The sequence below is a fragment of the Macaca thibetana genome, chromosome 2 (genome assembly GCF_024542745.1).
Source record: "Macaca thibetana thibetana isolate TM-01 chromosome 2, ASM2454274v1, whole genome shotgun sequence".
In the NCBI taxonomy this organism is placed as follows: Eukaryota; Metazoa; Chordata; class Mammalia; order Primates; family Cercopithecidae; genus Macaca; species Macaca thibetana.
In genome coordinates this window covers 133887105-134009000 of record NC_065579.1, presented here as the reverse complement: position 1 = coordinate 134009000, position 121896 = coordinate 133887105, and the positions used below count along the sequence as shown (strand labels likewise).

Here is a 121896-nt window from a genome sequence, read left to right as displayed (position 1 = left end):
CCAGGTGATGCCAATACTGCACTCAGGAAGGACACTTTGAGAACCATTGTTTTGCATATCCCACAGTCTGGATTTCCTTATCCCTTGGTAAAGTATCCTTACACATGTTCATCTTCCTCTCTATTTCTTGTTAGGAGGAACTTATTTAATTGTCTGCAGTACAAGATAATGGTTAAAACTCAGGGTTTAAAGTTAGATTCCCTGCATTTAAATCTTGCTTTTGATATTTATGTCATGATGTTGGGCAAGTCACTTCACTGTTCTGTGAACACAATATTACAGGGTCTTTGTGCGGATGAAATGAGATTTTAAAAAGTGAAGTGCTTAGCATAGTACTCTGGCACTTAGCAAATGCCCAACAAATTTGATTGTCATTTTTCAACCAAGAAATCATAAAGGGGTGCACGGTCTGTGGAAGGCCTTGAGTTTTGTGTTTTGCTGCGTTTTGATGTCCGCACAGGCAAGCAGGAGCGCCAAAAAAGAACCTATTTAAAAGTGAAGAACAACTCTCCTGGCCACTTCGTGTCATCTCAAAATTCTGCCCCTTTAAGGAGGGCTCAGCCACGTGACCCAACGGGTCACATGGCTCGCGGGACAACATGGCTGCGCCCGCACTAGGGCTGGTTTGTGGACGCTACCCTGAGTCGGGTCGCGTCCTCTTGCTGCTGCTGCTCTCGCTGCTGTGTGGAGCAGCAGGGAGCGAGGAGGCCGGGACCAGTGCGGTCGCGGGGTCCCTTGCGGGTTCTTGCGGCTGCGGCACGCCCCAGCGGCCTGGCGTCCATGGCAGTTCGGGAGCCGCTCACCGATACTCGCGGGAGGCTAACGCTCCGGGCTCCGTACCCGGAGAGTGGCCGCTCGCGCACTCAAAGGTGCTCCATCGATTCTTCCAAGGCGGGTGGGGGCTGCTGGGTTACTGGACCGGGTTGGAGTAGGCAAAGCAAGGGACTAGTAGGAAAGGAAGTAAAGGTTATAACCACACCCCAAATCGAGCACCTGCTGATCCCGTATGAGGAGTTCTTCCTCTGTGCCTCACCGGAAGACTCCGTTTAATTGACCATTAGGGAGTTTGGTTTGAGGATTATTGTTACTTCTTTACCCCCTATTTCTTCCTCCCTCCAACCTATTCTCTTGATGAGGGTCTCAGAATTTTAAGTCAATCAAATTATGGTTTAAATCACCATTTCCTCTCTTATAAACGGAATAAATTAGGATCCTGGGTCTCAGTATCTTCAACAGGGTTGTATACTTATCTGTAGTCTCCTCGAGTACACTCTGCTTGAGGACAAGGGCTTGTATTGTTTAGCCTGCTATTCTTAGCACTTTAGCACATAGGAAGGACTAAGCAAACTGTAGTTGTTTTATTACTATTATTTATCTGTGTCTTGCTTAGCGCCTCTATGTGTTAGGTGCCAGGATATATAAATAACTTACTGACCGGGCGCGGTGGCTCACATGCCTGTAATCCCAGCACTTTGGGAGGCCGAGGCGGGCGGATCACGAGGTCAGGGGTTCGGGACCAGCCTGGCCAACATGATGAAACCCCGTCTCTACTAAAAATACAAAAATTAGCTGGACGTGGTGGCGGGCGCCTGTCATCCCAGCTACTCGGGAGGCTGAGGCAGGATAATTGCTTGAACCTGGGAGGCAGAGGTTGCAGTGAGCCGAAATCGTGCCACTGCACTCCAGCCTGGGCGACAGAGCAAGACTCCGTCTCGGGAAAAAAAAAAGAAAAAACAAAAAACTATTACTTCATTCTGTCTGCCCGGTATTTTGCATGTTGGTGTGTTGTCGAAACAATTTATGGAACTAGAAGTCAGGTGTTCTGACTCTTAAACTAGTGCTCTTTCTTGTTTACTTAGCGGACCCTATCCTTTTCCCATTCCATTTTTCTTTTCTTTGGGTTAATCCTGACTAATATTTAGGGCTTAGGTGAGAGGTAACATCCACAGCAGGTTTTACCTGACCGCCTCTCTTTCTCTCTCCTTCAGTATTTCCATATCCTGCCTCAGTAGTATGTGTTTACTCTGACATAACAATTATTAAAGATGTTTTTCTGCTGATGTCTCTCCCCAATTGGACTGTGAGGGTGATAGGGTCAGGACCATGATTTAGTCTCTCAGGTGTAGAGTGTAGGAGGTTGATACATGGGCTTCTCATTGTTTTTCCATCCTGTATAATTTTTGGTCTTTAATTTTTTTTCTGTTACCCCTTAGAGCATGCCCTGCAGCATTGTGTATCTTCTGTGTGTTGAAGACTCCTGATTACTGTTTTAGTGTGTATTGGCCATACTTGATTTTAATTCCTCTCTAACTTGCCGATAATTGATAATCAATCTCTCCCTCTTTCTTTTTTTTTTTTCCAGAAGGAGTCTCGCTGTGTTGCCAGGCTGGAGTGCAGTGGCACCATCTCCGCTCACTGCAGTCTCCACCTCCTGGGTTCAAACGATTCTCCTTCCTGCCTCAGCCTCCCAAGTAGCTGGGATTACAGGCACAAGCAACCATGCCCAGCTAATTTTTGTATTTTTAATAGAGATGGGATTTCACCATGTTGGCTGGATAGTCTCAATCTCCTGACCTCGTGATCCGCCCGCCTCAGCCTCCCAAAGTGCTGGGATTACAGACATGTGCCACCGCCCCCGGCCAATCTCTCCCTCTTTCTAAGGAGAAATCCTTACATCTGTTTATCTATTTTTTAATAGGGAGCCATCTCATTTGCATATATGCATTGGTCTGTCTCATAATTTTGTCTAGATTCCTCTGGCAAGCCCTGAACATTTCTCATTTTTAAACATTCTGTTTTCCTATGGGTTCCAGAATGGATGTGGATGCTAGAATCTTTTGAATTATGTTTACAAGATGTACATTTTTCATCCCTATAGAGTGGTTTTGTGTCTTGATTGATGCTATATGGGTCATCTTTGGCCAGTTCTTATAGTCTGCTTTCTACACTGTTTAGGGGCATCTCAATTTATTAACAAATTAGTGGTTGATGAGAATATACCTTCAAGCCTTCAAGGGCACAACCTAATGACTGAACCTGAAGTAGTCTTGTTGCAAATGTCTTAGTTTATGTGCAGATGACTTTGGTCTAATTCTGACACTTTGCCATTTATTCTAAATTCAGGAACTCCAATATTTCAGGAGAAGTAAATGATCATAGTGGTGGTTCTGCTTTTTTTTTTTTTTTTCTCTTTGTTTTCTGTTTATTTGGTTTAATTCAACAAATGTTTATTTGGTACATTACTGTATAACACTTGTTATATAAGATTCATCCTATGTGCTGGGCATACAAAAAAAGACCCATACACTACCCACATGGCATTTACACTCTGGTAGGTGTTTCTCTCTCTCTCTCTCACACACACACACACACACACACACACGTACATAAGCATCTTTTTTCTGTAGTGAGAATACTATAGGAGAAATATGTCCAGAGTACCTGGAGAGGAAGAAAGAATTCATTCTTCATGGACAAGTCAAGTAGTGCCTCAAAGAAAAGGTCACATTTGAGCTAGGCCTTGGAGGAAATATTTTTAGGAGCTGGGAATGGAATTTCAGATTCAAGGACATTCCAAGAAGGAGAATAGTATCAACACATGGCACACTGTGGAAATGCATGGTGTGTGCTGGGAAACATAAGTGATTTAAGATCTGGGAGTGACCTGTTCGCACTTTTTAATGTAACACTTTTTCGGTAAGTCTTTTTTTGTTTTTCTATATTCATACAATGAATGTGTGGCAAGGTGAGGGACACAGAGAAATAACACTGGGCTTTGCCCTCAAGAAATTTTCAGTTTCACTGGAAAGTTATGGCAATTAGAATTGTCTGGGAAACAATATAGACATTTAAAAATTTGATGTGTATTCCCTCTGGTTATAAAAATACAATTCTCATTGAGAAAATTATCTTAACAGTTTTCTGCACGGCTTATGATTGTGTAACAAGGAAGCAAAATGTTTTAGTCTGCTTTTATCTTTTAGAAGAGTTATTTGAAAGGCATTTAGGATCATCGGATGTTAAGATTGTAGGTAGCATGTCTGTACTTGTGGATAAAGTCAGTCTTGATTTCCTGTCTGAGGAGGTTTCTGTCTGGTAATGCTTCCCTGGGCATCCAGGCACAATCGAATGTCGTCTCTTCCATGAAACCTTTCCACCTCCTACAAAGAAGTAGTTTTTCTATCCTCTCAGTTCCCATAGCTTATTTTGTTGTTGTTTGATGACAGCTTGTATATTTTCTTTAATATAGTGCTAGTGTTTTTTTTGTTTGTTTTTGTTTATGTTTTGTTTTGTTTTTGAGACGGAGTCTTGCTCTGTCGCCCAAGCTGGAGTGCAGTGGCGCAATCTCGGCTCACCACAACCTCTGCCTCCTGGGTTCAAGTGATTCTCCTGCCTCAGCCTCCCAAGTAGCTGGGACTACAGGCATCCACCACCACGCCTGGCAAATTTTTGTATTTTTAGTTGAGATGGGGTTTTACCATGTTGGCCAGGATAGTCTCGATCGCTTGCCCGGCCCTAATGTAGTGCTAGTTTTGTAGTTGTCTGATATTCTACATTGGAAGCATTTTTAGATGTTTTAATCTCTATATCTTCCACGTGCCTTGTACATTTTAGGCATTCTGTAATAATTTCTTGAATGACCTGTTTCCTTTTATGGTGGATACAATATTGAGAAACTGCCTTGGGAATAAAGAAGGTCACATCCTCTTTCAAGAAACATTTGTAAAGTATTCTTTTGCTCTATTCATCCTCCTGAGAATCCTGTGAGAGAGATTGTCTCCCACTTTACAGTGAGGCAACTGCGGCTTAATGGAATCATATAGCTCAGAACTGCAAGAAACTTTGAATGTCATTTCATCTATGATTAGTGTCTGTTTGTAGAGGCAGGAGGGTGACAGAATGGTAAAGATAGATAAGCCCTGTATAGATAGATAAGGCAGGGGTTTGTGGACAGATCCAGAGAGCATGCTTCTCTTATTCACCCAGCTTTCTCATGAGCCTTTAGCTTATTTTATTTTATTTTATTTTATTTTATTTTATTTTATTTTATTTTATTTTATTAGAAGGGACTCAGAACAAGAGCCTTTAGCTTTTAATGTTAGGGCTGAGGAGAGGAAAGAAGGAAAAGGAGAAGTTACACAAAAAAGTTATGTATGATCTTATTTCATCTTTGTGTACAAGACAAAAATCACTAGCAAGTGAAAAAAAGACAAGACTGGCTTAAGCAGGAAAAAACTGGAGGGGACATTTATAGCTCTCCTGGTTGGAAGTTCAAGAGTAAATATGGTCCCAGACACACCCGGATACAGGGCCTCAGGCAGCATCTCCAAGGCCTTTCTCTTTGGCTATCTCTTGGCTCTTCTGCTCCATTGTCAGGTAATGTCCTTTCTCCTACTGATAAGATAATGAGAAGAGAAAAAGTTCTTTCCTGGTAGCTCCAGCAAAAGTTCAAAGATGAACTTTGATTGGGTCTTGGGCCTATCCCTAATTACATCTCTGTGATCAAAAGAATGCTATGGTTGGCCAGGCTTAGTGGGTCGTGGGAAGTAGGATAGAGTTATCCAGTACCCCTGGGCCACTTAGAAAGCTTAAGAAATGGTTTTGGAAAGGAACTTCAATATTTTACAAGTAGAGGGAGTGGGTGCTGGATGGACCAAAATAGCAGTGCCCACTGCACGTGGCCTAAATGTGTAGCCCACATATGGTGCTGTTATTCCAATGAATAATAGAGTCATTCTTGACTTCACTTACACTTCTGGCTTGAGTGGCAGTGGCAGAAGCTGTGGTGTGGCGGGAGGGGTTTATCTCACCTTCAGATTGGAGGAGATGTGGATTCTTTGAATTTGGACCTTCAATGAAGAGTTGACTAAAATGGTCCTTTTTATGTGGCTTAGGATCCTACAGAGTGAGACACTTGATGCTCTGGTTTTGTCCTCTTAGGACTGCGCTATCTTGTGTCCCAGCATTTATAGTGAGAATAATGGACAAACTTAGTTCAGTCCTTGACCTGCATCTGTTAAACAGGTTTCACTGTGATGTTGACATGTTATGCATGTCTAGGACTATTTAAAATTAAATAGCATTTTTTATAATTATGCATAATTCAAATGATAAATTGCTGATTACAGTCATGACCTCATTCAATTAGTAAAGATTTTTTGTGTCTACTGTGGACCATGCACCATGCTAGGCACTGGGGATATAGAAATGAAAGATTCATTTCTGGTCCCCAAAGAGCCTAGGTTCTAGGGAAGATGAAAACACAGAATTAAGATACTTTGGGTGAGATGCGGTGGCTCATGCCTGTAAGCCCGGCACTTTGGGAGGCTGAGGCAGGAGTATCACTTGAACTCAGAAGTTGAAGACCAGCCTGGGCACATAACAAGACCTCGTGTCTACTAAAAAAAATTAGCTGGGTGTGTTGGTGTGTTACGCCCAGACCCTCTGTTCTCTAAAGAAGACCACCAGAGTCCAGAGTCAAAGCCAAGCGGCAAGGATCTTTACGACAAGTTCGAACTTGGTCCTTCCATTACACAGCATACAAGAGGGCCCCGAACAATGCGAGTGTTTGCTTTTTATAGCCCTAAAGTTACAGGGGAACAAAGGAATTCTTTTGGTTCCCGCGCTTTCAGTAAAACTTTGAACGGCTGCCTCCTTATCGGAGACTTTTCCAGGTGGTGTTTGTACTGGGCTCAGGAAGTTTGAGAGATATATGGCGATATGTGGTGGGATGGGAGGATGGGATGTGTTTGTACTGGGCTCAGGAAGTTTGAGAGATATATGGCGATATGTGGTGGGATGGGAGGATGGGATGTGTTTGTATTGGGCTTGTTTGTTTTGAGCCCGGGGCTGAGGAATGTGCCCGGCTCCTCTCATTCCCCCCTTCTTTTCAGGTATCTCTAGAGCCAATCTTGGGTCTTACAAGTCTGATTCTGTTTCAGCGTCTACAGGTTGGTATTGGGCTCTGAGGACCATGAGTTGTACAGTGTCAAATCTTTCTCTAACGAACCGCAAAATTCTGTTAACAACACAAGGTCCTACGGTAAGCAGAAATAGAAGACTCAGCAGGGGTCTAAGGAAGGGGGCGAACAGAGAAAACATAGATGAGTTCCACCATTGGTCTGCAGCTGAAGCAAACTGCCGTGTTCTTACTTCTGTGCTTAACTTGCGTAACTGTTGGACCCGGTCCTCCACAAGTCCTGATTCATTTATGTAGAAACAACAGTCTTCTTTTAGGAACATACACGTACCTTCTTTTTCAGCAGTGAGTAGGTCTAAGGCCCTCCGGTTCTGCAAGGTTACCTGTGCTAGGGACGTGAGCTGCCGCTGGAGGGAGGCAAGGGACTCAGCTGACTCCTCTATAGCAACGGCAAATTGTTGGTACAGCTTGTTACTTTCTATGAGGGTGTGACCTAAGGCTCCCCCCGCCAGTCCGGCTGCCATGAAGGATGCGGTGAGGGAGATTCCTGCAATGAGGGGGAGAAATATGGCTCGTGCAGGTCTCGGTCTAGGGACTGGGTGAATAACAGCACTAGTCCAGTTACCGGTATACCTTAGGAACTCTCCGGCAGTAAGTAGAGTCAACCGGGGAACTAATGTGACAGGAAGACACAGTAGGTTGGTAACAGAGGGGCTTGGTAGGTTTTTAGATAATGTTCTATTACACCAGAAGAATATGCCTGACGGAGCCCTTAAGGTGATATTAGGGGGCGTTGCAGTGATGCTGCAGAGGCTGGAATTAGTTCCTGAGAAACAGTAGGGAAACTTTTCTTGACTGGGGTTTAGGTATAGTGGCACGTTAGGGATGGGGCATATGAGAGGTTTCGGTGGTTGTTAGCTTGGGCAGAGGTAGAGGATCCTCACAGCAGGGGGACAGCGGTTAGCGGTGGACGCCCTAGAGTGGCACACAGAAAGCAGCCAGACAGGCTGTGAAGTCCTGTAAGGTTAGCAAGTTCTAATCCTTCTTGCAATAATTTTAACCAGGAAAAAGGACGTAAATCTTGTGTCAGGCGGTTTTCTTGTCGCTGGATATTTCCATGGACCAGGGGCCGTACCTTGCACTAGACCCCGCCACAGATAGAGGTGACTGCTAGGCCATGTGGAGGCGGAGGAGTAGTATACAGCCCTGTGTTGAGGCGTGGTCCAGCGGGAGTTCTAGGGGTCTCTAACTATCCATGTATATGAAAGGTCTCCATCTCGTCTACGATGGAAGGGCCATCTGGGATCTATCTGTTCTTTTCCACCCCACCATTGGTATTTATGGACGATACAATAGTTATAAGGGCAGCCGGCACTTTGGTGCCGCCAATAGTGCTTACAATTGTATTGAGTCTGATCATACTCGAAGCATATCATTGGTGCCACTGGTTTGGCTATTGGGAAATCGGTAAAATTTAGTAAAATTGGGCTATTGCACCCTGAGGAGGGGCAATCTGCACTGGCCACTAATTTCCTGGGCTTATGAGGTTGCCCAGGGTGGGTTTGGTTTTCATAAAGCCAGAATCTCCAGACAAAGGGATTAGGAGCTGGCTTTATGTTTTCCCTAGCGGCCACTAGGGCGACCAACGTTAGAGTCAGACTACCTAACTGCATGTTTGCAGTGAGCTATGCTGTCGGCTCAGGGTGAGTTTTAAGGGGTTGTTCTTAGCTCTGTCCACAGTCCACGTGTCCGGTGCTTCAGCCACCGCCGTGATTGGTCCCAGGAGGTCGGAGGTTGGGTCCACTGGCTTGACGTGGGTGTAGTGGATCCACGACGCGATGCCTTCTACCTTTAGGGCGGTGGGTGTGGTTAGGAGTACCTGGAGTGGTCCTTTCTACCTGGGTTCTAGGGTCTCTTGTCGGTGTCGCTTGACCAGGACCCAGTCTCCCGGCTGGTACGGATGGGGTGTCGGCGGGGGACCGGTCTCATATAGTTCCTTCAGCTTGGGCCAGATTTCTTGATGAATTTTCTGCAAGGCTTGTAGGGAAAATAAGAGTTCAGAGACATTTTCTGTTTCAGACTTGAGCAGATCATCTTTTAGGCTGGGAACTAGGGGTGGGGGTCTACCATACATGATTTCATAAGGGGTAAGGCCCAGTCTGTAAGGTGTATTACGGGCCCGGAACAGAGCGTAGGGGAGAAGGACTACCTAATTAGCGCCAGTCTCCATAGTCAATTTAGTTAAGGTCTCTTTTAAGGTCCGATTCATCCTTTCTACCTGTCCTGAACTCTGGGGCCTGTAAGCGCAATGGAGTTTCCAATTTGCCCTAAGGATGGAAGCCAAATCCTGACTTACCTTAGCGACGAAAGCGGGCCCATTATCTGACCTTATCTGGACGGGGAAGCCATACCTGGGAAGGATATCTTCCAGAATTTTCTTTGCTACGACCTGAGTAGTTTCTCTTTTGGTTGGGAATGCTTCAGTCCACCCTGAAAAAGTATCTACAAAGACAAGTAAGTACCGGTACCTGTACTTTCCTGGCTTTATTTCAGTAAAATCTACTTCCCAGTAGATAACCGGGCCTGGTTCCCCTGAGCCTTGTTCCTGTTGCAGCTTGAGATTGGGGGTATGCGTTGTTAAGCTGGCAGACTTTGCAACTTGTCATGATACTGCTGGCCGTCTCAGCTATATGTCTGATTTTGAGCTTGGAGCGTCTGATCAGGTCTATCATCCGCCGGGCCCCCAGGTGGGTGGTTCGGTGGATGTGTTCTAACACCTGTTGTCCTAATTTTTCTGGTAGGATGGTTTGGTCATTAGTATCAGTCCACCACCTATTCTGGACTTGTTTCAGGGGAAGTTTGTCAATCCACTGGAGATCTTGTTCTGAATATTCAGGGAAATTTGGCAAGTCCTGGGAGCCCGGGTCAGGGAGCTGGAGTGTAAGGAGTTGGCTGGGAGCCTTTGCCACATTCCTTGCAGTTTGGTCTGCCAGAAAGTTGCCTTGAGCAGTTGGAGTAGTTGGTTTCTGATGCCCTGGGCAATGCACAATGGCTAACTTTTCTGGCCTCCATAGGGCTGTTAGCAGGGCTAGGATCTCTTGCTTGTTTTTTATTTCTTTTCCTTCAGCCGTCAGTAACCCTTGCTCCCTGTAAATGGCCCCATGTATATGCGCCGTTGCAAAAGCATATCAGCTGTCTGTATATACTGTCAGCTTCTTCCCCTCCCCTAAGGTAAGAGCTTGGGTGAGCGCTATCAGTTCAGCCTTCTGGGCCGATGTCCCCGGGGGCAGGGGTTCCGCCCAGATTACCTCAGTCTCTGAAGTCACTGCCGCTCCAGTGTACCTCTGGCCTTGATGCATGAAGCTGCTCCCATCAGTGAACCAGACGAGGTCGGCGTCAGGAAGTGGGCGGTCCTGCAGGTCTTCTCGAACTCTGTGCACCTGAGCTAGTATCTTGGTGCAGTCATGGAGTGGGGCGTCCAGGTCCGGGTTGGGCAGCAGCGAGGCAGGGTTTAAGGTCGTTGGGGGCAGGAAAGTTATCCTGAGAGGATTTAGTAGTAGTCCTTGGTAGTGGGTGAGCCGGGCGTTACTCATCCATCGATTAGGTGGCTGTTTGAGTACACCTTCGATGGCATGTGGAGTAACGACCCGCAATTCTTGTCCCATGACAAGTTTATCAGCATCTTGCACCATCAGAGCCGTGGCCGCAATCATTCGGAGACAAGGGGGCCACCCGGCAGCCACTGGGTCTAACTTCTTTGACAGGTAGGCAACTGGCCTCCGCCAGGGGCCTAAGTTCTGAGTTATTACCGCCTTGGCGACACCCGTATTCTCGTCCACATATAGGTGGAAGGGCTTGGTAACATCAGGTAGCCCCAGTGCAGGCGCAGAGAGTAAGGCGGTTTTAATCTGTTGGAAAGCCGACTCGGCTTCGTCTGTCCAATTAAATGGCTGCTGCCCCCGGGTTGCCTGATACAAGGGTTTAGCCAGTTCTGCGAACCTAGGTATCCATAGTCTGCAAAATCCCGCCGACCCCAGGAATTCCCTCACTTGTCGGGTGGATTGTGGCCTGGGGATATGCAGAACAGTTTGTTTCCGGGCGTCTGTTAACCAGCGCTGCCCTTCTTTGAGCAGGTACCTTAGATATGTTACCTCTGGCTTACAGATTTGAGCTTTCTTTGCCGAGGCTCGGTAGCCCAGATTCCCCAGAGCTTGTAAGAGAACTTTGGTCCCTTGGATGCAAGCTTCTTGGGTCTCAGCAGCAATTAGGAGGTCATCAACATACTGTAGTAAAGTTATTTCAGGGTGTTTGCGTCGGTACTCACCCAGGTCTTCATGGAGGGCCTCATCGAACAGGGTAGGAGAGTTTTTAAATCCCTGCGGCAGCCTGGTCCATGTCAATTGGCCAATTATGCCCTTATCAGGGTCATTCCACTCGAAGGTGAAGAGCTTTTGGCTCTGAGGGGCTAAAGGCAAACTGAAGAAAGCATCTTTCAAATCTAAAACAGTGTACCATTGATGTTTAGGGTTTAAGGTACTCAGGAGGGTATACGGGTTAGGCACAGTTGGACGTATGTCCACAACCCTCTTATTGATTTCTCTTAAGTCTTGTACAGGTCTGTATTCTCTACTATTAGGTTTTCGTACCGGCAACAATGGAGTATTCCAGGGCGAGTGACATGGGCGAAGGACCTCTTGGTCAAGGAGCCGGCGGATATGCGGGGCATTTCCTTTCTTGGCCTCTAGGGGCATCGGGTATTGGCGTACCCGCATGGGGTCTGTCCTAGGCTTAAGTTCAACAAACAAGGCAGGACGGTGTTTTGCTAGTCCTAAGCCCCCCGTTTCCGCCTAAGCTTCTGGATATTGCTGGAGCCAGGTTGCTATGTCCTGGTGAGGGGCCGCTCGCTCCTGGTGGAGCCGGTACTCATCTTCTAGGGTTATAGTCAGGACGGACACGGGTTGATTGTGGGAGTTGGTCACGACGGGCCCCTCAGGGAGGAAATGGATCTGTGCTCCCATTTTAGTTAGCAGGTCTCTCCTTAATAGGGGACAGGGGCTCTCAGGGATGACCAGGAAAGAATGGGTTACATTCTTGGCTCCGAGGTTTACTGTCCTTTGTGTTGTCCATGGGTATTTTTTAACTCCTGTGGCCCCTTGTACCCACGAGGACTTGGAGGACAATTTCCTATTAGTTTTAACTAAGACTGAGTGCTGTGCTCCCGTATCGACCAAGAACTGGACTGGGGACCCCTCCACTTGCAAAGTTACCCTAGGTTCGGGGAGGGGATCCGAACCCTGTCTTCCCTAGTCTTCATCTTGAGTGACTAGTACGGGTGTAGACTTAGGGGGTCCCTGTCCTCGTTGTTTCTTTTTGGGGCAGTCTCTTACCTAGTGGCCAGCCTCCTTGCAGTAGGCATATTGGTCTTTTCTCAGGTTATCATGCCTGGGGGGCCGCCTAGGTTGGGTGTACTCTGGCTGTAGATGCTCTTTCTGTACCACTGCTGCCAGGACCTTGGTCATTTTTTCAGTGGCCTTAAATTGCCTTTCCTCTGGAGTATCTCTGTTATTGTAAACCTGCTGGGCTATCTGAAGGAGGTCTTGAATCCACTTTCCTTCCAAGTCTTCTAATTTCTGGAGTTTTTTTTGAATATCTGGGGCTGCCTGATTTACGAAAGACATTACAACAGCTGCCTGACTTCCTGGAGCCTCTGGATCTATGGGGGTGTACTGTCTAAAAGCTTCCATTAATCTTTCTAAGTAGGTGGCTGGGCTCTCTGTCTTTCCCTGCAGAATAGAATATACTTTAGCCAAATTAGTGGGCTTGCGAGCAGCTGCCCGGAGACCTGCCATTAGAGTCTGGCGATAAAGGTGTAGCCGTCCCCTACCTTCTGCCGTGTTGTAGTTCCACGCTGGCCTGGTCAGAGGAAAGGTCGCGTTTATGAGGTCGGGGTTGGCAGTCGGTTGACCGTCGTCCCCTGGGACCAGCTTTCTAGCTTCTACCTGTATTCTCTCTCGCTCTTCCGTGGTAAACAAGATTCGGAGGAGCTGCTGGCAATCATCCTAAGTGGGCTGGTGGGTGAACATGACACTATCCAGTAAAGCCAGTAAATCTTTGGGGTTGTCTGAAAACCGAGCACTCTGAGTCTTCCAGTTATACAGATCACTGGTGGAGAATGGCCAGTACTGGAGCCTGGGGATTCCTGTGTCATCTGGGGGTCCTATTTCCCGAAGGGGTAAAGCCACCGTGGAGTCAGGTGGCTGGGGGGGGGGCTAGCCCGCAAAGTGCGCCTTCGCGTCCGCCCCACTGGCCCTTCAAAGTTACCTTCCCTGTCAGCGGGCCCGTGTGTGCCGGCCGCCTCCCCTCCGCCTGCTCCTTCCCGCGACTCAGCCCGGGGGGTCGGGGCCTGGGGCCCGGAGGGGTATGGAGTGGGTTCTGTGAACAGTGGGTCCCCGCTATCAGGTAGAACAGGATGGGGGGGGACAGTTGGTTGCTTGGATTTTAGTGGTCGAGCAACCAGTGTCTTACAGGGTTCAGAGGCTAATTGGAAAGGGGACAGCCAAGGAGGCGGGTTCTCAACAAGGTCCTGCCATATGAGGATATATGGGATTTGATCTAAGTGGCCCGCACGCCCAGGTAGGAAAATCTTGGACTTTACCCTAGTGATGACCGCAAGTCGGAAGGTCCCTTCGGGTGGCCACCTTACATCAAAGGCAGGCCATTCGGAGCGACACAGAGTAATTAGCTTTCCTTTCCTGATTTCCATACCAAGATCATGGCCCCTTGCTCTTACTTCTTTGAAATTATTCGTAAAGAGAGATAGAGGAGTGCTCTGGGTATTACCCATCCTGTAATAATTTGTAGTCCCTTCCTGTAAAGGAATGTGGGTTTGAATCCCTGCAAAGGAAATCTGATCTGACTTATTAATGATATTTAGTCGCGATCGTGCTCCGACAGCCCAGATCAGAGACAGTTACTGCCCAAACCGCAGACCGGCGCTCGGGGCAGTTCAGGTCAGAGACAGCTACTGCCCAAACCCCAAACCGGCGCTCGGGGCAGTTCAGATCAGAGACAGCTACTGCCCAAACCCCAAACCGGCGCTCGGGGCAGTTCAGATCAGAGACAGCTACTGCCCAAACCCCAAACCGGCGCTCGGGGCAGTTCAGATCAGAGACAGCTACTGCCCAAACCCCAAACCGGCGCTCGGGGCAGTTCAGATCAGAGACAGCTACTGCCCAAACCCCAAACCGGCGCTCGGGGCAGTTCAGATCAGAGACAGCTACTGCCCAAACCCCAAACCGGCGCTCGGGGCAGTTCAGATCAGAGACAGCTACTGCCCAAACCCCAAACCGGCGCTCGGGGCAGTTGAGATCAGAGACAGCTACTGCCCAAACCCCAAACCGGCAGTCGGGGCAGTGCAGATCAGAGACAGTTACTGTCCAAACTGCAATCGCGCTCGGGGCAGTTCAGATCAGAGACAGCTACTGCCCAAACCCCAAACCGGCGGTCGGGGCAGTTCAGATCAGAGACAGCTACTGCCCAAACCCCAAACCGGCGGTCGGGGCAGTTTAGATCAGAGACAGCTACTGCCCAAACCCCAAACCGGCGGTCGGGGCAGTGCAGATCAGAGACAGTTACTGCCCAAACCCCAAACCGGCGGTCGGGGCAGTTCAGATCGTAAGCTAGATCAGACGAGCGCCAGGGGACGTCTCCTACCGGTCTCCGCTGGCCGTCCTATAGCGCGTCTGCCAGGACTGTGCCAGCTCCAGTTTCAGACCTCGCGAGTCACAGATTCAGATTCAGAACAGACACAGACAGACAAACGGAGACGAGCCGGCTCACCTATCAGTAGATCGATCCTAGTAGATCCGTTGACCAGGGGTCTGGTGGGCTTGGGGGAATCCCGGACGAGCCCCCAGATGTTATGCCCAGACCCTCTGTTCCCCAAAGAAGACCACCAGAGTCCAGAGTCAAAGCCAAGCGGCAAGGATCTTTACGACAAGTTCGAACTTGGTCCCTCCATTACACAGCATACAAGAGGGCCCCGAACAATACGAGTGTTTGCTTTTTATAGCCCGAAAGTTACAGGGGAACAAAGGAATTCTTTTGGTTCCCACGCTTTCAGTAAAACTTTGAACGGCTGCCTCCTTATCGGAGACTTTTCCAGGTGGTGTTTGTACTGGGCTCAGGAAGTTTGAGAGATATATGGCGATATGTGGTGGGATGGGAGGATGGGATGTGTTTGTACTGGGCTCAGGAAGTTTGAGAGATATATGGCGATATGTGGTGGGATGGGAGGATGGGATGTGTTTGTACTGGGTTCAGGAAGTTTGAGAGATATATGGCGATATGTGGTGGGATGGGAGGATGGGATGTGTTTGTATTGGGCTTGTTTGTTTTGAGCCCGGGGCTGAGGAATGTGCCCGGCTCCTCTCAGGTGTTCACCTGTAGTCCCAGCTGCATAGAGGCTGAGGTGGGAGACTTGCTTGAGCCCAGGAGATCGAGGGTACTGTGAGCTATGATCATGCCTCTGCACTCCAGCATGGGGTGACAGAGTGGGACTCCATCTCTTAAAAAAAAAATGTATATATATGTGTGTGTGTGTGTGTATATATATATACGTGTGTGTGTGTGTGTGTGTGTGTGTGTGTGTATATATATATATTTTTTTTTTTCCTGCAGGCAGGAAAGGCCTCCTGGAGGAGGTGATCCTTGAACCATGACAATATTTACAAAGAGACAAAGTAGTTTATGAAAATGCAGGTGAAACACAGGGCAAGAGATAGTGTGAGAGATGAGCTCTGATGTTTATATATGTTATTCTGAAAGGTGATAGGAATTCCTGACAATTTTAAGTAGGAAAGTAGTATGGTCAGATTGACACTTTTTTTTTTTTTTTTAAACAGGAAGTACACTTACGTGGTTTAAAAATTTAAAAACATATAAAAAAGTATATAGTGAACAATTTCTCATTTACCCAATAACCTTCCCCTCAGACAACCACTGCATGCATTTCTTGTATATTTCCTCAGAGCTATGTTCTGCAAATATAAGTAAATACAAAAATATGTGAACCTATGTACCTCAACCTGCTTTCATGCTAATGACAGCATACCTTACTTACCATTTGTGCACCTTGCTTTGTTCATGTAGCTCATCATAGTGAGATCTTTCCATATCAATACATCAAAAGCTTCCTTTGATATCCCCCTCTTCTTTTTTCTTTCCTTTGGGCTGCTTAATTTTCCATTTTATCGAAGGCCCACAATTTACTTAAAATGAGCCTACTATTGATGGACATTTAGGTTGTTTCCAACCCTTTTCTGTTGGAAAATTGTGTTGGGTACAGTAGACTAACATTTTTAGAAGGATTAGTAGGGGCTTAAATATTTGTTGAATGAATTATTGAATGGAAAATAGATGACTTGGAAGCAAGTGGGGATGTGAAAGGGAACTGAAGACAGGAACACCAATTACAAGGCTTCTGCAGTTATCTGGGGATAGAAAAGAGGGAGAGATTAGAGAGATACATACTTAGGAGATCGAGTGAGACTAGGTGGCCTGTGTAATGTTGGGAGTAGGGGATGCGAGTAGTCAAGGTTGATTTCTTGGGATAGCAGTAATACATTGGACAAACAAAAACACATTTATTACTAATTTATCATAGATGAAAACAGCACCGTTTTTATTGGGAAATGCATGCATAGAATCAAAGCAACCACTAACAAGGAAAGTCAGTAGAAATAGAAAGTAGAATCAATGATTGTGGATTCCTAATTTGTTTTTTCTGATGTTATTTTTCTAATGCTTCTGCCCTTATTGCTAAGCAACTCTTTTTTTTCCAGCTAGTCGTCTCTCCTTGACTTCTTTTTTTCCTTTTCTAATTTGAGCCCTTGGTTTTTAAAATTTTATTTTTAATCGACAAATAATTATATAATAATTTGTGGGGTACATTGTGATGTTTTGATATATGTTTACATTGTGGAATGAGTCAAGCTAATTAACAAATCCATCAGCTCACATACTTATATTTTTTGTGTGTGGTGAAAACATTTAAAATCTATTTTTTAATAATTGTGAAATATATAATGCATTATTTATTATAGTCACCACTCTGTGCAATACATCACTAAAGCTTATTTGTTCTATCTAACTGAAATTTTGTACTGTTTGATCAACATCTTTCTTTTTCCCATCTTCCCCACTCCCCTAGCCTCTGATAACCACCACTCTACTTCAATTAGTTCAACTTTTTTCGATTCCACATTTGAATGAGATCATCAAGGTATTTGTCATTTTGTGCTTGGCGCATTTCACATAGCATACCGGCCGCTAGGTTCATCCATGCTGTCATAAATGACAGAGTTTTCTTCTTTTTTTTTTTTTGAGATGGAGTCTCACTCTGTTACCCAGGCTGGAGTGCAGTGGCGCAGTCTCTGCTCACTGAAAGCTCTGCCTCCCGGGTGCATGCCATTCTCCTGCCTCAGCCTCCTGAGGAGTTGGGATTACAGGCGCCTGCCACCATGCCTGGCTAATTTTTTGTATTTTTAGTGGAAATGGGGTTTCACTGTGTTAACCAGGATGGTCTCGATCTCCTGACCTCGTGATCCAACTGCCTTGGCCTCCCAAAGTGCTGGGATTACAGGCGTGAGCCACCGCGCCTGGCCGTTTTCTTCTTTTTAAGGCTAAAATGTATAAATAAAATATATGTATATGCATATATATATATCATTTTCTTTATCCATTTATCTGATAAGGGACACCTAGGTTGCTTCTGTATCTTAGCTATTGTGAATAATGTTGCCATGAATATGGGATTGTAGATATTTTTTGAGCATACTGGTTTTATTTCCTTTGGCCATATACCCAGAAGTGGGATACCTGAATCATATGGTAATTCTGTTTGCAAATTTCTGAGGAACCTCCATATTGTTTTCCATAATCACTGTATTTACATTCGCACCAACTGCCCAAGGGTTCCTTTTTTTCTACACCTTCTCCAACACTTGTCATCTTTCATTTTTTTGATGATAGACATTCTAACAAGTGTGAGGAGATAGCCCATTGTAGTTTTAATTTGTGTTTTCCTGGTGATTAGTTGTGATGAGCATTTTTTCTTATATTTGTTAGCCATTTGTATGTCTTTTGAGCAATGTCTCTTCGGGTCCTTTGCTCATTTTTAAATTGAGTTCTTTGTTTTCTTGCTATTTAGTTGAATTCCTTATGTATTTTGAATATTAACTCCATATAAGATGCATGGGTTGCAAAGATTTTCACTCATTCTGGGATATCTTTTCACTCTGTTGTTTCCTTTGCCTTTTGGTTTGATGCAATCCGATTTGTTTATTTTTGCTTTTGTTGCCTATGCTTTCGGGGTCAAGTCTGAGAAGTCTTTGCCAGGCCTGTCTCATGGAGCTTCCTTTCCCAATGTTTTCTTGTAGTAGTTTTACAGTTTCAGACCGTACATTTAAGTCTTTAATATAGTTTGAGTTGATTTTTGTATATGCTATGAGATAAGGGTCTAATTTCATTCTTCTACATGTGGATATTCAGTTTTCCTAATACCATTTATTGAAAGATTGTCCTTTCTCCATTGTGTGTTCTTGGTGCCTTTGTTGAAAATCAATTGATGGTAAATGCATGAGTTTATTTCTGAGCTCTCTATCCTGTTCCATTGGTTTTTGTGTTAGCTTTTATGCCAGTACCATGCCATTTGATTAGGTTTGTATTTATTTTGAAGTCAGCTAGTGTGGTACTCCACCTTTGTTCTTCTTGTTCAAAATTGCTTTGGGTCTTTGGGGTCTTTAGTGGGTCTGTACAAATTTTAGGATTTTTTTCCTATTTCCTTGAAAAATGACATTGGAATTTTGATAGGAATTACATTGAATCTGTGGATTGCTTTGGGTACTATGGACATTTTACTATTAATTCATTTAATCCATGAACATAGGATGCCTTTCCATTTATTTGTCTTTTTATACTATTTTTTTCATCAATGTTTTATAATTTACAGTATATAGGTGTTTCACTTCTTTGGTTAAATTTACTACTAAGTGTCTTTTTTTTTTTGATGCTACTGTGAATGGGATTAATTTCTTTTTCTTTTTTCTTTTTTTTTTTTTTTTTTTGAGACGGAGTTTCACTCTTGTTGCCCAGGCTGGAGTGCAGTGGCACAATCTTGGCTCACTGTAACCTTCGCCTCCCGAGTTCAAGCAGTTCTCCTGCCTCAGCCTCCCAAGTAGCTGGGATTACAGGCATGCACCACCATGCCCAGCTAATTTTGTGTTTTTAGTAGGGACGGGGTTTCTCCACTTTGGTCAGGCTGGTCTTGAACTCCTGACCTCAAGTCATCAGCCTGCCTCGGCCTCCCAAAGTGCTGGGATTACAAGCGTGAGCCACCGCGCCCCGCCTGGGATTAATTTCTTAATATCTTTTTCAGATAGTTCATCATTAGTTTAAAGAAATGCTGGCTGAGCACGGTGGCTCATGCCTGTAATCCCAGCACTTTGGGAGGCCAAGGCGGGTGGATCACCTGAGGTCAGGAGTTCGAAACCAGCCTGGCCAACTTGGTGAAACCCCGTCTCTACAAAAAATACAAAAATTAGCTGGGCGTGGTGGCAGGCACCTGTAATCCCAGCTACTCGGGAGGCTGAGGCAGGAGAATCACTTGAATCCGGGAGGTGGAGGTTGCAATGAGCTGAGGTCACGCCATTGCACTCAAGCCTGGCCAACAGAGAGAGACACCGTCTCAAAAAAAAGAAAAGAAAAAAAAAAAGAAATGCTGCAGATTTTTACATATTGATTTTTGTGCCCTGCAACTTTGCTGAATTCATATATCAGTTCTGACAGTTTTTTGGTGGAGCCATTAGGTTTCTGTATGTAAGATCATGCTGGCCGGGCGCGGTGGCCTGTAATCCCAGCACTTTGGGAGGCCGAGGAGGGCGGATCATGAGGTCAGGAGATTGAGACCATCCTGGCTAACACAGTGAAACCCCGTCTCTACTAAAAATACAAATAATAATAAAAAAGAAAGATTAGCCGGGCGTGGTGGCAGGTGCCTGTAGTCCTAGCTACTCGGGAGGCTGAGGCAGGAGAATGGCATGAGCCTAGGAGGCGGAGCTTGCGGTGAGCTGAGATCGCGCCACTGCACTCCAGTCTGGTAGACAGAGTGAGACTCCGTCTCAAAAAAAAATCAATCATGGCATCTACAATCAGGGACAATATAACGTCTTTGTTTCCAGCTTGGATGCTGTTTCTTTCTTTCTCTTGCCTGATTGCTCTGTCTAGGACTTCCAGTATTATATGGAATAGAAGTGGCAAGAGTATGCATCCTTGGCTTGTTCTGAATCTAAGAGGAAAAGCTTTCAATTTTTCCCCATTGAGTATAGTGTTAGCTGTGGGCTTTTCATATATGGCTTATATTAAGGTACATTCCTTCAATGCCTAACTTGTCAAGAGTTTTTATCTTGAAAAGATGTTGAATTTCGCCAATGTCTTTCTGCATATATTGATGTGAACGTTTGGTTTTGCCCTTCATTCTGCTAACGTGGCATATCACATGCGTAGGTTAGCCTATGTTGAACTACCCTTTGATCCTAGGGATAAACCCCACTTAATTTTGGCATATGATCCCTTTAATGTGCTGTTGAATTCACTTTGCTAGTATTTTGTTAGAATGTTTGCATCTATGTTCATTAGGGATATTGGCCTGTGTATATATATATATATATTTTCTTCTAGTAGTATTCTTGTCTGGCTTTGGTATCAGTGTAATGCTGGTATCATAAAATGAGTTTGGAAGTGTTTCCTCCTCTTCAATTTTTTGGAAGAATTTGAGAAGGATTGGTATTAGTTCTTCTTTAAATTAGAATTCTGCCATGAAGCCATCTGGTTCTGGGCTTTTCTTGATGGAAAATTACTGTTGTTATTATTATTATTATTATTACTTGAGATGGAGTCTCACTTTGTCACCAGGCTGGAGTACAGTGGTGCAATCTTGACTCACTGCAACCTCTGCCTCCTGGGTTCCAGTGATTCTCCTGCCTCAGCCTCCCAAGTAGCTGGGATTCCAGGCGCGTGTCACCACACCTGGCTAATTTTTTGTATTTTTAGTAGAGATAGGGTTTCGCCATGTTGGCCAGGCTGGCCTCAAACTCTTGCCCTCAGGTGATCCACCTGCTTCAGCCTCCCAAAGTCCTGGGATTACAGGCGTGAGCCACTGTGCCTGGCCAATTTTTAAAATTATTTATTCAGTTTCCTTATTTGTTATCAGTCTGTTCAGATTTTCTACTTCATCTTGATTTGGTCTTGATAGGCTTTATGTTTCTAGAAATTTATCCTTTTTTTTCAAGGTTATCAAATTTGTAGATATATAATTGTTTATAAGTAGTTTCTTATGATCCATTTTATTCTGTAATATTGAGCCCTTGTTTATAGATGAGGGACTTGACAGTTCCTAAGCTGCTGTGGAGTCTATTAATTGACTCACTCAAATGATTTGAAAATAAGACATTATGTCTGTTAAGAGTGTATTTCTGACAGATGGTATGGTTGAAGCCCTGTGGTTTTTGAAAAAAGTTGAGATAGAATTCATATAGCATACAATACACTCTTTTAACATGTACAATTTAGTGGTTTTTAGTATAGTTATGAGGTGTTACAACTATCACTGCCTAATTCCAGAATACTTCATCATCTCAAGAAGAAACCTATGCCCATTATCAATCATTCCCCATTCCTGCCTCCCTCTAGCAACCACTAATCTACTTTGTGTCTCTTTGGATTTGTCTATTCTGGACATTTCATACGAATAGATTCATACAATATGTGGCCCTTTGTGATTGGATTCTTTTACTTAGTATAGTATTTTCAAGGTTCACTCATACTGTAGCATGAACCAGTGCTTATTTCTTTTTATGTCTGAATATTATTCCATTTTATAGATATACCATATTTTGTTTACTTATTCATCAGTTGATAGACATTCGGATTGCTTTTGCTTTTTGGCTATTATGAATAATGCTGCTATGAATGTTTTTGTACAAGTTTTTGCATAGATATATGTTTTTATTTCTCTTGGGTATATACCTAGGAGAACTGCAGGGTCATATAACTCTTTGTTTAGCTTTTTGAGAAACTGCCAGACTGTTTTCCAAAGCAGCTGAACTATTTTACATTCCTACCAGCTATATATGAGGGTTCCAATTTCTTCACATCCTCATCAACACTTGTTATTGTGTCTTTTTTGTTATAGCCATGCTAGTGATCATGAAGTGGAACCTCATTATAGTTTTGATTTGCATTTCGCTAATGACTCATGATGTTGAGCATGGACCTGCATTTTTTAACTGAACATTTTCAGTGTGATCCTCAGACCCTGTGCTCAGTGTTGGGAACAGAGCTGTGAATAAGGCAGCCCCAGTTGCTGTCTTCTTGGAGTTTAGAGTTCATGTGGGAAGGTAGATAGGAACAAAGTAATTGCAATTAGGGTTTTTATAAGGAATTATACAACACATAGCCCCTTAGTAAACTTTAAAACTTTCTATTTTAGTGAGGTAAGCCTTTTTCATGATTGTTGGAGGCCAAAATTCATGCAGTGGTTATTTAAAGATAGAGATTGCATTTTTACATGTGCTTTTAAAAATAATTCAAAGAAACAAAAGCATATGCGAATAAAATATGTATAAAGAAAACAGTGGGGCTGGTCACGATGGCTCATAATCCCAGCAGTTTGGAAGGCTGAGGTGGGAGGATCACTTGAGCCCAGGAGTTGGAGACCAACCTTGGCAACACAGTGAGACCCCATGGCTTAAAAAAAAATTAGCTAGGTTGGGCGCGGTGGCTCACACCTGTAATTGTAGCACTTTGGGAGGCTGAGGCGGGTGGATCACCTGAGGTCAGGAGTTCAAGACCAGCCTGGTCAACTTGGTGAAACCCTGTCTCTACTAAAAATACAAAAATTAGCTGGGCATGATGGTGGGCGCCTGTAATCCCAGCTACTCAGGAGGCTGAGGCAGGAGAATTGCTTGGACCCAGGAGGTGGAGGTTGCAGTGAGCCATGATCATGCCACTGTACTCCAGCCTGGGTGACAGAGCAAGACTCCATCTCAAAAAAAAAAAAAAAAAAATTAGCTGGTCATGGTGGCACATGTCTGTACTCCAGCCATTTGAGAGACTGAGGTGGGGGGATCTCTTGAATCTGGGAAGTCAATAGTCAATGCTGTAGTTAGCCCTGATCATGCCACTGTACACCAGCTTGGTCAAAAGAGTGAGAACCTGTCTCAAAAGAAAAGGAAAGTTGAATATTCTCCCTACCTCTGCATTCCAGCCATTAGTGGCTTGGTGACTGTTATTCCAGACCTGTTTCCAGTACAGGTATAGATTTGTATCAGTAGAGGTTTGATTAAGGAGATTACCTTCCTAAAGAATTTTCACTTCTTTTTGAGAGACTTGTGATTCACCTTCTTTGGGGTATAGAGAGATTTTTCCTAATTTTACAGTTATTACTGTGGTGAAGATTTACTAACTATTGAGTGCTTACTGGGTGCTAGGAACCTTACCCCTACACAGGTACACCTTGGTTGTGATGCATGACTTCCTGTGTTTCACCTTTCATTGTAGATGGTCCCCATCCCTGCCGGAGTATTTACAATGGGCACAGATGATCCTCAGATAAAGCAGGATGGGGAAGCACCTGCGAGGAGAGTTACTATTGATGCCTTTTACATGGATGCCTATGAAGTCAGTAATGCTGAATTTGAGAAGTTTGTGAACTCAACTGGCTATTTGACAGAGGTAATGGGATTGGGGAAAGGAGGGAGAACTTGTTCTTTTCCAGAACTTTTAAGAATGCTTTAATAGCAGCTCAGAGTGACTGACCACTTTTACCACATTCTGTGGTAGAACTGTGTGAAGCATTTTATTGTATATATTTCATCTTAATTTCTCACAACAACCCTATGAGGCCGGTTATTTTTCAGGTGACATACTGAGGATTAGAAAAGTGATTTGCCCCACATCACACAGCTAGTTGGTGGTAGAGCTGGGATTCCAGCCTGGCCAGTGTGACCTCAGAACCTGTGCTGTAACTATTACACTATATTGTGTTAATGCTTAATGTGTCAGAGAATACCACTGACCACTAAGGCTTTTTGAGATAACAGATGGCATGCAAAGTAAGACCACTTTTCTTCTCAGTAAATCGCAGTTTGGTTTTTCCAGAAGCATTTCATATTTTTTAAGTGATAAATGCAGAAGTGCAGTTTTTCATTTTTGTGGCTTTATTCCAACACCTTGGCGACTCACACACACTGTGCTGTGGCAGCTCCAAACATTATGTGGTGGTCACTGAATCACAAAGCAAGGTTCTGAAAGTGGATGTTGTCCTAAATGGGAATAGGAAGAGGAAGGCTTTCTAGTCTATGAATGTTTATGTCACTTTCTGAAATACACTTATTTTATTTGCTTTCTAGTTTTCTCTCACAAAAAAACTTTACTCTTGTCTTCAGTTCGTGGAGTCCCTGTTCCTTTTTTTTTTCTTTAAGGCCCCAAATGTCTTTTTGTAAATTATTATTAAGTGAATAATTTGAGAGTGAATGTATAAAGTAAAACAACTTTCAAATTTGGTTTTGCATTGTCACATTTCTTTGGAATTTCCTCAAATATACAAAGTGGTTAGAAACCTTTTTTGTACACATTTCTAGTAAGCAGAAGTCCTTTTCCTTTTGGTTTCACAGGATATTCTCAGCTCAGGTTCCTCATTAGTTTACTTAAGTTAGAAAACTCCTAAAGAACAGGGTTGTCCATGAAGATTAGATAGAATAAGCAGAACTTAGGGCATCTAAAAACATGGATGGGGAAAAGTTATAAGTTGGTACAAAAGTAATTACGGTTTTTGTCATTGCTTTTAATGGCAAAGACCGTGATTACTTTTACACCAATCTAATATATCTGGTTATTTACTACCCTCGAGCCCAAATGTAATATTTCCTTCAATTATGATGCAAACAACAAACCACAGCAGTAGTAGCAGTACCTCTGACTTTGTTACCAGTAGAAATCACAGACATTTTTAATCATATTTTTGTTGTTGCAGAGATCTTGAAATATTGTCTGCATTCATCCCCACTTTGAAATATGATAATTATGAGACCTGCCACTAGATCTTATTTAATATATTAATGAAGAGCATATTTAATACTATAGCACTAATTTGCTTATTAATATTTTGATATAATGACTTTTCCTCATAATACTATTGATTTTATTTTATGCATTTAAATGTTTTATTCTGAGAAGGGGGTTCTTAAGCTTCACCATACTGCCAAGGAGCTCAAAAAGGACCAAGAACTGCCTTGGACCATATGCTCTATTTTTTTTAATGGCACTCTATAGACTTCTTTTCCCATCTCTGCAGCTTCACTTTATATCACACTCCTCTTGTGAACCGTGTTCTAGCCCTGCTGGTTTTGTTTCTATTCCTTGAAAACTCAACATTCTTTCCCACCTCAAGAGCTTCGTCCTTATTTTCTCTCTGCTTGGAATTCACAGTTCTCTTGCTTATCACCCTTATGCATGACTGGCTCCTTCTCATTCTTGAGTCGTCTCATCTTAAGTGTCACTTTATCAAGAACGTTTTTCATGACACTCTTTACCTTACAAGGTGAAGTAAAGTTATAATTATTTTCTTCCATTCTTTGTTTGCTTGATTTTTTCTGTGCTCCCACACTTAAGCACAATAAGGATAGGGACCATGGCTATCTGATATTGACCTTATATCCCCTAATTTAGCCCCAAACTAGGCACAAGGTAGGTGTTTGATACACATTTGTTGAATAAATAAATGGCTTAGGTAGTTAGTCATGGCAGTGTCACAAGGGAATGCAGGAAGAAGATTGGGGTGAAGAAGAGATGGTAGCCTCCCCTCCGGAAAAGGAGTTGGAGGTGCTTGTAAGATCTGCAATATAAGATCCGGTACTCAGTTAATTTCATCTAGTAAGAACAGGACAGAACTAGAGGTAGAGATTTGAGAGTCATTTGGAGTACTGGCTATAGTTAATTTGATGAGGTTGAAAGAAGTTGTCCATCAACAAGCATCGATCAGTGTATCTCAAAGTGTATCTCTTGAGCTACCTGTATTAGAATGACTAGCTGTGTGCTATTTACACATACAGACTCCTTGACCTCACCCTAGAGCCCCAGAATCAGAATCTCTGGGGTTGGGGAGCAGCAGTATATAGTTTGAACCAGCTGATTACATAATCTCAATTGCACAAAGCCTGAGAGCCACTGGTGTAGTAGAAGTGCAGAGAGCCAAGGGCAGAGCTCTGGGGAGCAACAGTGTTTCAGTGGCTGAAACAAGAGCCCACATATTTTAGGAGATGAATAAGAACACTCAGAAATGTAGGAGGAGAGTCATGGTTACCAAGGGACAAATGACCTAATTTTCAGAATAGGGTTACATACAACAAAAATAATCAGGTGGATGAAGACTTGAGACACTAATGATAAATAAAATCGTTAAAATACAGATTTCCATTTGGTGCTTGAATTGGCCAGTTGAGATTTGTAAGCACATTTGACCCCTTAGTGGAGCTAGAACGTGTCAGAATATGAGCAAACAGTGCCATTTTTTCATTTAGCTAGATTCAGGACAAAGGACAAAACTTGATTATGTAATCTCACATGTACAGAATACTATTTCCCAGAGTCATTTGTAATACTTGGGGAAATGTATTTCCTTCAGGAACAGTCATGTTCTCAAAAACTAATCTTGTTCAGTCTGCATTCTTATCAGCTAAGTGAGTCTTAAACGAAAATGGTCTCTGTAAGTGACATTAACTTGTTTTAAGAGGAAGCCAGAGACTTTTCGGTCATTTCTGAGTCCCCTGGGAAGTCATAAGAAAGACCCAAGTTCAACCGGACAAGAGGAATAACTTTAATAGTGTGGAGAGAAAATGGCACACATGAAACACATTACCACAACCTTTTCTGGATTTTTATTTCCTACCTTCCTTATAGGCTGAGAAGTTTGGCGACTCCTTTGTCTTTGAAGGCATGTTGAGTGAGCAAGTGAAGACCAATATTCAACAGGCAGTAAGTAATGTTTCAATAGGCTCCTGTATTTCTCAAAGGCTCATTGAAAAGGGTTTGGGTGAAAAATCCAAACCACACATGTCACCCCCCTCTCCCCCTGACACCTAACCATTCTCCTGCTGAGGCCTGACCCCAAATAATAGGCCCATGGACCAGGACGCCTTATCTTAAGGAAAATGGGACAAGACGGTATCTGAGGAAGTGCTGGGTCTGCCTTGAGCTTCTGTCTCATGTGCCAAGGAACACACTGCATTGCTAGGTAGAGCTCAGTAGGCTCCAGACACTTCTGAGTTTCATTTACTTATAGCCATTTCTAGAATGGAGAGCTCAGTGAGAACATTTTAAAATTCTGTTCTTAAAGTCTCCATCTCCTCAGGTGCTGGTGTGGAGATAGAGCTTCTTTAAACATTTTTGAATTCATGGGATCAGAGTAGCATTCAAGAAAGGAGCCTTTTGTTCTGGATATTCATAAAAAATGGAGGTGGTGAACTGGTTCTTACACGCAGGGGTATACCCTCTCATATGGAGGATCCAGGGGATGCAGATGAAGTGTGTTTTTCTCAGACATCATGGAAACAAGTAGTGGAGTAGACTTCCACAAGCACCTTTGTGATGAGTGGAACTTGGGATTCTTGTTCCAGACATTTTAGCAGGTTTGTGTATGTTTGAGTATTTGCTTGCTTACATGTCTCTTGAAAATATAAGAACAAGGGATGGAGTGAGGGTAAGCTGGGAAGTTGAGGGTTCACAAAACAAAGAGGGTAGAGAATGCAAAAGAGATAGGAGATGGTGAGAGAGGGAAGGAAATGAGGGTCTGCCCACTCAAGGGAAGCTGATGAAGCTAGAGGCATTGAAGACAGAGGAATCCAACCCTTATCTTCCTTTTTAATGCAAGTTGCCTTTTAGTTCCTGTCTGCACTTCATCTTTATGGGTGGGCCTCACTCTGTCCTCTCTTGTGAGCATCAGTGCAAGAAAAATTAAACTGTCCTGGCTTATGTTTTCTTTCTCTTAAAACTGACGTAGAAAAACTTGGGGGAAATGGTGAGGTAAAACAAGACTTGTTTTCAGATCATATGTAGGTGAATCGAGCCACTTTTTAATATGTGTTTTAGATAAATGTTTGAAAAATGTGATTGAGTTCCATTCGAATTCACAGCTTGCTTTGCTCCTTACAAGTTTATAAGTCTAATATGGAATCTGATACCTGCCCCCCCCACCTTTTTTTTTTAAAGGACTTTGAGGTCAGTTTAGGCTAGTGTTGATGAGCCAGCAACTTGGGACAGAGGGCCTCATTTTAAGATACTGAGTTCAGGTGAGGGAGGGCGTTTGTGCTTATATTTGTAATTTGGGTTTTCAGATACAGGGCCTCTTGTCACTTGAGAACCTCCAAACACATTAGGTGTGAAGACAGAGGTGGGTCATTGCTAGGCTCTGAAGGTGCCTGTTGAGTACATAGTGAAGTGTGTGTGCTTGTAACTAGGATGAGGACAAGCAGCTCTCACTGGGTTGTAGTGTCAGTCACTTGCTTAAATGCTTATAATGGAAAAGCAAACCTTTTAAGCTTATTTAGAAAGGGCTGAACGAGTAACATAAATCTGTTGATGATCAGGGAGAGCAAAGTTTTTGTTTTTTTCATCCTCCTCATAAGGCCTGACTTACCTTCATTCACTGCACCAGACCTCTTTTTTTTTTGTAACTCAGTGTCTCCAGAAGAGTAAGATGTGAGCTGGCCTACGAAGTAGATTTAAGCAGTAGGGAAGATGATTTTGAGTGGTAGATAGGCAAGCCTCCCATCTCCCTGAATCACATAGTGAGAAAGTGCTTTCCTTTTAGGTGTCTTTCAAGACTTGATTAAGTTAAAAAGAAAGACTCTTGAGTGCTAGCATATCCTTAACACTTGACTACACTTGTTATTCTCCATTTTAACATAGAAAAGGGCTTGGAAGTGTCCTCAGGCTACCGCAGCTAGTTAATAATATTATTTTCATGTAATTATTTTAACTGTTGCATTCTATTTATGACAGGTTATAAAAGTGAGATAAATTCTCCTTTTTTTAAAAAAATCTTTTTTTTTTTTTTTGTAAAATTAGACAAATACAGAAAATAACACAACACAAATGTGCAGCTTACTGAGTTATCCTAAGGTGAACACACAATTAGAATTTTTCTGCCTGGCCTAGCAGCCCCATCCAGGTGCCACATCCTAATCATCACCCCTCTCTGTCCTTAAAGTAGCCACTACTCTGCTTCTCAAAGTAGACACTTGTTTGCATTTCTTTATAATATTATTATCCAGGTGTACATCTCAAGTTTAATCTTGCCAATTTAAAGGAAATTTGTGTCTTTTAAGACTCTTCTAATCTACAGGTTTCCCTTTCATTGCGTTGCTTCCCCTTACCCCCTAGTTTTTCGTCCAGTGATTTATCTGTTGAAGAATCTAGGACATTTAGCCTTGAGACTTTCCTACAGTCTGGATTTTGCTGAATGCTCTGTCATGGTGCTGTTCACCTATTCTCTCTGACCTCTGTATTTCCTGCAAATTGGTAGCTGGATCCCCAAGTGTCATCAGACTCAGGTATGAACCCTACAGTAAAGACATCAGATAATTGGTGGGTTCTTTCCCCAAGAGGCACGTGATGTCTGGTGCTGTTTCTTTTTACGATGTTAGTGGCTGTTGATGCTCAATGTCTAATCCATTAATCCATTGGGGGCCATAAGATGGTGTATTACTCTCTTCTCGTGCTGCTAATAAAGACATACCCAAGATTAGGTAATTTATAAAGAAAAAGAGGTTTAATGGACTCATAGTTCCACACGACTGGGGAGGCCTCATAGTCATGGCTGAAAGTGAAGGAGGAGCAAAGGCACGTTTTACATGGTGGCAGGCAAGAGAGTGTGTGCAGGGTGACTACCCTTTATAAAACCATCAGATCTCATGAGACTTATTCACTATCATCAGAACAGCACAGGAAAACCTGCTCCCATGATTCAGTTACCTCCCACCGAGTCCCTCCCATGACAGTTGGCGATTATGGGAGCTATAATTCAAGATGAGATTTGGATGGGGACATAGCCAAACCTTAGATGGTGATAATCTAATCTTTTTCATTTATTAATGGAGATTCTTTCATAAAGAGATAGTTCCATTCATCTACTGTTTCTTAACTATTGTTGCAGGTTATACAGGAAAGATAGGATAAATGCTTGATTCTTTACTAGCTTTTAAGATATAGATTTGGTTCCCTACTGTTCTTCAAAGGTGACCAGTTAGAGTATTTTTTTGATTAAATATTTCATCTTCAGATAATCATATATTCTCATGCATTGTAAGGAATAATACAGAGAGATCTGGTGTACTTTTCACCCAGTTTCCTCCAATGGTACCATCTTATATAACTATAGTACGGTTTCACAGCTGGAAAATTGAGCATTCATATGACCCACTTGTTTTTGTCTGATTTCACCAGTTTTATATTATTCATTTGTGTGTCTGTGTATATATTTAGTTCTGTACAATTTTACCACAAATGTAGATTTGTGTAATCACTGGATTTAAAAAAGTCTTCATGAACTCATGGATTTAAATATATTTTATGGCCAGGCATGGTGGCTCATGCCCATAATCCCAGCTGAATTTTGGGAAGCCGAAGCAGATGTTCGCTTGAGGCCAGGAGTTCAAGACTAGCCTGGGCAAGAGAGAGAGAGACCCCATCTCTACAAAAAATACAAAAAATTAGCCAGGTATGGTAGCATGTGTCCATAGTCCTAGCTACTTAGGCTAGCTACTTAGGCGACTGAGGTGGGAGGATCACTTGAGCCCAGGAGTTCGAGGTTTCAGTAAGCTGTGATAGCACCGTGGTACTCCAGGCTGGCTGACAGAGTGAGACCCTGTCTCTGGGGGAAAAAAACAAAAACATATTTTATTTTATTTTATTTTACACTGAAATCATGATCCCTTTTGAAGGTTTGGGCATATCTTTTTTTCCAACAGCTTTATTGAGATGTAATTTACATACCATAAGTTTCAACATACTAAGTGTACAGTTTCATATTTTTTATATAGTACAGTTTCACAACTAGAAAGCTGACTGTTGATACAACTCACTTATTTTGGGTTTGTATCAAAAATTTATCTATATCATCACAATCAAATTTTAGAACATATCTATCAGCCCTAAAAGAAACCACATGCCCATTTGCGGTCATCACCGATTCCCATCCCCAGCTTTAAGCAGCTGTCCTGAGTCCTAGCAGTGACCCTGGTGGTCCTTCATGGCTTCATGGCTTCATAGCTTTGCTTTTTATAATGAAAAGATCTGCTCCCATCCCTACCCTCACCCTTAAAGCCATTTCTTTAAGAATCTCTAGTATCTTTTAGTAGGAAATAGTATTTCGAGGACCCTGTCTAGGCCCTGGGTGTGCTCATTGCTATTAGGTTTCTAGGCCACTGCAGTGGACAGACTGAGATAAAATGCCAAAATCAGTTTACACTGATACTTCATTTTGTGATTTTTAGTTTAACCTGTTCTGTATTACATCTATCCCCTTTCTTCCACAGCAGGAATCCTGGTTTTCAAGGACACAGGGGATGATAGACTACTCCATAATCACTCATTTATTTTATGCCAGATTATATACATAATGGTCTCAATAATACTAATGCTACCATCCCCAGTGTAATTACTGAGAATAGGTTTTTAAAAATCCAAAAAGTTTATATCTGCTTTTGCTGTTTCTCCCCTAGTTTTAAAATATTGTACTATTTCTGTATTATTGAAACATATGTCCATTATAGAGAATACTCTTTCCATTTTAGCTCTCAACTAATCTCAGTTCTATAAGTAACTACATGTTTAATGCTCTCTGTGATCATGTCTCTGTAGTCATTTGAATTGATCAAGCTCATTCTCAACTGGATTCTTCAGGAAGTGGCCATGGGAACAATATGCCCTGAGTTTTTGCATGTTGATAACAGTTTGTTAGTGCTCTTTATACTTTGAAGTCAACTTTTCTGGATATGAAATCTTTGGTTCACATTTATTTTTCTTGAGTAGCTCACATACTTTATTTTATTTTATTTTTTTGGAATGAAGCATTGCTATTGAAAAGCCTGATGATAATCTATTTTTTTCCCTTGAAAATTCGTTGTTTTTGCCTAAATACCCATTATTTTCTTTTTCTCATTCTCTAGTGTCCAGTGATTTCATTAGACTGTGTGTTGGTGTTGGACGTTGTGGGTCAGTATTCTCAGGTATGGGGTAGAAGCTTTCAATATCTAGTTTCATAATTTTTTTTTAAACTTCAGGAAATTTTTATATTATTACTTTTTATCATTTTTTGTGTCCTTACTTTTATTTTATTCTTTAGGAACTTCTCATATCTTTCTTTACATAATTCTTTTTACCCATTTCATTGTTTATCACTTTCTTTTTAATCATTTTTATCTCTCTCTCTCTCTTTTTTTTTTTTTTTTGAGACAGGGTCTTGCTCTGTCACACTGGCTGGAGTGCAGTGGCACGATCTTGGCTCACTGCAGCCTTGACTTCCCGGGCTGAAGTGATCCTCCCACCTCAGCCACCCAAGTAGTGGGGACAACAGGCACATGCCACCATACCTGGCTAAATGTTTTGATTTTTAGTAGAGACGAGGTCTCACTATGTTGCCCAGGCTGGTCTCAAACTCCTGGGCTTAAGCAATCCTCCCACCTCAGCCTCCCAAAGTGCTGGTATTACAGGCATCAGCCACCGTGCCTGGCCTCTTCTTTTTATTTTAATTTTTTCTTCCTTTTTGTCTTCTGTGTCTTTTAATTATCTGTTTATTTTTGAAATGACTTTTTATTTTATTTCTAGTTACCACTTGACTTCTCTACCTCATCTGAGTTTGTGGATTCTGATTTATTTTGTTCTCTCATGCATCATTTTCTTTATGCCATTTACCTCATTTTATTTTTATTTTTATTTTTTGAGACAGAGTCTGGCTCTGTCACCAAGGCTAGAGTGCAGTGTGCAGTCTTGGCTCACTGTACCCTCTATCTCCTGGGCTCAAGCAATTCTCCTGCCCCAGCCTCCTGAGTAGCTGGGATTACAGGGGCCCGCCACCACGCCCGGCTAATTTTTTGTTTTTTTTAATAGAGACGGAGTTTGGTCATGTTGCTCAGACTGGTCTCTAACTCCTGAGTTCAGGTAATCCATCTGCCTTGGCCTCCCAAAGTGCTAGGATTATAGGCATGAGCCACTACGCCACACCATGTTGTTATTTATTTATTTATTTATTTATGAGCATGTCTTCCTGACTGCATTTGTTATTCATAAGGATGTTGTTCTGCTTCTTCTTCTCTTACTTCTTATAGAACTTTGGATTGCATTTGAGCTTGAGTCATTTCTGTTGCTCATTTCTATTTGAACTCAGTTTTTCTGAACTTATAGAAAGAGATATGGTTCAGGGTAGCTTTGTAACTTCACTGAGCTCCCTCTTAGCTGTTCTCAGCATAGTGTTTAAACGATGGCCTCCTGTCTCCTGAGATTTCCTGGATTTCTTCCCCTCCTCCACTACTTCTCTTTCCTTTTTCTCTCTTGTCTATCTATTTCAGGAGTTTGGTTTTGTCTCTTGAGATTTCTCCTTGGTGTGAGGTTGTATTCTGGAAGGGAACCCTGGCAGGTCAGTTTCAAGAGTTCATGGTGCACAACTGCTTGGGTGCCTTCACAGTTTCTTACCATGGGCCCCTTAAACCTACTCCTTATTGGAGTGGACAAAATTCCTTCCAGTGTGAGCTACTATTGTCAGACTGTCCCTCTATGTTTTCTAGTAATGCCTGTTGGCTCTTTTGGAATTTTCCTTTTCACAGGTCTGATTGCCTGTTGCTTTGTTTTTCCTGCCCAGCCACTGCCCAGCCACAGACACCGTGCAGGTTATATGGCTGTTGGCGGTTTTTCTTCACCTTTTTGTGTTCTGGGTTTGGTGAGGATACTTTGTCACATGGATTTGCTGTGCACATTATTCCTGGGTTTTGGGTATTGCTCTCTAGTTGTTCTGTCTGGTTTTATACGTAGAGAGGAGAGATTCAAAAGCTTTGCTGATGTTGTTCCCATCTTAGCTAGTTTTCTTTTTATGTAAAGTTTTGAGGTGAAACATTGAGCTAACTTTCAGAGTTTGTGTGTCAAAATATCTTAAACTGGTGAATTTAATGGTTTAAAACAGAGTATGATTAATTCATGATTATTATTTGGACATTGAATTTGAGACAAGAATCTTAAAAGGTATAGATATTAAGTCCCAGAAAGGATTAAGGTTAGTTTTGCAATTGTGGCAGTGTTTGCTTTTTGGGGGATATTATACTATAGATCAGCAGTCCCCAGCCTTTTTGGCACAAGGGACTGGTTTTTGTGAAAGACAGTTTTTCCTTGGATGTGGGGCAGGGGAGGGAATGGTTTTGGGATGATTGACGCACATTACATTTATTGTGCACTTTATTATTATTAAATTGTAATATATAATGAAATAATTATACAACTCACCATAATATAGAACCAGTGGGAGCCCAGAGCTTGTTTTCTTACAACTATGTGGTCCCATCTGGGGGTGATGGGAGACAGTGAGAGATAATCAGGCATTAGATTCTTACAAGGAGCCAGCAACCTAGATCCCTTGCATGAGCTCTTCACAACAGGATTCGCACTTCTGTGAGGATCTAATGCCACTGCTGATCTGACAGGAGGCAGAGCTCAGGCGGTAATGCAAACAATGATGAGCAGGCTGTAAATACAGATGAAGCTTTGCTTGCTCGCCTGCCACTCACCTCCTGCTGTTTGGCCCGGTTCCCAATAGGCTACAGACCAGTACTGGTTTGTGGTCCAGGGATTGGGCACCCTTGCTATAGATAACCCTCCTTTCTTGAAAAAATGGATAATATTTAAGATATACTTCCAGTATTTAAGATGAAGACTGTTTTGATTTTATAATTGTGTTATTAATATGCCTCATAAAACTTTGACCCAAGGGATAGCCATAGGCTGGGTAGAAAACAGTTGCTGTTAGTGGGAGCTTGAGGAACAAAGATTATCTCTTCATTTGTAGCTTGGCACTTTCTAGATTAACAGTTTAAGGAAACAAATTCCTGACTAGGTATCCTTGACAAATGAGAGGTGTAGGCTATTTTAAGTTCTTTTCAACCGAAAGTCAGTTTCAGTGAAGGATGAGAATTACCAGGCATCTTTTTTCCCCCTGCAGTAAAAAGTAATTTCTAGGCAGTCATATCCTGCCCAAGTGGTGCTGGGTGCTTTGTTATGTGGATGACACTGGACTGGGACAGAAGGCAAAGAATAATGCAGTCTGACCTGCTGTTATTTAATCACAACTGCACAAAAACTCTAAACTAGAAAGAGAACTGTTAGTAAGGATGCCATCCAGTTATCTGAAGGTGCATGGGTTGTAATGAGAAATGCCTTGAGGTCCAGCAGAATTCTGTCACACCCCCCAAAATAATTTTTAGAAAAGCTTTACTAAGTTAACTTCAGTGTAAACCAAGCCAGAAAGTATTCAGGAAGGCAAGTTTCAGTACATAGGAAAAGTAAATTAAAATAACTGAAAACACATGTAAGTCAGATAAATTGCTCAGCGTTTTTTTTTTTTTTTTTTTTTTTTGAGATGGAGTCTGGCTCTTGTTGCCCAGGCTGGAGTGCAGTGGTGTGATGATCTCAGCTCATTGCAACCTCTGCCTCCTGGGTTCAAGTGATTCTCCTGCCTCAGCTTCCCAAGTAGCTGGGATTACAGGCTTCTGCCACCATGCCTGGCTAATTTTTTTGTATTTTTAGTAGAGATGGGGTTTCACCATGTTGGCTAGGCTGGTCTCGAATTTCTGACCTCAGGTAATCCACCAGCCTCGGCCTCCCAAAGGGCTGGGATTACAAGCATGAGCCACTGTGTCCAGCCTGCTCAGCATCATTTTGAATGTTTGAACTTTCAGTTTTCTAGTAGTTTAAGCAACACCTTCTTGAAAACTTCAATTCTGCTTTAAGAGTTTTTTTTCTTGGCTGGGTGCCGTGGCTTCTGCCAGCACTTTGGGAGGTTGAGGTGGGAGGATTGCTTGAGGCCAGGAGTTTGAGACCAGTTTGAGACATACTGAGAGCTCATCTCTAATATTAAAAAAAATAATAAAAATTTAAAAGTAAAAAGAAATTTAAGAAAGAATTTTTTTTTTCTCTTATAAGACCACTAAGACTTTTCTTGCCGAAACTCACTTGTTTATTTGGAAAAGCCATATGGAAAAGATCATAGCCTTTGAATGAGAGAGATTTGGTTTTGAATCTGAGCTCTGCCATTTATCAAATGATTTTGGGAAAAGCCACTTAACTTTTTAATTTTAATTTTATTTATTTATTTATTTTTTTGAGGCAGGGTTTGGCTGTCATCCAGGCTGGAGTTCAGTGGCGTGATCTCCGCTTACGGCATCCTTGACCTCCTGGACTCAAGCCATCCTCCCACCTCTGCCTCTCGAGTAGCCGGGGCTATAGGAGTATGCCACCACACCCGGCTAATTTTTGTATTTTTTTGTAGAAATGGAGTTTTAACATGTTGCCTAGGCTGTTCCCAAACTCCTGAGTTCAAGCGATTCACCTGCCTCAGCCTCCTAAAGTGCTGGGATTACAGGCATGAACCACCACACCCAGCCTCACTTAACTTCTTTGCTCTTCTTTTTTTGACTTCTTAAGTTTAATACATAGTTTAAAATTGCTGAGTCTTCTTTGCTAATGTAAACATTTTAGTCTGCATATTTCTAAGTGACCACTTTAGTTCCACAAGTGTTATTGTAGTTTTGTAATTGTTTATTTCTAAATGTTTTGTAATGTCCATTAGCATTTCTTCTTTAACACATAGTTTATAAGATTTTTACTTTTTAGCATGCAGCTATTTTGCTATCATTTGGTGCTAAGATCTGACTCAGTGGGGCTGTAGTCAGAGAATGTGGCCCTCATGATATTGATCCCTGAAATGTGTTGGGACTGGCTTTAGCACCTACCAGGGGTCAACTTTCATAAATGAATCCTGTGTATTTGAAAATAATTTTTTATATTAATTGGATGCAATATTCTATACATATCCATTATAGGAAGTTGTTAATTCTGCTGTGCAAATTTTCTATATCCTTACTAATTTTTTCCTTCTGCTTGATCTTAGTAATTGCTGAGAGAGTTGTTAAAAATCTCCATTTAAGATGGTAGATTTGATAATTTCTCTTAGTCATTCTGTCAAGTTTTGCTTTATATATATTAAAGCTATGTTACTAAGTGTATGTAAGTTTGGAAGTATGTCTTCCTCAGACGGAAAATTACTAAGAGGAAACATCAAAGATAAGTAGAGGTTCTGGCTCAACTAGCCTAACAGGATTCTTGCTGAAGGCAGGTCAGTGTGATCAGACATCACCTGGGGGACTGGGGAGGATGAGGAGTTTGATCAGATATCAAGGGTGATCACGCATTTAAGGGTAGGCAAACTGACTTAGAAGGATTCTTGGTGCAGCTGGACAATGCAGAGATGAGATTGGAAGCCCAAAACTCAGGGCCTAGTTGAAAAGAGAGTTCAGAGGAGCCTCATTAGAGTTTTGCCAAGGAGAGAATCTTTGTCATTAATGAGGTGCATCTTTCATTGTAATCTATGTACTTCTATGAGATGTCTCTTTTTTTTTTTTTTTTGCTCTTATAGCTGTTGAAACTAAATATTGAAATATTTTTATTGAGAAAAAAGTTTTTATGCTATTTATAAAATGAAATAATTAAAATAGTAAGAAAAGCATGTCTTACCATTGAATTGAACATTTTATTATTATATAGAGATTCTCTTTTACTTTGATAATGATTTTTATCTTAAAGTCTATTTTGTCTGGTATCTGCTATATAGGTATATAAGCTTTCTTTTGGTTAGTATTTGTCTAATATATACTTTTTCTTTTTTTCACTTTTATTTTATTTATTTTATTTTATTTTTGTGTTTTGAGACAGTCTTGCCCTCTTGCCCAGGCTGGAGTGCAGTGGCACGATCTCAGCTCACTGCAATCTCTGCCTCCAGGGTTCAAGAAAGTCTTCTGCCTCAGTCTCCCAAGTAGCTAGAATTACAGATGTGCACCACCAAGCCCAGCTGATTTTTGTATTTTTAGTAGAAATGGGGTTTCACCATGATGGCCAGGCTGGTCTGGAACTCCTGACCTCAGGTGATCCCCCTACCACAGCCTCCCAAAGTGCTGAGATTACAGGTATGAGCCACTGTGCCCGGCCTTCTTTTCACTTTTAATTTGTATCTTTATGTTTTTAGGTATATCGTTGTAAATAATATATAGCCACATTTAAAAGTAATTTATTCTTTGTGTTTTAATTAAGACTTTAGTTCATTTATATTTATTGTGGCTACTGATATTTTTGGATTTAGTTCTACCATCTTATTTTTTGCCTTCTGTTTATTCTGTTTTTCTCTTCTTTTTCCTTAATTTCTGGCCTGTGTTTTATTTTTCTTCTCATTCCAACTTTGCTTGTCTTCTTAGAAGTCATACACTTTATGTCTCCTCATTTAGTGATCAATTTTAATACTTGAGTATAAAGTCTAAAGTTTATTATTCCATTAATTTTTCTGTTGTATAATCCCATAACCTTACTCTAGTCATCCTTATCCAACTTACATATTACTGGTGTCCACTCTTTCATTCTAATTTGTTTTCTTCCTCCACTAATTAGACATTGTTAATACTTTTTTATATAGTCAGTATTTCTTTACTCCTATAATTACTAATATCTGTACTCTCCATTCCTTTCTGCATCTCTGGGATTCTGTCTGAGATCAATTTCTCTTCTGCCTAAAGGATTTCCTTTGGCAGTTAACTTTCTTGTTATTGTTTGAAATATCTTTAAGTACCTCATTTTTGAAAGATATTTTCACTAAGTAAAAATTTTAGGTTGGCAGTTATTTTCTTTTGGCACACTAAAGGCATTATTTCACTGTCTTCTAGACCTCCTCACTCCATCTTCCAACATCTCTTAACCTCACTTTTGAATATTTTCGTTTATATCTATATCTATGTCTATATCTATATGTATTTAGCATTCTATTGTAATTCTGTTGTCTCTTTGGCTATATCTTTAGTATCATTTTTAGTGGTAGCTTTAAGGATTACAATATAATATATATACATAACAACTTACACTATAGAGTTAACATTTTAACACTTTAAGTAAATGTGTCCTATAACCACATAGATTCTATTACCCTATCCCCTGTGTTAGAGTTGTCATATATTACATGTACATACATTGGAAAAAACCTAGACTATGTTCTGCATTTTTTCTTGCAATACTCATACATATTTAATTTAATTTATTTATTTACTTTTTAAAAATAGAGATGGGGTGTTGTCATGTTGCCCAGGCTAGTCTGAAACTCCTGGCCTCAAGTGATCCTCCCACCTTAGCCTCCCAAACTGCTGGGAATTACAGATGTGCACCACTGCATCTCACCTCGTACTTATTTTAAAGATGAAAAATAGTCTGTTATATCTATCCAAACCATTTCTGTTGCTCTTCCTTCATTCCTAAAGTTCCATGTTTCCTTCTGGTATCATTTCTCTTCAGCCTAAAATAAAACCCTCTAGTACTTTTTTTAGAGTAAGTCTTATGGTAATGAGTTCTCTTAGTTTTTCTTCATCTGATGTTTTTATTTCACCTTCATTTCTGAAGGGAATTTTCTGAGCTGACAGGTCCTTTCTTTCATCACTTTACAAATGTTGTTTCACAATCTTTTCTGGTCTGCGTGATTGCTGATGATAGTCATTTCAAACACTTTTCTTATATGTATTGTGTCATTATTTTATGTCTTCCTTCAAGTTTAAAATTTTTTTGTCTTCAACAGTTTGATGATGATGCATTTGGACATTGTTTTCTTAGGGATTATCCTATTTGGGGTTTGTTGAGATTCTTGTGTGTGTTCATTTATGTTTTTAACCATATTTGGGATACTTTCAGATATTGTTTCACTTGTTTTTTAAAACCAATTTCTCCTCTCTTTTTGGGACTCCACTGTATAAATTTTAGACCTTTTGATAGTATTCCAGAGGTTCCTTAGGTTTGTTCATTATTTTAAAGTAGTCATTTCTCTGTATTCTTCAGATTGTGTACTTCCTGTTGATATGTCTTCAGATTCCCTATTTTCTCTGTCATTCTCTTGAGTTTCTTCTCCATTTTTTTGCAGAGGTTATCTAGTAAGGTTTTAATTTCAGGTGTTGTACTTTGCAATTCTAAAGTTTCATTTTTTAAAGATAGCTTTTTTTTTTTCTGCTGAGAGCTCTCATCTTTCCATTCGAGACCATTCACCTTTGCTTCATAGCCAATGATTGTAATAGCTCCTTTAAAGTCTTTGGCTGGGCATGGTGGCTCACACCTGTAGTCCCAGCACTTTGGGTGGCTGGATCACCTGAGGTCAGGAGTTGGAGATCAACTTGGCTAACGTGGCGAAACCCCATCTCTACTAAAAATACAAAAATTAACCATGTGTGGTGGCGCAGCCTGTAGTCCCAGCTACTCGGGAGGCTGAGGCATGAGACTCTCTTGAACCCAGGTGGCAGAGGTTGCAGTGAGCTGAAATCACGCCACTGCACTCCAGCCTGGGCAACAGAGTGAAAGTATCTCAAAAAAATTAAAAAAATAAAGTCTTTGTCTGATAATTCCAACTTCTGGGTCATCTTGGGGTTGGCATCTGTTCATTTTCTTTTTCCTCCAGTATTGGGTCTCTGGGGCTTGTTATAATTCTCTGGGGAATTTTTTAATTTTTTTTTTTCCAGCAAAATCAACCTTGTTAGGAACACACTGTAAGTTTTGTCTCACCTAAAGCTCGTGATCATTCTGCAACTCTGTTCATTCATGTTTTTCATGCCAGCACAACATTGTAGTTTTTTATTCACTAGTATTTTACTTGTTTTAATCATAGAAAGCCTTTTAGTAAGTGGCATTGTTCTAGTTTCTTCCAGTGGACTATCTCTTTGCTTGATATAATTGAATATTAAGTTAAATTTCCTTTACTGTTGCTTATTTGTAAGATTTGGTAATGCCTCATATAGTATTCTGCCAAGTTACAATGATGTTTTGAAAAGATTTGCTATTGTGGAATACCAAATTGCGAAATTTACTATGAAATAAATCCTCTTAGATTATCTCACAGGCCTTGGCTGGAGGAATATACTAATAACATACATTGTATGTGTGTGTATGGTACACTATACATAACATAAAATTTACCATTTTAACCATTTTTAAGCATAAAATTCAGTGGCACTAAGTATAATACCAGTGTTATACAACCATCAACATTATGCATTTCCAGAACGTTTTCATCATTATAAACAGAAGCTCTATGCTCATTAAACAGTAACTCTTCAGCCTCTGGTGACCTCCATTGTACTTTGAGCCTCTATGAATTCTCCTATTCTAAGTACCTCACGTAAGTGGAATCCTTGTCCTTTTGTGCCTCACTTACTTCACTCAGCATTACGTCTTCAGCATTCATCCATGTTGTAGTATGTATCAGAATGTCCTTCCTTTGAGCCCCTGCTTTCACTTGTTCTGGATCTATACAGTGATATATCTCTTGATCTATCATTTGTATTCATGCCTTCTTGAGGTCTGTTATCCATCAGTGGGGTGTGTTCTTTGACTTCCAGTGATGGAAGTGAGTCTAATTCCTTCTGTGACAATTTGCTTTCTGGCTTAAGATGTGGTCTGTGTGTTTAGCATACAACTCTAGATGTCCCACTGTCTTCCAGGTACTATGGTGTTCTGTTCCTGAGAATAAAGGGATGAAAGATACCCTCCGTGCCTTTTAGCTGCTCAAAGTCTGGGAGATGCAGTAACACACTGAGCCAAAAGTAGGTTGGATTTCTCCCCCAATTTATACATTTTAACATCAAGTGTATTAGAGAAATAAAGTGAAATATATATTTTTTAAAAATTATGCAATAATTATTCAAAAGGAACAAGAGTATGTGAAATCCACATTATCCTGGAGTGTCCAGGTCGTATGAAATAACAAATTGAGAATAGTATTAGGATGGGAACCAGCAAGGTGCTGTAGTCAAGAGTACCAATAAGGAGTTGGGGAAGTGTGTGGAAAGCAACATTTGTTTATCTAGGAAGGCCTGGGTGAGGAAGAGGCATTTGAGGGGAACTTTGCTGATGAGGAAGAAGTCATCTTGGGAACACTTGGGGCAGAGCATCTGACAGAGGGTCTGCTGTGTCCACATGCTTTAAGTGCGCACCTTTAGCTTTGCAGCATCAGATCTCAGCCACACTTACTCTGGGATGTCCATTTGGAACACTGTTCTGTCATCCACATCCCAGATTTAGACGATCTGCATGTGTTACTTGTTCCTATGGTTTCTTGTGCCTTCCTTTCATATCATTAGTCTCACTTATGATAATTATTTCTATACATGTTTCTTGAATGTTCTTCCCTTTACTACAGGAGTGTTCAATCTTTTGGCTTCTCTGGGCCACATTGGAAGAAGAAATATCTTGGGCCACACATAAAATACACTAACACTAATGATAGCTGATAAGCTAAAAAAATTGCAATAAATCTCGTAATGTTTTAAGAAAGATTACGAATAAGTGTTGGGCTGCATTAAAAGCCATCCTGGGCTGCTGTAGCCCATGGGCCATGGGTTGGACAGGCTTGCTTTAGTAGTTATGTTCTGTGAAGGTGGTGGGATTGCATCTGTATTAGTCACCACTTTATCCCCAGCACAGTAACTGTTACTTAGTAAGCACTTAATACATATTTGTCAAAACATGAAAGAATGCCATTTGAATATCATCTATTGGAGCCTTTAGTTTTTGAAAGCAGCAGGGCTCAGACCTGGTATGACCCATCTCATGTTGTAAAGTCAGCTTTTCCTTGGCGAGAGAACACTGGCCCAGTCACCAGGGTGAAGGTGGGTTCACAGTAACTGAGTTATTTGGGAAGGGCAGGCCAGGGCTGGCTGACTGGATGAGATAAGAAGGTAACACTGTCTTTTGTGCCTTTTTTTGAAAAGAGTAGTTGTTCACTTGACTTAGGAGCCAGTGTGTGGCATAAGCTCAGGAAGCAAAACATGATAACCCTGGAAGGTGAGAACCTAATATAATAGGATAACAGGGCACACAATATTTTTTTCTAACCTGCTGCAAGAGACCTGATCAGAATGAGTATGTGTGAGGCCTGCTGGGGTCCCAGAGGTGCAGGTTTGAAATACCTGTTTAATATGACCTTAAATTTCTTTTCATGTCTTGGTTCTTTTGAGGCCAAACTTAGATTAAGAAGTAACAATGATTTTGATATTCCCCGCCCCTCGAATATTGGACTCTGTATCATTGGCCTCTGTGGGAAAACAAAGGTAAACTGTTGAGTAGAGAGTCATGCCCAGGGGTATCTAGCTTTAAGAGAAACTTATGAAAAAATAAGAATTTAGAATGAATGAAACTTTCAAAATTATCTGGCAAAAAATCCTCTTATAGATGAGGCAACAATGGCCCACGAAGGGGCACAAAAGGATATCCCACTGAAAGACTGTATTCGAAATTGATGTTTATGCAGAAGAGGGTCACCCAGGGATAGGGTGGGTTTGGAAATCATGCAAACCTAAGGAACAGATGAATTTTTTCATTAAAAGTATTGTTTATCCAGTATGTACTATGGGCTAGGTTGTGTTTTAAGTGCTGTAGATACAACAGATAACTAGATATAAATCCTTATTCTCATGGAGGTTATAATTCTAGTAAGGAACAGACTCTAAACAGGTAAATTTATAACTGACTATGACGATGGACTGCGATTAAAATAAAACAGAATAATGGAAAAATGATTGGAGTATAATGCAGTTGAGCTCTTGGGTCTTTTATTTGTAGGATTAGTGATGGCCTGTCTGAGGTGATGACTTCTGAGCTGAAACCTAAACAATGAGCAAGGCTAGCATGACCAGGAAGGAGGGAGTTAGGAACAAGGGGGACTGTGATGTGGGGTCAGGGTTAGGTTGGAGAAGTAGGCAGGGTTGGATTACACAGAGCTTTGTAGGCCTCAAAGAAGTTTGGTTTTCATCTTAAACACATTAGAAGCACATTTGAAAACACATTTTCATCTTAAACACTTAGAAGCCATTGGATCTAATTAACATTTTAAAGAGACCCTCTGGTTCTGTTTGGGGTTTTGTGATAGTCCAGGTGAGAAATGATGGGTCTGAGGAACAAGGTGGTAGGAGGAGAGAAGCTAAGAAGTGATCCGATATTTGGAAGTACCTCTGAACGCATAGGGAGAAAAGAAAAGACAGGAATCCAGTATGACTCCTGGGTTTTGGGGAGATGGCGATGCCCTTAATTTGAGATTGGAGTGCCTGGGAAAGGTTGAATAAATTACTGAACCTAAAGACTAAGAGATAAATGAGTTATGATTATTCTACAAATGTCTGAAAGATGATGGAGAAAGAATTTGATCTATTCTGTGTGATCTCTGGGAACCTAGAAAGGGACAGCAGAGGCAAGGTCTCCAGGAGACAGATTTCAGTTTAGCTAAAGATTAGGAACTCTGTTAGAATGATCTGAACATGACAGGGACTGCCTACCAGGAAGTGATATCTGTCACCCAAATTGTTCAAGCTGAGACTGTGGGACCATCTATTCACAGAGTGACTTCATAATTTATTGTCCAAATCAAGACACTTTTGAGAGTGAAATGGGATGCTCTTAATTATGCTTGGATAATAGTGACTTAGGACTTTTCTCAATCACTTTTGCCAGCTGGAAATACCTGGCTGGCAATGCCCTTGCCCCGCCTTGGTCTGTGACTTCAGGGCTAGCTTGGCCTCACCACCATTTTTGTCATGTGGGGTGGCTGCTCTCTGCTGGTGAAAGGCAGAGGGCATGGTGTTACAGCCTTTTCTGCACCATGTTCAGGGGGTCCCAAGCTCTTGTCCCACATCCAAGAAGAATGAGGATATGCTGACAATCAAAGACTGAGGAGGCCGGAGAAAAATTTTGTTGAGCGATGCAACAACTCTCAGTGGAGAGAGGACATGGGGGTGGTCCCTACCCTCGCAGTTGGGTGGTTTCTCTCTCAGTGTGCCTGAGTCCAGGGCTTTTATGGGCTCGGAATAGGGGAATGCATGCTGATTCGTTTGTGTGTATGCAAAGAAAGGCTAAAGCAAAGAAACCACTCAAAGGTGGGCATGGCAGTGTAGAAAACCAGTTAGTAAAGGGTAGGTATATGTAAAATTAGTAAAGGGTAGGGATCAATCATAGGAAAGTGTGCCAAATGGGAAGGCAGGTTCTCAATCTGGTCTGTGGCTTTGACTTAAAGCTTGGCTTTCAGGCTTTAAACTGTCTTCCACTTTTAGGTGGGGTTTCACCTTGGACCTGCCTCTATCTGCCTAGGCATTTGTCTGCTTCCTGCCACTATCAACAGGTATAAATTTGGACTGCCCTTGTCAAATAGGGAACAGTATTCAACCTACCTTATTTCTGTTCATCCTAGAGACACTATAGAGGGAATGCTTTTAGGTACCTGTTAAAATCAAGTAACCTTTTGGCATCCTTCCAGATCTAAGGTTCTGAAGATCTTTGGTACATTTTATTTAAAAAAAAAAATATTGATGCCCAAATTTTCTGGATTAGTTCAAATCCACCTGTAATACAGGTGGCCTCCTGTGTGGAACACCCTTCCCACTCCTGCCCTGCCTTACTTGCTCCTCCTTCTCACCTCCTGCAGGAAGCACCTGCAGGGCATCACCCCGCTGACTTTGGGTGCCCCACCTTTGGCTACCATAGCTCATTGAGCTTCTCTTGGCCACAGTACTTAGAACAGGCTTGAAATCATCTGCTTGTTTGTCTCTTTTCCCTTCTCAATTATGTATTTTGGTTGTGTATCCCCGGGGGCTAGCACAGGAGTGGCATAGAGAAGATGCTCACCAAGTATTTGCAGAATGAGTAGATAGCATCATGAACCTATTCTATAGATTTGCAGTCATGTGCCAGTACCTACATAATACCTAACTACATGTTGAGTGCTTTTTATGGTATATCCTCATAACAAGCCTGTATGATAAATTTTCATAGATTACTAATTTTACTGATTGAGGAAACTGAGGCTCAGAGAGGAAAGTAATTTGTCCAACCAACATTACATGGCTAGTGATGTAATAGGAGAGCCAAAATTGGCACCCAGAATTAGCCACTTGGCTCAAGTGCCTACTATCTGTCCTGTTACTCAAGACTTACCATACACTTTATAAGATTCTTAGAAGTCCTGCAGTTAAAAATTAGTTTAACTTTGAGTAACCCAGTGCTTTCGTAACTAGTGTGACTCCTTTGATGGTGGAAATCTTTTATTCTCCGTACCTTCTACCATCTTATGGAAAACTGTCAGGAAAGAGCTGTTGGGAAATGCTTGAATAGTGGAAAAAGTTCTCAATTGTAAACATGCAGCCGTGGGTTACTTTCCTGGCTCTGCCACTATCTTCCACTTTTCAAGGGCCTATTTTCCCATTTATACAATGAGGGAATTTCAGTAGATATCTTCTCAGATTCTTCCCAACTTTAAAGTCTTTGCCACTTTTAAAATCCTTTAAAAGTATGCAAGTGTTTCCTGCATAGTTTGCCTCCACCAGGAGGAGAATCAGCAGTCACCATCTTGCCACTGGTGCGGTGTCCTGCTGCAGGGTGAAATGAGATGTGCCAGGCTGGCAGCCTGAGGAAATTAGCTCTGCAGAATGTTCAGAATTTGTTCTGTGCTCTTGTGGCCATAGGCTGAGATTGGCTTATATAGTACCAGCCCCTTGTTTGAAGGGTCAGCAACAGAGCCATGATGTTATATAGTCATCTGCAGGTGTGTGTCTCTTACTATTAATGTTAGTAGGAAGTAGATCATCTCAGGCTGTGAGCCTGTGCTGCCTTTGCAACTAGAGCCCCTGTCCCTTGAGGATGCTCTTTTTCCTGTCTTTTACAAATAATAGATGAGATTATTTATATTGTTGTTTACCTCCAAGACAACGTGTGTGGGAGAATTTCCTGTTCTTAGAATGCCTTTTCTATGTTCTGTCTTCTCTTTGACCCCTCTTCTCAGAAGCTTGAGAGCTTATAAGGCATGAAAAAATAACATAGGAGCAATCAGATGGCCTTCCAACTTTCTGTAATTTCCCTGTTTTAGACACTGGAAAAGATCTGTAAGTAAGCTACTAGCAATGTAAGGAACCTAATGGAGCCTTCTTTTAGAGTTGAAATAAATACCTTCATCTTGGGTGTACACTCAGACGTCTTTCCAGAAGGAAACTAACCATACCATCTAATAATATTGAGGATTTTTGTAAATGATTTTTAGCAAGGGCTATGAAGACACGCTGTTAGGTTGCAGTGATGCTACTTGTGGAAATTTAGCAGAAGCAAAAAATGTACATGAAGGTGTTTGAACATCTTCATTGTAGTGTTATCTATAACAGCAAAAAAAAGCACCAACAGACAAACTTGAACATAACCTGAATGGTTCAATGTTAGGAGACCGGAAATTATAGTGTATTGACAAGACAAAAATATTGGCAGCCACTAAAAGTGAACATTATGAAGTTCAGATAAAACATAGAAAAATATTTAATAAAATCAGTGAAAACATTTAATATAAAATTAGGAAAAACTGTAAAAATGTGTATGCTTACTGATGAAACTGGAAGGTGAATATAAAAATGAAATTTGTAGTAGAATGATGAATATAAGTAATTTTTAATGAACACTTATTTGATATTGCTTACTTTTGTTTTTTCAATATAAAATTAAGCCTCAGCTCCATTAAAAGAAGAAACTAAATGAAACTAAAATGAAAATACGAATAAAAAAATATGTTCACTGTAGGCGTTTCAGACATTAAAAATGGAACAGGACCTAGAGAGGTGGCTCTTGCCTGTAATCCCAGCACTTTGGGGGGCTGAGGTGGGAGGATTGCTTGAGGCCAGAAGTTCAAGTCCAGCCTAGGCAACATAGCAAGACTCCATCTCTACAAAAAATGAAAAAATTAGCCAAGTGTGGTGGCATTTGCCTATAGTCTTAGCTACTTGTGAGGCTGAGGTGGGAGGATTGCTTGAGCTCAGGAGTTCAAGATTACAGTGAGCTGTGATAGTGCCACTGCACTCCAACCTGGGTGACAGAGCAAGACCCTGTCTCCAGAAAAAAAAAAAAAAGGCACAAGAAGAACATTAGATATACCCATAATCTCACCACCCAGAAATAATCAGTATAAACATTTAAATATATGTTCTGCTAATATTTTCTTGGGATGTGTGGGTATGTGTGTGGGTGTCTCTATATATTGATATATTTTTAATTGAGCTTGTACAAACATTTTTGTAAATGGCATTTTTCACTTTCAGTAAAGGGTAGACATTCAAATTTTAGTTTTTCAGCATATAATTTTTAATGACTACGATGTATTCTTTCAAATGGTATAAAATAAATGATTCTGAATATTGTCACATTGCTTTCAAGGTAGGTTATACCAATTTACAGTTACTTATTTGACAAAAATGAGTAAAACTTATTTTTAAGTAATAAAAAGTGTTTTTCTTTTATTTTTGTTAATTTTTTTTACAAGCCCCAAATCAGTTCCCCCTGCCCCCTGATAGTCATGCGGGTCTTAACTGAAAATGAGTAAACTAGGTCAATTTTAAGGCTTCTTTAAGTCCATGGATTCCTTGGGCCATTTTTTGCACATTCTCAATAGTGCCTAGAAATTCTGCCTAGAATTTCCACTCCTCTCTTCAGGACATGAAATGTTTTGAGTATGCTGATTACTGATTGTGTGCCTTGGGAATGCAGTGTATTATAGCATGAGGAATTTCACTAAGAACTGAACCAAAAAGTATTGCAAAAGTTCAAGTCTGCCTGAAGTTTCATAAATATTTTTACCCTATTTGAAAAAGCACGCATTTTTCTCTCCCATGCAGTCTATTAAGTCGTCAAGGAACCTGATTTAGGATTTAACTTGAAGTAAGCTGTCAGACTTGACTACCTATTTTCATGATGAATTTGTTTTTAGCCTTTATTCAAGCCTCATTCTTAGCTTTCCACACTTGTATTGGGTACTGACGAAATATTTTTACTGTGTGCTCTTTACTCCATTTAATTCCTTCAGTTGCTAAATCCTCTTCTGGTTTTATTTACACTTCATGAATTTGAGCAGATCTGTAATTTCTCATTGTTCACTGATGCCAGCTGAAAAATTCTCCTGGGTTGTTTTTATAGGGGTAGCTGTCATGTTTATACTACATTTCAAGAGACGTCCATCTTTTAAATTTGCTTGTCTAAATGCATTTAATTTTTAAGAGAGCAGTTGTAAAGTTGTGAACTTGACATCTTTACACTTGAGTATGCATAATTATACAGAGCTTTCTTTTTTCTGTGCTGATTTTGTCCTGGGCTGTGTGTGTATAAGAAGCGTAATTTGCCACCTCTGGCAAGAATAAAGACACCTTTGCTGTCTTGTTTCCTTTTCTTTAAGCTGCTACTACAAGTCTGGTTATGTCCCCAGGGAGAGGTGGGAAATACGTCTTTGCTCTCTGAAGCCCATTTCTCAAGGGGACTTCAAAACTCACATGGGTCCTATTTACATTGTAATTGGTCACTGGCTGGCTCATACAGCTGTTTCAAGTTAAACCCTAGACAGTTGCTATGGAGATGGTTGACTAGAAATAGGTCATGTTAAAGTACTTTTTCCTCTGGATATAAGGGGGTGCTGTAACTCTGGAAATTGTCTCAGTTGAGCAGAGAATGCGTAGGTGGAAAACCACATCCAAAAAAATGTCTCTTTTTAGGTTGAGGTTTATCATAGATGCCAGTCCATTCATGTTGCTGCTTCTGCTCTGTAAACAACACACCTGAACACTATTCCTGTTAAAAGGAATTAGAGATGTCACAATCTGCAGTATAGCCTTGATAAAATGCCTAATATATGACTCTTAAAAGTTGTTTATTTTGTTAAGTTCCGAAACCTAGTAGAATAGCACTTATTTTCAAGACAGAGTCAGGATTTCAAGAACAAGTTATTTGAAATGTTTAGAAACAGTGACACTTGGAAAAGGAAAGCATTTAGTGAGTTTGGATGGGATTTGCCCTAAATTTGGCCAGAAAATATTTGACATTCCAAGGGAAACTTGGGCAGGATGAATAAGGCCCTACCTCTGATTTTGTCAGTCCTCAGTTGTGGGGTGACTTTGATTACTTGTCTTTCCTTCTTCATGTGTGAAATGGGAAAATGGTTTCTGACTGTGCATCTGACCATCACAATGGTGACTTATGATCTGTCTTACAGACAAGTGTGTAGTTTTGTTCTCTTACAGGGGCCCAAGCTTTCTGGAGTTTAGAGGTTGAGGAATGTGGATCCCTCCTGTATTGTGTTTACCCCTCACACCCTCCCTGATATGGTTTGACTGTGTCCCCAACCAAATCTCATCTTGAATGAATTGTAGCTCCCATAATCTTCACGGGTCGTGGGAGGGACCTGGTGGGAGGTGATTGAGTCATGGGGCTGGGTTTTTCCCACACTGTTCTTGTGAGAGTGAGTAAGTCTCACAAGAGCTGATGGTTTTATAAAAGGGGGTTCCCTTGCGCATGCTCTCTTGCCGTCTTGCCTGCTGCCATGTACGGCATGCCTTTGCTCCCCCTTCACCTTCCACCATGCCATGATTGTGAGGCCTCCACAGCCATGTGGAATGTGAGACAATTAAGCCTCTTTCCTTTGTAAATTACCCAGTTTCGGGTATGTCTTTATTAGCAGTGTGAAAATGGACTAATACACTCCCCTTGCCCTACCCTCATAGTGCTGCTTGCTTTAGAGAGTGGGTTAGTTCATGTGTGGATGGTTCTCACATCATGACTGTGATGGAAGATGGTACGTCTTCTTGAGAAGTCTTTGGAAGTGACACATGTTCCAACACTTCCTTCACCTCTTAGCACTTGGTCACTTTTCTCAGCTGATCAGTACTCTGAAAAGGGTGAACTGGTGGGTGGAGGGGGCTCAAGCTGAAGAGATATGGGGGTAGATTTTCACTAATTAGCATATATGTTCTTTGAAAGCTCTAAGAGAATATTGTAACTTGTAATAACATAAATGAATAGTAGTAATAATGACAGCTAACATTCTGTACCAGGTGCTTTTCTAAGCACTTTACATGTACTTTAAAATTTAATCCTTATAACAACCACAGAAAGTAGATAGTAGTATTTTATCCCCACTTTGCAGATGAGTAAACTGAGGCCTGAAGGGGTTAAATAAGCAGCTAGAGATCTTGTAGGTTGTAAAAAGTGGTACTGTTGTTCAAGCTTAGGCAGCTTGGCTTCAGGGTCAGATACTCTTACCACTATGCTACTAAGAACTGTATATTAATATTTAAGAAAAGTAATCTTTTTTTTCCTAATTATCATAATGCAGTAGATAATTTGCTCTCCCCAGAGGACATTTAGCAATGTCTGGAGACATTTTTATGTGCCACAGTTGGTGTGGGAGTGGGAGGATGCAACTGGCATCTATTGGGTAGAGGTCAGAGACACTGCTAAACATCCTGCAATACATAAGACAGTCTCCTATAACAAGGTATTTGGCCTTAAAATATCAGCAGTACTGAGGTTGAGAAAACCTGTGATAGTGATGCACACTCACTCTAAAAATGTCGAATAGTACTCTCCTGATCCTTTGCTCATGTTAAGTTTATGTATAGTCTTTCCAGACGTTTTTCTCCTGATGATACTAACAAAGATTGTTATGCATACATTTTACAGAAGCGGAATCAGATGTGTATTCCATAGGTTACCTTTGTGACAGTATATTATTTTCATATTTCCATATTAGAGTATATTTTGATAACTAGCCATATAGTATTCCTTTTTTCATGGACACCAAGGACAGTTGGGTTATTTTGTAATTCTCAGTTAGAAATAATATTATGTCTAGATTTACTATACATATATCTTTGCATACTTGCTTCAGGTCTTACTGTTTTGGACCAAAAAACTAGGTTGCAGCCCTTGGTCAAGGATAGTGTTATCGTGGTGGTGTTCTCTTTCTCGTGCTCTGGCTAGTGTGTTGACGTGTTTTTTCCATCTTACTGTGCACCTCATTGAGATTGGTGATCATCGTATAGCTCCATGATGTTAAGCTAGTAGTGTGTTTTGGGTGGGTTGCTAGGGTAGCATGAAAGATTTCAGAAAGAATAGATCCTGAGAAAAAAGAAAAACAGGTGTCTAGAATGAGAGAAAGTGTGAGTGAGTAGGTGTGTGTATAGCAGAGGGTGGGGTAGCGGGTAGAAGGAGATAAAAAACCTATAGTACTAACATGTGTAAGGTGATATCTGGACCCACCAGTTTGAATTTTAGAGACATTTATCAAGGAAAATGAGGTGATTAATTGCACACTTTCTGTCCCAGTTATTGCAACTGAGGAATTAATTGTTGTATTAAGCCATTCTTGCATTGCTATAAAGAAATACCTGAGGCTGGGTAGTTTATAAAGAAAGAGGTCTAATTGGCTCACGGTTTTGCAGGCTGTACCGGAAATGTAGCTCTGGTATCAGCTTTTGGGGAGGCCTCAGGAAGCTTTTGATCATGGCAGAAGAAGAAGTGGGAGCAGGCGCTTCCCATGGTGAAAGCAGGAGCAAGAGAGTGAGGTGGGGGAAGATGCCACACACTTTTGACCAGATCTCCTGTGAACACAGTGAAAGCTCACTCATCACCAAGGGGATGGCGCAAGCAATTCATAAATCATACTCGGAGGATTACTGGGACTTGTAGATCCCCTCCAAGAATCAGGTTCAGTGCTAGCCATATAGTGGGTGCTCAATAAATATTTGTAACCAGATTGAATTGAGAGGAAAAGGAGAGTAGAAGAGTATGGGCCGAGAGGCCACTAGAGAGAAGCCCTGGGGACTTCTATACATAAACTGACTTGAGGGAAAGCTCCCCTTTGAAAAAGGGGTAGGCTCCAATCCCATCCAGGTTGCTGTGAATGCCCTTAATTCATTCCTTTTTATGGCTGAGTAGTATTCCATTGTGTGTGTGTGTGTACGTGTGTGTGTGTATCACAGTTTCTTCATTCACTTGTTGATTGGTGAGCGTTTGGGTTGGTTCCACATTTTTGCAATTGGGAATTATGCTGCTAGAAACGTGTGTGCAAGTATCTTTTTCATGTAATGACTTCCTCTGGGTAGATACCCAGTTGTGGGATTGCTGTATCAAGTGGTAGTTCTACTTTTAGTTCCTTAGGGAATCTCCACGCTATTTCCATTATTCTAAGTGAAGTAACTCAGGAATGGAAAACCAAACAACATATGTTCTCATTTATAAGTGGGAGCTAAGCTATGAGGATGCAAAGGCATAAGAATGACACAGTGGACTTTGGGGACTCAGGGGAAGTGATAAAAGACCACAAATTGGGTTCAGTGTATACTGCTTGGAAGATGGGTGCACCAAAATCTCACAGATCACCACTAAAGCACTTACTCGTGTAATCAAATACCACCTGTTCCCCAGAAACCTATGGAAATAAAAAGTTTAAAAATAAATAAATAAATAAATAATTTTAAAAAAAAAAGAAGAAGAAAAAGGGGTAGGAAATGGCAGGGGCCTTCTCCTGTTTAAGGCTTGTGTGTGTTTGTCTCTGCTAAAGCTGTGCACATGTGTATTCTAGGACCCAGCTGTTCCACTCCATCATGTACTGGCGGCAAAAATGCATACATATATTTGCCAAAAGCCACAAACTCTTTTAAGAATATCCATAGAAGCAGTACTATTCATAATAGCCCCAAACTGGAAACTACCCAAATGCCCATTAGTAGTAGAATGGATAAACAAATCATAATTTTAAAAAAAAATCACTAGTGATGAAATATTCTCATACCCACAAAAGGGTATGAGAAGAAAAGTCATTCTAGTATCTACCACTCAGATTTCACAGAGGTTAACATATTGCTATATTTTATCATTCTTTTAAGCTTTTTTGTTTTTATTTTTTAATTTAAGAACTAGAACCTTCTGGTGGTGGCGTTAGTGTTGGGGACAGGGTAGAGTTGGGAGAATGATCTGAGGATCCTCCTGAAACACAAGTGTGGACTAACCTGAGCTTTCACTGCAGCTCCTCCCTTGACACTGAATGAGTTACCTGTCATGGGCACCTAAACCTGCACAGCCCAGTCAGTGAGAACAGCCCCAGATGAGCTTCTACAGCACCACAAATGAAATAGAAAGAAGCCATGCCTTTTCACTCTCCTGTTCTCTGTAAAATAAAACACCTTTCCGTAGTGTCATTTAAGGACCTAATGCCTTCTTTTGTTGAAATATTTTAAAAATTGGTTTTTCCCATCAAATTGTGATTGAGATATCATGAATGTTCTGATTGTGTTGGTGTGAAAAGAGAATGAACAAGAATGCGGCTTGGTGTTTTCAGTGATTGCTGTAATGGTTAGCAGGAACATGTTCTCCCTTAACTTCTACTCAGACAAACTCAAAAGGATGAAAACAATCAAAGAGTAACATTGTTGTGGGGATAACCGTGAGTCACTTTCTTTTGTATTTGTATTTGTATTTGTATTGGAAGAATCATTTGCAGGCCAGGTGCAGTGGCTCACACCTGTAATCCCGGCACTTTGGGAGGCCAAGTTGGGCAGGGATCACTTGAGCCCAGTAGTTCAAGACCAGCCTGAGCAACATGGCAAAACCCCGTCTCTACAAAAAATACAAAAAATTTAGCTGGGCATTGTGGCGCACATCTGTAGTCCCAGGTACTTGGGATGCTGAGGTGGGAGGATCACCTGAGCTGGGGAGGTCAAGGCTGCAGTGAGCCATGACCGTGCCAGTGTTCTCCAACCTAGGCGACAGGGTGAGACCGTCTCAAAAAAAAAAAAAAAAAAAAAAAAAAAATCATTTGCAACGTCTGTTCTTTAGCTAGTATTAGCAGCAATGATTAGTTTTGTGGCTCTCCTTGTGACTGAGTGTCATGGGGCCATAGTGAGACTGGTTCCCTTTACTGAGTGCTTGCTAAGTCATATTAACCTCAGTTGCTAAGGGCATAGTCATAAGTACTGTATGCGTATTATATTTCCTCCTTGTAATAACCCAAGATATAGGTTCTGTTACTATCTCTATCTCCACATGAGAAAACAGGCTTGGGGAAAGAGGTTAAATAAGTTGCCTTGGGTCACACTGTGAACAGCAGAGCCATGATTCAAATCTCATTTTGACTGGCTCCAAAGCCTGTGTTCCTAACTAAACCATTCACTAAATGAGGACCACTGACTGTTGTTATTTTAGTTAACAGAACCATAAAGTAGGAGTTAAGGTTCTAGTTGCAGTTTGCTGAGCATTTTCCAATCTTACCTCATTTGACCTCTGTATTCTGAGTTAGGTGAGGCAGGTAGGTGTGCTCCCATTTCACAGACAAGGACTAGGAGGGTCCAGACAAGTAGTGAACTTGCCCAGGCTCACCCAGCCAATGTTGGGTTGGAAGTTTAATCAGGGTATTTTGAAAACACACCCCATTTTTTCCTCTGTGCTTCAGCTTGATCTCTGACCACCATGGTTGACCTTCAGCCTCACATTTAATTGTAAGGTTAACTCTGTTTCCCCATCTTTTAAATAGGAGCAGCACTACCTGTCTCACTTGTTAGAGATTATAGAGGATTGACTAGCCATGCACTTTTAAAAAATTCTTACAAAGGCCGGGCACGGTGGCTTACTCCTATAATCCCAGCACTTTGGGAGGCTGAGGTGGGCGGATCATGAGGTCGGGAGATTGAGACCATCCTGGCTAACACGGTGAAACCCTGTCTCTACTAAAAATACAAAATATTAGCTGGGCGTGGTGGCACATGCCTGTAGTCCCAGCTGCTTGGGAGGCTGAGGCAAGAGAATCAGTTGAACCTGGGAGGCAGAGGTTGCAGTGAGCCAAGATTGTACCCCCTGCACTCCAGCCTGGGTGACAGAGCAAGACGCCGTCTCAAAAAAAAAAATTCTTACAGATAAACACCATTTAAATACGTATTTATTTGTTCACTGTGATGCTTTATGATATTAAGTAATACTTTTTTGTTAAAGATTTATTTACATATAAGTCTTTTTTTTTTTTTTTTTTTGGTATTCTGGCAAATGTATTTGTTTGGTAACCCAAATGGAAGTTGAAGACATTGAGATTTTTGCTGCATGCACTAAGTTGATGTTTTTCTAGAGTTGATGTTAGTAGCTAACATCAGCCTGTTCTGGGTTGCTTTGAGGTTGCAGCTGCTCCCTGGTGGTTACCTGTGAAAGGCGCTAACTGGAGACACCCAGAAGGGCCTGACTCTACTATTCGGCACAGGTGAGGCTGGTCCCTCCTTCCCCAGTTGACAAGTTCCATTGCAAAATAGATACCCTTTGCTCTGGCAAAAGAACTCAGTGGGCGTCTTCATCTGTAAAATGGTGAGAATGACAAACTGTAATTGGTAGGAAAATAAGATGGCGGGAAATAATGTATGTAAAGACCCAAACATTGCAACTTGCTCATAAGAAGGCTCTTAATTAGTGGCCTCTTTCCTTCCTCATTTGGCCTGTCAAAGAGTTGCCTCTTCCCAGTTTCCCTGCTCCTTTTGAGAGGCCTATTCCAAATCTCATGACATGTTTAATCTTTACATTCTGTTTCTATTCTCTCTTATTAGTGGGTCATTATGAGGAAGAAGACATCTGTCTTATGGATAATTAATTGTGTCCTGCCAGGTTGCCACTGTAGAAGCCTAGGCCTTGGGTATAGGATTCACATGATCTTTAGTCCCGGATTGGAATTCTTTGAAGCCACCATCTAACTGGAAAACCACAGAGAGCCAAGTCGGTCAGCAAGTCTCCAGGGTGGCAAGGAAATAATTATCTCAAGCAAAAATAGAGTAACACTTCAAACTCTGGAGTTGGAGCAATTTTTGGGTTAGGACTCAGCATCTCAGCAGCCCAAGAAACCTGCTCTTCTAACCTAATTTTTCAGATGCCATTTTTAAGTCACTATTTTTAACAACATTCCTGGTTATTGCCCTCATTGTCAGGGAGCTGGGAGTATAGGAAGTTCAGCTTTAGGGATATAGCCCCTTGACAAAAGTCAAACGTCTTTCAAAGCCTGAGTTGGAAACCTCTGTGCTGAAATTAGTCTTCAAGGTGGAAAGTTATAGGATTCCTGGGCTTCTCAGGTGAACTTGGCTTCTTAGCTCCCAGTTAATATCTGCTTTCCTGAATTTAGTAACAGAGGAAAAAGCTAAGGGAGGAAGGAAAACCCAAAGGGAAATGTATGTTATTCATGCAGTCAACACCAATGGGTCTTCTGAGAAGAGTACATCTCTTGTCTGTGCTGGGAAACAGTGACTGGCACGTGATGGGTACTCAGTAGATGTTTGTTGAAAGAATAAATGGAAGGCCTGGTGTAATTACTGTGGGGAATTGAAAGGTGTATAAGGAATGGACTAGGAATGTGTAGCCCACTTTAAAAAAAGTGAGCAGGGAATTCATCCAAAGCCATCTAGTGCTGGGTGAATAAGTCTATCCCCTTTTTCTGTGTGTGTGTGTGTGTGTGTGTGTGTGTGTGTGTGTGTTTAAACCAAGCTTCCACACCCTTTATACCCTCAGGAAAAAAAGACTGGCCACCTGTAGAGGAAAAGTAGAAAGACACAGAATTGAAAGCCAAGGGTCACAGGTTGGGTTCTGTGGAAACAGAGGCTGAGTTGGAGTTTAGGATGCAGAATGGTAGGGCTCCACACCTGTGGAAAGGAGGGGGCCAGAGCAGGACCAGGCAGAGGGAAAAATCAAAGCCACAATGCAGGTCCAACCAAGCTCCAGCCAATACAGGAGCCTCTAGGGTATATATGGCCCTTAGGTTGAGCCACTGTAGGCTGAAATGGCTGGGTCTGTATGCCCCTGCTGTGGTTGGTTAGTCACTGGTGGCTCTGAGATGGCTGTCAGCTCTGCTAAACCCCAAAGGAGCTAGAAGCTTCTGCTGATGGCCCTCCTAGCAGCTGGAGTATCTCTGCATCTGCCATAGCAATGAAATTCTGTGGGAGTCCAAGCCTACAAAGTGAAGAAATGTTTTCAGTCTAGTTCCCAGTGGAACTGTAACCCATTTTGGAGCCTGGGTTGTCAGAAACCTTTGGTGGAGTGTGACAGATGTAGCGTGGCTGGGGTTTGACTTCAGGACCAGGATGACCTCAGTGTCACAGATTGAAATGAGGGGGATTATGGGCGCTTTGCTGAAGCCAGTTCCTGCTTCCTGTTCTGTTGCTGCTTTTCATTCTACTTTTGCTGTTCCCCAGGCCGGATCATCCAGTTCTCCATGTCTCCTGGAATGATGCGGTTGCCTACTGCACTTGGGCAGGGAAGCGGCTGCCCACGGAAGCTGAGTGGGAATACAGCTGTCGGGGAGGCCTGCACAATAGGTACTTAGAGGGTCTCATCTTGCCTGACAATATGTTGATCATTTGAACAAACAAACAACAACAAAAAACTCCATGGAACTTACTTTGGTTAGAAAGTTAGTAACAACAATAATTCTTTTTCTTATTTTTCCACAAAATTACTTAGAAGACACTGGAGAATGGCTCACAAATCTTTTATCACCCCTAAACCAAGTGTCTGGCCAAGTGGGCTCCCTGCAGCCCCAAAGCAAGTCCTAGCAATTCAACCCCCTTGAGTTACATATCACTGCTTAGAGCTTGGCAGACTGCCTTGCTTTTAGCATTTTCTTATTTTGGGCATCTCCTGAAGCAGCAGTATTTCTCTGCTTCTAGAGCCATGAGACAGAAAACTCATGTTGGGTTCACATCTTCTAGGAAAGGCTCCTTAAAATAGCGCAGGCTTTATAAAAAAGTGTGGTGTGGTGGTGCCTGATCACGCTACCATATAAGTCCAAAGTGAGGTCTACTCTCCCAGCTTTCTATAAGTCCTTCTTTGAGTTTTGTGATTTATTTCAGGCCTCCTGAGTACCTGGGCAAGACTGAGGCTGTTGTGGATGTGACATGAGAAGTTATAAGGAAATTGAAAATAAATCTTGATTAAAAGCTTTATTTATTTATATATATATTTGAAAAGGCTCACTCAGAACAAGTGAGCAATGTTCTCTTTTTCATTGCATCCCTTCTCTTGACTTTAATCCAAAACCTGTGCCTGTTTGACAGGCTGATGCCTATGTCTCTTCTGACAGACTTTTCCCCTGGGGCAACAAACTGCAGCCCAAAGGCCAGCATTATGCCAACATTTGGCAGGGCGAGTTTCCGGTGACCAACACTGGCGAGGACGGCTTCCAAGGAACTGCGCCCGTGAGTAATGAGACCTCTGCAGGAGGGTGGCAGCTGCTGAGAACTGCGGCTCCCAGTAGACATGGGTGAAAGGCATTGCTCATTTTCTGACTCACATGGTGTTCCCTTCGTGTATGCATTCACTGTTGCACGTAGTAAATACTAATAATTAATCAGATGCTCTTTTTGTATAATGGATTTTCTTTTCTAATTCCATAATACTTATTGTAGAATATTTGGAAAAACAAGAAGACTATAAAGGAGAAAGCTAAACTGACCTGGAATTCTACCACCCAGAAATAACCCCTGTTAGTATATCAGTGCATTTCTTCCCCGTTTGTTCTCTGTGTTGATGATGCTAATAATGACTTGTAGTTGTTGAGTGCTTGCAACGTGCCGGGCATTGTGCTAAGGCATTTGCATGAATTGTCTCATTTACTGTCCATTCAACTCTGTAAGGTAGGTACTATTATCCCCATTTTCCAGGTGAGCATTCTGAGGCACAGAGAGGTTAACTAACTTGCACAAGGTTACACAGCTGGAAAGCGGCACAGCTGGAATTTGAACCAGGTCGGTTTGTTTCCAAAGCCCATGCTCTTAACTACCATATTTGCCAGCATATGTGTTTCTGGTGTATATGTATCATATTTTTTTACATATTGCATTTAGGTCAGACTGGATACAGTATTTAAAATCGTACTATTTTAAATAGTTTTAAATTATAGGCAGGGACTATATCAGAACCGTTTCATCTGTCATTAGCAGTATGCCACAAATACATTGTCTTTCAGCAGCTGGGTAACCTATCATATAAATAAGCCCCAATGTATTTATCAGAAACAGGTTATTTCTGTTTTTGTTTTTTTTCTACAGTGAATATCTTGTACATAAATATTAACCTACATCTTTGATGATTTTTGAAAGATAGATTCCCAGCAGTGAAATAATTCAGTCAAAGGCTAGAAAACTTTCTTTTTTTTTTTTTTTTTTTTTTTTTGAGACGGAGTCTCGCTCTGTCACCCGGGCTGGAGTGCAGTGGCCGGATCTCAGCTCACTGCAAGCTCCGCCTCCCGGGTTCACGCCATTCTCCTGCCTCAGCCTCCCGAGTAGCTGGGACTACAGGCGCCCGCCACCTCGCCTGGATGGTCTCGATCTCCTGACCTTGTGATCCGCCCGTCTCGGCCTCCCAAAGTGCTGGGATTATAGGCGTGAGCCACCGCGCCCGGCCTAGAAAACTTTCTTGGTAAGAGTTTCAGATATATGGCCAAATTGTTTTCCAGAACGCTTGGGCCATGTTTTCCTCTGTGGGTGTATAAGAGTTCTTTTCTCACCGTTCTTTTGTTGGCATAATCATATACTCATAAAGCCATGACTTAGTCTTAGTCCCTTTGTGCTGCTGTAAGAAAATACCACAGACTGGATAATTTGTAAACAACAGAAATTTATTTCTCACAATTCTGGAGGCTGGGAAGTCCAAGACCAAGGCACTAGCATGATTGATGTTGGCTGCATCCACCAGAAGGAACTCTCCTGGCAGAAGGCAGAAGAAGGGCAAAAGAGCACTCACTTCAACCTTGAGCCATTTTATTTGCTTAATTATCTATCTATTTATTTATTTAGTTTTGAAACGGAGTCTCGCTCTGTCACCCAGGCTGTAGTGCAGTGATGTAATCTTGGGTCACTGCAACCTCTGTCTCCTGGGTTCAAGCAATTCTCCCATTTCAACCTCCCAAGTAGCTGGGATGACAGGTGCACACCACCATGCCTGGCTAATTTTTTTGTTTTTATTAGAGACAGGGTTTCACCATGTTGGCCAGGCTGGTCTTGAATTGCTGACTTCAGGTGATCCTCCTGCCTCAGCCGCCCAAAGTGTTGGGATTATAGGCATGAGCCACTGCACCCAGCTCTTTGATGATTTTTTAAAGATAGATTCCCAGCAGTAAAATAATTGAGTCAAAGGTTAGAAAACTTTCTTGGGAAGAGTTTCAGATATATGGTTGAATTATTTTGCAGAACACTTGGGGCATGGTTTCCTCTATGGGTGTACAAGAGTTCCTTTCTCACCGTCCTTTTGTTGGCATAATCATACACTCATAAAGCCGTGTTAAAGAGTGTCTTAGTCCCTTTGTGCTGCTGTAACAAAATACCACAGACTGGATAATTTATAAACAACAGACATTTATTTCTTACAGTTCTGGAGGCTGGGAAGTCCAAGACCAAGGCACCAGTATGATTGGGTTGACTGTATCTGCCAAAGGGGACTAACGCTGTGTCCTCACCTGGCAGAAGGCAGAAGAAAGACAAAAGAGCACTCCCTTCAACCTTAAGCTCTTTTATAATGGTGCTATTCCCACTCGCGAGGGAGGAGCCCTCATGATTTTGTCACACCCTCAGAGGCCATACTTGCATTGAGGATTAAGTTAATCCCCAATGGGGCACAGTGGTTCACGTGTATAATCCCAGCACTTTGGGAGGCCGAGGCAGGTGTATTACTTGAGGTCAGGAGTTTGAGACCAGCCTGGCCAACACGGCAAACCCCTGTCTTTTGTAATAATACAAAAATTAGTCAGGCGTGGTGGCAGGCACCTGTAATCCCAGCTACTCCGGAGGCTAAGGCAGGAGAATCACTTGAACCCAGGAGGCGGAGGTTGCAGCGAGCCGAGATTGTGCCACTGCACTCCAGCCTGGGTGACAGACCAAGACTCTGTCTCCAAACAAACAAACAAAAACAACAACAACAACAAAAAATCAAGTTAATTCTGTTGCATTGGGGATTAAGTCTCAATATGAATTTTCGAGGGGACACCATTATTCACAGCATAGCAAACACATTTTTATTTTTTCTTAACACTGTGAGAAAGGAAATCTTGTGGTGGAGAAATAGCCCTTTACTAGGTTTGTTGTTACAGAGACTAATTTTCTTCCAAAAACCCTTCTAACAGTAGTTATTTAAAAAAATATTTGTCTTTTTGTTTCATGCAGTAATTGTTCTTCCAAAAATTTATTTCTTTTTCGTTTCCTTTTTTTGAGACGGAGTTGCACTTTTGTTGCCCAGGCTGCAGCGCAGTGGCACGATCTTGGCTCACGGAAACCTCCACCTCCCAGGTTCAAGCGATTCTTCCACCTCAGCCTCCCAAGTAGCTGGGATTACAGGCACCTGCCACCAAGCCCGGCTAATTTTTTGTATTTTTAGTAGAGATGGGGTTTCATTGTCTTGGCCAGGCTGGTCTCAAACTCCTGACCTCAGGTGATCCACCTGCCTTGGCCTCCCAAAGTGCAGGGATCAAAATTTATTTCTAAGTGTGACACAGACAAGCTATTGGAAACATCACCAAGTGATTCCAAGATTTAAACTGAAAAACTAAACAAGCAATAGAGAAAGAACAAGAGATTTTTAGAAAAGATGAAGAACAAAGAGGCACTTGACCTAACAGAAATGAAAGATTATTTTTAGCTATAGTAGTTAAAACATTATAGTTGTGGCCCAGGCACGATGGCTCATACCTGTAATCCCAGCACTTTGGGAGGCTGAGGCTGGTTGATCACCTGAGGTCAGGAGTTCAAGACCAGCCTGGCCAACGTGATGAAACCCTGCCTCTAGTAATAATGTAAAAATTAACCAGGCATTGTGGCGGGCACCTGTAATCCCAGCTATGTGGGAGACTGAGGTAAGAGAATTGTCTGAACCCTGGAGGTGGAGGTTGCAGTGAGCCGAGATTGCACTGCTGCACTCTAACTTGGGCGACAGAGTGAGATTCTATATCGAATGAATGAATGAATGAATGAATGAATAAATAAATAAAGCATTATTCTTCTTAGGGTGGAATTAATATAAGAAACAAAATACTGCATGAGAGTATTTGTCCCTTAAATAAGTATATGAGTGCATATGTGTATAAAATTCCATGTATGTGAGTTGCATATGTAATAAACCAACACAAACTCATGGGAAATGGATGCATTATTTGGTAGCGGCAAATGACTTATCAAACCTAGTAGCTGTTTCCTCTGATGTTTCCCTTAGAATGAACTACTATTGCAGGTGAATCGTTTTATTAGAAAAAGTGATTAGAGGTCTTGGGAAAAAAATGATCTCAACCTTTTCTCAAACTTTAAATGGGTAGGAAGCCCGGCTTGCTGGTATAGAGCTGGGTGTGGAATGAAGGTGCCCAGCGAGCTACTTTTGGTTCAGCAGAAGTGGTACTGCAGGATGCACAGAATGTCAGTGAAGGTATCTGCTGTGGATGCTCATTAGACACCAGGAAAGGTATTGGTTGTTACAGACAGCAGGACAGTAGCCATTAAAGTCAGAATCTGCTAAGGAGTGTATAACAACTGACCTGTGGATGCATCTGACCCTGAAAATGGATGGCACTGGGCCACCAGGCCCATATTCGGCCTTCTTAGGCAGTGGACACACTAGAGACGCTGGCAGGAAAAGGGCCTTAGCCACCTGGATCCCCCTCATGCATGCCGGCGTGTGACAAGCAAGGCAACTGCAGTACAGCTTGAAGCCTAGGTATGGGCCTGGGTGGAGCTGTAGATGCAATTCTTAGTTGTCCTAGTAGCAAATATTCAAATAAGTGCTTTGAAAGCCAAAGTGCAGGAGGGTCCATGTGATCAGCAGTTGAACAGGATCAGTTGGTCCTGAAAGATGGGTGAGCTCTGTTCCAAAGACACAGGCGATGGCCTTTGTGGCCCTCATTTGGACAAGACCGTGATAATCATTTCTTTTCTTTTTCTTTTTCTTTTTTTTGAGGTGGAGTCTTACTCTTGCCGAGGCTAGAGTGCAATGGCGTGATCTTGGCTCACTCCATTCTCTGCCTCCTGGGTTCAAGCGATTATCCTGTCTCAGCCTCCTGAGTAGCTGGGATTACAGGTGCACGCTGCCACGCCTGGCTGATTTTTTTTGTGTTTTAGTGTGTTTCCCAGTCTGGTCTCCGAATCCTGAGCTCCGGCAATCCACCTGCCTCGGCCTCCCAAAGTGCTGGGATTACAGGCGTGAGCCACTGCGCCTGGCCTGTGATAAGCATTTTTGATGAACCAAACAAATGATATAAGTGCCTGTTCATTTTAGCAAAAGGCCATGACAAGGTTTTCTTAGACAGTTATGCATATTTGACAGCACTTGCAGCTACAGAGTTTCTTTTCTATTTAATTACATGAGCTACCAAGGAATATAGAGCCATTTACTCTTTTAAAATCAGTGTACCTTTTCAAAAAACACGTTGTTCAGTATGAAATAAGGACACTCTACAGATGTTTAGAATTGGAATATTTAACTGGAAGTTCAGCATATGTGTAGAAAATTAACCTGAAGAAGTTGCCATGGAAGTTACTAAAACAAATTAGAACATTTACTGGGAGTCCTAAAGGAACCAATCTGACAAACAGGACTAAAGGAAAAAGCAAGCAAGCCAGCCAGAGAGACAGCTGCCATCTGTGTTTAGAATGAGACTTAATGAGATCTCTATCTTATGGAAATCGTTTACATGTAGTATCTCAAGTCCACCTAAGCTGCTCTTTTGTATCCACATGCTCTGGTCAATTGGAGCAGGAATTTAACTTTGATGATGAAATGGACTACAGGGAAATAGCTTCCTGACCTGATATTTCATGTATTTATTATTTCAGGTCTGATTTTATTTATTTGAGACAGGATCCTGTTCTGTTGCCCAGGCTGGAATGCAGTGGCATGATCACAGCTTGCTGCAACCTCAGCCTCCTGGGCTCAAGTGATTCTACAACCCCAGCCTCCCAGGTAGCTGGGACTACAGGTGCACACCACCATGCCCAGTTAATTTAAAAATTTTGGTGGGGCAAGGCACAGTGGCTCATGCCTGTAATCCCAGCCCTTTGGGAGGCCGAGGCAGGTGGATTGCCTGAACTCAGGATTTGGAGACCAGATGGGAAATGCAGTGAAACCCCGTCTCTACTAAAATACAAAAAAATTAGCCGGGCGTGGCAGCGTGCACCTATAATCTCAGCTACTCAGGAGACTGAGGCAGGAGAATCACTTGAACCCAGGAGGCAGAGATTGCAGTGAGCTGAGATCAGGCCACTGCACTCCAGCCTGGGTGACAGAGACTCCATCTCTAAAAAAAATATTTTTTTTTTTATGGAGGTGGGGTCTCATTGTGTTTCCTAGGTTGGTCTTGAACTCCTGGCCTCAAGCTATCCTTCTTCCTCAGCCTCCCAAAGTGCTGGGATTACTGGCATGAGCCACCAGACCCAGCTAGATCTGATTTTATACTGAGCAAACTATTTTGACCCCAGTGAGCCTAAAGAATTTACATTTTGCTATGCTGCTTGTTACACAATGATTAGTTTTGGCTTTAATGCATATCAGCTCATTCATCTGAAAATGTGCCAGGAGTATTCTCATATACATTTGTTTGCTTTTGAGGCTCCTGAGAGGAAGCTTTAGTTAGTGGATTGGTTTAACAGCAGGCAGTTAAAATTTTTATTTTCCTTAGTGGTATACTCATGTATGGTAATTTTAGGGGTGGTGACCTCCACATTCTACCTCACTTAAACATCAAATTATTTAAGGTGGGTAAAGAAAAAAATACCCAAACCCTTGAGTAGGTACTATTATTTTTCCCATTTTACAGACAAAATATAGGTTAAGTTACTTAACCCATATAGGTTAAGTTGCTTGCCTAATGTTAGCTGTTAACTGTTGGTGTCACTGGGTCTGGTGCCTCATGCTTATAATCCCAGCACTTCGAGAGGCTGAGACAAGAGGTTTGTTTGAACCTAGGAGTTCAAGACCAGCCTGGGCAACATGGGGAGACCCCATCTCTATAAAAAATTCCAAAAATTAGTTGGGTGTGGTCATGCACACTTGTGGTCCCAGCTACTCAGGAGGCTGAGCTGGGAGGATCGCTTGAGCTTGGGAAGTTGAGGCTGCAGTGAACTGTGATCGCATCACTGTACTCCCGTCTGGGTGACAGAGCAAGACCCTATCTAAAAAAAAAAAAAAAAAAAAAAAAATAGTGTTGGTACACAGATAGGACCTCAGGCAGACGGATTTGAGAGCACTTCCACCTGTGCTCTTTGAGTCTGGAAAATGATTCCTTCCTCCAGCATGTGTTTCATCTGTTTTTGTTTGTTTGTTTGAGATGTAATCTCGCTGTGTCACCCAGCCTGGACTGCAGTGGTGCCATCTTGACTCACTGCAACCTCCGCCTCCTGGGTTCAAGCAATTCTCCTACCTCAGCCTCCTGAGTAGCTGGGATTACAGGCATGGGCCATGCACCTGCCTGGCTAATTTTTTTGTATTTTTAGTAGAGACAGGGTTTCACCATGTTGGCCAGGCTAGTCTTGAACTCCTAACCCCAGGTGATCCACTCACCTTGACCTCTCAAAGTGCTAGGATTACAGGCATGAGCCACTGTACCTGGCATGTTTCATCTTTTAACTGCACTTGCTCCCCTGGCTCCTTTCCTTTTCTTCCTAAAATAACTGAATTTCTTCTTTTCCTTCCTACTCCTTCCAGCTATTACTCTACCATGTTTTTTTGGATCCTCTCCAAATTGTTGAAAAAGTTGTTTATGTCTGTGGCCTCTTCTTTCTCTTTTGAACTCTGAGCCCTATTCGAAATCTGCCCACACAGCTCTACTTTTGTAAAGGAGAATGCCTTCAGCCAGAAATTTCTCCCTCTTGTGAATTTCTCTGACATTTTATTTCCCTCTCTTACCCTACTCATCCCATTCTGCCTTTCAGAATTGGATTTTGAGTTTTGGGCATATTCTTTTTTTCTCCCTCATTAAACTAGTTGAGGTCATTCATTATTTGTCTTTGAAGCCTTCCCTGTCTTTAGTCACTGTGCATGGAATTACTGAATGAACCAATGAATAAGTACTGCTGTTTCCATAATGATTGCTGATTTTGGAAGCAGTGTGGTGAGAATTTTCAGCTTTCCAACTCATCCAGATTAAGTTCTTTTCACACTAGCTTCGTGACTTTGATTGGAGTGCTCTGAATTGCCCAAGCATCAGATGCTTCCATATTCATGTGTAGATGTGAAACCATCTGAAGCCACATGGAATGAATTTTAGTTTATTCATTCCTTCCATTCTACTTCATTTAGTATGGAAAAAGCATGGATTTACAAAAAGATTGTTAAACCCCCAAGGATTACTTGATATATGTATATATATTTTTCATTTTAAAAATGAAATTTTCCTTTATGTTTGAGAATTTCCGTTTTAAAATGTTGAGAAAAATGTTAAGCCATTAAGCCAGCAAAACTTTCTGCATTTACTATTGTTCAGTTAGATTTTTTTTTTTCTCTTGCTCTCCCCGCTTTTATAAAAACTCTACACTTTGGTCCCGTGTTTGTGATAGTATTATGTGGCAGACTGTCTGACCTGCCTTTGAAATGTATAATTTTCTGCTGAAGAATACATACACTTTACCTGAGACTCAGGTTTCAGAGACTGAAAACCCTCTATTACCAATATAGTTGATAATGAATTCACATTTTCTTTATAAAAACAAATCCCCTTAAGTTTTGAGGCTTAAGATAAGATGATGAGTTGGCAGAAACTTGTGGAGAGGACAGAGCTGACTGACTTGGGGTCTCTCAGTGCTGAAAGACATTTTGTGGCCAGGAAAGTTGAGCTCTGATGGCAAGACTCATATTGGGTCCAATGGGATTTTCCTGTGAATGATTTTGAAAGTCTAAGTATCTTCTATCCTCCCCCTACTCACCCAATGTTTGATACAAATTTTTAATTTATGATAATATTAGTAACTCTATTAGGAATAATTTATCTGACTTTCATGCCATTTAATATGAACTCTCTTTAGGTTTCTGAATTCTCTAAGAGCTCAAAGCCAAAAAAAAAAAAAAAAAATGCCCCTTTCTTTGTCTTTATGTTGGCCGAATTGTACTTTGACTATTGGAATAAAAATCAGTATTCATACTCTGAAATTAAAGCTCTTGTTGCATTTCTGCACTGAAGACTTTTTCTAAACCAGGTGAATAGTTTGACAGCATTTTTCCTTTCTTTATTTTTAGGTTGATGCCTTCCCTCCCAATGGTTATGGCTTATACAACATAGTGGGGAATGCGTGGGAATGGACTTCAGACTGGTGGACCGTTCATCATTCTGTTGAAGAAACGCTTAACCCGGTGAGTATTATTCGCAGAGCATGTATCTTGGAATGGTAGCATCTGTCCTCTGGGCAGTCTGCAGCCAGACTTTCATGTATTTCCAAAGGGTATTTACATACTCTGGAAATTAATCTTGGGATTTCCCTAAAGGGGCGTTAAGCACATGTTTCTTATTTCAACCTTAGAGCATTTTGTAAAAATGTCTGTGAGCATCTTATCTTTTCCAGGATTGTGATGGTGATAACTATTTGAGGAAATCTGCCTATAACTTTAGAAATTGTATTCAGTCTCGTAAATTTGATCAAAGCGTGATATATAAATAATTATAAAGTTTATTACTGTTTTATTATTAACTATTAAGATCTGTTAGATGGTATTTATCATGCCTCTAGTTGCCTGAGTTCTGATGGGTTGAAATTTTGATTCAGCAGCATTGTTTGGAGAGAATGAGAAAGGGTGTTTTCTGGTTAAATGTTGAAGCAGGAAGTTGTGTCATTTAGTGATTAATTCCTGAACCTCTTAGTATGTCAGGTCAAGGCACCTTATACCTTGGGAACAGAAGACAATCATGTTTGTCTCAGTTTTACTTATTCTGGCATGTGAAAACAGTTGAATGCAAATAGTATACTACCCTGCCTCTAAAACCAAACTATCCCAGCAGAATGTATACAAATTGAGACACTACATGGGCATGTGTGTGGAAAGTGCTTCCTTTAAAAAGAACATCTCTGAATATTTTTTATGGTGTGAACAGATTGGGGGGAAAATATCATGCAAAATCCTATCTCTAGCAAAGTAGCCATTCATAAGTCAGTTCCAGGAATGTATATTTATAACCAAACTAGCTAGACTGGGTACTTGATGTGCTTAATTTTAAACCTGAACCTTTTGAAAAGGCTCAAAGGGTAATGATAAAGAAAATTAATTCTTAAGTATTTTCTCAATATAGGATTATAGAGCAATTGAAGAAATAGACTCTGCCTGAGGTTCATTTTTCAGAATATGGGAATAAAGTTGTTTGATATGCTTAATTTTTCTTCACAGAATAACACATGGGCTGCTCATGAATAATCTAGAGAAACAGATCTACTTTTGGGGGGGGTGCAGATAAAAAAGCTGAGTTCTTCAGAAACTGTCATCCCTCCTCAGTTTCTTTTAATTTCCAGCAGGGCTGGTGGAAGTAGTGGTCAAAATGAAAATAAGGTTGTAAAATTTTAGGTGGGTTTGTGGTTGGGAGATGTCATTCTCTACTGGCAAGATGTGACTTGGCATTTGCTGTCAGAATCAGAAGTAGAATTTTTTTCCTCTCAGATAAAAGCATCTGCATGCTTGGAAGGGGGTGCACAAGGCCTTAGAATGCTGGCAAGTTGTGAATGTATCTATCTGACCATCTGGTGTGGAGCTGAGTGCTTGTTAGCTTTCAGTTTTAGAACTACTTGTGTTTCTTCTAAGGATTTACAGAAAAATTCACATTTTTCTTTTTACCAATCCCAGGCTTTATCCTGGATGTTGCCCTTGCTCTAATGAAATTGTTCTCATTTTAGGTTTCTCTTTGTCCCAGTGGCCTCCTTTGCTTCCTCATTTGACTGGGATATAATTTAGCAGTTTTGAGAACTAAACCCCAAATCCTTAGACAATTCATACTCTGTAATTCAGGTCTTTACAGCTATTCTTCATTGCCAGCAGAAAAGCCATGATCATCCCTTATCTGGGTTACTGCAGCAGCCTCCCAGAGGGCTCCCTTGCCTTCCCTCTCTTTGTCATATTGAGACTAGACTGATCTATATAGAGAGCAAGTCACATGCGGTCACTCCGCTGTTTAAAATCCTTTAATGCCTTCTTATTACCTGAAGAATAAAGTGTAAAATATTTTTTAAAAACTTATTACTTTTATCTTTTTATTATTATTATTATTATTATTTTTTGGAGAGAGAGTCTCGCTCTATCCCTCAGGCTGGAGTGCAGTGGTGTGATCTCAGCTCACTGCAGCCTCTGCCTCCCATGTTCAAGTGATTCTCATGACTCAGCCTTCCAAGTAGCTGGGATTACAGGTGCCCACCACCACACCCAGCTAATTTTTGTATTTTTAGTAGAAATGGGGTTTTGCCATGTTGGCCAGACTGGTCTTAAACTCCTGACCTCAGGTGATCTGCCCGCCTTGGCCCCCCAAAGTTCTGGGATTACAGGTGTGTGAACCACCATGCCAGGTCTTATTACTTTTATTTTTAATTTTTGTGGAGATGGGGTCTTGCTCTGTTACACAGGCTGGTCTTGAACTCCCGGCCTCAAGCAATCCTCCCGCCTTGGCCTCCTAAAGTGCTGGGAGTACAGATGTGGGACACTGCACCTGGCTGATTAAGTATAAATTCTTGCACATGACTTCTGAAGGCTAACATAATTTAACCCTCGCTGATCTCTCTAGCCACATCTTTTTTTTAATTTTTTAAACAGTTAATTATGAAATGTTACAAAAATTCAGAATAGTACAGAAAATAGTATAATAGATAACTGTGTACCTACTATATAATGTTAATAGTTTACTGTGTTTACTTTCTGTCTCTTTTAGCCAAAGAAAAAGAATAAAAACTGTTCTTCTCATCAGTGCTTGATATCATCGGTATGTTTTATTTAAGCTGCTCTGGTCAGTGTGCAGGGCTATTTCACTGTGTTTTTCAGTCATCATTTTTTAAACTTTGTCTGATAACTCTGATATCTGGCCACCAGGTTGATCTGTTTCTGTTGTTCTTGGCTTTCAGTCACATCTTTTTCTCTCACATGCCTGGTTAGTTTTGACTGAGTGTCAGACATTTTATGTGAAAATTTGTGGAGGTAATTTGAGATCTAGATAGTGTGATGTGTCTCTGGAGAGGATTTACCTTTGCTTCTAGAAACTTCTATTTCAGATTAGCTTTAATCTAGTCAGGAATTGAGATGATTTGAAGCAGAGCTTCAGACCCTGTAATGGCCAGACTATTCCAAGTTCCCCCTGGGTATGGTTCTTCCGGGTGCCAGCCAAAAGTCTAGGGGTTTTACCATAGATCCTCCACCTTGGAGGGCCTTGAACTCCAATATTTTATTTCCTCAGGCCATGAGTCTATTGAAAGTTCTGCTCAGCTTCTCAGCCTTACATCTGCCATTTGAGGCAGTAGATCTCTAAGGACAACAGTTTCACCTCTCTAGGATTTGAGCCCTGCAATTCTTCACAGCTGTGGTAGTTCTCATCGGGTCTGGTTAAGTCCTATTTCTCTTTGAGATCTTAATTTATTTGCTTTTCTTCCCTAATGGACTGTGTATCTCTAGTGCTTAGCAAATAACCTGTATATAATTATTGACCCTACAGTAATACCAATTCCAGATATACGGAATTGGGGGAGTTTGGTGACTGTCCAGACTCCAGGTGTTTCATAAGCAGAGGCTGGTTAGAAGAGACATTTTCAGGGAAAGTTTAGAACCAAAATATCCGTGTGGTTAGTAAATATTTCAATTCAGGAACTGACCTCTTCTATGTCATGTATTTATGTTAGTTCTGTGACTAACTCACAACGGCAAGTCATTTTAAAGCTTCTTTGGAGAGCTTGGGAATATCAGTGCCCTATATGCAAAGGCTATTCAGGAAATATATTTTTCTTATTCAGTGATTTCCAGGGCACAAAAGTTAATCATTAGTTTTTATTTTATTGGGCAGTCATTTATGGCAAAAGCAGGTTGTGGAAACAGCCGTGTGTGCTTTGTACACATCTAAAAGAAGATGAGGTATTTGTCCATGTGAAAAAAGGATCAGCTTGGTTAGCACGTGTGTGTGTGTGTGTGTGTGTGTGTGTGTGTGTGTGTGTACTATGTGTGTGTCCTGTGGAGGTGCTACATTAAGATGGCCTCATTCCCCTCCTCACAGACACAATCTAGTATATGGCCAGTGCTGCAATGCATTTTAACCCAATAATTGGTTTTTGCAAATGTAGTTTGTGGTTATTTGCTTCTCAGTTACCTAAGTCTGAGACGAATATTAATCTGTGGCGCCATGTAGTGCTTTCAGTTAAAGAAATATGTAGAGGTTATATAGCATTCTAATTTCCCACATCTGCGTACTCACTTTCAGTACCAAGGTACCCTGCTGACTTGTTCAGTTGATGATGTGACAGGATGGGGTGATCTGTGATATCTTTCCCTCTCTGTTAGGGACACAGTTGCATTTAGGTGGCGTCTTTTTCTCAGGGAAAGAACTCTAATTTTGTTTTTGTTTTATTTGAGGTGGAGGCTTGCTCTGTCACCCAGGATGGAGTGTAGTGGCACAACCTTGGCTCACTGCAACCTCCGCCTCCCAGGTACAAGCAATTCTCCTCAGCCTCCCGAATAGCTGGGATTACAGGTGCCCGTGCTACCATGCCCAGCTAATTTTTTTTTGTATTTTTAGTAGAGACGAGGCTTCACCATGTTGGTCAGGCTGGTCTTGAACTCCTAACCTCTGGTGATCCACCCGCCTCTGCCTCCCAAAGTGCTGGGATTACAGGTGTGAGCCACCACGCTTGGCTGTCAGGGAAAGAACTCTAATTTTGGACTTAACCAAAATAACTTGGATTACAGCTCTGCCACTTAATGTTAAAGGACTACTGCTAAATTTGGAATATATCTTCATTTTCCTTGTCTACAAATTGGAAATAATTATACTGGATGAAATTGTGTGAAATTTAATTTGTCACTGTATGTGCAAACTTTATATCACTTCCAGAGGACTGTTGTTATTTTACTGTTTTTGTTTATATTATGTTTTGGCTATCTAATTATAATATTGCTTACTTCCATCAGCAGAGTTAATGAGAAACGTTGGTCTTCAGAGGCATGGGGGAAAAAAGAAAAAAGAAGCAGAGGGGAAGTAAATGATATTTATAAATACTGATTGCTGATATTCCTCTTACCCTTACCTTTTGTTGGCTTATCACATACTCATTCTCTCAATGAAAACCTTGCTCATCAAAGCCCAGTGAGATCAAAGTTTTCCAAAACGTATTCCTCCTCTGAATGAATCTCTGCTACTTACCACATTTTAGCCAGAAATTCAGTTTGTTTTGCTTCCGTTAATGTGGAATTTGCTTGTCTAATACATTGTATAGCTCTCGATATTTTGGAAAGTGTCCTCTGTTTCTCAGGGTTGTTTGATGTATGGAATTGACCTGGGATATGCTGGGTACAGTGGCTCATGCCTGTAATCCCAGCACTCTGGGAGGCTGAGGTGGGAGGATCGCTTGAGCTCAGGAGTTTGAGACCAGCCTGGGCAACATGGCAAAATCTCATCTTTACAGAAAACACAAAAAGTTAGCTGGGCCTGGTGGCACATGCCTGTAGTCCCAGCTACTTGGGAGATTGAGGTGAGAGGATGGTTTGAGCCTGGGAGGCGGAGGTTGCAGTAAGCCGAGATCACACCACTGAACTCCAGCCTGGGCAACAGAGCCAGACCCGGTGTCAAAAAATAAACAAAATACACACAAAAAATAAAATCGACCTGGGATAAGCCCTCCTTGTCTGTCCTCCGTGGTGTGCAGAGGCCACCCCTCTGAGCTCTTGCCTATCCACACATAGCACATTAAGTACATTTGGGGCACATACCAGTTCTCTGGCCAGAGATTAGCATGTATACTCATGCTTGCAGATGCCATACTTGTTGACCCTGCTCAGATCCTTCTTTGTCATTGCATGATAGGGCTTAGGGCTTGGACTCACAGTAGTTTTTTAGATCCTCTAAACTCCACACTTGATTGTTCCTCTTCCCTGTGATCATCTGGCCTCCCACCACTGTGTCTCAGTGTGCAACAGAAGCATGAGACTGTTACTTAGCTTGCCTCCTGATCTTCTTCTGCCCAGGCGATGAGACTGCCATTTTCTCAGTCTGGCAAAAACCAGTAAATATCATGTCATCTTTCTCCTTAATTAAGACTTTCATACCCATTGATGGTCCCATCAACAGTCTCATCATTTCAAGCAAGCATTCATTGAGTACCTAGTATGTGCTGGGGGCTGAGGGAGGAAGTTGATTGAGAATTTCTCCCTGCCCATAAGGCCTTCACTCACATGTTTTTTGTTTTGTTTTGTTTTGATTTTTGGAGACAGTTTCCTTCTTGTTGCCCAGACTGGAGTGCAGTGGCACTATCTCAACTCACTGCAACCTCCACCTCCTGGGTTCAAGTGATTCTTCTGCCTCAGCCTCCCAAGTAGGATTACAGGCATGTGTCATGTGCCACCACGCCTGGCTAATTTTGTATTTTCAGTTGAGATGGGGTTTCACTGTGTTGGTCAGGCTGGTCTCGAACTCCTGACCTCAGATGATTCACCTGTCTCAGCCTCCCAAAGTGCTAGGATTACAGGCATGAGCCACTGTGCCTGGCCCACTCACATGTTTTTGATCAGGACATTCTGAGGACATGAATAAATCAGTTTGATGGAGAACTAACCTAGTGTTCAAAATGAAAAAAAGCACAAAAGTGATAATGAAGTTCGCCTGATAATAAATTTAATACGGCTACAAGTTATACATAGTAAATGCCAAGGGCAAAACAAGGTGATCAAAATAACAGCCTTTTGGGGCTATGTTTGGGAAAATAGTTTTATCTCCTTATCCCTAGTGGAAGATGAATGTCTTCTGGAGGAAGTACTAATATTTGCCCATTGTAATTTTTCACTGTGGATCAGTTGCAAGGTTCTTCATCCAATAAAATAGAACTATTGAGAAGTAGAAATAAACTCAAATGTATGGTTCAGATATTTAGATCCTGCAGACACATTTCCAAACACGTTATCCAAACATATGCTTCTTGCTTGAAAAGAACGAATTCTAATTCCAGTTACTCTTTGGACGATGTTAGAAATACCATTTGTTTCCAGTTCGGGACAAAATTACCCTCAGAGCCTCATGTTACAACTACTGATTGTTCCTGAGCAAAAAGAGCAGAACACCAAAATGTACCATGGCCTCCTTAGTTTGGAGGGTCAGGGGGGTATCTGAAAGGTGGGAAGTGGAAACCTCCTCTAACCTCTCACCCTGTAGGAATTCCTTCTTTGATACCCCTGACAGCTGTGGTCCTGCAGCCTCTTGCTAAAAGCTTCTTGGTGAATAAGCTCTCCCCAACACTTGGGGCAACTTACTGCCTTGTCAGATGTTCTCACTGAAGGTTCCTCTGTCCAACTCAAATCCTCCTTGAAGTGTCAACTCAGTGGCCCTCATTCTGCCATTGCTGAGAATAAGAAAGTATCTTCCTTCTGCCTTGTACATACAAGCTCTTGAGATACCTAAGGACAGTTGTCGTGTCTCCCCTGCCCCACCCATTTTTCTGTTTCTAGATAAGCATTCCCATTCTTCTGCTGCACCTGGGATAACTGGGTTTGCAATTCAGGGCAACCCAGTTACATTCCTCTGAATAATATGAATTGGGGGAAAATGTCCCTTTTTGTAAACGGACACCCAGAATTATACACAGTGTTCTTATACACAGTGTTCTAGATGTTGTTGGATAGATGCAAATAATAGTGGGGCTATCCTTTTTTTATTTATTCTGTCTCATCAGGTCTCAGATTATGTCAGCAGTTAAGGGTTTGGTTAGTGGATGCCAATCAAGCTGGGTTTGATTCTTGTCACTGTAACTGTGGCTTGCCAGATGTGTGACCCTGTGCAAGTCACTTAACTGCTCTGAGACTCAGTTTGCTTCCTTCTTAAATGGAGATGAAGATTCCTACTTCATAGAGTTGTAAGGAAGTGAGAGAGTATAGTACGGTACTTAGCACAATGTTTGGCAAATAGCATGTGATACATGGTAGCTTCCATCCTAATTGCTATCAGTGCTACACTACCACTACTATGGGCACTACTACTGTTACTATGAGTAGTAGCTGTAGTAGTAACGAAGAACAGTATCCCACTGATGGTTCCTGTTAAGCTTGTAGCCAAATAAAACTTGCATTTTTCTTCCATGTTGATCTCAGGCTAGGTCTCCCCTAATGTTGTTGTTACATGGCAATTTTTTTTTTATGTAGCTATTTTTTACATGCAGTTATTTTTTAAGAAATATTTTTAAAAATTTTGAATCTTTTCTTTGTTTTGTACGTGCATTTTGAAACTTCATGCAATGCCTATCTCATGTCTCCATGAGATTTCATTTTGTTTATGGGTTTCAACCTTGAGAGACAGCTTATAGAAATCATTCTGGCTATCAGTGCTGTCTTCAATGGTGGTAGCTTTCCCTTCCAATTTATTATAACCAACAGATTTGGCTGTTTTAAAGTCATTGATATAGTATGAATGGGACAGGGCCCAAGGCAAAGCCCTGTAGCACTGGAGTCAGCCTACATTTCCTGAGTATCTACTGTAGTATCAGGATATATATACTCTTGGGATACAGAGATGTGTAACACAAGTCTTGCTGTTAAGAAGCTCCTAGTTTGTTGAGGAAAGATTGAGTGCCATTCAGATGAATCAAGATGCACTATGGTAAGATTTGTTATGGATATGATTGAGGTGGAGCCTTGGTGACCTCTCTACTCTCTACCAGTTGGAGCTGTGAAGGCTTCTTGGAGGAGGTGCCTTTAGAAAGAATGGCAGCAATTGGCAAGGTAACTATGATAGGTCCGAGGGATCCAAAGATGAAGAAGACAGGGTCCAGCCTTTTGAGGAATTCAAGGTAAGTGGTGAAAGGATTTTCTTCTTTCTTTCCCCACTTCTTTTAGTTTCTTAAGTAAATGCCTAATCAGTGCCCTGAGCCATAGCTGCCCTCCATTTACCCTTCAGTCCTGAAGCGTGATGACTTTTCCATACCCAAAGTAAATACAGTGAGAGGGAAGCATGTGTGTATGTGCACTTCTTTCTTCTCGTTTTTCTGCAACATATTTTCCTACTTCTTACGGAGCAGTAGAACTGTTTCAAGAATTTCCTTTAGCTTACCAGCTAGAGGCTTTGGAGAGTGACTGGTAAATTGTCTTCCTTACTTCAGTGTGCTGAAGAAAGGGGCTTTTATTGGTTACCTTTTCACAGTGTTCACACTCCTGGGAAAGGAGAGCCATATGCTATAAGATTGGGATGGCAGCAAGTGAGCAGAATGGGTTGGGCTTATAACAGAAACATTAAAAAAAAGAGCAGAGAGTTTGCTAATGTAGTTATTCGTCATTCTCAGTAAAGTTCTTTCTGCTGCACTGAATAACAGAGTCATGGTTAAGTGATGAAAGTGAGGTCAGTCGCCTGGGTTTCCATCTGAGATTTAGCTTTAAAATGTCGTGGGGCCCTAGGTGAGTTATGTCACCCTTGTAGGCTTACTGCTTCATCTATAAGTTGTGCTGAGGATGTAGCAAGCCATTCCTAAGGGTGCAGTAAATCTGGGGAACTGCCCTTGGGTCTGCTGCTGGCTTGCAAAGTAGGCAGTGATGGAGGCTGCAACTGACAGTAACATGGTTAAGAGGGTGGTTTTAAATTGATTTCTACAGAGTGTAAACTAGTTCAACCATCGTGGAAGACAGTGTGGCAATTCCTCAAGGATCTAGAACTGGAAATACCATTTGACCCAGCGATCCCATTACTGGGTGTATACCCAAAGGCTTATAAATCATGCTACTACTATAAAGAAACATGCACACGTATGTTTATTGGGGCACTGTTCACAAAAGCAAAGACTTGGAACCAACCCAAATGTCCATCAATGATAAACTGGATTAAGAAAATGTGGCACATATACACCGTGGAATACTATGCAGCCATAAACAAGAATGAGTTCATGTCCCTCGTTGGGACATGGATGAAGCTGGAAGCCATCATTCTGAGCAAACTATCGCAAGGACGGAAAACCAAACACCGCATGTTCTCACTCATAGGTGGGAATTGAACAATGAGAGCACTTGGACACAGGGTGGGGAACATCACACACTAGGGCCTGTTGTGGAGTGGGGGGAGGGGGGAGGGGTAGCATTAGGAGAAATACCTAATGTAAATGACAAGTTCATGGGTGTAGCACACCAACAAGGCACATGTATACATATGTAACAAACCTGCACATTGTGCACATGCACCCTAGAACTTAAACTATAATAAAAATAAAATAAAATAAAATGATTTCCACCTAGGTCCACATCCCAGCTCTGCTATCTTAGGGCCAGGGGGTGAAATCCTTTGCTTCTGTTTCCTTGTCTATAAAATGGAGTAATAGTAAGATTCAACAATATCGAGCTGCTCTGAGGATTAAAAAGAAAGGTTAACTCACTGTGCCCACCACACAGCAAGCACTCGGTAAATGAGAGCAGATTATGGTTTCTAAGTGCCTCTCAGTCAGAACATCTCCCTTTGGAAAATCCTTTCCCCTTCAGCATTGCCTCTTGTTGTGTAGTAGACCAGATTATGTTCTTTTTCTTTCGTTTGTTTAATAGCATTTTTGAGCACCTGCTCTGTGCTAGTGGCAACCATAAACATCACACAGTCCTTGCCTTCAGGGAATTTGAATCTCAGAATTCCTAATGGTGGTTTCTTATCATTTCCATGGTAATAGGCACTTTTGCTCCACTGATGCTTAGGAAGCCAGAACCAAAGCCCAGGTTTTTGGATTTCTTTCAATGAAAAGATTGTTTATTCCTTTCCTGTACTTTTCTTCACCTGGAAAGGCCATGGGGAAATTTCAGGGTGACGGCTTGAAAGCCTGTGTCTCTTGGCTCCCTTAGTTGCATCCACAGCTGACAGGCCATGTCTGAGCAGCTTTTCTGGGCAGAGGAAGGGTACTCTGGGAATTCAGGTAGAATTAGGCCGCCAGTTTGGGTCAGTTGCTTGAGGATTTTTATCTCTTGTCTTGGTGTGGTTTGAAGTATGAATTGAGAACATAAATTTAGGCTCTCGGCTGGGTGCAGTAGCTCATATCCGTAATCCCAGCATTTTGGGGGGACGAGGTGGGCAGATCACATGAGGTCAGGAGTTTGAGACCTAACATGGTGAAACTCCGTCCCTAATAAAATATACAAAAATTAGCTGGGTGTGGTGGCATGCACCTGTAGTCCCAGCTACTTGGGAGGCTGAGGCACAAGAATCACTTGAACCCAGGAGGCAGAGGTTACAGTGAGCTGAGATCGCGCTACTACATTCCAGCCTAGATGACAGAGCAAAACTCTTGTCTCAAAAAAAAAAAAAAAAAAAAAAAAAAGAAAGGAAATGTATGCACTGTTTGGAGGGCCAGACCCTTTGCCAGGACTGGCATCCTGTCTTCCACTTCCGTGTTCCTTCCTTTCCATCTTCTTCATGACCTGGGATCTCCCTGGACAGATTGTTTTTTCTTGGCAGTGAATTACAGTTAACCCCAAATGTTCCTGCATTGTCTCAGCCTGTGATTGCTACTTAATATTTTCAGATAGAGTTCGGTCTCATCACTCTTGGCTGTAAGCAAAGATTAATATGCATATATACTCCAACTCACACAATAATTCTCTTCCTTACATTTTCTCACATACAGTAGTCCATATTCATAAACAGTTTTCCCACAGTACTCCTGAGTCATCACAAATGGTTTGGGGAGGAAGAGTGGTCTCTGTCAACTTAAAGATGGCCCCCAAGCCCTTCCCCACTGTAGCTTTATAGATTTTTAGTGTGAAATGTGTTTCGGGTTAAAAGTATATGCCTCAGACCCTGCATCCCTGTGTAATAGTCCTGACTTTACTCCAGACTGCTGTGCTTCTGGAGTGAACAAAATGAGGAGTGAGGAGTGAAGTCAATGTCTTAAAGCTTTGCATTTATATGGGTCTTTTCTCCCCTGAAGAGCTCTAAGTGTTCACGCATGCGTTTTCCCCACCGCTCCGCCCCCTCTCGTTCTCATATCCTCAAAATATTCCTGATTATGCAAAAAAGAAGACGTGGTCTTAGACTCATTTTTTATGGTGTGGAGCTCTAGAGGTTTTGACTTAGCCGAGATTTTGAACTTGATTTGTGGTCAGTATTAAATCCCAGATCTTCTGATCCCCAGATTGTTAATGTTTACTGGATTCCAGATGTTATTTCAAATACAAAATACGAAAGTCTACTTATTTCCTTCTAGTAGTATTTTGTCACAAGCCCCATATGTTAAATCAGGCATCTCAAGACTTGTTATAAATATAAAGATAATTTAAGAAATGGGAATTGCTATGTCATACAGTGGCTTCTTCCAAAAGCAAGAGAGAGGCAGTGAATTTTTTCTATGGTTTTCGATCTCTTGAGATTTTAAATCAGTTTCTTGTCCTTCTTACCTTCCTAACCTCTTATTTCCATTAGATTATTTTTTAAAATTATTGATTTGGCAAGCTAGTTTTTGTATCTGACGTCTGACTTGTTAATGAATTGTAAAGTAATATAGTGCCATTTCCCATTCCTATAGCTTACTTTTAGTGACTTCCCCATGTCATAGTATGACTCATTTGTTCTTTCCCTAAGGATCTGAAAATAAAACCAGGTTATTAAGAAGAGAAAATAGAATAATTAAATTGTCTTTTTTTGTTACCAAATTATGCTATGATTTTTTTCATGTGGATGTATGGATGCCTTTTAAATATGGGAATATGCAGATCCACACATAGAAGTTTTATGCAAGGGTATTCTCCTATCCATTCAGCAAAATTTACTGGGAAGCTACTGAATGCCAGATTTGTGTGCTGGGTTCTGGGAATCTAACAGACAAAATCCTCTTTTCTTAAGGAGCTTGCAGATGTTAAAAGAGCAAGCAAAACCCACCTCAGTGGGTTTACATACATATACATTTATAGCAATAAATACATATACATAATTAAGGAGGAAGTATAGCATGATGGTTAAAAGCATGCAGTTTGGAGTGGGACCTGGATTTAGGTCATAGCTCAGCCACCTACTAGCTGAATAACCTGGAGCAATTTAGTTAACCTTTCACCCAGCTTCCTCATCTGTAAGTGAGGAAATAGTAATACCCTTTATGGAGTTATTGGAGGTTTCAAGGAGATGCTACAGAGAAAAGGTCTAGGATATAGGCTGTCATGTAGTAAACACTTGATATATGTTAATTATGAGTATTATGTTTTATGTATAATGAAAATTCAAATAAAATAAGCTAGCAAGCTATGAAATTATACCTTACTCTGAAATCTAATCCATGGAAGACATTTTTTTTGGACCTTTTTAGGGATGTGGAAAGGAGATAGGCCATCTGGTAGCATGCGATTATAAATAACACTTCTTTCCATGGACAGTCTCCACTTTATACTCAGTAAAGGAAGTAAACATGGCATCTAATCAAGCAGCAGAACATACAGAATTGGGCTCTTAGCACTTATCCACTTTCAAAACGTCCAAATAAAATCATGGAAGTCTTCAAGTGGTTCTCTGAAAATAATGTTTAAGTAAAAATGCCATTTGGTATAAGCTAATTGCTTTATTCTCTCATAACTTGCTAATGAATTGTCACAGAAGAACACAGAAGATTGTGAGAATAAAAGAATGTGATAGATCCATAGTGAGACTAAACCGTGTCTACTTTTCTCACTTCAAGTAATACTTAGAACCATATGTGGCCTTGCAGTCAGGACTGACAGTTTTATACAGCTATTCTAAGCAATATAAGTGATTGATTCTGGAGCAAATCTTTCAGTGAATGTAGTCTGTACCCTGTGTTGTTGGTGGTTTGGTTTTAGTTGACCTAGAAGTCGCCTTTGCATTTCGGATGCTGCTGCTGTATAACATGCATTGCTTAGGATAAAACAAACTGATTTCTCTATACCTTAGATCTAATCTGTCTGAAATTGGACAAAGCAGGCATGTTCTTTTGTGTGGCATATTAGTGTGTTACACTTTCTGAAGTTAAAGAACCACCTGCATTATTAGGAAACTAATTCCATCTAGCAGTCTACTGCATTCCATCTGACAGTCTACCACTACCGGTAGATGAGGAGGTTTCTTCTTTGTTGCAGAAATCTAATGTGTTATATGTTTTCTCTTAATCGTTGCTTCTTCTGTGTTTAGGTTGACTGGTTTTCAGCACATAGATGCTTTATAGCCTTGTGTTTCACAGCTATAATAATTCATGCTTCTTAAACAGAGCATATGTATCTACCGTTATACAGGTCAGAGAATTAACCGTTCTCCTGGGGCCTCACTCTTTTTTCTACTCTCTTTCCTTCCTGTCTCGTAGTGGGGAGAGAGGCTGCAAAACTTGAGGCCCTCGAATGAGGCACCTCAAAGAAGATTGTAGTTGCTTATCTCACACCTCAGCAAGAAACCATGGAAAGTTCCCTGAAGGAAGTGACACAATTTGGGATGGAGAAGCTCCAAGATGAAAGGATTTGGACATGTGTCCACCAGCTCATATCAAATGGTTGGCAGGGAAGGACCTTATAAGGTCTCTAGAGGAGCACAAATGAGGGAACTCAGGCCAGGCGGGAAAGAATGGAGCCCAGACTAGATACTGGTTCTGCCAACTACCTGGCCTATACGGTGGGTCCCCTGGTGATGCCTTCTGCCTGGGCTCACCCTGTGGAGTCTCTGCAGGTTATTTTGCAGGCACTTTCTACTTGCAATCTCTTGTAAGACTTTTTATTGTGTGCTTTTAGGCCTTGTGAAACTTGTGAACTATAGAGAGGTTTGTGTGTCTGAAACTAGAATAGTTGAATGATTTATTTGAAAAATGTTACAGTCTATGAGTTAGCTCAGAAGGGGCACATGGCAGAATGGCTGAGTATAGTGCTGAAGCCAGACGTCCTGGCCTTCAACCTGGCTCCTCTGCTTACTAGCTGAGTGACCTTGGGCATACTATTCAACTTCTCTGTTCCTTAGTTCTTTAGCTGTAAGATAAGGCCAATGAGTGGGTATCCAAACATTCCTGGTTTATATCTGTGCCTGGCACAAGTGTTAATAGTGCCACCTTTCAATCTCTAAAGTATCCTTATTTGGATGATCAGTTATATGTCTGCCATACCAATAAGAGAATCTATATCAAAAATTTTTTTGGAAGACTAAAAATATAGAAAACAATACCCAGTTGTAACATGCTCAGTAAATATTAGCTGCTATTGTTTTTTTATGTGCTATTTATTTTACAAGTAGACTGGTATTTTAAATACCCAATTTCATGTATTACTCCAGGAGCAAAAACTGTTACCACAGACTTTGGGATCTGAAAGTGACTTATATTATTGGATAATGAGGAGCTAACAAGGTGTGAGCAAGTGTAATACAATTTCAAAAATTCTCTTCCTTTCTAATCTGGCGTGGGTGAAACAAGTAGCATGGAGGATATGACTGTTTTCATTCATTTCACTAAAATGGTAATCACCTCAATGGCATGCTGGTTTTACAGAGAAAATACAGTGGAGGTTGCTAATTTGGTTCGTGTGTTTTACTGCACTGTTCTTTCCAATTTGATCTCTAGTTTTCTTTCTTTGACCTTTCTTTGGGTGTCACCTTTTCCTCTCGCAGGAGAGGCTAGTTGCAGTCCCTTCTTCATTGATCCTTTTCTCCAGAGATAAATAAAATTAAACATAATTCAGAAAGCTTTATTTGAAGTAATGGTTTCATCTGCTCACTCTTAAAATATTTTTTCATGTTGGACATTAGGTAAAATAAATACAAATTATTTGTATTTTAACTTTATTTTTCACAAATATGTACTTTGGGTAGAGATGCTGCTGAACCTAGAAGATCCTCTATCTGGTTAGGCAGGGGGGTGGGATAAGCTTGCGGAGGCCATGGTGTGATGGACTTTGACTCCTGGTTCTCACTTGCTAGCTGTGTGATCTTGGGGATGCCATTTATTTAATCTCTCTGAGCTTCAGTATTTTTCATCCTTAAAATGAAAAGAATGATACTTCCTGCTCTACAGGGTGATTATGAGGATGAAATAGGATGATAAGGATTAGTATACTCTCAACAAATGGATGGTATGGTAATTAACAGTTGTCAGTCATTTTAAATTCTAGGATATTTGGAAACAAAGAGTTCCTTTCTCGAAAGATGGTTGAGGTGATTGAAAGAGACTTCTTTTAGGAGGAAGATGTGCAGAGGCTGTGTCTCTGATGATAAAAATGCTTTGATGATGTGGGTTTCATACAGGAGAAGCTAGTGCTCTTCATCACAGAGCTAAATACAGACCTGCCCAGGACCTGGAGAAACTAAAGGAGGATATAAGGTCAGTGAGAAACAGCTGTAGCCCCACCTGGATCCCTTGTATCAGTCTTCTGAGAATAAAAGCACTGTGGCTATTGCTACTCTTTTGTCTTCCAGATCGCTCAGTAAATGTCTTTTGTTGCACACCCTAACCAGAAACATAAAAGGAAGAGAATTCTGGGAAACGAGGTTCAGTCTAGCCAAGGTGACACATTACCAAACTGGCACATTAACAGTTATCCAATCTAGTTTAATCTAACACCTTTAAATTATTTTAAAACCAACTCCAAATAATATATACTTTTTTCCCTAGAAAACTTCAGTATGTGGCTGGGTGCTGTGGCTCATGCCTGTAATCCCAACACTTTGGGAGGCCGAGATGGGAGGATCACTTGAGCCCAGGACTTTGAGACCAGCCTGGGCAACATAGTGAAACACTGTCTTTACCCCAAAATTTAAAATGCTGCATGTGTCTGTGGTCCCAGCTACTCAGGAGGCTGAGGTGGTAGGATTGCTTGAGCCCAGTAAATTGAGGCTGCAGTGAGTCATGATCATGCCACTGCACTCTACCCTGGGTAACCGAGTGAGACCCTGTCTCAAAACACACAAAAAAGCACTTCAGTATGTGACTGTAAAAGCTAAACACTCTTTTTTTAAAAAATAAAAAAAAAATAAAAACAAAACTAGAATGACATTATCAAATCTCAAAAAAACTAAAAATAATTCCTTAATATTATCAGATACCCAGTCAGCATTCACATTTCCTTAATTATCTCATGAATGTTTTTCTGTAATTGGCTTGTTGAGAATCAGGATCCTAATAGGTTCCATTCTTTTTGGGATCCTAATTACATTTGGTTGAGTTCTTATTTTGGTAATTGCAATGTCAGAAGTCAAGTGATTCACTAATACAGAAAACAAGTACAAAACTGAACAAAATTGTAAAGATAAAAAAACACACACCCAACCACTGGAAACTGAAAATCCACCAAAGCGAGGTGAAAAATTGAGAAGTGTTGATTCTTGAGAAGCTTCTGTAGCTTTGGACAAGAATGGGTGAGAATGTGGCATTCTTGCTTGGAACTGATTCCATATCCTCTTCCTGCCACACTCTATTATTAAAAAAAAAAAAAAAAAAAAAAAAAAAAAGGCCAGGCATGGTGGCTCACTTCTGTAATACCAGTACTTTGGGAGGCTGAGGTGGGATGATCACTTGAAGCCAGGATTTCAAGACCAGCTGGTCAATATAGTGAGATGCTGTCTCTGCAAAAAAATAAAAAATTAGATAAGTGTGCTGGCGTATGCCTGTAGTCCCAGCTATTCAGGAGGCTGAGGTGGGAGGATAACTTGACCCCAGGAGGTCGAGGCTACGGTGAGCTATGATTGCACCACTGCATTGTAGCCTGGGTGACAGAGGGACACCCTGTCTAAAAATAAAATAAAATTTTAACTCAGTTCAGGACTGGCGGTGAAAACCAAAACCTTACAGCCAAAGGTAGACTTGATTCAGGGTGGAGGATGGGGGCACTGAAAGCCTGTGGCTTTGTGAGCTAAAAAAGCAGACTCACGTTAGAATATTTCAGGAAATCCTGCAGCATGACTAGCCCACGGTAGCAGTTGTGATTTGGGATGGGTGGTAGACCAGCCAGAATTTAACAGGGAGATCGTGCAAGTGAGAGAGACATTAAAGGTGTGAAATAAGCTTTTCTAGGCTTTCTGGGAAACTAAACATAAGCAGGGAAGACCCAAGAGAGCCCAGCAAAAAGTAAAAGCCAGGGAGACCTGCGATGACTGCCACTTTGAATGCCATTCCTCAATCCATACACCTTGGTTAAGGAAGGGTGAAAGCACAGTGAGTTCAGGGTGTCTAAATTATTGGTCAGCTGTTCAAGTATGTAACACAAATATGACCTCAATGGAATTGGAAAAAAAAATTCTGAACAGAGACATCAGTGGGTACAGACCATGGAGAATGAGATTCTACAGTTTATATTCAGGTAAGTTATCAAAACAAAACAAAACAAAAACCTTCAGAAAAATAAGGTAATCAAGTGTTGATGTTACATATACATGTGCTCTCTCTCTCTCTCTCTATATATGTGTGTGTGTGTAGATATATATACACACACATATATATCTGAACATATAAACATTTAAGATTATATATGTAATCTTAAATTATGTATATTATATATATAATCTTAAATGTCTAGTTTTCAGCTAAAATGTAATAAACATGCAGACTAACAAGAAAGTGTGACCCATACTAAAGAAGATGAGTATTTAAGTTAAAACTAACTCTGAGTAGGCCCAGATGCTAGATTTAACAAAGACTTAAAAATAGTTATTATGATTATATTTAAAGAACTAAAGTATATTTGAATAGTTGCTATAAAATATGCCAACTGTGAATCAACAAATAGAGAATCAAATGGAAATTATAAAAAAAGAACCAAGTAGAATTTCTAGAATTGAAGAGTATACTACTAACTGAAATGAAAAATTCCCTAGTTGAACTCAAGAGCAGATTAGAAATGGTAGAAGAAAGATTCAGTGATCCTGAAGGTAGATCAAGAGAAAGTATCCAGGACAGGTGCAGTGGCTCACACCTACAATCCTAGCACTTTGGGAGGCTGAGGTGAGTGGATCGCTTGAGCCCAGGAGTTTGAGATCAACCTGGGCAACATGGAGAAACTACGTCTCTACAAGAAATAAAAAATTAGCCAGGTATGGTGGTGCACATCTGTAGTCCTAGCTACTTGGGAGGCTGAGGTGGCAGGATCACCTGAACCTAGAGAGGCTGAGGCTGTGGTGAACCAAAATCGTACCACTGCACTCCAGCCTGTGTGACAGAGCAAGACCCTATCTCAAAAAAAAAAAAAAAAAAAAAAAAAAAAAAAAAGGAATTATCCAAACCAAAGAGCAGAGAGGGCTGGGCATGGTGGCTCATACCTGTAATCCCAATACTTTTGGAGGCTGTGGCAAGTACATCACTGGAGCCCAGGAGTTTCAGACCAGCCTGGGCAACATGGCAAAACCCTGTATCTACAAAAATTAGTCAGGTGTCATGATATGCACCTGTAATCCCAGCTACTCAGGAGGCTGAGGTGGAAGGATCTCCTGGGCCCAGGAAGTTGAGGCTGCAGTGAGCCAAGATCATGGCGAGTACTCCAGCCTGGGTGACAGAATGAGACCCTGTCTCAAAATAAATAAATACATAAAAATTTAAAAAGCAGAAAAAAATTCAGAGAAAAATCAACAGAGCCCTGTGCAACAACATCATGTGTCCCAACATAATTTTAACACCTGTGTAATGGGAATCTCAAATGGAAAGACGCAAAAGGGACAAAAAAATTGAAAGAAAAATCTGAAAACTTCCCAAATTTGATGAAGATTATCTATAGATCCAAGAAGCTCAGTGAACCGCAATTAGCGCAATTACGATAAACCGCAAAAAAAAAAAAAAAAAAAAAAAAAAAACCATTTAGACAAATCATATTCACACTGTTGAAAGACAAAATCTTGAATATAACAAGAGGAAAACAATTCATCACATACAGGGCAACAATAATGTGATTAATAGCTGATTTCTGATCAGAAACAGTGGAGACCAGAGGATGATGGTGTGACATAATCAAAGAGCAGAAAGGAAAAAACAAAAAACCTGTCAACTAAGAATTCTATATCCAGGAGAACAATCCTTCAAAAATGAAGGTGAAGGAGGTTTGACTCATGGTTCTAGAAAGATGGAGTAAATGTACATTTACTAGTTGTATCTTACTAAGTACAACTGAAACTCTGGACACTGCACATAAAAGAATTGTAAGCATAATTATAACCATGGAAAGTTAAAAGAAAGCAGAGTGGCTAAAGATCTGAGTCCTAGAAATCACATTATGGTGAGCCCGGGAATTCGAGACCAGCCTAGGGAACATGACCAAACCTGGATCTTTACAAAAAATACAAAAAGTAGCCAGGTATCATGGTATGTGCCTGTCCTACTGAGTCCCAGATACTCAGTAGGCTCAGGTGGAAAGATCACCAGGGCCCAGGAAGCCGAGGCTGCAGTGAGCCAAGATTGTGCCACTGCACTCCAGCCTGGGTGACTGCACTCCAGCCTGGGTGACAGAGTGAGACCCTGTCTTATATATTTCCTTTTTGCTGCGTATATCCCAGACTTGGACCTAAAGAAGCAAGCAACTCAGAAATGCTAACAGGTGCAGACAAAGGAAGTCTCAACAGAAGCCTGCTCTCTCTAGCCAAAGGAGCAAGTAGGAAATGGGCAGTCTAGCAATACAGAAAGCTTTTAGACAATAACCACTCTAGTCTATCTAAACACCAAAGAAAAAACTGTCCAGCAAAGGCTGAATGGGGAGCCTAGGCTTGTACCCTCGTGAGGCTGTATTTAGGTGCCAGAGAAGGCCAAGTAGGTATTCAGGTCTTTCATATTGTCTAGTAGTAAAGAGGTTACCTCTACCTTGCTGTAAACAACCAGGTGGGGAGCCAAAACGCCTACCTACATCTAGTAGTAAAGAGGTGTCCCTTTTTTTTTTTTTTTTTTTTTTTTTTTGAGACGGAGTCTGGCTCTGTTGCCCAGGCTGGAGTGCAGTGGCCGGATCTCAGCTCACTGCAAGCCCCGCCTCCCGGGTTCACGCCCTCAGCCTCCCAAGTAGCTGGGAGTACAGGCGCCCGCCACCTCGCCCGGCTAATTTTTTTTTTTTTTTGTATTTTAGTAGAGACGGGGTTTCACTATGTTAGCCAGGATGGTCTTGATCTCCTGACCTCGTGATCCGCCCGTCTCGGCCTCCCAAAGTGCTGGGATTACAGGCTTGAGCCACCGCGCCCGGCCGAGGTGTCCCTTTTGAGTTGTTAACGGAGGCTGAGCAGGGAACCTGAACTTCTACTTCTGCCTGGCAGTAACAGGATCACACCTCCTCTCTTCCCCTGCCAGGGTGGTATCAGAGAAAGACAGCTAAAACTGGGTGTTTAATAAGATCTAGAGTCTTTTAACATAATAAGAACAAGTCCGTTTAACATAATAAGAACATGTCCAGGTTTAAGTTGAAAAGTCACTTGCCATTCCAAGAACCAAGAACTTGCCAGGAAGATATCAAAGTAAATTTAAATAGACAGCAGATGCCCACACTGAGATGACAGAGATGTTAGACTTACCCACCAAAGACTTTAAAGAAACCGTGGGAGAAAAAAGAAATCAGTGAGCAACTATGATCACACTTGAAACAAATGAAAAAATTGAAAGCTTCAGCAAAGAAATAGAAAATATAAGAAGAACCAAATGCAAATTTTAGAACTGAAAATTGAAAAATCAAACTAAAAAGCTCAGGGTATGGGCTCAGCAGCAGAATGGAAGGCACAGAAGGGAAAAATCAGTGAACTGTAAACTAGAACAAAAGAAATTACCCAATCTGAATAATGGAAAGAAAATAGTAAATAAATAAAGGAATGTTGACAGCCACAAGGATCTACGTGATTATAACAAAAGATCTTACATTTATGTATTGAGACTCCTAGAGGAGAAAAGAAAGAAGACAGCACAAAAAGAGTACTTTACAAAATAATGACTGAAAAGACCTCCAGTTTGGCAAGAGACTTAAACTCACAGATTCAAGGAGCTAAGCAAGCCCCAACGAGGGTAATTCCGAAGAAGTCTACAAGAAGACACGGTTATAATTAAGCTTGTGAACACTAAGGACAAAACTTGTAAAAGCAGCCAGAAAAAATGACACCTTACCTATAGGGGGAAAAAAAAACAATTTGAATGACAATGGATTTCCCATTGGTGACCATGAAGATCAGAGGAAATGGCATGATGTTTTTTAAGTGCTAAAAGAAAAGTACTGTTAACCCAGAATCCTTATCCCGTGAAGTATCTTTTTGGAATAGGGAGAAATCAAGACATTCTCACATAAAGGCAAACTAAGAGAATTTGTTGCTAGCCAGCCTATCCTAAAAGGATGGCTAAAGGAATTTTCTTAAACAGAAAGAAAATGATTAAAGAAGGAACCTTTGAATATCAGACTAGAAGGAAGAACATGGTAAGCCCAAATATGAGTATATACAATGGGCTTTCCTTCCTCCCTGGAGTTTTCTAAATTTTATTTGACAGTTAAAACAAATTATAACATTGTCTGATATTGTTCTAAATGTACTTAGAGGAAATTTTTAATATGATTATATTATAAACAAGGGAAGCTAAAGGGATTTAAAGAGAGTTATGGTTTTGTTACTTCACTGGAATTGTTAAAATGACACGAGTAGACTGATACATTTATGACTATACATACATGAGTAGAGCGATATGTTTATGAATATGCATACACCTTTTAGCAGCCACTAAAAAAGCTACACAAAGAGGTATGCTTAAAAGCACAATAGGTAAATAAAAATGGAATTCTTTTTTTAAAGTTTAGGTAACCCACAGGAAGTCAGAAAAAGGAAAATAGACAAAAATATAGAGAACAGATAGAAAACAAAAAATAAAATGACAGACTTAGGTCGACATATCAATAATTATATTAAAAGTACGTGGCTTATTATATCAATTAAAAAGACAGATTGGCATAGTAGAATAAAAAACCAACCCAATTATATGCTGTATACAAGAAACTTCAAATATTATGATATATAAGCAAGTTGACAAGAAAATGATGGGAAAATATATATTATGTAAACATTAATCAAAGGAAAGTCAGAGTGGCTATATTCATATCATGTAAAGCAGACTTCAAAGCAAAGAATATTACCAGAGTTGGGGAAGAACATACATAATGATAAAATGGTTAATCCGTCAAGAGGACATAGTAATACGTATATGCCCAGTGAATGGAGCTGAAACATGTGAAGCAGAAACTAATAAAATTGAAAGAAGTAGACTAATCCACAATTTTAGTTTGGGACCTTACCACTCCTTTCTCAATAATTGATAGTACAATTAGACAGAAGGTCAGCAAGGATATAGAAGAACTCAACAATACCATCAACCAAAGGATCTGATAGAGATTTCTAGCACTGTCTAGCACTACCCTATAACTACAGAATACCCCTTTTCAGGTATGCCTAGAACATATACCAAATTAGACCATATCCTGTGCCATCAGATGAACCTCAATACATTTTTAAAAATTGAGGACATACAGAATGTGTTCTCCAACCACAATAGAATCAAACTAGAAATCAGTAACAGAAATATAATAGGAAAATCTCCAAACAGATGGCAACTATGAAACATGCTTCTAAATAATCCTTAGGTCACAGGGGAAGTTCCAAGGTGAATCAAACAATGTGCTGAACTGGGTGAAAATGAAACATATCAAAATTTGTGGGATACAGTGAAAACATTGCTAAGAGGGAAATTTACAGAACTGCATGTGTACATTAGAAAAGAGAAAAAGTCTAAAATCAATATGTTCCAACTCAAGAACCCAGAAAAAAAAGGAGAAAACTAAACCCAAATCAAGCAAAAGGAAGGAAATAATAAAAACAGAAATCAATGAAATAGAAAACAGAAAAACAGAGAAAAATCAGTTAAATGAAGAGCTGGGTCTTTGAAAAGATTTATAAAATTGACAAACCTCTAGCAAGTCTGACAAAGCAAAAGGAGAACACCCAAATTACTAATATGAGAAATGAAACAATATATCAATGCTAACTCTGTAGACATCAAAAGGATAATGAGGGAATACTGTGAACATCCATATATACACATAAATGTGACAACTTAGATGAGGAACAACAATTCCTCAAAAAACTCCAACTACCACAGTTCACCGCCTATAACTATTAAGGAAATAGATTTAGAAATTTTAAAACTTCTCCAAAAAACAAACAAACAAACAAACAAACAAACAAACAACTCCAGGCCCAAATGGATTCATTGAAGAATTTTACTAGACATTTAAAGAAGAATCAACACCAATTCTACACAATTTGTTTAGAAAATAGAAAGAAGGGAGCACTTTCTAATCATTTTATGAAGCTAGTATAGCTTTGATTCCTAAACCAAAATCAGTTAAAAAAAAAAAAAAAAAGATTACTACAGGTGAACATCCCTCATAAATATAAACACAAAAATCCTTAACAAAATGTTAGCAAATAGAATTCATCAATGTATTTTTAAAAACATGATAATTGAGGTTTATTCCAGGAGTACAGTCTGGTTAAATACTTAAAAATCAGTCAGTTTAATCTACCATAATAAGAAGCTAAAGAAGAAAAAAAAAATCACATGATTATATCAGTGCAGAAAAAGCATTTAACAAACTTCAACACTCATTTATAACAAAAATTCTCAGGAAAATAGGAATACAAAGATTTTCTCAAACTTAATAAAGAGCATCTACAAAAAAAATGTATAGTTACCATTATATTTAATGGTAAAAGACCAAGTGCTTTTCCACTAATATCAGGAAAAAGGTAACTATGTCTGTTTCAAGAACTCTTATTCAACATAGTGCTGGGATTTCTAGCCAGTAGAATAAGGTAAGAAATGGAAATAAAAGGTATACAGATAAGCAAGGAAGGAATAAAACAGTCCCTATTTGCAGATATATGAGTGTTTGTTTACATAGAAAGTCCCAGGGAGTCTACCAAAGTCTTCTTAAAACTAATATATCAGTTTATAAAGTTTATAAGACACAAGATAAACATAAGTTTATTTCTGTAGACTAACAACAAACACATGGACATTGAAATTTAAGATACAATACATTTACAGTTACCAAAACCAAATGAAATGTTTATGTGTAAATCTAATAAAATGTGTATCGTACATGTGTGCTAAAAGCTATGCAACACTAATAAAAGAAATATCTGAATAAATGAAGAGACAATGCTCATGAATTGGAAAATTCAGCCTAGTAAAGATGTCAGTTCTACCAATTGTTTAATGTAATTCCTGTCAAAATCCCAGCAAGATTTCTTGTAGACATTGTCACGATTATTCTGAAATGTATATGGAAAGGCAAAGGAACTAGAATTGCTAAAACAATTTTGAAAAATAATAATGTGAGAGGAACCAGTATACCCAATTTGAAGACTTACTACATAGCTACAGTAATCAAGACTGTTTGATATTGGTGGAGGGATATGCTCATAGGTCAGTGAAACAAAATAGAGAACCCAGAAATAGACCCACACATATATGATGCCCAACTGATTTTTGACAAAGTTGCCAAAGCAATTTAATGAAGGAAAGAAAGCCTTTTCAACATATGGTGCTGGAACAATTGGACATCCGTGGGCAGAAAATGAACCTCTACCTTAGTCTCACACCTTACACGAAAATTAACTCCAGATGAATCACAGAGTTAAAATTTAAACTGCAAAACTCTAAAACCTTTAGAAGAAAACACAGGAGAAAATGTGAGATCTAGGGCTAGGCAAAGAGTGTATATAGACTTGACACCAAAAAGCGTGATCACCCACATATGGAAAAATAAATAAACTGGACTTTATAAAAATTAGAACTTTTTTGCTGTGAAACATCCTGTTAAGAGGATATAAAGACAAGCTACAGAGTGAGAGAAAATATTCGCAACCCATATATCTGACAAAAGCCATGTATATTTACAATATATAAAAAACTCAACACTCAACAGTAAAAAACCAAACAATCCAATTAGAACATGTGCAGAAGACATGAAGAGACACTTCACAGAGGAAGATATACAGATGGCACTAAGCACATGAAAAGATGCTCAACATCATTAGCCATTGGAGAAATACAAATTAAAACCATAATGAGATACAACTATACACCTATCAGAAGGGCTAAAATTAAAAAGTAGTGACTGGCTAGGATACAGAGAAACTGGATTATTTATCCATTGCTGGTGGTTATGTGACAGAGTACAGCCATTCTGGAAAACAGTTTGATGTTTTCTTTAAAACCTAGACATTCGACTGGGCGCAGTGGCTCACTCCTGTAATCCTAGCACTTTGGGAGGCAAAGACAGGCTGATCACATGAGGTCATGAGTTCGAGACCAGCCTGGCTAACATGGTGAAACCCTGTCTCTACTAAAAATACAGAAATTACCTGGGCCTGGTGGCGTGTGCCTGTAATCCCAGCTACTCAGGAGGCTGAGGCAGGAGAATCGCTTGAACCCAAGGCTCAACCCTTGGAATGAGCCAAGATTATGCCACTGCGCTCCATTCTGGGCGACAGAGCGAGGGACTCTGTCTCAAAAAAAAAAAAAAAAAAATCAAGTAAACATTCGACCACCATATGCCCTTCTTTGGCACTGATTCCAAAGGGATGAAAATTTATGTTCATACAAAAACCTACACATTAATGTTTATAGCATCTTTATTCGTAATAGCCAAACAAACAAACAAACAAACAAACCTAGAAACAGCCGAAATGTCCTTCAGTGGGTGAATATTTAAACAAACTGATACATCCCCACCATGGAATACTACTCAACCGTAATAAGGGATAGACTGTTGGTACGCGAAGCAACCTGGATGAATCTCTGGAGAATTATGCTGAGTGGAAAAAAAGCCAGTTCAAAAAGTTTACATACTGTATGATTCCATTTATATTAATATAACATTCTTGAAATGACAAAATTATAGGAGTGGGAAGGGGTTAGTGTTTTCCAGGGGTTAAGAAGGGGTTGGGGGATGGGAAGGAAGTGGTCGTAACTATAAAAGGGCAACGTCAGGGATCCTTGTGATGGAAATGTTCTGTGTCTTGACTATGTCAATGTCAACATCCTGGTTGAGATAGAGTACAGAGTTTTGGAAGATGTTGCCATTGGGGAAAACTGGATATAGAGTACACCAAACATAAGATTGTTTAAAGCAATAATGGTCACACTGTGTTGTTAAGATTTTCACGTATATAACTGGAATATATATGCCAGTAATACTATGCATTTTGTTTGTTGATATGTCTTCATCAAGACTATGAAGAGTCTGAAATTTTATCCTGTTTGCAAGCTCATGAGTTAGGCCACTACAGTATCATGGATGCTGGCAGAAGACATGAAGTTTCTGTGTCAGAGTTACAGATTTTTCTAGTCACCACACAGCAGGCAACATGGACTTCATGTTCACATCGCTTCCCCTTGTCCCCCAAGTCCCACAAGGATGACACAGTAGGTCTTTGTCACAGCTAGATAATCCTGAGCTTAGGAGACTTCCAGTCTTATAAAGAGGTTTATAATAAACACACCCAACCTTTGACATTATTGTTCTGGCCAGGAAACAAACCTGCCTTCTTCTGTCATCTTCTGAGACTCTTGGTTACACAAACATCCTTCAAAAGATAATCCAAGACAAAAACTGCCACAAGGCATATAGAATTGCCCCATGCCACCACCACGACCAGAGAATATTTTAAGTCTCTCAATTTATAACTTTTCTCTTTTTCCTCCCTTGTTATTTATTTGTTGAAAACATGTCTAATCTCTTCTTATTTTTATTTATTTATTTATTTATTTATTTGAATTGGAGTCTTGCTCTGTCGCCCAGGCTGGAGTGCATGGTGCAATCTCGGCTCACTGCAGCCTCTGCCTCCCAGGTTCAAGTAATTCTCTTGCCTCCCCCTTCCTAGTAGCTGGAATTATAGGTGTGTACCACCATGACTAGCTAATTTTTGTATTTTTACTAGAGACATTCACCATGTTGGCCAGGATGGTCTTGAGCTCCTGGCCTCCAGTGATTCATCTGCCTTGACCTCCCAAAGTGCTGGGATTATAGGCATGAACCACTGCACCCGGCCCTGATCTCTCTTTTTTTTTTTTTTTTTTTCCTTTTTATTGTACTTTAAGTTCTGGGGTACATGTACAGAATGTGCAGGTTTTTTACTTAGGTATACATATACCATGGTGGTTTGCTGCACCCATCAACCCATCACCTGCATTAGGTATTTCACCTAATGCTATCCCTCCCCTAGTCCCCGACCCCCAACAGGCCTCAGTGTGTGATGTTCCCCTCCCTGTGTCCATGTGTTCTCATTGTTCAACTCCCACCTATGAGTGAGAACATGTGGTGTTTGGTTTTCTGTTCTATCATTAGTTTCTTGAGAATGGTGGTTTCCAGCTTCATCCATGTCCCTGCAAAGGACATGAGCTCATCCTTTTTTATGGATGCATAGTATTGCATGGTGTATATGTGCCACATTTTCTTTATCCAGTCCATCATTGATGGGCATTTGGGTTGGTTCCAAGTCTTTGCTATTGTGAGCAGTGCTGCAATAAACATATGTGTGCATGTGTCTTTATAGCAGAATGATTTATAATCTTTTGGGTATATATCCAATAATGGGATTGCTGGGTCAAATGGTATTTCTGGTTTTAGATCATTGAGGAATCACCACAAATGATCTGTTTTTAGAAGAATTTCCCATGACCTGGGTTTTGTTCATTGCATCTTTGTGGAATCATTTTAGAATATTCTTCTATTCCCTGTATTTTCTACAATCTTTATTTAGATTTAAAGTCTTGATTATATTTAGGCTTTAGGTAGGGGGTGTGTGTGTGTATGTGTGCATGAATGAGTGTGTGTATGTATAAGAGTAATTAAAAATACTTCATAGGGCTGTGTACATTCTTTATATCATATCAGGAGGCATATTATGCATGGCTTTTATTGTGACACTGATAAGATTATGTTTGTTAATAAGATTGATCAGTATTTAAGTAGACATTGTCAGTCTGAACCATCTGTTACAAGGTTCTTCATTAGCCTTTCACTCACTGATTTTAGCAGCCATTGATACTCATTGCCTAGATTCAGTTCTTTAGGAGGGTTTGTTTTTGTTTGCTTGTTTGTTTGTTTGTTTTCCTGAGACAGGGTTTCTCATTCCTGTTGTTTGGGTTGCAGTGCTGTGGTGCAGTCACCGCTCACTAGAACTTCTGCCTCCCAGGTTCAAGTGGTTCTCCTGCCTCAGCCTTTTGAGTAACTGGGACTACAGATGTGCCCCACCACGCCTGGCTAACTTTTGTATTTTTTGTAGAGATGAGGTTTCACCATGTTGCCTAGGCCGGTCTTGAACTGCTGGGCTCAAGCAATCTTCCCACATTGGCCTCCTAAAGTGCTGTGATTACAGGCGTGAGCCATTGCACTTGGCCAAGATTTTTGAAATAATGATATTCTATTACTCTTTCTGCATTAATTATCTGGAATTCCTCTATAAAGAACATTCACTCATAACTCTTCTATTTTCCTGAGGCATAGTTTGTGTGAGGAAGTCAGAATAAATGCTTGATGCTGTTATTTTCATAGTAAAAAAGTGATAGTAATGTGTACACATACAGAAGTGCCTCATTCTTTTTAATGGGTGCTTAGCATTTCATTACTATGGATTGTGTCAAATAACATGTTTATTATTTGTTTTACTTTAAAAATTTTTATTGGTTATTGGGGAACAGGTGGTGTTTGGTTACATGGGTAAGTTCCTTAGTGGTGATTTGTGAGATTTTGGTGCACCCCCACCTGAGCAGTATCCACTGCACCCGATTTGTTGCCTTTTATCCCTCACTCCCTTCCCACCCTTTCCCCCTGAGTCCCCAAAGTCCATTGTGTCATTCTTACGCCTCTGCATCCTCATAGCTTAGCTCCCACTTATGAGTGAGAACATGTGATGTTTGGTTTTCCATTCCTGAGTTACTTCACTTGGAATGATAGTCTCCAGTCCCATCCAGGTCGCTAGTAGTGCCTTTTGACTGTTCGCTGAGTGATGGAAATTTGTCACACTCTCCATCCCTTCTGTTGCTTTCCTTGTCAATGTATTGGGCATGATAAGGAGGGAAAGGAAAATGTCTCTTGACTACACAGAGTGCAGTCATTGTGCTGTGAAAAATGTCCTGGTAGCCCTGAGCAGGATGGCCACCCCTCTTCCTTACAGACTCATTCCTCCTCTAAACAAGCCAGTCTCACTGATTCGTGGTTCTGTGGCATCTCCAGTGGATTTGACTCATTGTTAAACATGCCTTCCCAGGTGTTTTAAACAGGGGTAGATTTCTCTGCACTAATGCTGAGCGTGCTTCTTCATCTCTTTTCCTGAGAACTTTAGCTTTACCTTGGCCTTTTGAGATTATTGGGACTGATATGTAGAAACCTGTGTGTTTGGCTGTTCTTGCAACCATGCAAGCATTGGAGATGTGTTAATATTTTGGTGTCTATGGGACTAGAGCAGTTACGGGCAATAGTACCTTTGAAGATAGCATTCACGATGGTTCCTGCCTGGTTATAGGCAGAATCCCTATGTTCCATGTGTTTTTCCACTGAGACTTTTTTTTCTTTCCAACTTTCATTTTAAGTGCAAAGGATGGATGTGCAGGTTTGTTACATGGGTAAATTGTGGGCTGAGGGGGTTTGGTGTACAGATAATTTTGTCACCCAGGTAATCAGCATAATACTCAGTATGTAGTTTTTCAGTCCTTATCCTTCTCTCACCCTCCACTTTGCTCAAATAGGCCCCAGTGTCTATTGTTCTCTTCTTTGTCTCCATGTGTACTCAATGTTTAGCTCCCATTTATAAGTGAGAACATGGAGTATTTGGTTTTCTGTTCCTGCGTTAATTCACATAGGATAATAATGGCCTCCAGCTCCATTCAGGTTGCTGCAAAGGACATGATTCATTCTTTTTTATGGCTGTGTAGTATACCATGGTGTATATGTACCACATTTTCTTTATCCAGTCCACTGTTGATGGATATCTAGGTTAATTCCAAGTGGTTTCTTATGCATCCCTGAGACTCTTGAGCACAGGAGGTGGAGGTGGTAGGGCCCTGCGGCTGCTCTTCCTGCTGCGGTATACAGGCAAACAGATGAGGTGTTTAAACACCACCACCAGTAGCCACTTAAGTTGTTTAGCCTGCAGTAATAAACTTGATCATGAGAGAGTGTTAATTTTGATTTATTAATGTTTTTTTTCCACAAATGGATATGGAGATACCCGTCTTCCCCAACTCTCCGGATTAGTCTGCTAGGGCTGCATAACAAACTACCACACACTTAGTGTGTTTTTTTTTTTTTTTTTTTTTTTTTTTTTTTGAGATGGAGTCTCGCTCTGTTGCCAAGCTGGAGTGCAGTGGCGCGATCTCGGCTCACTGCAACCTCTGCCTCACAGATTCAAGTGATTCTCCTGCCTCAGCCTCGTGAGTAGCTGGACTATAGGTGTGTGCCACCACAACCAGCTAATTTTTGTATTTTTAGTAGAGATGGGGTTTCACTATATTGGCCAGGATGGTCTCTACCTCTTGACCTTGTGATCTGCCCGCCTTGGCCTCCCACACTTAGTGTCTTGAAACAACAGAAATTTATCCTCTCACAGTTCTGGAGGCTAGCAGTCTGAAATCAAGGTGCCAGCTGGGCCACACACCATCTGGAATATCTAAGGGAAGATCCTTCCTGGTGGCTTCCAGGAATCCTTCGCATTCCTTGGCTTGTAGCTGCCTCACTCCAGTTCCTGCCTCCGTCACCATATAGACTTCTCTGTGTTCCTCTGTGCATACTCTCCTCATCTTACAAGGACACCAGTCGTTGGATTTAGAGCCTGCCCTAATCCAATATGATCTTATATTAATTACAAAATTTACAATCTGCAAAGTTCCTATTTCTGAATCAGGTCAGATGCTAGGGCTGTGAATGAACATTAATTTTGGGAACATTTTTCAACCCACTACACCCTCCTAGTAATTTTTCTGTTTTTTGGCAAAGTGGCAAGCATTTCAAACAGTTTTAGTTAATTATCATGTTGTTTGCTAGCAAAAATAGTTTTATTTATAAGAAGCAGCTGAGCAGTCACCTAAATTGAGGACTGTGTTAGGGGCTACAGTTGTGTCAGTCTGGGATGACTGTCATTAGTACTCGCGTCACTGTGGTAAGTGTCGTAGTTATTGATTGCAGACTTAGTTCATTGAAGTTGATGATGAAAGGGAACTATTTTGTTCCCATGCCTTCCCATTGGCAAATCAGCTCCTCCTTGTTCCTAGATCTACTTGAAGAGTCTAAATTGCATGCTAGCAGATACTGTGAAAGACTTGAATCACAATTTGATACATTGTAACAGAGCATGCAGAGAGCCACCTAAAGCAGTGTAATGTAAGAACTGTTAAGCAAGAAACAGTATAGGAGAGTGTGGCCGTTACATGGGAGAGTTCCACAGTTTTAAATGCTTTCATTGATGCCATGGTGAATTCTCGGTAATTGTCTTACTTTTATAGAGTAATAAAACTGACTCAGAATGTTTGTCAGATTCTAGATATTCCTGGGAAGAAAACTGCTGCCAGCCATTATTTTGACATGTAGCTTTTCACGTTTGCAGTGTGTCTGTTTATAATTAACAAAAGTTTATTAATATAACATTAAGCATTTAAGGCCTTGGAAAAATTGTAGCCCTACAGATGAAGGAGGACTAGCCAATGGCTTTGTCTGTGATAGTTTCTAAGCACAACAGTCCCCTACTTACAATGGTTTGACTGAAGATTTTTTTTGAGTTTACAATTGTGTGAAAGTGATATGCCTTCGGTAGAAACTGTGGTTTAAGTATCCATACAACCATTCTGTTTTCCACTTTCAGTTCAGTATTCAGTAATTTACATGATATAGTCAACACTTTATTATAAAATAGGCTTTGTGTTGTTAGATGATTTGGCCAGCTACAGACTAATGTAAGTGTTCTGAACACGTTTAAGGTACGCTAGGCTAAGCTATGATATTGGGTAGGTTAGGAGTATTAAATGCATTTTCGACTTAATAAATAGTATTTTCAACTTATGATGGATTTATCAGGACAGGACCTAATCCCATGCTAAGGAGCATCTGTACCTGGAAATGCTTAGAAGATAATGTGCACTTCTGCCCACATGGTTTACATTTGCAAGAAAGTACATTAGCTATGCTTCGAGAAAGCGTGGTTCTTTTAACTTCTGCCAGTTAACTAAGGACCCTTTTGATTCACAGGAAAAGGAAAAACTAAGATGTGAGCGGGGTTGTCCCAGCTTCTTGCGTTTTTGGAGCAAATAGTAGACGGGTGTGTGATTGTCTTTTTGAACAAAAAAAAGGAGATAAATCCCTCTCCCCACAGACTCCCCTGATATCGTTCTGACTTATTAGAGCCTATTTATTGGTACCTTTCAGATGCTGTGTATGGCTTACCTGATATTGAGGCTTTTATCTTGGCAACTGATGCCTTAGGATTTTCATTTCCTTTGAACTTTTATCTGAAGCCCTTCCTAGAAAAAGGTCTTGCCATTGTGCTGGCTCTGTGTAGATCTCAATTCTTATTACAGTGGTAGACATTGCTCTTTCTTGCCTCCTTTTAAGCACTGCCTAATTTCCTATACTTCTTGTCTCTAAGTGGGTGCACAGTGGAGTGCCTCAGAGCTTGGAGTCTGGAGCAGGGCTTCCTGGTTGTGCCACTTATTTTGCTGGTAACTTAACCTACCTCCAAGATTGGATGGAGAATACCTGAGTTAATATTTGTAAAGTGTTCAAACTGTGCCTGGTTCATAGTATGCATGTGTGTCTTTTTCTTTCTTCAAGATAAACCATGTTCTATATCTTGATTGTGGTAGCGGTTACATGACTATATATGTTTGTCAAAACTCATTGGAACTGTGCACTTAAAAAGGATGAATTTTACTGTATATTAATTATATCTTAATAAACCACACCTAAATTTTTTGTTAAGGCTAACAAACAAACTCTTTCATTCAATCAGCAAAGTGTTTATTAAGTGTTACACAGTGGGATTATAAAAACATATAATTCTGGCCTGGCATGGTGTTGCATGCCTGTAATCCCAGCACTTTGGGAGGCTGAGGTAGGAGGGTCACTTGAGCCCGGTAGTTCAAGACCAGCCTGGGCAATAGAGCGAGACCCTGTCTCTACAAATAATAATTTTTAAAAATTAGCTGGGCGTGGTGGTTCATGCCTGTGGTTCTAGCTACTTGGGAGGCTGAGGAGGGAGGATCACTTGAGCCCAGGTGGTCAAGGCTGTAGTGAGCTGTGATCATGCCACTGCACTCCAGCCTGGGTGACAGAGGGAGACCCTGTCTCAAAAAAATTTTTGTTTCAAAAAAAAAAACAAAACAAAACATGTAATTCAAAGACGCTTGCCAGTGTAGATGAATAAACTAATTATAACACGGGATAAATTTGCTTATTAGCATGACATGGTAAGAGGTGCGGCCAAGCAGCTTATTAGTCATCCAGGCAAGAAATGCTGTAGGGGCTTAGAGGCAGGATTGCTTCCTATAGTCATGAAGACTTCACCAAAGAGTGGGAACGTGAGGTGGACCTTAGAAGATGGGTAGGATTTAGGGAGGTGGGCATTTGGGAGGGCCCATGAATACAGATACAAAGCCTAGGGGTGGAAACACATGTGGAGAGTTTAGACAACCATGAGAGAGCCGGTTGGATCAAAGTGGATTCTCTCCCACTGTGTAAGGGGCAGCTTTGCCTTCTGGTCTAACACAGCCTTTTTTCTTCATCCGTAGAAAGGTCCCCCTTCTGGGAAAGACCGGGTGAAGAAAGGTGGATCCTACATGTGCCATAGGGTAAGTCATGTCACTAAACTATTTTGTCGTTCTTGTTCTGATAGCAGTTTTATGGATCCATTGTAAATGATAGCCCCGAATGTCTCATTCACTTCTGCAAATGCATACCTAACCCCACTGAAACCAGAAAAAAAGGAGGATAGTCATCTCAAATTTGGTTACAAGCACGGAGAAAAGTAACACAAGTAGCAGAGGTTGTGAATGACGTATTGTCAACCACATTTCATCTATTGAATCTTGCCCCTTTGAGAGACCTTTGTTGTCTCGTGAACTGCGTGGGGGTGAGTGTATATACCTTTTCCAGCATGTGAGTCTGAAAGCACACCCTTAATTTATTTGAGAATCCTGTACATTTCTGGATTTTTTGTTGAGATTCAGGTGAGAGTTATATATGGAGGGCAGATTGTGATATACTGAAATGGAAGCATCCCGTGTTCTAGGTACAAAGTGTGCCTTGTGAAATGAGCATCATTCCCAGAGTGTTTCTTCTCTTCGGGCTATGATTTTAGTGTCTGAGCTGGCTTTCTTCATCAGTTAGAGTGACTTGGTGTTTCATAAATAACCTTTATAAGGAATTTGGAAATAGAATACCATCCCTTCCCTTTTTTCTTTGAGTCATGTATTTTTCACATCTCCTGAACTCCAGCTTTCTCTCCCTGTGCAGAGATGGCATTTTGCAGATTGTTATTGCTGCAAAGCTTCCCCTAGTAATTTATTCAGTCCAGGTGGTTAGAGACTTAAAACCACCTATAATGGCTCCAAATTAAGTTACTAATTTGATAATGATGGCATTATCGAATTTTGTCTTAAAACAGTGGTTCTCAAACTTTATTCCACATTGTAATCATCTGGGATCTATATAAAATACTGATGTCTGGTTCCTCACTCACCCCCATTCTGATTTGATTTTTCTTCAGTGTGAGCTGGGCATTGCATTTTTTAAAGCTCTCCAGGTGATGAAAACATACGTCCAAGTTTGGGAATCACTAGCCTAAAGCAAATCTCTCTAGATTATGTATATATATGAGTTTGTATGTATGTGTATCTTCTGTATTTCTTAGGATTTTTAATCCAGTGATTCAGGTAGAAGTTCATAAAGCAGAGCTCAATTGATGCTTTAGACCTACACTGATAATAAGATGTAGACCAATTTATCTTCATAAAATCTTTTTTTTTTTTTTTTTTTTTTTTTTTTTTTTTTTTTTTTGGTGACAGGGTCTCACTCTTCATCCAGACTGAGGTGCAGTAGCACAATCACAGCTCACTGCAGCCTCAACCTCCTAGGCTCAAGTGATCCTCCCATCTCAGCCTCCCAAGTAACGTGGCTAATTTTTAAATTTTTTGTAGAGATGGGGTCTTGCCGTGTTGCCTAGGCTGGTCTTGAACATTTGGGCTCAGAAAATTCTTCCTGCCTTTGCTTCCCAAAATGTTGGGATTCACTGTGCCTGGCCTAAAATTCTAGTTTTAATTTTAAATTAAAAGCGTTGTCCCAGGTCTTCCCAATATATTTATATGTTCACATATACATCAGAGTCTTTAATCTCAGATTGTTTCTCTATTTGAAGTTGTTGCTACAAATGTACCTGGATCTTCTTGCCAGGGAACCAGGCTTCCATGGAAAACAGGTGAATCTCTCTTTGTACAGTAGTGTCTCAAAATCCTAATTGTCACCAGTTATGTCTCTGACATATGGCACTTTTCTAAATTGAGAATCCATTTACTTTCTAAGTAATTGAGGACCAGAAGATTTTTCTTCAAGAATAAATGGGGTAACAGAAGCTTGTAAAAAACATTTTAAGCAAGTAAAGAACATTAACTATCCTAATTCCATGCATATGAATGTATCTACTTTCATGTTTATAATTTTTAGCTTACTTGTAATCTACATTTTTATAAGCTTCCCAGTAGATTCTTTAAAAATATCTTTTAACCTCCTACATGCTTTATTAAGTATGCTTACATGGTACTGATTTTTGTATGTTCATCTTGTATCTTGCAACCTTGCAAAACTCATTTATTAGTCCTAGTAATGTTTTTGTAGATTGTATTATATTTTCTACATAGGTGATCATATGATCTGTGAATGTTGACAGTTCTTCCTTTCTAATCTAGATGCCTTTTATAACTTTTTCTTGCTGTATGTCATTGGCTAGAACTTTCAGTATAGTGTTGAATAGGAATGATAAGAGTAGACATTCATACCTCATTCTTGATCTTAGGAAATAAACATTCAGGTTTTCAAAATCAGATATGTGTTAGCAATAGCTTTTTCATAGATGCCCTTTACAGCTTGAGAAAGTTTTTTTCCATTGCTAGTTTTTTGTGAGTTTTTTTTTTAAATCAGCAATGGATGTAGATTTTGCTGGGTGCTTTTTCTGCATCTATTGAGATGATAATATGATTTTTCTTTTTCTTTTTTTTTTTTTTTTCTTTCTTTCTTTCTTTCTTTCTTTCTTTATTTTTTATTATTATATTTTAAGTTCTAGGGTACATGTGCATAATGTGCAGGTTTGTTACATATGTATACTTGTGCCATGTTGGTGTGCTGCACCCATCAACTCGTCAGCACCCATCAACTCGTCATTTACATCAGGTATAACTCCCAATGCCATCCCTCCCCCCTCCCCCCTCCCCACGATAGGCCCCGGTGTGTGATGTTCCCCTTCCCGAGTCCAAGTGATCTCATTGTTCAGTTCCCACCTATGAGTGAGAACATGCCGTGTTTGGTTTTCTGTTCTTGTGATAGTTTGCTAAGAATGATGGTTTCCAGCTGCATCCATGTCCCTACAAAGGACACAAACTCATCCTTTTTTATGGCTGCATAGTATTCCATGGTGTATATGTGCCACATTTTCTTAATCCAGTCTGTCACTGATGGACATTTGGGTTGATTCCAAGTCTTTGCTATTGTGAATAGTGCCGCAATAAACATACATGTGCATGTGTCTTTATAGCAGCATGATTTATAATCCTTTGGGTATACACCCAGTAATGGGATGGCTGGGTCGTATGGTACATCTAGTTCTAGATCCTTGAGGAATCGCCATACTGTTTTCCATAATGGTTGAACTAGTTTACAATCCCACCAACAGTGTAAAAGTATTCCTATTTCTCCACATCCTCTCCAGCACCTGTTGTTTCCTGACTTTTTAATGATTGCCATTCTAACTGGTGAGATGGTATCTCATTGTGGTTTTGATTTGCATTTCTCTGATGGCCAGTGATGATGAGCATTTTTTCATGTGTCTAAAACATGTCTAAAACACCAAAATGTCTAAAACACCAAAAGCAACGGCAGCAAAAAGCCAAAATTGACAAATGGGATCTCATTAAACTAAAGAGCTTCTGCACAGCAAAAGAAACTACCATCAGAGTGAACAGGCAACCTACAGAATGAGAGAAAATTTTTGCAATCTACTCATCTGACAAAGGGCTAATATCCAGAACCTATGAAGAACTCAAACAAATTTACAAGAAAAAAACAAACAACCCCATCAAAGAGTGGGCAAAGGATATGAACAGATGTTTCTTAAAAGGAGACATTCATACAGCCAACAGACACATGATTTTGCTTTTTCTATCTGTTTATATGGTGAATTACATTGATTTTCAAATATTAAGCTATCCTTGCATTCCTGGGATACGTATCATTCCACTTAGTCATGATGTATTATCTTTTTTATACATTTTGGATTTGATCTGCAAAAATTATGAGTATTTTTGCATCTAGTTTATTCTGTGTTTTCTTGTAATATCTTTGTCTGATTTTGGTTTCAGGGTATTGCTGTCTTCATAGATTGAGTTAAATATTAACTTATTTTACATTTTTTACAAGAGTTTATGTAGAATTAGTGTTATTCTTGAAATGTTTGATAGGATTCCTTGGTGAATGCATTTGGGCCGAGAGTTTTAACTATTAATTAATTTAGAAAACAGGATCGAATTTCTGAACTCAAGCAATTGTCCTGCCTCAGCCTCCCTAGTGGCTGGGACTATACATATGAGCCAGTATGCCGATTTTTTTTCTTTTACTATAGGCCTAATTTTTAAAATAGATGTGGGACTATACAGCTTATCTGCTTCTTCTTGAGTACATTCTGGTAGTTTGTATCTTTTAAGGAATTTGTCCATTTCATTTGATTTATTGTATTTATTGGCATAATCTCTGCCTTTCTTTGGGTGTTTAGACTATTTATATTTAACGTGGTTTTTGATATGGTTGGGTTGAAATGTGCCATCTTGATTTTTTTTTCTCTTTGTCTCACCTGTTCTTGTTCTCTGTTTGTCTTCCTTTTGATTGCATACTTTTTATCACTCTATTTTCTCTCCTTAATACTTATTAGCTGTAACTCTTTGTTTTATAATTTTAGTATTAATTTAAAGTTTATATTACGCATTTTTATCTTTTCTTAGCTTACCTGAAGGATTTGTTTTAATTTAGTTAGGTTCCATATGATGGGGATGACATTTTAGAAGAGGAGAATAGCAGAGTGACAAAACTGAGTGGGATCCACAGGATTTTCCATAGAAAAATGGCACTTCCAGGATCTTGGTCAAGTGAATTGTTTATTAGGTTGGTCTTTAACATCAGTCTGATTATATCTGTAAGGTCAGGAAAATAGCACGGTGTTGATTGTGAATTATTTTCAGAGTGCTTAGCCTTTCCAGTAGATTAAGAGTGACAGCTTTTACTAAATTATTGGGATGTGGATTAGGGAATTACATCTGGATTGGAGTTCTATATCTGTTTCTTGCCAGGTATGTGACCTTGGGGAAATTACTTAATCTTTCCAAGCCTCAGTTTTCACATTTGTAACATGCTATAATTATACCCATTATAAGGTTCTGGTGAAGATGCTATAATTATACCCATTATAAGGTTCTGGTAACATGCTATAATTATACCCATTATAAGGTTCTGGTAAATGAACCAACATATATAAGTTCTTGGTACAGTGCTTAGCTTGTGGTAAAGGCTCAGTAAAAGTTAGTTGCTCCTATCAGCATCATCTTTATTGTAATTAGATTATTTCCCCTCTTCTTTTTTGAAGAAGGAACTGACTAATAAACTCCCAACTAGACAGGCAAAAACAATGTTTATGGCATAGGTGAAAATCAATAAAAGGAAAAAAAATCAATAGAAAGAATAATGTTATAATTCATTTTTAAAAACATTTTCTTGCTTAGATTATAACTTATTTTTGATCATGGGCCAACACGAGTTTGTCTGGCTAAAGTAAATTCTTTTTTTTGAGACAGACTCTCACTCTGTCACCCAGGCTGGAGTGCAATGACATGATCTTGGCTCACTGTAACGTCCGCCCCCCAATTTCAAGCATTTCTCCTGCCTCAGCTTCCTGAGAGCCGGGATTACAGGTGTGTGCCACCACGCACGGCTACTTTTTGTGTAGAGATGGGGTTTTGCCAAACTGGCCAGGCTGATCTCGAACCCCTGACCTCAAGTGATCCTCCCGCCTTGGCCTCCCAAAGTGCTGAGATTATAGATGTGAGCCACCATGCCCGGCCTGCCTGGCTAAAGTTAATTCTGATGATCATTCATAATTTTTTGAAAATCTATCCAAAGTATAGCTTCAAGAAGGAGATAGGGGCACAGAAAGAAAAACTATGAGGCAACATGTCATCTGGTTAAGGGTGCAGACTTTGTAATCAGATTGAATAGGCTGGAACCTTGGATCCACCATTTATAAACCATGTAACCTTAGGCACACTATTAACATCTGTGTGCCTCAATTTTTCCTCAAGTATACAGTGCAGATACTAATAATGCCTATCTCATAGGATTGTTGAAAGGATCAAGTGAATTAATACATAAGAAGTTCTTAGAATAGTTCACATAGTAAGTACTCAAGAAATACTCGTTGTTGTTGATGTTGTTAGATTAATCCCTCTGGGTTTAGCTCAGCCTACAACATTGAGGAAATCCTCACCTTCCTGCCAAGATGAAGAGCGAAAGGAGTTGGTCTAGTGTCAGTGGCAAGTGTAATGGATGGGAAATTGAGACATCTCTTCTGTTGTGGAGTTCTCAATAATGATTTTGTTTAACATGAGCTACAATTATCTTTAAAATGCCCTTTGTCCCTAAAAGTCTTCCTCTCATAAAAACCATATTGCTGTTCCACTTGACTTTGAAGCCCCAAGGCTGGTAAGTCATTATCTTAAATGGATTGTTCCCAAGTCCAGGATCACATTCTTAGCACAGACATGGAGATCAATTTCACACAGTAATTAGCCATCTTGATGAAATAGGACTAAAACAGGTCTTTCCCACTTGCCCTGTTCTTAATTAATAGAATGACCCATTTTTCAGCCACCTAGACCTCGCATCCTTAAGAACCACTTTTGGTGCTAAAAATAAAGTTGGAAAAAAAGAAAGAGCAATGAGGACATTTATAATGAGGCCATTTACCTCTTTAATTATATGCTTTGAACGATTAATAAATGTTTGCTGAGTGAATGAGTGCATTTGAAATGGAATGATGTGTGAATTGACTGTTTTCTCAACTGATGGCTCTGACCTCTCAATACTAACTTTTGTAGTGAGTGTTGCTTTATAGGGTTTAATTTTTTATTGTCATTTTGGCTAATGGACAGTGTCAGGGATTGCTGTGATCTAATAAAAAACTTTTGGTGGTGGGGAAGGGAGAAGCACTGATTTTAAACTTTTTATTATACAAAGAAAACATTTTCATAGCATACAAATTAGAAAATATATAATAAAGATCAAAACGAAAATGAAATCATTATGTTTCCTAAAGAAAACACTTGATAGTATTCCAGCAAACTTAATTTTTGTCTTTCAAGAATGGAATTATTCTGTATATTCCAGGGTCTTCAGATACAGCCCTGGGAATAATCTCTTATATATCTCTTTTCTACTGTCCTGTGTCACAGCTGTAGAATCCTCAACACAGTGCTTTGGGCAGGTCCCACCAGTTCATTTGAGTTGTTGTATGCTAGGTTTTGTGGCATATGAACATCATCTTATTTTAAAATAGTTTCTGATGTAATTTAAGAGATAAGTGACAGGTAGAAATATGCCGTTCAACAAAAACCTAAGTCCTATGCCCTATCACCAGAGAGATTTCTTAACTTTCCCATTTATGCAGCAATTGTATATCCACATTCAGATGCTGGCAGGGGTATTACCATCTTCCTGCAGTTGAACACAAGGTTTCTAAGACCTACTTAGAAGCTGGCTAATACCTTTGTTGTTTTAGTGAGGAAGCCAGTTACCCCAAAGACAGTCATTGCTCTTGCCTGGAATTCTCATGCTCCAGATCTTTGAGCAACTCAGCCCACATGTGATCTTAGAGGGGCCTTTCCCGACCACGACCCTATCTAAAGTAGCTACCCAGTCACTCTCAGTCCTCTTTCCCTATTTTCCTTCCTGCAGAGGTGACTACTCCTGGAAAACAGCTTGAATGTATTGGTTGATTTATTGTCTGACAATTCCCTGTTGAATGTCAGCTCCCTGATAACAGGTATCTTGTTTGTCTTGTTCTGATTGTATCCGCCATACCTAAAATAGCATCTGGCATATTGTAAGCTCTTATATATTCAATGAATAATTAAACCATGCTCTGATATTATCAGGCTGTGGCCTTGCTATCCTCTCAACTTGCCCTTCTAAATCCTATAAACCAGTGTTACTCAAAGTGTGGCCCATGGGCCTGTAGCATCAGCAGCACCTAGAAACTTGTTAGAAGTAGGTTCTTGAGCCCCATACTAGACTTCCTGAATCATAGTTTCTGAATGTGTGGCCTAGGAACATGGATTTAAGCAAGCTGTATTGGCCGTTCTTATGTATGCTGAGGTCTGAGGACCACTGCCATGATCATGGAAATCTCATCCACATCAATTTTTGCTTTCTAAAAAAGCCTTTCCTAAAATCTGTGGCATTCTACAAGGGACAACTCCTTCACCTGAATTACTAATTACCTCAGAATTGTTTACCCCTACATGCTTTGTAGCTGTTTGATGTATAGTCTGTTTCTTCAACCAGTCTGAGATCTCCAGCAAGACAGGAACATAATTCTACTCTGATCTTTTCTGTGGGTGTAATGAGTGAGCAATCAGGAAACACTTGATTGTTTTGGTCATGTGTGTACATTTATGGGACAAGAATGTTATGTCATCTGTGTAGCTCCCCCGAACCTGATCTTTGCTGCGGTGTGGAATTGGCCACACATGCTTGGTTGCATGGGGCCCTGGATTATCCACAGGAACTTGGTTCTGGAAAGACCAAAGCACTGTTGTTTCACAGCAGCCCAATGAGTAGGCCCTGCATGGGATGAGGCTTTTGCTGTGTCTTCCTGCATGGTCACCTCTAGTCATTTGAGAGCTTCCGTTGCATGCGCATCACCTATAGTAGGAGATGCCATCAATTTATCAATTATTTCAAGCACATTTTAAATTCATCGTCCCTCTGTCTACCTGAGAATTGCTAATGTCATATTCTTCACTGACCACAAGGCAAATTAGAAAATTGGTTGCTATCATTTCACTATCTATAGAAGACAAAGCACTGTGTCTCTCTTTTTACAGTAGAAGTGCTCCAGAGAATTTCTGTGTCAACTTTAGAGATACTTTTCATAAAGATAAGAAGCATTTTATTCTTCTGAGAGAAAGGAGAATAATTAAAAAATAAAAAAACCTTTTGCATGCTGACTTCCCCCTGACTCCAAATTATCGCTTCTGCACAGATTCTAAAGGTATTCCACACGTTTCTTTGTGAAACTTCTTTAACCAGCTTGCGGAGACTTGAGCTGTACTGGGCCAACTCATAGTGTATGCTCATGGCACACAGGATGACTAGTTTATTTTTATTCTCCGTTATTTTGGATCGGAGAACAATCCTAGGGCACAAGAGTTTCATGCGTGGTTATTTTTGGCATGTGGAGGCTTTTGAAGTAATCTGTGGTTAATCACTGAATACCTGCTAGATAGGCAGGGATATGTGCGTTAGGCTGTCTTATGTTTGTGCAAGTGTACAAGTGCATGCAGGGCTTGTGTATTGGGCAGTGGGAAAGAAGACATGAGTTGTGATAACCTTCCCTCTGGAATGTAGAATCTTGCCAGGAAAGCAAGCACACCAGTTAGACCTGAGCTGGAATTCTGCTTTCTTTAATAACTGTGCAATCTTGGGTAAGAGTTTCTCTGGGCTGTTACAATCAAATGACGTAACAGATGAAGATGCCTAGCCCCATGTCTGGTGTGTACTAGGTGCTGAAGGTCTGTGTTGGTGTGCATGTGTGTACTTGTGCCTGGCTCTTATTTAATAACACAGATGTAAAACAAACTGCACACAACATTGTATAGCTTTATTAGTTACTATGTTTTAAACTCCCAAAGCAACACATTTTTAAAAAGCAATGTTGTCCCACAGCCTTTCCTACATTTGATGTTCCTAGGCTTATTGTTTAATTTTTTGCCAATCTACTGTATTAAATGAGATCATAAATATGATTTAGATAGTAAATGATATCATAAATATTATTTGGATATTAAATGATATCTTAGTGTTATTCTTAATATTTTTTCAGTGGCCATCTATCACTTATTACTTAGTTTAATTTAAAAAATTAATATATATTAATTCTTATTGTATAGGAATACTGCATAGGTTTCATATAGGAAGTATGAAACTCAGGTTGCTTGAGGGATAACTGCTGTGCACACTGTGGTGCATTCAGAACCTTCCAGTCTTTTCTTCTTGGCATATGTAGTTATCTACACTGAGGTCATACCACATATACGGCTTTATATTCTGACTTTTTCATTTAACTTTTTTTTTTTTTTGGAGACAAGATCTTGCTCTGTCACCCAGACTTTAGCACAGTGGTTCAGTGATGGTGCACTGCAGCCTCAAACACCTGGACTCAAGAGATCTTCCCACTTCAACCTCTCGAGAAGCTGGGACTACAGGTGCACACCACCATGCTCAGCTAATTTTTTGTAGAGATGGGGTCTTGCTGTGTTGCCCAGGCTGGCCTTGAGCTCCTGGCCTCAAGCAGTCCTCCCATTTCAGCCTCCCAAAATGTTGAGATTACAGGTGTGAGCCAGTGCACCTGGCCTCATTTTACATTTTGTCATGAAAAAGTCTTGTGCCATTAAATGTTATGTAAAAACATGACTTTCAATGGCTGCTTGCTTTTCTGTTATATGGATGTGCCTAAACTTAGGCAATCACTGGTTTTTATGTTTTTCTTTTTTGCTGTTCTGTCTAACGCGGAACATCTTTGTACTATATCTGTGTTACGTTTATAAGGTAAAGGACGTTGGAAAATATGTGGTTAATTCTTGAATGTACTGCCCTTTTTAAAGCATACATGTGAAGTATCCATACAGCCAGGGTTGTGGGGAAGCACTGTCTGCAGCTGGTGCTTTTGTGTAACATGCATCTGACAGGTTAGAGCCCTCGGCTGAGAGTCCCAGTAGCACTTACCTTGCTTTTTCTCTCTGCACAGTCCTATTGTTACAGGTATCGCTGTGCTGCTCGTAGCCAGAACACACCTGATAGCTCTGCTTCGAATCTGGGATTCCGCTGTGCGGCCGACCGCCTGCCCACCATGGACTGACAACCGAGAAGAATTTTCCCAATCCAAGAAGGAGTCGTGTCTGACCTACAGAACTCTGAACGATCTCATGCAAAGAATTCCCACCCTGAGGTGGGTTGCATACCTGCCCAACGGCCAAAGGAACCGCCTTGTGAGACCAAATCGCTGACCTGGGTCAGTGCATGTGCTTTATTGTGTGGTGCATCTTTGAAGATCATCGCCATATTTTACTTTTGAGAGTCTTTAAAGAAGAAGGGGAGTGGAGGGGACCCTGACCTAGGCTTCAGGAGGCCCGCATCCTACACAGGCTCTGCCACAGGGGTTAGACCCCAGGTCTGACACTTGGCCTTCCTGGGCCTCAAGTTCCCTCCCCTATCAAATGAGGGGATGGACAGCATGACCTCTGGGTTTCTCTCCAACTCATCAGTTCTAAAGAGGGTATCAGATTCTATTGTGACTTCATAGTGAGAATTTATGATAGATTATTTTTTAGCTATTTTTTCCATGTGTGAACCTTGAGTGATACTAATCATGTAAAGTAAGAGTTCTCTTATGTATTATTTTCAGAAAAGGGATGGTGGTGACTCCTTTATATTCATACTGCACTTTGTTTTTCCAAGGAAATCAATGTCTTTTACATCGTTACGATGAATCCCACATGGGCCAGTGATGGTATGCTGAAGTTCAGCCATTGAACACACAGGAATGTCTGTGGGGTGACTCTACTGTGCTTTATCTTTTAACATTAAGTGCCTTTGGTTCAGAGGGGCAGTCATAAGCTCTGTTTGCCCCTCTCCCCAAAGCCTTCAGTGAATGTGAAATGTGTGCTAAATGGGGAAACCTGTTTAATTCTAGGTATAGGGTAAAAGGAATGAGGACCTTGAATTAGCTATATTCAGGGTATCCGGTATTTTGTAATAGGGAATAGGAAACCTTGTTGGCTATGGAATATCAGATGCTTTGAATCATGCACTATGTTGAATAAACTTATCTGCTAAATCAGGCTTCACTCTCATCAGCTTCTTTTCTCTTTCTCTTCTTTGAGTTTTCTTTTAAAGAAAGGACTTTGTGATATGCATGTTTTATTTGCTAGAAGACTTCCATGTTTATTAGCTAGTGGATAACTTTGATATATAGGTAATTTGTGGGAATTTTTATTCCAAATAGCAAGGCTATTCCACCAGGAACCCTATCATGACCTTGCTGCTTGTTGCCACAGTAGATAAATGCCAAGTCAAAGGCACTGCCCCGGTTGGTGGTCTTGTAAAACCCAGCATTTGCTTCCCATGCCAGGAAAGCACCTTGTTTTAGAACAATGGATTTTGACCTAAGGTCCCTCTTATCAAAGTTCCCATCCTGATTCCTCAGTCCTGAGAACCCCTAAGCCATTTCTTGCATGCCATTCAAAAGAAATGTTTAAATCAAATAATATTCAAAAGTGTTTAACCAACACATTTACTACTTTTGTGCTTCGCCTCTTAACATGTTAAAACATTTCACTTGAAAAGCAATTGTGTAGGCCAGGCTCAGTGGCTCATGCCTGTAACCCCAGCACTTTGGGAGGCCAAGGTGGGTAGATCACTCAAGGTCAGGAGTTCGAGATTAGCCTGGCCAACATGCCAAAACCCTATTTCTACTAAAAATACAAAAAAAAAAAAAAAAAAAAAATTTTGCCAGGAGTGGTGGCATGTGCCTGCAGTCCCAGCTACTCAGGACTGAGCCAGAAGAATCGCTTGAACTCGGGAGGCAGAGGTTGCAGTGAGCCGAGATCACGCCATTGCATTCCAGCCTGGATAACAGAACAAGACTTTGTCTCAGAGAAAAAAAAAAAAGTCATGTAGCTGGCATGTTTAGCCACATTTGTGGTTCATTTTGTGGATATTAAATGTTTTTCTACAAACTTCCACCTACTGATGATTAATCCCGGGGCAGGGGGAAAAAAACATTTGTAGCAAATAACTAATGTAGGAAATAAGAGATTTTATTTTTAAAGTTGTGCTACTCCAGTACAGTTTGTTTTTACTTGTTACCTCCCACCTGCATATATTTTTTACATTGTTATATTTATAGTGTGTATATTTTGAATTCTTCTCTTGTTAATTAATGTTATATTGCATAAATATTTTTGGTGTTTTGGGTATACTTTTTAGAATTGCATTTTTAGCAGCAGCACAATACTGGAAGGCATTTAAAATGAATTCCTAAGTTGGGGACAGTGGCTGATATCTATAATCCCAGTGCTTTGGGAAGTTGAGGCGAGAGGATCATTTGAGGCCAGGAACTGAGACCAGCCTGGTCAACTGATATGGTTTGACTGCGTCCCCACCCAAATCTCATCTTGAATTGTAGTTCCCATAATCCCCAGGTGTTGTGCAAGGGACCTGGTGGGAGTAATTGAATCATGGGAGCAGTAACCCCCATGCTGTTCTTGTGAGAGTCAGTTAGTTCTCACAAGTTCTGATGGTTTTATAAGGGGCTTTTCCCCCATTGCTCAGCACTTACTCTCCTGCCACCCTGTGAAGAGACGCCTTCCACCATGATTGTAAGTTTCCCCAGCCATGTGGAACTGTGAGTCAATTAAACCTCTTTTCTTTATAAATTACCCAGTCTCAGGTATTCCTTCATAACAGTGTGAACATGGAGTAATATAGCAACAAAGCGAGACCCCATCTTTACAAAAAATGAAAAATCAAAATTAGTTGGGCATGGCAGTGTGTACCTGTCATCCCAGCTACCTGAGAGGCTGAGGTGGGAGGTTTGCTTGTGCCCAGGAGCTCAAGGCTGCAGTAAACTATGATTGTGCCCGTTTACACCAGCCTGGGCAACAAAGAAAGACCCTGTCTCTAAAAATACATAAAATAAAATGACATCCTAACAAGCCATTTATTTAAGAACTACATGTCTGGGTTACCAACTAAAGAGTACCCTAAACTATGGCCAGCTATAGTCACTACGGTTTATAATGCTGGATAATGACATATGAGCAGACCAACAAAATGGGACTGTGAAAAGTTCGGTTTGAATGCCATAAGTCCTGAAAAGCCTCACTTTCTGTAAAATTGCACACAGAAAAATAGAGGCATAGGGGAAAATAGGGGTAGAGGCAGATTACTCAAAACTTAAGGAACTTTGTACATTGTACCATAGCACTAGCAAAATAATAACTATCCTAACAAAACCAGTAGCTTAATTCAATCTCCACTGGCATTTGCAGCCAGCATTACAGCCCAGTTGATCCTTTGCAGCCTTAAGCCTTGAGGCACCTTCTTTCTTCTCCAAGATGTAAGACCTTCAGGACATATGCTTCTAATGGAGACCACTTCCATCAAAAGTAAAAAATCTGATCTGGGATGTAGATTTCTTCATCAGTCGACTTCAAGAGGGGCAGTGTCTTTGCAGCATCTTTACCTGCACTCTGCTTAACGCAGAGAGAGCTCAACACAGTGGAAACTGCAGCAGTTCTTGAAGCCACTAAATAAATCACTAGATGCACTAAAAGAAGGCACTTTCATAGGATTATTTTTTTTTTTTCCTGAAGGTCTTCATATATTGCTAAGGTTTTCTCTTAAATTATGAGAAAGTTTGTGCCTGCTTGTTTCAATACACGTTTTAAACCACATGTGATCCAACATGACTTCCACATTCTACTGTCCTCCATTCTGTTTATTAATCGCTTGTGAGCTATTTCTGCTTTAAATAAACACTTGGAGCAGAGGAGACCATTTGGTCAATGTGCCAGTTCCAGTTGCAGTATTAAAAAACTGTTTTTATTGTTGTTGTTGTTGTTTTAGGAACTCTTATATCTAGAGTTGGTTTCTAATTCTCGTTTCTTGCCCCATTGAAACATGGAAGGAATTTGAGGTTTGTTCTCAAGTCTGCTTTAGTCCTGAATCCTGGATGGTCTTTATTTTTGGATTGTACGTGACAGTTGAGTGAGAAGCAAGGTGTATCTCTGTTTTTTAAAAGCTGTAAACATGATTAGAAGAAGGTAGGGGCTGGGGGAAATAGGGGTGGTAATCAAGAGGGACCTTCTCTTCATGGAAAATGGGCTGCATAGATGCCTCAAACTACATGGTTCAACCTACAGCTTAAAATGGAGTACAGCTCTGTGTCAATATGGACATTTTCTTTTCACCCTCACCTTCTACCTTTTTTTGAACAGAGCATCTCAATTGTCCATATGACCCTTGAGGAAAAAAAGAAATGGAAGCTACCATTTATTTTAGTAAGAGTTCGTTGGGGCCAGGCACGGTAGCTCATGCCTGTTAATCCCAGCACTTTGGGAGGCCGAGGTGGGTGGATCAGCTGAGGTCAGGAGTTCGTGACCAACCTGGCCAACATGGTGAAACCCCGTCTCTACTAAAAATACAAAAATTAGCTGGGCTTGGTGGTGGATGCCTGTAATCCCAGCTACTCGGAGGCTGAGGCAGGAGAATCAATTGAACTCAGGAGGCAGAGGTTGCAGTGAGCTGAGATCACGCCATTGCACTCCAGCCTAGGTGACAAGAGCAAAACTCTGTCTCAAAATAAATAAATAAATAAAAGTTAGTTGGGGCAGGGGTGTGGTGGGGGTGGTGGCTTCAAAGTAGTGCATTGGTAAATTCTATTTTTCAGGGACTGTCTTTACTGAGAATTCTGTTGATAAAAAATAATGACTTAAATTTCATCCATGAGAATCTAGTATTTTAATTCTCTTGCTAATCACCTTTTCAAAATAGATCACATTTTTGTCCTCAGTATTCAAGCTGCAAACAGAATTTTTGCATGTGGTAAAATCCATAGTTGACTTCAGGAATATCTTGAAAAAAACACCGTAAACATAGTGCTTTCTGTTCTGAAACTTCAGGAATTTTATGAAAGGGATTAGTGTGGGCTTATGTTTTCTTTTTTAAATATTTGGCATTTCTGTCTCCCTCCTGCCCTCCTTCCTTCCAACAAATATTAACATTCCATTATCAGTATTTCTCATAAGGGAGTTAACCTGCAGGCTGGTTATGGAGGAACAAAGGAAGTGCAGAGCCAGGCAAGATGTGTCAACAGGTGAAGCAGGCTGGGCGTGAGTGAGGCCTGTTGTAAGCGTGCTGCCACTGCTCTGTTCTCGTCCATGGCTGCCCTGCAGAAATGTCAGCCGGGAGTTGCTCAGTTATCCAGTTTCCAGGACTGGCTGGATGTTTGCATTTTCGTGTGAAGTCTTCTGAGTTTTTAATGTTGGCAACCAACTAAGATTTTAAAAAAGCAAACACTGTGAAGACCTAATAAATTGCTTCTGCAGGTCTGTTTCATCTGTGGGGTGCCACTTTGCATTTGCAGCCTGGATTGTGAAGAGTTGACACAGAGCAAAAAAAAAAATTTGTATGTATTTATATCTGAAGAATGACTGATGAAGTAAGTAATGTACTAGTAAGAAATGTATAAATGTGAAAAAGGGCCGTGGCTTGCCCAGGGACCTCATCTTGCCTAGAAATGCCTTACGAGACTCCTCTCCTCTATCCCCACGCCGTCCCCACCAAAAACCATTTAACAACGATGGGTAATCTCAGCAGAGCCATGGACAGCCCATTTTCATTAACTTGAGCACTTATGGCTAAGTGTGCAGATTAATATCAGAGAATAGCAAAATTTTAATTTATTGACTGTTGATTTAATTTTATTTGTTAAAACTTAATTCTCTGGATACAAACCACCCTAGAGCAGGCCTCATTTTTATAGGCTTTCCAGAGTCAGTTGTGCTATTAGTGAAAGCTAGCCTTTGTTGTTTCAAATGCTTAAAACACCATGGAAATTATTAACTCCGAGAGCCTCAGATGGAGCTTTGGCAGGTGGCCAGAACTTCCTTCCTCTGACTCTTGTGTTTAGACCATTAGAGCAAGAGTTTAATTAATTTTTTGATTAAGCAAAATCGTTACAGACAATATTCAGGTAGGCTGTAAAATGAGAAATGCTCTTTCCTGAAACTTGCCCTATTTAGGATTGGAAAGTTCAAGGGATTAGTACCAAGGGGGCGGAATTTTTCAGCTTCAGATCAGATTCTAATCTGTCCCCAAAGTAATTGACCCCAAAGTCATCATTACGAGCAGGCTGGTTAGGCCTTTGGAATTAGTCACAGTCGTCAGGGAAGAAGGCGATTCCAGTTCAGAGTAATTGAAGGTCGGATAGGATTGCTCTCCCACCCTTGGGTGTGGGCCATATTTGACAAACCCCTTGTTTTCTTTGCCAAGGGAAATGGAAGACTGATCAGAGCAACTCCTTTCCAGCATGTCAGCTTGGACCTCAACAGGGTAATGCCAGAAGCTGTGAATCAACGCTTAGGGGAAAAGTGAAACCACTAACAGACTAGCAGGGGAGAAGAGACAAGGCTTTCCTTGTCAGGTGGCACTGATAAAAGGTTCGCCTACATTTACTTCGGTGCCTGTGGGGAAGAGCCATTTGTTGCTTTTTCAAAGTCCACCATTTTTCTCTGCTCTACACCTTTGCCAAATAAGATTTTATTTATTTACCTTTAAATGACATGGGAAGGATGGCCTTTTAATCTCTTCAGTCACTGTGTTTTATTTTTATTTTTATTTTTTTGAGACAGACTCTCCCTCTGTCATCCAGGCTTGAGGGCAGTGGTGCAATCATGGCTCACTACAGCTTCTACCTCCTAGGCTCAGGTGATCCTCCCACCTCAGCCTTCTGAGTATCTGGGACTACAGGCACATGCCACCATGCCCAGCTAGTTTTTTGTATTTTTTTGTAGAGATGGGGTTTTTCCATGTTGCCCAGGCTGGTCTTGAACTCCACGGCTCAAGCAATCCACTTGTCTCAGCATCCCAAAATGCCGGGATTATAGGCGTAAGCAACTGTGTCCGGCATCACTGTCTTTAAAAGGCAGTTTAGCACCGTGGGTAGAGAGCCTCGGGATAAGATTGTCTGGGATCATATCCCTGCACCACCACATACGTAACTGTGCCACCTTGAGGCAAGCAATGTCCTCTAAGGTAAAGTGGAAATAATAATACCTCCCTTGTGGGGTTGTGAGGAGATATGAGACAATGCAAAAACAAAGTGCTTAGCACAAAGTACTGGGATACGTGCTTCCTAGGTACTTGGACAAGTGCTTCCCAGGTACTGGGATAAGTGCTTCCTAGGTACTTGTTCCTGTTACAAATATGATTATTAGAAGCAAAGGAGCAGGAAGGTACTACCAGATGGTCCTGGGCAGTCATGGAGTTACAGCCACAGAGCAGAGGACAAAATAGGCTAAGAGTAAGAAAGAACGAAGAGACTGCATAGAAAAGCTTAACCTTGACCCCCATATCAAACATTAAAAAAGAAAAAAGCTGGCATGATTAATCCCCAAACTTCTGTTAGTACTTGAATTTGGAAATACCTGCTCCTGCATGATCTGTCTGTCCTACAAAGTTCTCACGGAAGGGGAAAGTGAGACCTGGTTATTTCTACATAAATCGTGAAACTCTGGGACTTTTCCTCTTGAATCCACCTCACAAAGGACCTCTAGCAGGTTTAATACCAATGGAAAAGTCATTCGTGGGCATAACAATAATTAAAAAGAAGGAATAAAGAAAAGGGAGGATAGTCTGTTGGCCCACGCTATGTTGATCAGCCTGTTCAAGGTTTTCTGTGGTGTCCTCAGTGCTAATTTGCATTTCAGTTTTAGAGAATAGTTGTTTGGGTAGTTCTGCCTAATTGTTTACATTCTTCTTATTTAATCCTTCTTTGAGATTACTGGTCCAGGATCTTAATTCTAACTACATAAATTACCAGATTTAAAAATCAAGATGGGGGCTGGGCAGGGTGGCTCCTGCCAGTAGTCCTAGCACTTTGGGAGGCCACGGCAGGAGGATCACTTGAGGCCAGGAGTTCATGATCGGCCTAGGCAACATAGTAAGACCCCATCTCTACCAAAAATAGAAAAAATAGCTAGGCATGGTAGCACAGTCCTATAATCCTAGCAATTCACGAGTAAGGCTGAGGTGGCAAGATGGCTTGACCTCAGGAGTTTGCTATGATCACACCGCTGCACTCCAGCCTGGGTGGCAGAGCCATACCCTGTCTCTAAAAATCATAAAAATGAAAATAAACAAATGAAAATCAATATGATGTCCAAGGAGAGGAGTTCAGGATGTGGCAGACAGAACTCATTACAACCTGTTGTAGGAGGTTTTTTCTAGCTCAGCAGTTCTCCAAGTGTGGTCTGGAGACTCCAGAGACCTCCAGC

At 40.8% G+C, this 121896-nt stretch overlaps 1 protein-coding gene across 1 annotated transcript; it reads left to right on the top strand.

Annotated features, from left to right (window-relative positions):
- The first annotated feature begins 562 nt into the window (after window positions 1-562).
- SUMF1 (sulfatase modifying factor 1) lies at window positions 563-114679 on the top strand. The gene is made up of 9 exons (XM_050781408.1): window positions 563-869; window positions 23537-23710; window positions 26936-27010; window positions 56308-56390; window positions 58357-58479; window positions 59244-59358; window positions 68366-68479; window positions 103039-103098; window positions 113586-114679. Exons 1-9 carry the CDS (start codon window positions 600-602, stop codon window positions 113694-113696), a joined length of 1125 nt encoding a protein of 374 aa, XP_050637365.1. The 5' UTR covers window positions 563-599; the 3' UTR covers window positions 113697-114679.
- The last annotated feature ends 7217 nt before the right edge of the window (window positions 114680-121896 follow it).

What these genes read in the sequence shown, in the direction of transcription:
- SUMF1 (XM_050781408.1), top strand. Translation starts at nt 600, where the DNA reads ATGGCTGCGCCCGCACTAGGGCTGGTTTGTGGACGCTACCCTGAGTCG. An exon ending in GCTTCCAAGGAACTGCGCCC is followed by an intron (nt 59,359 to 68,365) that starts GTGAGTAATGAG and finishes CTTTATTTTTAG; the next exon opens with GTTGATGCCTTCCCTCCCAA. An exon ending in GATCCTACATGTGCCATAGG is followed by an intron (nt 103,099 to 113,585) that starts GTAAGTCATGTC and finishes CTCTCTGCACAG; the next exon opens with TCCTATTGTTACAGGTATCG.